At 37.6% G+C, this 105,051-nt stretch overlaps 1 protein-coding gene, 1 long non-coding RNA gene and 1 pseudogene across 4 annotated transcripts; 1 reads left to right on the top strand and 2 right to left on the bottom strand.

The window, feature by feature from the left end:
- Positions 1-10,024: 10,024 nt before the first annotated feature.
- CYP27C1 (cytochrome P450 family 27 subfamily C member 1) lies at positions 10,025-46,959 on the top strand. Of its 3 annotated transcripts, none has more exons than XM_072613440.1 (9): positions 10,025-10,474; positions 19,285-19,475; positions 21,649-21,848; positions 27,194-27,403; positions 31,117-31,280; positions 34,226-34,392; positions 34,896-34,974; positions 43,199-43,402; positions 44,696-46,959. In XM_072613440.1, exons 1-9 carry the CDS (start codon positions 10,127-10,129, stop codon positions 44,720-44,722), a joined length of 1,590 nt encoding a protein of 529 aa, XP_072469541.1. In that variant the 5' UTR covers positions 10,025-10,126; the 3' UTR covers positions 44,723-46,959. The 3 variants fall into 3 exon arrangements, with proteins under 3 accessions (XP_072469541.1, XP_072469540.1, XP_072469542.1); XM_072613439.1 differs by having other exon boundaries at positions 44,650-45,400; XM_072613441.1 differs by lacking the exon at positions 27,194-27,403 and having other exon boundaries at positions 44,650-45,400.
- A 10,735-nt stretch (positions 46,960-57,694) lies between these two features.
- On the bottom strand, positions 57,695-59,314 carry LOC140507909 (heterogeneous nuclear ribonucleoprotein D-like pseudogene; annotated as a pseudogene).
- Positions 59,315-59,669: 355 nt separating this feature from the next.
- Positions 59,670-104,783, bottom strand: LOC140509229 (uncharacterized). The gene is made up of 3 exons (XR_011968600.1): positions 104,608-104,783; positions 87,774-87,865; positions 59,670-59,854 (listed from the first exon to the last, which is right to left on the bottom strand). It is a non-coding gene; the product is annotated as an uncharacterized lncRNA (long non-coding RNA).
- Between the last annotated feature and the right edge of the window lie 268 nt (positions 104,784-105,051).

Raw genomic sequence — 105,051 nt, 5'->3', positions numbered from 1 at the left:
CCTGCATGCTGATAAGCAGGATATATCCAGAGAATAAAATGCAAAAATAATTGGGAAAGTGTGCAGCTGCTGGTCTCCTTCAGCGAGAAGCAGGCTCAAGTATAACTTTACCAAACAGGAAACAATTTTACCAAAGCCAAAATGAATGTTTTACACATAGTAAAATGAGTTTTCATCTTACAAGAGGGTGGTTGGGGCTTCAATTTTCTCTGGAAATGGGGATTGGCTTTCTTCACTCTGCTTTGCTGAAACTGACCTTGCAAAAACAAATCAATATACAGTTCTTCAGTCTGTGTCTGATTACTTCTCATCAATGCCAATGGAAACAGAGGTCTCAACCGCAAAATCTATAAATCCAGCTATAAAGGAAGAGAAATTGGCAGTTTTTACTCAAAATTAGACTATTGAAAATGACATTGAACAGGGACTATATAATATCTTGTTCTTACAGCATCTGGAACTCCATCAGTATGCAACAAATGGTAAATATTAGGACTTGGTCCTACAGAAATAATCCAAGCCCACCTCATCACTGGGTAAGTGATAGGCTACAATAAATATTCTCCATGTAAAATCTTATGAGGCATGGAGATTCAATTAGGTTAAACAATTTCCTTTCATTGTCAATTAGAAAAATTCTAGCAACTCAATAATAATTTTTGAGATCATATCTCCATAGCCTCATTTAGTGATCTTTATCGTCTCAGCTGCCAGGGAGGATTGCAGCTAGGACTGGGTGTGAAGGATAACACATGCACAGCTCTAACTTACCCATTTATAAAGTGCCTACAATATTCCTTGGGAGATGATGAGGGATAGTTGAATGGAACATATAAAGAGCAGTCATTGAAAATGTCTTTTTAAATGTCTAGGAACCTCTCTTTATATAATTTATGAATTCCTAGGAAGTTCTTTCTCAAGTGAATCCTGCAAATTAAACCTTATGCTAGTAGAGCTACTATTTAGTAATCTAAACTAAAACTCTAATGTATATTTTACAAGTTTGGATTTTTATGTTTCAGGTTTTTTTAAAAAGTGAAATCCTATTTACTTAAAAAACAAAAATTAGCTAATTAACTCCCTAATTTTACAGATTAAGAAACTGAGGTTTAGAGATGTGAAGGGACTTCTCTGTGATTGTATTTGTAAATTAAGATGGTAAAAGAATCATAATTTGCAAATAAATAATAACAAGCACTCTAAAATATAACATAGCACTTGGGCCACCACTTTCTCTCACATATAAGCCCCTAGAAAAAGCTACTCAAGATACGCTGTGAGTTAGCACCCATTCAAAACCACAGTTCATGAGTCCCAAATACGTATTTACTTTTACTATTGAACCATACCAATTTAAAATGAGACATTTAAACATAGGCACAACAATAGTATTAGCAGAGCTGTGAATTGGTGTACTCATTTGTGCAGAGTAATTTGGAATTATGCTTTAAAAAATGACTATCCACGGGTACTATACTCTTTAACCTAGAGATCCTATTGCCAGCCATGTACCCCAAGGAGGTTAAACGCAGGAAGAAAGTTCTCCTATAAACCTAAATATTCACAGCGGCATGTTTTTGTAGCAGTAAAAAACTGGAATGAAAGTAGGTGCCCATTGATTGAGGAATAGGTGAACAAACTGTGGTACATTCATGCAATGTAATATACAGATAAGAAATAATGTATCTGAAGAATTCAGAGAAATGGGAGAGGACATATAACCTGATGCAGAATGCAATAAGCAGAACTAGAAAAATAATACAGGTTATAATGCCCCCAAACACCGGCTATGCAAAATCTCACGATAAAAACCACATTGTTTATGAGGAAGATGGGGCTAAGGAGATTAGCAATCAAAAACTTTGTCAGCTGACACAGAAAAGAGGTGAAAGCCCAATTTTTAAAATGGCAGCACAGTTTTATACATGTCAGATGGTTACAAAATACAAAATACTACCATAAATCGTGGCAACGTCTTTTGCTGTTGGCTGCTGCTCAGCAAATTGGGCAGGGGCAGGCCCCAGCTTTGGACCTGCATGGGGAGAGCCTTGGGCCAAGTTGAAAGAGGAAGGGGGTGGGAATGCTTCAGATGGGCCGGGCTCTGCTCACAGCTGTTATAGCAGATATATAATAAATAAGGCGCTTGAAGTTTTTATGTGGAAATGGAAGTGAGAAGGGTTGTAGTTTGGGAGTTATTGTGAAGTGGTATAGTTTTCTGCATTATTGATGTTTCTCCCAGAAAAAATCTCAAAGAAGCCAATTCAAAATTTGAATTATGCTTAAAATGTTCCCTAATGTATCATTCTCATTGGAACAAATTTGCATTTTTGAAACACATTCTAGCAGAATTTAACGTACATACAATGGCTATAAAAATGTAAGTGGAAAAAACAACAACAAAGAGAAAACTGAATGCTGTATAATTGTTGGGAGCAAGCCTGGCCCCATAAAAGAATTGGGAAAATGCACTTTCCTCTCTTCATTGCCAAGGTGGAGAACCACGAATGTGGAATACTATTGGACATAGCCAAAGTGTTGGTTAATTTTATTAGATTACTTTTCTCCCCTATCTTTTTAAAATCTTTGTTACAAAGGGGGACTGTTTGGATAGGGGAGTAGGGAAGGATATATTTAGAAACGAATGAGATGCAAAAAGCATCAACATGATTAAATAATTTTTAAAAAAATTTTTAAAATAATTAAAAAAATTATTTAATCAAACAGTATAGTGAATAAAGTGACAAGAAAAGATCCTTTCCATGCACATAAGAGATACACCCCACACTACTAGAAGGAGAGGGCACAAACATGAGGTATAGTGACCTTTGAGCTTACTCTGCCAATAGAGTCTGGATCCTGGGGTAAAACTTCACCAAGTTTAAAATACTTTGTGTGTAGTTCAGCAGACTCCACTAAGTGTGACTTCAATAATCAGCTTGTTGACACAATTAGCTCAAAAGCAAAGGCACGTTATTGGCACAGCATGAACAATAATAAAACATTTCCTATAAAAGGTACAATGCATTTTTCCACAAATACATATGATATTAGTGGGGAAAGTGGGTGTGTGTATAATGTACACTAATAGAGATACACTCGTAGGGAACATGTATATATGTAGGTCACAGGTGGCCAAGGTAACTCACACCTCTGACACAACAAAGCCCCAATGTGTTCTTTCATGGTGTCCCCATGCTTCTCCCTTGGACGTAGCTTCTCAACTGGGTATGTAAATCTACATGCTCATCTTGTCTCCTGACTCTCAGGAATAGTTCTTGACTGACTCTTCTCAAAGCTATGGCCTACTTTAAGAGCCATCAAGTGATTGAGTGATAATAAATTCAACTAACCAGTAGTTAGCAATCATATAATATAATTCAGTTTGAAGAATTTTTTTCATATCTCATAAAGAAATAAAGAAGTGCATCTGTTCTTTACAAGTTATGAATAACCTTTAATAACTATTAATTTAATAAATAAATAAACTCCAAATTTCATATTCTTCGTAACATGTAAATGAACCACTCAGTAGCCATTCAGTGTCTTGAGTAAGTAAGATCTGAAATGATGTTTGCCCCACACTGGCCGCATAGGTGAAGGTGTACACACGTGGAGGGGACACTCGTAAGACCAAGACACACTTATGCTGGGAAACACACTTCTAGGGCTTCAGGGATGTGCTGACATTGCCTTTGCTCACTACTAGGTATCATGTCTCTGGCGATTGTTTCCAGATAAGCTTTTCTCTGTTCCTGTCTTTTGAGTTTTATCTCTTAAGGAGTATTTGGCTCTCTGTTCCCATCTCCTAGATTGAAAAAAATTCCCTAACAAGTGCAGGATGTGCTCTTTTAGTACATAATCGAAGTTATGAGCCATCAACCTAGTCTGCAGAAACTAGTCACTGTGACCCAAGGCTAAAACCCATCTTATTCTTTTGATTGTCAATGTCTGGTGTTAATTTGCAGTCCTTTGTTCACACAATTATATGGTATAACATTAGAAATTTCTTTATTACTCTCGTTTAACCATGAGGAGCCATCACAAAACTACATTTCAAGGACTTTTCCTAAAAAAAATACCTACAGGAGCTGTGTGTGGACTGAAACTCTCGAGATTCTCTTTGACTAACATATAAATGAATTTTTACAAGAGCAAACCCTAAGCAAAGATAATAAGATCATTATTTTTATTATTATTATGTCTTTATTATTTGTATCTGCCAAGAACAAAGCTCTTGATTTTTTAACTATATTGTGGCTATCACAAAATCCTTCCAGTTCCTTACACTCATAACATGTTCCATTTAATATCATGATAATCAATTTATCTCTCAGCAGGACACAAATTTTTAAAACCAACATTTTATTCATCTGAGATAGGACACAACATTAGTATGGTTCATCTTCCCTTTTACTTATTGATATTCTACCCTCCTCACTTTCTCCAGGTTTACTAATACTGTTTTCCTGTTCTGTTCATCAAAGAAGAAAAAACAAAAGGAACAAAAAGAATAATCATAGATGGCTATCATTTTACTACTTAGGGAATTTTACTTCACTTCTTTCTTTATTTCATATTTTATATTCTTCTTACCCTTTTTTGTTCTTTTATTTAAAGTTGTAATCCCTCTTCATAATGTGGAGGTGACTTAGGTTCTTGAAGGTTTTGCCAAGTCCTACCAAGTTGGAAGCTTTGAATACTACCTTGTAATAACTGAAGTTCAGCCTAAATTTGGAGAAACTAATCAGAAAGTTAACTACCAGTCGACTTTTTTTTTACCTTAAATAACTTGTGAAGATTTTTTGCTAAGTCATGGAAAGGTTTTAAGCTGTTTTAGTGGAGGGAGTATTCATATTAGTGATATCATAGATCTTTAGAAATATTAAAGTACATAGTGCTCTGAATTAAACATGTCAAAAAGTAAATTCCTCTTCTAAACTTCTAAAGTCACTTTCTCTCAATTTTACGTTTTTGGTTGATGGCACCATCATTCTCCTAGTCATCTAAACTGGAAAATTGGGAGCTATTTTTGGGTCTTCCCATTCCCTTGTATCCCTACAGAAATGGATCAGTTGCCAAGACACATTTAGTCAACTTCTGTAATTTTATTCATCTATCCTCTTTTCTCTTTCTGTTATTCATCCTAGTTCAGACCTTGATGATTTCCCTCCTTGACTATTGCAGTAGCCACTTAACTGGTATCCCTTCCTTCAGTCTCTCCTTCCTTCTCATCTGTCCTGCTCAGCTGTCAAATACATTTTTATAAGGCAGAGAGTGCCTGGCACTTTCTAGGTTGATTGACAAAGTACCGTTCTGACATTTTCAGTCTCTTACCTGAAAACCTTTGGTTGCTCCCTATTGCTTGCATAATGCAGTTGAAGCTGGACTGCAGTTGAAAATATTGAACCTAGAGCCCTCTGCCTCTGTCATGTACTACCCGTATGACCTAGCCCTAGTACAAATCATTGACCTCTTTGGGTCTCAGCTTCCTCATTTATAATATTAAGGGAGTGGGATTAGAGGATTAGAGGTCCCTTTCTAGCTCTAAGTCTTTGACTATATAATCCTAAAGCTATCTTGAACAATCAGATCTTTGAAAATGCTTATTGAATTGAATTTACTAAAGTAAGTAAAAGTTTTCCAAAACAAATTTAACTTCATTGTTCATGCATATGATTTCATCAATAATAATATTAATAAATCCATTTAAAAAACTAAGTTACCTACAATGTGCCAAGCACATAAGTAGTTATGAAATAGGAATAAAAGAACAATTGTTCTACTGGTGAATCATAGACTAAGTAGTTTATTTTTAAAAATTAAAATTTTTTCAATAAATAACCATTTAAAAAATTAATCTGTTCCTCTCAATATCCCTTAAACCCCATGAAGTGAATTAAAAAAACAAACAAACCCCTAAAATAAAGCTCTTAATACAGAGCTGCAGAGTCCGGAGAAACAAATTTCTACATTATCCTTATCTAAAAATAAAAGTCTCTTTCTTCATCTTAAGTTCATTATTGTTTTGTCGGGAGGTGAGGGGGATGCTTCATCTTCCTGCTTTTGGATTTGTTGTTTATCATTCTGTTGATCAGTGTTCTAAAGTCTTTCAAAGTTGTTTTTCTTTAAAATGTGATTATTGTACAAGTTCTATTTCTGTTCACTTTGCATCTGTTCATATGGCTCTTCCAAGATTCCTCTGAAATTGCCCGTTCAATCATTTCATATGACACAATAATATTCTATTACATTCATAAAACACAATTTGTTTAGACATTCACCAATAGGAAGACATCCCTTTAGTTTCTAATTTGTGACTGCCATAGAAAGAGCTGCTACAAATATATTTTTATAAATATAGATCATTTTATCCTTTGCTTTCTTTGTGGTATAGGCTTAGGAATAGTATAAGTAGATTAAATGCAGCTAAGTGGGCTCAGTCAGGAAGACCAGAGTACAAATGTGATTTCTGACACTTCATGGTTGTGGACCTTGGGCAAATCACTTAACTTCTGTTTACCTCAGTTTTCTCAACTGTAAAATGGGTATAATAGTAGCATCTACTTCATAAAAGGGGCAGCTATGTAGTTCCACACTAGGCCTGGAGTATTAAGCCTTGGGGATCCAAAGAAAGGCAAAAGATAGTCCCTGCCCTTGAGGAGCTCACAATCAAATGGGGAGATAAGCAAATAAATATGTACAAACAATATATACAGGACAAATAGGAAATAATTAAATGGGAGAAGGCACTAGAATTAAGAGGTATTGGGAAAGGCTTTCCTTGAAGATGGGATTTTAATTGGGACTTTAAGGAAGCCAGGGAAAACAGGAGGTAGAAGGTTGTTGTTGTTCGGTTGAATCTTTGTGATCCCATTTGGGGTTTTCTTGACAAAGATACTGGGATGGTTTGCCATTTCTTTCTCCAGTTCCTTTTATAGATGAGGAAATTGAGGCAAACTGGGCTAAGTGATTTTCCTAGGATCACACAGCTAATAAGTGTCTGGGACCATATTTGAAGTCAGGAAAATGAGTCTTCCTGACTCCAGCCCTGGTACGCTATCTACTGAACCACCTAGCTTTTTCTAGGGATGGAGAGCGAGGGCATTTCAGGAATGAGTAACCACTAGAGAAAATATTTGAAGCTAGGAGTCTTGACTATTTTGAGCCAAGTGTCTTGGCTTGTGTATAGAGGGTCTTGTTTATGGAACAGCAAGGAGGCCTTGGTTCAAAGAGAGAGAGAGAGAGAGAGAGAGAAAGAGAGAGAGAGACAGAGAGAGAGAGAGAAAAGAAGAGAAGGAAGAAAGGAAGGAAGAAAAGAAAAAGGGAGAGGAAAAGGAAAATAAAGGAAATAATGTATTTTTTTAGTTTTTTAATTTTTATTATTTTATTTGTTTTCAGCATTCTACAATCACTTCCATATAACTTAGATTTCTTCCCTCCCCCCTTCTAACGTCCCTCCCCCTCCTTCCCCAAGATGGCATACAATTTTATATAGGTTCTACACATACATTTCTGTTAAATACATTTTCACCTTAGTCATGTGGCATAGAAGAATTAAAAAAGAATGGGAGAAATCATAAAACAAACCAAAATCTAATACAAAAGAAAATGATCAGCTACATTCTGGGATCAAATTCCATATTTCTTTCTCTGGATGTGGAAGGCATTTTGCCTTAAGAGACCACTGGGAATTTTTTAAGTCCTTGTATTGCAGTGAAGTTCTAAGTCTACAAGAAAAAATTCCTTGCACACTGTTGTTGTTGCTGTGTACAAAGTTCTCCTGGTTCTGCTCCTTTCACTCAGCATCAGTTCATATAAGTCCTTCCAGGCCTCTCTGAAGTCTTCCTGTTCATCATTTCTCATAGTACAATAGTATTCCATTACATTCATACACCACAATTTATTCAGCCATTCCCCAACTGATGGGCATCCCCTTGATTTCCAGTTTTTGGCTATAGAGTGCTGCTATAAATATTTTTGTACATATGGGACCCTTTCCCATTTTTATGATCTCTTGGGGATACAGTCCTAGAAATGATATTGCTGGGTCAAAGGGTATGCTCATTTTTGTAGCGCCCTTTGAACAAAGTTCCAAATTGCTCTCCAGAATGGCTGCATCAGCTCACAGCTCCACCAACAATGAATTAGTGTTCCAACTCTCCCACATCTTCTCCAACATTTATCATCATCCTGTTTTGTCATGTTAGCCAATCTGATAGGTGTGATATGGTATCACAGAGTTGTTTTGATTTGCATCTCTCTAATCAATAGTGATTTGGAGCATTTTTTCATATGACTATAGATAGCTTTAATTTCTTCCTCTGAAAACTGACTGTTCATATCCTTTGACCATTTATCAACTGGGGAAAATAATGTATTTTTGACATAAATAATAATAATTTCCACTTGTATAATTATGGCCTTCTAAGTACTTTCACTTTTTTTTTTTTTGATTCTTGGTACATCTTAGCTTTTTCAGGCTATTAGGTTATGCAATAGATAGAGTGCCAGCCCTGGAGTCAGAAAGACTCATTTTCCTAATTCAAATGTGACCTCAGACACTTACTTGCTGTGTGACCCTGGGCAAGTCACTTAATTAACCTTGTTTGCCTCAATTTCCTCATCTTTAAAATGAGCTGGAGAAGGAAATGGCAAACTGCTCCAGTATCTTTGCCAAGAAAACCCCATGAGGGGTCATGAGTCAGCGACTGCACAACAAAAACCTCTTATTTATATAAGCTTCAAATACTATAAAGATTTAAATATGCATGTTACCATATTTAACAACATGCACCACAAAATTAAATTTTTCTTTGGAACAAGGGTTTGCGCTTACACTTTTTTTAGTTACCCAGATGCATGATGTGATATCATAGATCTTTAGAAATATTAAAGTACATAGTGCTCTGAATTAAACATGTCAAAAAGTAAATTTTTTTTGGAGCAGGGAAGACAAGGCAGTTGGGGCTGGATTTGAACTGAGTTCTTCCTGACTTCAGGGCTGCTGCTGTATTCACTGTGCCACCTAGGGGCCTCTCAAGAACATAATTTGCATTGTCAATTACTTTCAGTCTTCAAAAGAACAGATACTTTGTAGGCATCTAGACCTACTCTGAAATTATTAACACTTGCATCCTTGCTGCCAAAATAACTCTCTTTGTGGGAGGTATTTCTCTTTCCAACTACGCACTGGTATCTGGACCCAGAGTGGTCAAAACACACCCTCAATTAGGACTCTGCGTGTCTTTAAGCATTGTGCAACAATGTCTCACCACTTTTAACATGCCTGAGCCTAAAAGCCAGCTGTTCAGGGAATCCAGTCACGACTACATTCGTCTCCCAGCCTCAAATTAGCTTGTAGCTGTACAGGACGTTAGACCCATTCAGGGGCTCCTCAGAGCACCTAGACAAAAGGCAAAAGAAGTCATCAACAAATTGATTTTGCAAAAGGTGTGCGAGTCAGTGCTGGAGAAAGTGGGTGGGTGTTCCTAGAAGAAATAAAAGTTAATTGTTCTTAATGACATTTACAAACCACGAACCAAAGAAAAATTTTAATTATTACAAGAACTTGTAAAATCGTATTGCTGTTATACGAAGAAGTCATCTGTACATGGAGTTGTAAAACTTCGGTTTTATTGCCCTGTTTTTATTTCTCCCAAGGCATCCTTAATTATAATGGCATGAGTTCTTTGTACCAAGAACCTAACCTTTTGTTTTGAAAAAGGTTAAACGCAGAAACGAACCAGCTTATACTATAATCAGCCCCAATTTTAATGAAGGAAATAATTGCTATTTCTAAGTTATGTGGACATATATGTCAAGGAAGGGGGTGCAGATCATGGACAACAGAAGTTTGTGGTTAGGGAAATTGCATAATTGGCCAATTGATCCGTTCTGAATAAAAATAATAATAGATACATTCTATTCTGGTCTCATCACAGACCACCCCCCCTTTTCCAGCCTTAGGGGAGGGAGCCTTTAATAATGGTCCGTGTAAACTGATGCCCAAGCAGTAAGGGTTTGAAGAACTGCTTGTACAAGTGAAAACCGAGGAAAGAGCAACCCAAAGAGAAGAGCCACTGGAACCAAACCAAACAAAAACTTGGTAAAAGTAGAGTCTCTAACCATGGCTCTCCTCACCAAGATCCTGAAAGCCCACTACAAGCCGGCGCTAGCGCCTGAACGGCCCGGGATTGGGGATCGCCTGGTGTTCGCCAGCAGGTTTCACCAGCTGCCCAGACTTTCTGGCAGCCAGGACCTGGAGGTGCGGGGTAAGGCTGCGGGCACGGGCGCGGAGGACAAAGAGGACGGCTCGGAGATGGTGGCGGCAGGGCTAGGGGAGGTGCCGACGGCCACCCCGCGGCAGCAGCATCCGAAGGTGAAGACCCTGGAGGAAATGCCGGGGCCCAACACCCTGGCCAACCTGGTGGAGTTCTTCTGGAAGGACGGCTTCAGCCGCATCCACGAGATCCAGGTAGAGTGTCCTGAGCCGCGCGCTTCTGCGGGCTTTGTGCTGCTCCTAGGACTTCGTGGATGCTTCGGGACGGGAGCCCGGGCCGGGTGTCACCGCTCGGGCTGCTCCAAGTCCATGGGCGCTGGAGGTCGCAGCCAGGCGGCTCGGGGATGCCAAGGGGTGCGGGGGGACCTCGTTTGGGGCACGGAACGGCTCAGCCTCCGGACGAGCCGCACCGTCCCTTCTCGCTGGGTATGGAAGGCGGGAAAGGAGAAAGGGATGCGGGCTGGGCTTTTTTGTTCTGGGCTGGGGGAAGCGGTGGGATTCCGCGCTGGGCATGGCTTTGTGAGCACTCGGACCCATTCATTGACTTTAACCAAAGGAGCGTTTAAAGAGTGGCAAGCGGGGAAGTGTGCGTGTGCGTGCGTGGGCAGCTCGGGCACAACGTTGGCAGCCTCGGTGGCACCCTTTCCAAGGTGGGCGGCTCCTCGAGCGGGGCCACGGCCACGAGGATCGCTCCTGTCACGACAGGGACTGCCGCGATAGCCGGGGCTGAGAACCACGGTTTGACTCGATGATAACGACCTGAGGGGGGGGACCAGAGCCGAGGGGGGCGGGCTGGCGGGGTGAGGGAGCGCCGGGGAGCAGAGGATCGCCCTTATTAGGGAGAATAATAACCCTGGCGGAGGGCCTCCGCTCGGAGCTGAGCGGCTTCTCCGGCTTTCCTTTTTTTTTAATTTGGCGCGCCCACAGAAAGCCGGAGCAGCCGAGGGAAGGCAGAGGCTCGCGAGGCGGCTTTCAGCTCACGCTCCTCCCGGATGGCGTCACCCCCGGGCCCCCTCCCTCGCGCACAGGAGGGCGCGCGGCGCGTCCCGAGCCCCTCCTCCCAGGGCCTCCGGTGAGGGGCGGAGCTCGGGGCCTCGGATCCCGCCACTGCGCGCTCCCAGACGGAGCCGAGGCCCGCTGGGCGCATGCGCAAGGGCAGCCTGGTTCGCCCCGGTCGGGTTCGGAGCTGGCGATGACGGGGGCGGTTCGTGCATGGCGAATCCACCCAGTTGTGGGAAGAGAGGCCTGGGTGGTCAGGAAGAAGGCGAAGCGCCCCAGCCCCTGTTCCAACGACGTTCCTTTTCTTGCCCGTCTCTCCAGTGTCTGATACGCCGCCCACCCCGCGTCGTCTAGAGTAGGCGAGCCCACGCCAGCGGTTGCTTAGGAGACACAGAGGGCTGCGCGGATGTCTGGGGCGATGGGGGAAGGGAGGCGTGCGGGCGGGGCGAGGGCGCCTTTCTGATTGGTGGAAAGGCCGGTGGTGGGCGGGGAAAGGTCCTGCTAGATGTCTGGGAGCGGCCCTTACACAACTGCCCTAGTTCTGGCGGAGGCGGGGCCGGCCACATGCGTGCGGAGTCCGGGGCGTGATTTGTCTGGGCTCTTAAGGTTATTGGGATGACGAACCTCCTTTGATGAGGTTGGGGTCAGTCCCTTATGTAGCTTTCGCATTGCAGCCTCATTTGGCGTTGTCATCGCGTTCCCTCCGTTACACAATTTTAACTTTCCTAGATTTTTTTTTTAAAACATACTGGGTGTCCATCAGCGCCCCTTTAATGAGGTGAAGGGGTTACAGGCCCCCCACAATCACTCAGTGAATAAGTATTTATTTGCTTAACTATGCACATTTTTACAAGAGTTTTTTTTTTCTTTTTTAAATGGGGTGGGAGAAAGAGAAAATAAATTCTTCTTAACTGAAAAATAAGCCTAAATAAAACAACAGACAAATAGGCTTTAGTTAGGCAGGGTGGGAACTGAGAGGATATTTGAGAGCAGACATATAGCAGTGAGGTGTGTTGGAGCTGAGGCAATAAGCAGATCTATTAGCTAGAGGAGAAGGTTATTAAGTTAGAGAAAAAGTATATTATAGTAGAAAAAAAGCCCGGAAAGGGTAGAGGGCTTTGAATTCCGCAAATTTTACATATGTACACACATATATATTAATCCGTAAATTAATTTTACAGCCCAAACATTTAATTGTCCAAGAGCTACAGTTTCTGTGGAATTTTTTTCTAAAGTTTTTTGAAAACCAAGTAAATTAGCTCTTCATCTAAACACTGTGATACTAAGGTAACAACATGTTAATGAGTACTTAAGAGAGATTTATGAGTCCTTTCTCAGGATATATTTAATTCTATTCTGCCTTGTGATTGGTAAAGTATTACTGAGCCCTATGTATGTGAATGATAGATGGGAGATAAAGTCACTGGCCCCTTACAGCTGGGGTTGAATAAAGAGGGTTATAAAATGGAAGTTAAAGACAAAACAGATGATCACCCTCTATTGCAGTCTTGGGGCCTGGAACTAATCATTGTTATAAAACCAAATTAACACACCTTCCTGTTTCATATAAACTTTTAGAGATGAATAAGCCAGTGTTGCACTGGATCCTAATGAATAATTTAAATTCCCTAATTAAAACTCAAAAATTATTTCAAGATGCTCTCAAATAGAAAAACTGATTAGTTTTTCATGTTCTCATAGGAATAGGAAGTCCCTACTCCTATTATAATCTTTGTTTTCCACTCTACTGCCTTCCATCTGACTTTAATTACTTCTGAATTTATACTCCCTCTCCCCATCCATCCTCATCATGCTTCTCCACAAGCTTTTATTCTACCAAATTCTTTTAAATGACTTTAACACCTGGTTCAGTCTTCCTTGCCAACTCATCCCTATTGTTACCCTTGTAAACTTCAACATTCACATTACCAACCCTGTTAACATCTTAACCATACAAGTCCTTACCTTCTTTTTAACTCCAAAGAAATCCCATTTCAGTCTTACACAGGAATTCTCTTACCACAGACTTCATAATGTCACGGAAAACATCATCTCCAAGACCCTGGACGTTAAAATGTCTGCTCACAAAAGCTATCTCATCCTCCTAACACTCTCAAACTCTTACTTAAAGTAAACCTGCTTTTTCCCTCACTGTGGCCTCTGATCCCCTGACTCTTTATTTTTCCAAACCATTGTCCTTACTCTGGTTTCACATCTCCATAGCCAGCTGTTACTCCATGATTCTCCACTCTTATGAGTCACTAACCCCCAACATGGAGTATTTTGAACCTCTCAGACCTTTAACTGTTGCTGATGTGCTAAATCCTCAACCCTGGGCAACCCCTGATTTCCAATTCCTTAGGTTTTTCTCCTAGGCCAAAGGTGAGGAAACAGCAGCCTCAAAATCACATGTGGCCCTCTAGGTCTCAAGTGCAACCCTTTGACTGAATCCAAACTTCACAGGACAAATCCCCTTAATAAAAGGATTTGTTCTGTAAAACTTGAGATTCAGTCAGAAGGCTAAACCCAAGGCCCTAAAAGGCCACATGTGATATCAAGGCCACAGGTTTCTCACCCCTGTCTACCTACTAATTATAGCTGGATAGAGATACAAAATGTGGGTTATTATACCCACTGTAAATGTACAAGCTTTATAAACTCAACTAGGTCTCACTACTACTCAGCATTCCTTCTACTCTTCTTAAAGACTCCCTGTCTACTTCCTCTTAGTGATTGTCTCAAACCTATCTCACTCTCAGCCTCAGTATTTACGAAAGATGACAATTTTCTGCCTCACTGAGATCAAAACCTTTTTTGGGGGATTCTGTCCACTCTCCTTTCTTTGATTCTCAAAAATTCATTCATTCTGACCTCCTCTCTTTTCTTGTCTCAGAGGAAGAGCTAATCCTACCCCCAGTGATATGTGATTGCTTGACAGGTGTCCTTCCCTGCTTATCTCCTCTAGGGCCTTGCTCTAGCTGTTAATCTCTTCTCTTGCATGCATCTCTAATCTCTTCCTTTTCTCTGACTCCTTCTGAACTGCCTAAAAATCTGATCTCAGTCCTAAAGAAAAATTTACCCCTTTTCCCCCCTCAAGCATCTCTCTCACCTTTCTCCTCCATTCATAGCCAGGCCTCTTAAAAAGGGTTTCCATGTTTTATACCTTTGCCTTCTCACCACCCATTTTTTTTCTCTAGCCGTTGCTATCTGACTTCAGTTCTCACTATTCTTCACTCTTCTACTCTGTAAAGTTATTAATGATCTATTTACCAAATCCATTGTCTTCTATTCATCCTCATCCTCCTTGACCTTTCTACAGGATTTGATTATTAACTGTCCCTTCCAGTTGGACACTCTTTTATTTTCTTGGATTCCAAGATGCGATGCCAATCCCACCCACACCCCTCTCAAATCAACCAGGATGCTTTCTGGCAAAGTTCATGTGGTACAGTTCACAAACAATAAAAAAAAATTAGCATTCCTCTATAAGGATTCATGCCTATGATAAACTAGTAGGTCTGGAGAATACACTCACTTCCACATATATGCTACTAAATTTCATGAATATCACATTTTACAAAGTTCTTATAGGTTACTGTTGGTCTTGGTGTATCTAAAGGCCTTCCTGAATCCAAAGAAAATAAAGAAAAAGGAAAAAAAAAATCAAACCTTCATGCTCAGAAGGAAAGTCTAAGTCTCATAGACCTCCCAAGACACTGGGCTCTCCTTATAGGGATTAAGGAACCTGGGTTTGACTGGAAATTATCTCCTCACTTTCGATGTGAGAAACTAAACTATCCTGGATGAAAATTTCCTTAGGTCCCTAAAATGCACAGGTACATGAAATTTCTCTAGGGAGCCTTTAAACACATATGGCAATTCATTTGGAAGTTTGGGCAAAAAATTTCATCTGGGACCTTGCTGATGAGGGCTGGACAGGGGGATGAGATGGATGAAATTCTGAAATCCCCCAAAGACCAGAGTACAGGGGCAGGTTGCCTGGAATGAATTCACGGACTCAAGCATTCTTGAGGTCAAGGTAAAGATTTATTATGCTATTCAGTGGGCGAGAGTTCTTAGGGAACCTGCAACCTTAGAGGGGTACAGGTAAAGTTTATATAGGATATTCTATAGTAAAACATGCCAAATATGTTGCCTAGGTGATTCAGGGCGGAATTAGGGAGTGGCTAAGGAGTGGTTAGTTCTTAAAGGAACATGCATTTTTTGTATCTACTGTGCAGGTTTTACCCAGAGTTCATCGGGTAATAGCCCAAAGAGGAGCTACATGGAGGTATGGTTTTAGGCCTGAAACATCACTAAGTCAACTAACGGTCAGGACCGACTAAGGAATACCAGGCTGCTCTCATCATTGTCTTGTTAGACAAGATAAATGTAAGGGAGTATATGTATGTCTACATCTAGGATACATATGATTAGTCAATGAGTAGTAAATGTCGTTATGACCTAGTATACTGCCAGTTCAGCCAGTCCACCAATAGTTCAAACTAATATAAGTGCAGCTGGCTAATGTATCAGGAAAAGAAATGTTTTGCTAGATCAGGTTGTATCCTTGGGCTGCAGAGAAACTTCCTGGGATAGTGTTTTGAGGCTAGAGAAAAATGTGATTTTTAGAGAGAAATGTGATTTTAGAATTGGGGTCCAAGCACATGCATCCAAGCACCCCATCATTGCCATTTCTAAGGCACCCATAATTTTCACCATGAACACATACATACAGCAGTCTAAATAGAAGTTCAAAATCACTCCTCTCTAATAAGCAGACTAACATTAAAAGAAAGAGGAATCAGACATACTCAGCAAATGCCAAAGAGATGTGTGGTCTCCCCCAAAATGGATTAAGCACTTGAGATTCATAAGACATGAGGAAAACCTTATCCTCCAAACCTGCAGTCCATAAGGATCCCATACAAGATGTCTGGACTCAAGTCACAATGACACAAGCAATCCAGGTATGCTTAAAAGTAAAAAAAAAAAAAAAAAAGATATGAGCTCCCATTGGTGTGTATTAAGCAAATTGTGAACCACTGGTATTTTAGAGACATAAACTCTGCACTGCTTCTATTAGCTTCCGTACTTATAAATGGATACAAGATTGCAACAGAAATCAAAATATAAGTATTTGACCAAGCCAAACTTATCTCAAAAGAAAATGGTCTGATTTGTAAAAAAAAAAACACATAATGGAAAACTGACATCTAAAAAAAGAGGAAGAAAAATGCTAATTTTCTCTAGTGTATCTCATCTGGGGCATCCCAGAAGGAGATTACCAATGGAAAACTTCTCCAGTGGGACACTTCAGATGTGTAGGGCACCAATTATGTACACTGATGTTGAAGCTCTCACAGTGTACCACCTCCCTCAATATACTCCCTTCAATCTTCACTTTTAGCTTTGCTCTTCTGGGGGTAGACTGTAGGGACAACACACCAAGTGGCTTCTACTACTGTAGCTCATACTTCCCCACTATTAGTCACCTAGTATCATTTAACTCAGAGTGAAGAAACTGACTAAGATCATATAATAACTACAAAATGTTAGATACAAAGTATTCCCTTCATACGGCCAGAGTGTACTCACTCACAAATACAGCATCCTTGGGAAGACAGAGATCAAACTGTACAGTCCTTGGGAAGTTCCCTTTTGTTGGGAAGATTTCTTAGCTCAGCTTCCAGAGTCTGCTTCTCATCATTGCCAGCTCTCTTCTCTGCTTCCATGGTCCCTAGTTCTCAAAGCTTCTTTTCTGCCTTCAAGTGCCTGTCTTTTCTGTATTTATAGCTATCTGGAGTGTGTGTTTTTAGTTGTGTTTTCAATTCTCGTGAACCGATGAATTCTCAAACTGCTGGATTGAATGCCTCCTGCTTTGCTATTGAACACCATGGCCAATTGGGAGGAAAAGAAAGAAGAGAGAAATCACTTCTCCTTTGCAAGACTCTTATCCATAGGGAGCTGTCTTACAGTCCTTTCACTAGGCAACCTGTCTAAGACTTAGCTGTTTAAAGTTCACAGAAGTATGGTTAATTTGTTCAGCCAATTGCATTGTTCGCCTCTTGACTCAGAGACCCTTATAAAGGGGATGTTATAAAGTAACAAGATATTACTTTTTTATCATATTAAAACTTAGTGCTGTGTAACTATTTTCTATGACCACACCAACTGAGCCAGGAGGGGTGGGCAGGATTATATTCCCCTCATTCTTTTACTTGTGTGTATGTTTTGTTTACTTGTGTATATGTTTTCAAGAAGCACTTAGGTACCTTGAGAGCAGGGACTATTTCATTTATGTCTGTATTCTCAATGCCTGATGCATAGTAGGTATTTAATAAATGTTAGTTCATTTATTTGATTGCCATGGTTGGATGCTGTTCCTTACGCCTGGTATTTTTCCCTCCCCTTTCTTTTAAAGCTCAAATGTTATCTCCACCATGAAGCCTTCCTTCCCTGCTGCCTCTATTTGGTAACTACCTTTAAGCCCTTAGACCTCAGATCTCACATAGCACTTTGTTGAAATGGCTTTATGTGCTTAATAATTTTATATTAGAGCTCATTTTGGATGGCTTCTCTCTTACTAGATGATAATGCCCAATTAGGGTAGAGACTATCTTATTCCAACTTTAAATCATACTTAATGTTTGTCACAGTGCTCTGAACAATTTTGGGGGTGGTCTATTACTGTGATTTTGTGGATATGGAAAATCCTAATGTGGAAGTTTCCCTCTACCAATCCAGATCAGTAATTCTGTCATTTATAGGTTTAGAGAATAGCCTGTAGCACTGAGAAATTAAGTGATTTGCCCATTCTCACAGAGCAGATATATATCAGAGGCAAGACTTCTGACTCAAAAGCCAGCCCTCTCTATCCATTAGACCATGGGGCCCATGATCATACGTTTTAGAGAGTCTGTGAACTTGAATGAGAAAAAAATACAACTTTACTTTTAATAACTTCTAAAATGTAGCTTTCCCTTAAGTTAATGAATTTTTGAAAGTCATTGTGAGAAGAGATCTGTAAGTTTCACCGGACTGCCAGAGGAGTCCATGCCACGTAAAAGGTTAAGAACTCCTGTATTAGGTTATGTTGCCTCACATTCAATGTAAAGTAGATGCTTAATATTGTTAATTTGCTTAGTTTGTTGAATAAAATTTGTTTATATTTTATCTTCTTTTCTTTCCTTTGGTAATTCTCAGCATTAAGTATTCCTTGTCTGGGATAATTGTTTTCAATTATAATGAAAAGTGTTTTAATTCATCATCTGCTTGCTAAATTCTGTTCAACATACAGTATTAATTTTTTTTAGCATAGCTCCTTTTCTACTTATTAACACCTTCACTTTTAGCCTACCTTTAGTTTATTCAACTTAAGCTCTAGTTTTATCTGCATTGCTGAATTATCTACCCTTAAAAAAGCTATTAGTTTCAGGGAAACACCCTGATTTTTTAAATTCAAATTAATCGTAAGTACTTTCAAGAGACAGGTGACTGCTCTACTACTCTTGTAACAGGTTCACTTTTATTTTACTTGAACAACACAATAATATATTTCTCCTGGTACTTCACTGTACCAAGTAAATCTCTTACTTCTGTCTTAGGAATTGAAAAATATCTTTGTCATATGAAAACATAGGTTTATTTCAGTAATATTAATAACTTATTTGCATGAATTTTACTGTTTACAAAGTGTTTTCCTCAGAACAGTCCTGAAGCAGGTAATGATAGAAGTGCTGTCCTCACAATATTGATAAGGAAATCAAGATTCAAAGAGTTTAAGTAAGTAATTAGGTGGTAGAACCAAGATTTAAATCATGATTTTCCGATTCCAAAATCAGTGTTATTTTCACTATACCATTCTGTAGGATAGAGACTTTGATTTGTGACATATCATATTTTGGCAAAATCAGGAAAAAATTTTTGTGAAGGTGTATCTTTGTAGAATATTTTGTTTAATATGTATTTTTTTATTCTTTTCTGATTTCTCCATGATATTGCAGCAAAAGCACACACTGGAGTATGGGAAAATCTTCAAGTCTCACTTTGGTCCTCAATTTGTAGTATCTATTGCAGACAGAGACATGGTGGCTCAGGTTCTCCGGGCTGAGGGAACCACTCCCCAGAGAGCCAATATGGAGTCCTGGCAGGAATATAGGGACTTACGAGGGAGATCCACTGGGCTTATTTCTGCGTAAGTACGTACATGTGTTTAGACTGTGTCAGTAATTAATGGATCTCATGCAGGTTTGTCTAACTATTCAGGTTTACCCTATTCTAAAAAATCCTTCCCTTGAATCTTTCAGCTTGTCCATTTACTGTTTGACACCCAAATGACAGCCTATTTTCTCATCAATCCATTTCAATCATGCTTTTCCTATCGTGAATGAACTGAAGCTACTCTTTCTAAGGTTATCATTCCAATGACTTTTGTCAGCCTTTCTTTAGCACTGATCCTTATGACCTACTAGGTAGTCTTTCTGGTCTTGGCTTCATAAATGCCACATCCCTCTGCCTCTCTGTCTCATTCCATAACCTCTCCTTTGGCTCCTTCATGGGTTTCTCATTTTCTTTCTAGCCTCTTAATGTGGTTTTTCTGAGGTGTTCACATGTAGCTTCAAACAGTATGGTGCAACTTTCAGTATTCCTATGTAGTCATTGATAATTATTGTAATAAAAAGACTCTGTCCTTGGTCCTTTTCTCCTCATACAGTCTTTCCCTTGGCAGTCTTATTTATTCTCACAGCTTCAGCATCTGCATCTAATTATCACCTGTGGCTACAGCTCCAAGCCCTTCTGTACTCTGAGCTTCAGATCCAAATCTTCACCTGTTCCAAGTGGGACATTTCCACCTGGACATCCTACTGGCATCATTAAACTCTGCTCCAAACTGACATCACTATCATCGCCCCTACAATTATTTTCTTACAGATTTCAGGTTCTATTTTTTGGTGCAACCACTTGTTTATCTGGTTCTACGTGTTCATAAACTTTAACTTCTCCCTCACCCTCCCCTCATCTACATAGTCAGTTACAAGGTCCTGTTGATTTCATCTCCATGAAATCTCTCAAGTCCATGCTTTCTTCTTTATTGATACTGTCACATTAGTGTAGGCCTCTTTACCACCCACCCATAATATTGTAGCAGCCTATAGTGTAGGTCTTTCCACCTATAATCTACTCTTCATATTTCTCTCCCAACCTTCCTTATTCATAGATTCCTCTGCTCAGAAATCTACCGGTGACTTTCTGTTTCCTGTAAAATCACATTCAAACTCCTTTGCCTGGTATTCTTGCTTTCTCTTCATTTGTTGAATTCCTACCCATCCTCCAAAGTTCAATTCAGATGCTGCCAACTTATCTTCCCACTCACTTTCCCATTCAAGCTTCACGCAACACTTTGTTTCATAAATCTGTAATGTGATTTGTTGTGTATATTGTATATCATAACTGTTTCTTGTGTAGAATGTATAAGGTCCTTGAAGGCAGAGACTAAAATATATTGATTCTATTATATTTTATCCTTGTTCTAAGGACTATCACAAAGGGGCATTATTCAAAATAGTCTCAAGTTATTTTTCTTATTTGTATAATGTTTTAACTGTAATAAAGTGAAGCTAAAAATTCTACAGAAAGGAGATATTTCTCAAATAGCATGTTGCAGTTTTAGGTATTCACATATAGCCAATGAATAACATCATAGTTTTTTTTAAACCTTCAGACAATGGAGCTGGAAAAGCCTGCTAATGATCATTTGATCCTATTGGCAGATAAATTTCTAAACCAGTGCTGGCCAACCAGACCATAATTTGAAACTAAAATTCAGCAGTGTCATTAACAAAGTGCTGCAGTAATTTTTTTAAATGTTCATATGACTTAGGTTTGAGTATTTTTTCACTGATGTTGATTGGTCTGCAATACTTTTATGTATCATTATATTATAACTTCAGGGCTTTCAAAGGATGAAATAGTACTTTTAATGACAGTGTCAATACAATTCATAATAGCAACTATTTTTTTCTTCACATTTTTAAAGTTCAGACACACAGCTCTGAATAGCCAAGGCTCAAAAGGTTTACAGTGGTAAGCCAAATGGTATAAATGGTTGTCTGTTCTTTTCTTAATGACTTCCAGGGATAAAGATTCAATAATCTTTGATTCTAGCATGTTATTACTTTCAAAGTCAAAGAGTGTTATATCCAAGTTTCTCCTCTAAATTTCATTTCATTTATTGTTTAGTCTTCCTGTCTGAATGATTGACAAATCTAGCAATTACTTCACTGTCATTGAGAAATTCTTCCAAGTTCCTTGTAATTCCTCACCTGTACACACTTATGTAAAATGACTAGAAATTATTTTTTTTTTAGGGAAGGTGAGCAGTGGCTTAAGATGAGAAGCATATTGAGACAAAGAATTTTGAAACCCAAAGATGTGGCTATTTTTTCTGGAGAAGTCAACCAAGTTATTGCTGATTTGATTAAAAGAATCTACATCCTCAAGAGCCAGGAAGCAGATGGAGAAACTGTGACTAATGTTAATAATCTTTTCTTCAAATACTCAATGGAAGGTGAGGCATTTAACATATAAGATTGGGAAAAGAAATAAAGATGATTGAACTTTCATAGAGATTCATGTGTTTGTTTATAGGTATCTGTTTTGGGGTTTTTTGGGGTTTTTTTTGAGGGGTAAGGAGAAGGTCTTACCATAAGATGGGTCAGATGATACCAAATAATGTGTCATGAAAGTATGTGGTTGCTTTCTCAAATGCTACTTTTCTGTTGCCTATTCTTCTGTGCATTCTACAGAAAATTAGAAAGTTGAAGAAGGGCAAATAGACAAGGATTTGAAAGTTACCGGAAGGCTGTTTTTGTTGTTCAGTTGTTTCCATCCTGTTCAATTCTTCATGACCTCATTTGGGATTTTCTTAGCAAGATACTGGAATGGTTTTCCATTTCCTTCTCCAGCTTATTTTGCAGATGAGAAAACTGAGGCAAACAGGGTTAAGTGCCTTGCCCAAGGTCCTTCAGCTAGTTAAGTGTCTGAGGTCAGATTTGAACTCAGGTCTTCCTGACTCTAGTGCTCCATACACTCTTCCACCTAGCTGCCCTTAAGGCTATTTAGTATAAAGTTAATAAGATCTACGCACTTAAATAGCCACTAATGATGTAGAGGTATAGAAAGTCTTTAAAATGAACCCAGAAGACCAGAGGTTGAGTCACAGTTTGGCCGCTTGTTAGCTGTATGACAACCTCAGGCAAGTTACTTCACTTTTTGGGCCTCAGTTTCCTGATCATCATATGAGGAAGGCAGACTAGAACAGCTCTAATAGTCTCTTATAGCAGCAAAACCTAATTATTAATAAGCATAATGGTGACTGATTATCAAGTTTAAATTAAATTGAACATTCTCTTTAATGAAATAAAGAGGTGTGTACATATATTTTGGAAAGATTTCCATAAGAAAGGTTAACATTTTTTTTAAAAAGTTGTTTTTTTTTAACTTAAAGAGATAGGCTTCAGTTGTGTGGAAAACTCACTTATATCAGAATACCTTAAAGGTAGGAAAAATGAAGTTTTGTTACATCTTATTGAGAAATGTTGTTTGTTAAAGCTACTGAATGAAATTTCCTTGTCAGTGGCAGTAGGAAGAGAGTTGCGGGGATTTCTTCTAATTTGACGATGTTGTTCAATAATATTGTCTGCCAAAGAATTCTGGCAATGAGCAGACAAGAGTACACTTGAGTCTTTCCACACAGCTGTTTTTTTGGGGGGGGGGCAGATTTATAGATATCAGGAAATATAGAAAGATTCATTCTGTCCTGATGAACCTATACCAGCAGCAAAGTCATCAGAATGCTTGTCTAAGAAGGCTGGAAAAGTCACAGCCATTAGTGTGTGCCATCAGTTAATCCAACCATAGTCATATAACTGGAAAAGATTTTAGAGATCATCTTAGTCCAGGAGTTGACATCCTTTTAAGAGAGAAAAACAACTTTTGGTAATTGTCTTAAAACACAGCTCTTCAGATATATATGGATATTATATGTATGTGTGTATACCAGTTGATTCCAGAGAGATATGGTGTCAACTCCATCTACACTGCACATTTTGATTATTTAATTTATACAATTTAACATGAAAGACCAAATAATAATAATTAATTGTCCTGAGAAGGCCTTTGTAATAATGCAGAAGTTTGGCCTGTGAATTAGAGCAAGGACTCTAAGGTTCTCCCCTTTGAACATTAGTGCAATTATATTTGCACAGCCTGCCTTACATATAGTTACAACAATCCTGGAGGGTAAGGTGATGCAAAGAGAATTATATTTGTGTTAAAATGGTAGGAAGAGCCTGGAAAGTATAACTACCAGGCTGGAAGAGAGATGGGGAAAGGAAAGGGAATTGTTGAACCATTAGTGTAACTGAGGAGGAGATGCTGATGTGGGGAATCCCATCTGGAATTGTGTGCTTTGGGTAGTGAGAATGGGGCATAGGAGCAGAAGCATGAAAACCTGACTTGGCTCTAAGACTAAAGATTCTTTATTCCTATGAAAAATAAGGAGATGAATTAAAATATAGGTACGAAGCATGTTCTTTATTTTGGCAAAGTAGCTTCAGGTATCTACCTAAAAGGGCTCTTGGTTGCTAACCTCTGATACAGTCTAATCTCTTCATTTTACATGTAAAGAAACCAAGTCCAAGGGAAGACTTGTCCAGTATCACACAGTTAGTGACAAAACCAGAATTTTCTCTGATCTCCCAGCTCACAGTGTTTTGAATTTCTTAAAGGGCTCTCTCATTATCCAAATGACAGATTTTTTTTTTTTTGAGAGAAATGAGTTAGGAGTCATGAAGACAAAAATCTTGCCTACCAGTCATGACTGCCTATGTACAGCTAAGTAAATCTGGATGAATGACTGACTAAGGTGGACAAGTAAATATTGCTTGAGATTGGAGTGGGCTGCTCTCTAAGGTCTCAGAACTTGGGGGAATAGTGAATGTAAGAGCAAACCAACTATGACCTAATGTCTCAAGAGAGTAGCCTGAAGTTCAGAGAAGTTAAGAGACTTGATCATGGTCGCACAGGTAGTAATGTCAGAGACAGAACCTAAATCCAGGACTTCCTGACTCCATATCCAGCACTTTACTCATTAAGCCACACTGCCTTTCGTCATACTGCTATAATCTCCTAATAATGAAGGCTAACACTTTAAATTTTGCACCTATGTTGTCTTGTTTAATCTTCATAACAGTCTGTGGGATGGGTGCTGTTATTATCCTGTCTTTATAGATGAGAGGGTTGGACTAGATGGCTTTTAAGGTTCCTTGTAGATCAGAATCTGTGATGTTAGTTTTTTTGGCCTATAGACAAGGAATTTCTTGGAAAGTCAGTCCTTGAAGAGACTTTAGATATCACTGAGGCTCAAAGAGGGAAGGTGATTTGTCCATGTTTATACAGCTAGTAAGGTAGCAGAAACGTTGCTCAAAAATAGGTCCTTTGCCTCTGGGCCAATGCTCTAGCATCCTATTCTTTCTGTGCTATTCTCCCAATCTGGGATATTTCTCTGTCTTTGCCCCCTTTACCTCTCATGAGGCACCTTCTATTCTCATAATGTCCAGAGTCCTCTATGTTGGTGCCTTTTCCAGTACATTTCAATTTAGTTCAACTCAGCAAACAGTTATTAAGCATCTATCTATGATGTATAAGGCCCTGTGGCAGGCCTTGGGAATACAGAAACAAAGACAAAACGATTCCTGTCTTCAAGGACTTTATATTCTCAGGCCTGTCTTAGGTGGTGCCTTATTTTCTAAGCCCATTCCATTGTTCTTCTCCTGCCTAGTCAGTTTAGGAGTTAAGCTAGTTCACCCTAAAATGCTAATAAAATAGCTGTTATGGCCTTATATACCATCCCTTCCAGGGTTATTTCCATTTTAATAGTATTCTTTATCTCTTCGTCCAGAGGAATCTCTCTCTATTGGTAGAATTTCTGGCAGTGGCAGTGTGATCAGAAAACATTTTGGGGTGGCAATTAAGGTTCCTGATGTCCTTCAGTTTACACAATATATACAGTCACCACCTTCATTTGCTTGAAAAGTCTATCCTTCCTAGTTGTCCCTGGGATTTGGCCTTTTCACACCAGCTCTACAGATACTCCTTTAAGCACTGAGGTCAGCACCCATCATTATGCCCCTCATTTGAGGAAAGGAGACATGGTGGGTGATGAAAAAAGGGATAAAAATCTAAGAAATTGAAAGCATGTGTACACAAGTAGATGTTTTTATAGATTATTTTTAATTCTAAGGTAGAAGAAATTACAAAACTGAAAAGGGAAGCATATATAATATAGATATGTAATTTTTGAAAAATCTTTTTTCTTTAAATATGGTGAAATGCAGTATATGTCACATGTATATTTCATTTCAGGATCTGATTTGAAGTGATAGCTTGAAGTATATGGAAATGGATATAGATAACGTGGTATTGATACTCATATTTTATAAGAACTTTCTGATTTAATGAGATTCATAGAATGTTAAGTCTAGAAGGAGCCTTAGAGATCATCTACCAGGAGTTCTTAACTTGATGTCTGTGAACTTAGTTTTTAAAAATATTTTAATAACTTTCTCAATATATTTGATTTTCTTTGTAATCCTATGTATTTTGTTTTATGTATTTAGAAACATTATCCTCAAAAGGGTTCCATAGATTTCACCAGACTGTCAAAGAGGTCTATGACACCAAAAAAAAAAAGGTTAAGAATATCTCATCTAGCTTAGCCCCTTTTATATTTGAAGAAACTGATTCATAACTCTTTAACACCTCTCTGGCTTAAGGAACCACTGTTTCAAAATGCTGACCACTTAGAAAAAAAACTGTTGAATGGAGTATGTGATCAATCTTGGTAATAACATTTTGAGGGACTGACAAGGTGTGGCATCTTTTTTCTCTCCCTGAGACTAATGAATATAGCTGTATAATAACCTGTGTACCTGCATTATCTCTTTGTTTCTATCTTCTATTCATTCTTCAACAATCCTGTGAGTCAAAGTCCCCAAAGATAGCCCCCCAAGTTATTAAATGTAGAGGGTTAGAGATAATAAAAAACTCAACTAGTCTCATGGTCTTTTGGGAAGGAGTGGAGCAGAAATAAAAGGACCTATCTGTTCTAAAATATTTATAGGGGCTCTCTTTGTGGTGACAAAGAACTGGAAATGTGGGGATGCCCATCATTTCGGAAATAGCTAAATAAATTGTGGTATATGTTCATGATGGACTGTTACTCTGCTGTAAGAACTGATGAGCTCAGTGATTTTAGAAAGGCATGGAGAGAGCTCCATGAAATAATGAGGAATGGAATAAACAGAATCAAGAGAACACCGGATACAGTAACAACAATGTTGTTTTAAGAACGTCTTTGAGCAACCAAGTCATCCTGACTGTTAGAAATACTCAAACTGACTGCAAAGATCCTATGAAGGAAAGTGCTGTTTGCATCCAGAAAAAAAAAAAACTACAGTGTGTATGTGTGTGTGTGTATGTATGTGTGTGTATGTGTGTGTATGTATGTGTGTGTGTATGTATGTATGTGTATGTAAGTGTGTGTGGTTGGGGGGAAGAAAGTTACATGAAAATTTTGTTGTATATTTGAAAAGAGTAGCAAGTTGTACATAATGAATCTGCAATTTCAGGTGCAATCCTCTTTCTATTCCACTTTGTTATGGAAATGCTTGTTTTATTTTTTAAGTTCAGAAGCAAATAAATTTTTAAAAAATGAAGCTGTGATTTGTCGGTTTCTAGTGACAAATCTCCTAATAAGCTTTTGAAACTCAGCTTTATTATTTTAACTTAAGCCTTGGTAATATCATCATTTCAGAAGAAGGCTTTTTAAACTCTTGCCTTTTTCCTGTCTAGGAGTGGCTACTATTCTTTATGAATGTCGTTTGGGCTGCCTGGAAAACAATGTGCCCCAGCTGACTGTGGAATACATCGAAGCACTGGAGTTGATGTTTAGTATGTTTAAGACCACCATGTATGCAGGAGCTATTCCCAAATGGCTTCGCCCATTTATCCCTAAACCCTGGAAAGAATTCTGCAGATCCTGGGATGGACTCTTCAAATTTAGTAAGAGAAGAATTGAAGGGTCACTTTTTGTAAAACTAGAATTGGCCTGACTGCCTGTTATACATCTAATTATCATCCAAGACAGTGAGTTATTTATGGCAGAGATTGACTTGATGTGAAATATATTTATGGTAAATGTTACCTGTATTAAAAGACCATTAGCTCAGTTTTAAGAATTAGCATGAAACATATGAATTATGTGTCTGAATAATATTCTCATATACACCAGAATTTATATATCCAAATAAGCATTCACTTTTTCCAACAGTACAATCCATGGATTAGATTTTTTTTTTTAATTTCTCATTTTGAGTTGCTTTTCGAGCCCATGGCATATTCTTTTAAATATTCATAGTGGTAGTAAATATTCATGTTTTGGGGATGAAAATGATTTTTCAGAAAGTCATTTGGAACAAAAGCTGTTGAATGGAATATGTGATCAGTCTTGGTAATGACATTTTGAGGTGTGACATCCCTATTCTTGGTAAAGAAATGGAGAACTACAGCTACTTCTTGGTAAAGAAATGGAGAACTACATGTTGCAGAAGACATGGTTAATTTGTTGGTCATCTTGTGTAATTGTTTTTCTTTTCCATAAAGCCTAAAACAAAGTGTTCAGAGGGCCAGGGTATATATTGGGAAATTACTCTTAGTTTAAAAAACAACACAAGGAATCGATTTATAAAAATGAAAAATGATATAGAAATAGATATGGAAGTAGGGGATCTCAGTATCGAATCCTACATTTTATCCCTCAAAAGTTTAACTCATTTAACTGAAATACTATACATTTTCTGTGAAAAAATAGTAAATAGCAATGCAATGTCAGGATTTATAATAAATACAAAAGCAATGAAATTTAATGAGAATTTTTTTTACAAAATTAAATGCAGCTATAAATTATACTAATTTTCTTGTATGATTCATAAACTGTCTCAAGAGGCAATTTGAAAGGAGGTTCCAAAAAATGCTCAAGAAGTGTCAGCCATTTGAAGAGGACTCCTTTGAAGAAGAATGCCGTGTGGATGTATCAATTCTGATATATGTGCTTTATTTATATTCATATTGCTATGAAGTCAACTGATTGTCTTGATTGTCACCTGACAGGCTTTTTCTCCCTACCTTGATCTTCTATCAGGATGCACACAGTGAAAGAAATTAAGTGAACAATGCATGACTCTGTAAATTCTTTCTTCACTTGCATTTTCAGTCCAAGTGATATTGTAAGTTTTCTTTAAATGATTTTAAAATGGAAGAGATTTTTCAAATATTTTATTTCACTTTCTGTTCTGTTGAATTTATTTTGAACATATTCAGTATCTCCTGTGGCCTTGTTTACAGGTATGATTCAAAGAAAAGAGGGTACCAGTGCTAGAATTGGTTTTTTTTAAATCAATTCATCAATAAGCATTCATTAAGTACTAACTATTAACTTACTATGTTGGCTGCTGGGGATAAAAACACAAAAGTGAACCAGTCCTGGCCTGAAGGAGTTTTCATTTTAGTCAGTTTTGGAAGAGAGAGAGAGGAAGGAAAGCAATGTGTGTGCATGTATGATATTTATGTATGTATATATGTATTTATGTATATATGTATATATACATGAAAAATAAATACAGTGTGATTGCAGTGGAGGAGGGGCACTAGCATCTGGGTAGATAAGGAGAGATCTCAAGTAGAAGGTGGTTTTTGAGTTAAGTCTCAAAAGAAACTAAGGATTCTAAGGGACAGGGGAGAGCCAAGAGCATATTCCAGGCTTGGGGAATCTTCCCTGAGAGGTATGAAGATGGCAAATGGACTGTCACTATGTGGTCCAAATTGATTGGACCCTGGAGTCTGTGAAGAGGAGTAGTGTATAGTAAGGTTGGATAGGTAGATTGGGTACAAGTTGTGAATGGCTTGAAGAACCAGAGGAGTATATGATAACTCTTAGAGGTAATAGGGAACCAGTGGAATTTATCAAATAGGAGAGTAAAATGGTTAGATGAGCACTTAGGGAAAATCACTTTGTCAGCCTATGTGGAAGTTGGATTGGAGTGGGAAGAAACTGGAGGCAAATCAGAAGGCTGTTTTGATAGTCCAGGAAAGCAATAATGAAGGCCTGAAGTGGGATAGGGACTATATAGAGTGTATAAGTGGAGAGAGAGGGGACAGATGTGAGAAATATTATAGAAGTAGAAGTTGTAAGATTTGCCAAGAGATTTTATAGATGGGTGAAAGTGAGGAAACCCAGACCACATCAAGGTAATGGAATTCCAGAAGGGTAGTGGTGCTCTTGACAGTAATAGAGAAGTTAGGATGAGGGGAGGGTTTTGAAGTAAAGAAGCATTTTATTTTCAACATGTTGAACTTGAAATACCTATGAGATATCTACTTCAACATGTCTAATAGGTAGCTAAGGTGATAAAGAAATGGAGTCAGGAGAGACTAGGGCTGGATGGGAATGCAGACTGAATTCAGGAAAGGAAGGTGCCTTTTGTTGATATTAGAATTTTTCATAGGACAAAATATGGGTGATGGGTTTTTGAGAAGATTTTGGCCTGTTCCAAGCCCAAGTAGCCAAGCTTTGCTGTTAGTGAGAATCTTCGGGCTGTGGAGAAGCTGCTCCAGAAGTATTGGCTTACTGTGTGCTATGAATAGGGGTAACATGGCAAGGCAAGGAGTAGGGGAACCGTATTTCCTAGTTTGGTTTTTAAAAAATTTTACAAGGGAACAGAATGGAATCCATTAGTGACTTTTTCAAACTCTGAAAAAGCTCTGTGTTCTAGAATGATGATTGCTCCTGAATCAGACAAGTGTAATTACTGTATCCGTGTAGGTGGATATTTTTAAAATATAATACTGGTTTTGTATGCCAGAAGTCGTTATTGCACTTCTGTCACTTTATAAAGGCATATATACATCTTCATTTTGGGTACACTTCTTTTTAATGGGATATGTTGTTTCTTCACCATAGGAAACTTTTATTATAGAACTTTCTCTGCCAATATGATCTAGCACCTGTTATGTAATTTGTAATTTAGAGGATTGCCCCACGCAAGGGATTAAATGATTCTCAAAGAAAAACTAGTCAGTCTGTGTCAGAGCAAGACTTGAACTCAGATCTTTCCAACTGCAAGGCTAGTGCACTGTTCACTCTAGCAAAGGTTCTTAATTTTTTGTGTCATGGATCTCTTTGGCTATATGGTGAAGCCTTTTCAGGATAGTATTTTAAATGCATAAAATAAAGTACACAGGTTTACAAAGGAATCCAGTTATATTGAAATATAGTTATCAATATTATTAAGAAAAGTTCACAGATCCCAGGTTAAGAACCACTCCACAACACCACATTGCCTTTCCACTTATATATCCTACATAGTAAACATTCCTGACAAGCAACAGTGTGTTTTTTCATGTTTTCTATATATGGTGAAACCATTACCTTTTAGATTTTTTTGTGAAACTGCTTTATCCTGAATCTAGCTTGTGCGTATTTAGATAAATAATTAAAATATAAACGGAATGTCTATGCCTACATGTTCATCTTTTACATGTAAAAGTGATCAATTGAATTGGGTTCTGTTCCAAGGTCCAAAATTGTGTTATCCTCAGACTAATAACCGCTGAATGGAGTTGTCTCTGGGGTGGTCAGGACTAAGGTAGAATGACATCTAAACTATAGAATGTATTTAACTAAGCGTTTTTTTAAAAAGAAATTTATTGTTAAACAGGCCAAATTCATGTTGACAATAAGCTGAAGGACATTCAGTCCCAGCTGGATAGAGGAGAAAGCATAAAAGGAGGACTACTTACACACCTCTTAATTAGCAAAGAGCTAACATTAGAAGAGATCTATGCCAACATGACTGAAATGCTCCTGGCTGGGGTTGACACAGTAAGTTTTCCAATTTTGTTTTGTTTTCTTAAGAGACAAAGCTAATTTTAACTTGATAAGCCTCCACAGTCCTATGGAGCCCCAATTTTGAATTTTAATTTTAATTCAATTTGAATTTTAAATTAATTATTCTAATTATTAAACTTTAAGAATTATTAAACTTTAAGAACATTGCATAGTTTAATGCCAACTGAATTTTTGCAAAGATTTCCAAAAGAAAACCACTTTTTTTACAAATTAAAAAGTGAAGGTACACAAAGAGATGGTGAAAACTTTTGTATAGCATTTTGTAAGGTCCCTTTTTATTGGTTTCTAAGCCTTTTGCTTATGTAGTATGATGCTGGGAGTGTAGAAAAGATGAGGGTATAATTTCAACATAAAAAAGCTCTGTTGTATAATCACATTTTCTCCTCCCCTATGGAGAAGACTAAGGAATGAGCTCTGGTAGTGATGAGTAGCTTGAAGCTATTTCAATATTAGGAAAATGAGATGTGCCATTTGCAAAAGTTCCAGATATTTTGCAAATAATTTTCCATGCCTGTGTGGAACAGGTCTTTTTGAAATAATGCTAATTAAGAAAACATCATATAGAATAGGGTAATTTAGAAGCAATTATGATAGTCTTGGTCTTGGGCAGAAAATAGGAGAATAGTTTGGTTAATTGGTTTTCATGAATCTGGCAGGAAAGATATGTTTTGTTTATATAATGAAATAACCCCTTATGTTATTATTATATCTTGGTTTTATATGTATGTATATATTTATATAGATATGTACATATCTATTATCTATATGAAATGGCTGGCATATGTTTGTTTTTGTTTCTTAAGATCTAAAAGGTAAGAGACAAAGCCTGCGAAACTTGGCGTAGAGGGTAGAGAGAGCAGGAAACTCTTGGATTGGGAATAAGTTGAGAAAAGCTTCTGGCAGGAAACTCCAGAAGTTCTTAGATGCAGTAGGATATTGCTCAAGGCTCCTTAATAGAGAGAAACAGGTTTTCTGAAAAATGGAAAACAATGTTTCTGGTGTTATAAAACAAAGATCATTTTACTAAAAACTGTTGTGTTATACTGAAAGTAGACCAAAAGAGCTTAAAGAAGTCCAGACGGACGAAATTTAATTAAACAAGAATTTATTAAGTACCTACTGTGTATAAGTTAACTATGTTAGGCTATGGAAAAACAAGGACAAAAATGGAAAAACTGTCTTTGCCTTGAAAGAGCTTATGAGAGAGTGCCAGTAGAAGAGGATTTCATTTTAATTACATATTTGTTTTTTAGGTCTATATACTATCATTTATTTACAGATTTATTTTAGGTAATATTCAGCTTACAGAACATCTTAAACAGTTATTTTTCTAACACTGCAAAGGATCTTTTATCATGATTGCCAGTATCTAAGATTGCCTACACATGTACTTTCCTCTTGCCACCTAGTGGCAGCTACAAATATTACAAGGAGAAAAATGGAGAAGGGGAAAATTCAGTTACCAAGAGGATTCCCAATTTGGGTTTATCAGTTGATAAACTGTGACAGCCCTCCTATTCACTTTCATATTGCCATTTTTGTATAGAAGTTCCTTATATTCTTTTCACAGACATTTATTTAGCTTTAAAAATTCCCTATGTTTCAGAGATCTGTGGGTTTATTTATTTTTATCAAGATGCACACTTCTGCTGATCCAGGTTGCAGCCTCTCCATGACTTTCTTTGAGATGATAAATTCCTTCCCCTGGAGCCACTCTGATAATGAAACTCAGAATTTAGCTATGCTGGGACTGAGCTCTTTTTATAAAAATCCTTTAAAAACCCTGAAATACCTAATACAAATCTTGTTTCAGGGAAATAATATATTGGCTAACATAACTCAAATTTTAGATACTGGAGAAAGCATTTTTATTGTGGAATACTGTCACTCATAAGAAAATGACACAGAATCACAGAGGTGATAAAAAACCAATATTAGTATAAACTTTGAGGTCTAAAGGGGATGAAACAAATTAAACATAAGTAGCTAGAAATATTATACTGTTTGAGAATCATGCCAGAATCAGAGAATTGACAGTGTGGCTATAAAGGAAGAAAATGGTATCCTTATATATAATAGGCAGTCAATAAACGTTTGTTGACTTTATTTGATGAACATATTGGAGCAAAATGTTGAGCTAACAATACCTTGCATCCCCATCTCCAGAGGACCAGTATGGTTTTAATCCATACGCAGAGGTCCAAGTCTAGACTAGGGGAAGTTGATAATCATTTTGAATAGGAATGTTTCCTTTGAATTGGTCATTCTGATTCTAGGAGGTCTACAAGAAGCCAGATTTGTTCTCAAGAGGACTTAGATGAAGAGAAATTTGAGAATCCTTCAAAAAGCAGGTAGCTAAACTAACATGATGCCAGAGTACCTGGCAAGAGTTTTCATAGATGGCAGACTACTGGTGTTCACTTTCAGTTTCCTTAAAAATACGAGTTACCCCATGCAGTGTCAGACCAATGCCAAATGTGGCCTCTGGAGGAATTCCATCCTGAATCTAGGGACCAGTCTAACCCGTTTTAAACACTCTATATTTACTGAGATAAAAAAAAAATGTATTCAGAAATAAAATCACTTGCTGCTCTTTATTAAAAATAGCACTTATAATACGTAGCTGATTTTGTCTTTAAGAATATTTAGGTTGTGGGGTTTTTTTCTGTGATAGAGTTAGAAAGAGGGATATTTATTTTGGCAAAGTAGGGAGTATTGTGCAGAAATAGAACATGATGTGGTGTAACTCCATTTGACCTAGATGCTTGGCATAATTCAATTACTTTATACCTACATATGTAGAAAATGGAATGCCTTATCTAGAAATCTCCTGGTTTTTGAAGCATTTAATTTTTATTTGTAATCCACTTTAATTGTGCTTACATGTATGTTTTTTGTTTGTTTATTTTTTTTATTAGACTTCTTTCACTTTGTCCTGGGCTGCATACCTATTGGCAAAACATCCTGAAGTTCAGCAATCAGTGTATCACGAGATCATTAAGAACTTGGGAAAAAAACATGTTCCAACTGCAGAGGATGTCCCCAGAGTACCACTGATCAGAGCTTTGCTCAAGGAAACCCTAAGGTAGAAAGCTTTCAAAAGTCATGTCAAGAAATATACCTTTAAAGCTTCAATTCTTTTTCAAATGTGATTATAATGAACAACTTAGAAAGCCAGTTCCTTTAGATCTTGCATCTGCTCTTAAGCACTTAAATCTTTTATCTTTGTACAGTAAGATCACCATTCATTACTTAAGCTTCTGGATTATTCAATAGGGGAAAAAATTCATGGCAAAAAAGTGCAATGATGCACTGCTTAAGATATGTCAAGGGCAATATTTTCATGCCTGACTTGCTATCTTAATTTGCATGGTATTTTCAGGATCTAGCTATTGTACAGTATACCACTTAATTTCTACAAAGTCTATTAGCATTCTACTAGCATTCATTAAACAAATTTTTTTATTCCAGGTATTTTGGGGGCTATTTATTTGAGAGAATTATGGTTCTAAAGCATGCTGTTATTTGGGATACAAATTGTTTACCTTTGCAATAGTTAAAACTATTTTATATTTTATTTCTCTCTAGGTTATTTCCAGTTTTACCAGGAAATGGGAGAGTAACCCAAGAGGATTTAATTATTGGAGGATATCTAATTCCCAAAGGAGTGAGTCTGGCGTGCAGTCAGGGGAGGTGGTTGGGACTGTAATCTGTTTTCTGTATTTACGTAGGGAGAACTTCATAACATCCCCTTTTTTTGGTAGATATTTTGTTGTAAAAAGGGAGCTGAAAGAACTATGAGGTGAAACATATAATGATAATATTTTGTCTAAAAGGGACCCTGTTATTGCTGAAACCAAGAGTATGATTTTCCCCAGTGTTCTGCTGTAGGAAGTTCCCATAGCCTTCAGAACATTGACTTTAAAAAAAAACAAAACCAAAAAACCAAAAGTAAAGAGCTAACAATAGTGCTTGACACATTCCCCACTCCTTTTTTACCTTCCCTTTTTAGATTTTTGTTTTTTTCCATTTTAAATCTTTTTTAAAACAATGGCGAATATTTATTGATATGTGTACAAGATATTGGGAAGGGTGTGGAACTTGGGATACAAAAAAAGATAAGGAGTCAATCCATTTCTAATTAAACAATTCATGAACTTTGAAAGATACATAAACATATGATAAGTTTTTATAAAACATGAGAGCTAGAACCTAGAAACCATCTAGTCCAGAAGGGCATTGAGTTCCAGAGAAGTGAAATGAATTTCCTAGACAGGCGTGGGAAACCTGAGACTTGAGACCACATGTGGCCCTGTAGGTCCTCAAGTGCAGCCCTTTGATTGAATCCAAACTTCAGAAGTTTCAGCTGAAAGTCTGCACTTGAGGACGCAGGAGGCCACATATGGCCTTGAAGTCACAGGTTCCCCACCCCTGTGACCTAGGGTCAAATATAGTCAGTGACCCAGCTAGGATTTAAACCTAGGGCCTTGACTTCCAAATCCCACACAATTTCTATATTACATAGCTTAAAAGAGAGGTCACTTCAGGTTCATGGCTCAGGAGAAAACTTACAGATAGATGAATAAATGTTTTTTGAAATGAATTGATGTGAAGTGAATTATAGTCTCTATTTGAATACTTTCAGTATCAAGTAACTCACTGCTCCGTGAAGAACTAACTATTTAAATAAGGAAATGATAAATAGAACATTTATTAAGCACTTAATTATGCACTAGGCACTGTGCTAAGGACTGAGGATACAAACAAATACAAGGAACAAAGTAGTCCCAGACTACAAGAAGTTTGTATTTTGTTGGAGCAAGATAGCGAAGGGGAAGATCAAGAAGGGTCAGGTGTAGAATGCAGGCCGGAGAGTGATGTAGTGCTTTGGTTGTGGCTACCAGGAGGCAAAAGCTCATCTACCAGAATTTGTCAACCTAAGGGCAAAGTTCAGGGTTCCAGTAGGAAGGGAATGAGGATGATGACTGAGTGTAGGTTGCATGGTGCAGAGCTGGCTAGAAAGGACAGATCTAATTATTATGAAGATAGCCTTATTTTAATCCAAAACTTCGTTTCCCCTTGATTTCTAGTCATTGGTCCCAGTTCTGTCCACTGGAGACCCACACAGGATAAGTCTGATTCTTTTTCCATGTATCAATCCTTTACATAGTCCTTCAAATGTTCCAAATTTAACATGGCTAGGTTCAGACAAAATACATCAGAGGTTGTGAGCAGTTCAGAGTACAGTGGACACTCTTGTTGTGAACACTATACTTTTAATAGAGCCCAAGACATTAGCCTTTTTGTCACCCATGTAACACTTGACCCTAGCAAGTGTACAATCAAGATCTGTGCCTTCATTCCACCTCAGAAATACCATCTTACCCTTGATGATTACTACGCCCATAAATGTTCAACCTCTGTGATTCAGAATTCTGAAATTCTTTCTCTCCTTCTGCCTCACTTTTCCTAATCCTATTTTTCATTCTTATGAAAAATCCTTATGGAGTGACTCCAGGTCACTCCACCCCTCCTGCTTTTCCCAGTCACTTGTGTTTTGGTTTCCCTTTTCTCCCTTCACAATATGGAGTTAATCAGTTCAATTTTAAACTATACACTCAAGTCACTTTGTCCTGTCACCACTCCTCTCTTCCTAAATCTCAACCCTGGGTTATTCCCACCATCTGCCTTTGTAGTTTCTTTTCTTTGTTGCTGAATGCCTCTGTAGAAAGCTGCATAATCATGCTCGCTAAGTATGCTGCACATTGATGTTATCTCATCTGAATCAGGCCATCTTCACTACACAGTAATCCTTTTATTCTTCTATGAATGGTTTTTTTCACACTTCCCACAGTCTCTTCTCTTGGCTCCTCAAGTCACCTACTTCTTCCCTCTCATCAGAGAACTCCTCATACTTTACCAAATGGCCTTCTGCTATGAGCCTTTTCTCCTCCCCAATTCTTTACTTAAATTTCCTCTGTAATATCCCCCATTTTCTCTTCCTTTCCTCCAGTCAGAGGAAAAGGTGGCCCTTTTTCTATTATGAGGTCCACCCCTTTCCTTGTACTCTTGATATATTCCCTCTCAAACCTCTGCAAAGCAGAAATTATGCACCAAAGATAAATTTAAACTGTATCCATGATTTAGGACACCTAGAACCCAAAAGAAGTGCTGTGGAAATCCCAGTTTCCCACTGCATAGCTCTGCTCAGATCAGGACAGATAACCAGAGCACATCTGCAGTTCTCTAGACTATGGCTGGGCAGGAGTAGAGCTCAATAATACCGCATCCCACTCCCTCCTCCTCTCAGGGTCTCAGAAACTCAAACTACAAAAATCATTCCCATAGCACTAACATGGAAGCTTTCTGAACTGCTGGTTTAAGGTCAGAGAACTGAGGAATAAAAGGAATGGGACAGGCCACGTGGGCAAGACCCAGGGTATGTGGGGGTTGTGTAGCACTCCACTAAGCCTGAGGGAACTATTCTGCCAGTTCTGTTCACCCAAAAGTCACTTGGGGCAGAGTCCTAAGCTGCTGTATGGTGAATTGTCCAGAGTGGGAGGAGGCTAGGACACTTTGAGATGTCTCTCAAGGATACCACAATCAGAGGGGAGGGAGTCAGAAAGTAAGTAATGGGGAAAATATGAAGAGGGAAAAATTGAACTTACCAAAAGATCTCAGGAGAAAAATCTCAAAGGCCTTGAACACAAATAAATAAATCAATGGGAAAAACATGAACATCAGAAAGAAATATGGTTTCAAATGTAGTAAATAAGTTCAGGCATCTTTGAAAAAAATGCTGCAAAAGCAAAGGAAAATGATCAAGCACTTGATGTAATATGGAAGACCCTATGGAAGTGAGAATATGGAACCACAACACACTGTTCCTGAGTGATTAAAAGGAGAAATGAAAATTGCAAGAGGAGAATTTATGGTCTGCACAGTAAAAATAATCAGCAGAACAGAAAAACTAGAATCTACAATGTCAAGCCTCACCAAAGAAACAAAATAGAGAACAATAGACTGGAAATGCAAATACATAGAAGTGAAGGATTACCTAGAAGAAAAGAAGCAAAAAACAATAACATTAAAACAAAAATATGTTCACCATGCAAGCAAAACATCCTGATCTTAAAGACAGGATTCATAGAACAACCTAAGGATCATAGATCTCCCAGAATACGATAGGACAAAAAAACCTTAACGCCATACTCATGAAATAACATAGAACTTCTGAACGTAGAGAATGAAATAATGATTGAAAGAATTCATAAGTTACTAGCAGAAAAAAAAACAAACCAAGGATGCAAACTCCAAAACACATAGTGGTTAAGTTTAACAATTCAGTTCTGCAAGCAATCTGGAGAAAGATCTTCAAATACAAAGGAAAGGAAATTTGAATAACATAGAACTGTTCAGCAGCCACTGGAAAACAGAAAACTCAGGAGGGAAAGGAATGTGTTTGGAAAAGTAGTGGAGTCTCAGGATATAGCCCAGGGTAACTGATCTTGCAAATCTGATCTTAACCATAAATGAAGAAATATGGATGTTCAAAAATAAAATGGCATTTGAAACATTTTTAGAGTTTTTAAATGCTCTTTTTTCTCCATTAAAAAAAACTTACTAATATCTTCTTTACATCATTATTATTTCCTTTAGTGTCCTCCCCCTCCAAAAGAGCCATCTCATATAATATTTAGTATTTTTAAGACAGAACAAAAGGAAAAAGAGAAGTAAATCAACATAACTGATCAGTACATAAAAATGTCTGAAAATATGTGTAATGTATATTACATTACACATGTACATTATGTGTAATGTATAACACTTGTGGATCTCCCACCACTATGGAGGGATGGGGTAGGGCTATCTTCTCATATCTCTTCCTTGAGCCATGCTTATTTTTTTATAATGCTGAAATGCTGACTTTTGATTTTGGGTTTTTTTTTTGTTTTTTTTTGTGGTGGTGCTGTTCGTTTACATTGTAGTAATCGTTGTATGTATTGTTTTTTGGCTCTATTTAAGTCACTGCATCACTTCATGTAGCTCTTTCCGTGTACCTCTCTGTTTTTCACAGTCATCATTTCTCACAGTATTCAGTCATATTCATGTGCCACAGTTTGTTTATCTGTTCCCCAGTGGATGGACATCTACTTGTTACCAATTCCATTCTATCACAAGAAATGCTGTCAGAAATATTTTGGTGTATGTTGGGACTTCCTTTTTATCAGTGACTCCTTGGAGTAAACCTTGCAGTGGAATCACTGGGTCAAGAGTTATAAACATTTTTAGTCACTTTATTTGCATGATTCCAAATTGTTTTCCAAAATGGTTGTATTGATTCAAAGTGTCATCTGTTTTAACACAATCCCTTTAACAGTAACTATTCTCCCTTTTTTGTCATCTTTGCCAATTTCCAGGATGCGATGTCAAACATTGGGGTTGTTTAGATTTACATTATTAGTGATTTGGAGTATTTTTTCATATTGTTGTTAATAGTCTGCAAGTCTTCTTTTGAGAATGATTTGTTTATATTCCTTGATCACTTATCTATTGGAGTATGACTTTTAGTCTTACATATATATTTCTACATGTTTTCTTGTTCTTTTTTCACCAGTCGTGCCTCCAATCCTACACTTAGTTGAAACACATAGATTCAGCTCTAAGTTCTCCAGGGTTGTTATGGACCCAGTAAGAAGCCTGGCATCTGTCATGGGAGGACTAGATGAGCTGAGTGGGGAGAGGGTCACTACTAGATTAGACACAAGGTGATGAATACTTTTTAGTCACAGCAATTCATGAAACTGCCTACCAAGGCTGCAGCTGGAATGGCTGAAGAAAAAATCTGCTTTGATAAATTTACAAATAAATATTTCATTGATATCTTCTGTCCTTATATCAGTTATTTGTGGAAAAGGAATGCACAGTTATTTATGGGGAGGAAATTTTCCCCCTTCAGACTGATTCCTCCTTTGTGACAAAGCAAAACAATTAAGTGAAAATATCTGATATAGTGAATCAAATAGTGTACATAATCTGTCTGAGTAGCCTCCCACTTCTCTGCAACGAGGATCAAAGCAGACTTCATGATCAGTTCTCTAGCACCTTCATTGATTTTTCAGTTACTCAAAGTCTATATTCCTCTTTAAAATCCTTTTATTTACATTTTTATAATTATTGCATATTTTGTTTTTGGTTCTGCTTATTTCAGCGTGCATCAGTTCATACAAATGAATGACATCACTTTACTTCAGTTTCCTCAACTATGAAACAGGATTGTTTCACAGTCACCTCCCAGGGCTGTTGTGATGACCAAATGAGGTCATTTTTGTAGCATTTAGCAGTGCCAGGTACATGGCAGGTGCTTTGTGTTTGTTTCCTTCCATTTATCTTTTAACCTTATTTTCTTTTTTATTTCCAACCTGAATAACATCCTTCATGATATAAGAAAATAGAAATGAAAAAGAAGTTAAATAATTTTGCTTTCTCTGTCATCCATTTACATCTACACATCCACCTCTAGCAGTGCTCCTATTCATCATTTCTTCCATTTCTTATGTTCAGCATCACTTTAAAAGCCACAGTTTTTGTTCCTAGTATATTTTTGCAAGCCTTAACCCACTCAGGGATTTTTGTCTTCCTAATATAATTTTTAGAGGCCTTTTATGTTCTTATTTGGCTATAGTTATTTTGAATGAAACTTCTCTTTCTAGCTCTTTTTATTGGGTTTTGTTAGTAACATACAGGATGTTGATGATTTGTGTAGTTTTATTTTTTATCCTGTATCTTTGCTCAATTTATTTCTTTACTTTTTTTAGATAATTCTTTTAAGCTTTACCTCAATAGGTCCCATATGTTTTGGTGATGTTTTTATGCCCCATTATATGCACCAAGTATCCTAGCACCTAAATACTTAAAGAAAAAGTAAGTTGGAGAAATAGATAGTAAAACTATAATAGTAGGGGCCCTCATTGTATCCTTTTGGACCTAGATAAATCTAACCAAAAGATAAACAAGAGAAAAATAAGTATTTGTATAGAAGTATAGAAAAATTAAAGATGATAGGTCTTTGGCAGTTACGAAATGGGAATAGAAAAGGATTTGCCTACCACTAATCTGTGTACAACACCTTATGTGGCTGATAGTTTCAATGTGATAAATTTATTTCCCCTTGATTGTCCCTCTGCTTCATTACCTTGTGCAGCCTGGTACAGAGTTACCAGCTTTTTGTACATAGCACTTTTACAAAAATTGACCACATAATGGGGCATAAAAACATCACCCAAAATATGGGAAAGCAGAAATACTAAACACATTATTTAGTAGTTTCAGTGAAGTAAAAGTAATATTCAATAAAGGGCCTTTGAAGAAAAACTTTAAAAGCAATTGGAGGCAATATAACATCCTAATGAATTGGTCAGTGAAAAGCAAATTATAGAAAAAATTGAAAATTTCATCAAAAAATTTATTTATAGGTGCAGAAAAAGACTTGACAAAATCTAACACCAGTTTTTGTTTAAAAGTCTAGAAAGCATAAAAATAAATATACTTTTCCATAAAATAGTCAATAATATTTATCTAAAAACAAGAGTAAACATTATATGTAAGAGAAAAGTTATAGGCCTTCCCAAAAAAGGTTAAAGGTGAAACAATGATGCCCATTATCACCACTATTATTTAAGGTAGTCCTAGGAAGGCAAGCTATGGCAATAAGATGAAAAAGAAATTGGAAAAATAAGCATAGGCAGACAAATAACATTATTGGGGTTTTTATTGCAAATGTATGATGTTTTATTGAGAAAACCTTAAAGAATTATCCAAAAAAAATTGAAGCAATAAATTCAGCAAAGTTGCAGGATAAGAAACGAATCCATATAAATTGTTGACATTCTGGATATTACCAACAAAACGCAACAAGAAGAGCTAGAAAGAGAAATTCCTTTCTAGCATCTATAAAATATTTGAGTGTATCTCTCTAGATAATGCCAGAAATTATATGAATCCAAGTATAAAGCCCTCTTTGACAAAGTTGACAAAAATGGAAAATGACAAATGTTGGAGAGGCTATCAGAAAATAGGTACATTGATACACTGGTGTGAATTGGTCCAGCCATTCTGGAAAACAGTTTGGAATTCTACCCCAAAAGTTATTAAAAGGTGCATATAGTTTGACCTAGCTATACTACTAGGCTTATACCCAAAAAAGATCAAAGAAAGAGTAAAAGGAGCTTATGTACAAAACTATAACACCTTTTTTTTGTAGTAGCCAAAAACTGAAAACTAAAGGAGTACCCACCTATTGCGGAATAACTAAACAAATTGTAGTATGTGAATATAATGGAATACTACTGTACCATAAATATGATGAAATAGACAATTTTGGAGAAAACTGGGAAAACCTCTATGGACCAGGGCAGAGTGAAATGAACAGAATGAGGAAAATAATTTATACAATGATAACTGTGTTATAAAATAACAACTCTATAAGACCTTAGAACTCTGTTCAATGCAATGACAAACCATGAGGTCAGAGTATTAAAGATGAAACATGCCACCATGCTGTGGCCAAAACAGTGATACATTTAAAGCACAGAATGAGACATACATGTTTGGGTATGGATAGTGTGGGAATTTTTTTTTTGACTGGACTATATATATTTTAGGGCATCTTTCTTTTCTTATTTTTCTGTTATGCAATTGATAGAGGGAGAGATAATAGGTGCTTCTAAAAATTATCCATTTTTTTTAAAGGATCCAGACATGGCTTTGTTTAAGATTATAATGTGATTTCAGTGGTTTCTTCTGGGTAGGACATCTTTGTAGTGACTGTTTTTTCACTTATTCTGCTTTCACATGCCACAATTCTTTTCTACTGTAAATGGTTTCCTCAGACTCAACTGGCTCTATGTCATTATGCTACATCTTATGAAGAGGAAAATTTCCCGATGGCAAAGGAATTCAAACCTGAGCGCTGGCTGAGGAAAGGAAACATGGACAGAGTAGACAACTTTGGCTCCATTCCCTTTGGCTATGGACTCCGCAGCTGTATAGGAAGGAGAATTGCAGAACTAGAAATTCACCTTGTAATGATACAGGTAAGAGATGCACAGTCGAAGACTTTGTAATTTGATTTCTTTCTGCTGAATTGAATTATGGGGAAAAAAATGGGGGGTTTCAAAAGAAAAACATTTTAAAAACTTGCTTAATATTATTTTAAATCAGAAATTCTTAAGCTTTTTATGCGTGTCCTGGACCCTATTGGCATTCTGTTGAAGCCTGCAGACTCCTCAGAATAATATAATATTTTAAGATACATAAAATAGAATATATAGGACTACGAAGGAAACCAATTATTTTGAAATGTAGTCATCAAAATATCTGAAAAATCCATGTTAAGAAGCCCACCCAAATCATCTTGTACTAAAAAAAAATAAACCCCTGTGTTGTCATCGACATAAAAGAAAATTTACGTTTCATCTTTTCATTCTGAAGCTCTCTTTTCTTTGCTGAAATATCTTTTGCTGGCTATAGGTGTTTAAAAACCAGAGGCCTTGAATTTGGATGTCGCACTTGGTCTTCCATTTAAGTGTGTAAGAGTTTTAAATTGACAATAGTATTTTTTGTTCTTTGGGCAAGGAAACATTGGTAATATCTGCAAATTCATTTCTCAAGTGGAGAATACAGTATACATTCTCTAAAATAAGCATATATTAGTAGGAAGCTTTCATTTATTTCCAATTTGAAGTGGGGCTGTTAGATATTAATCTAAATCTCTGAGGGGAAGAAATAAAGCTAGAGTTTTATTATGAATCCTAAAATTTAAAAATCTTTGCTTTTCAGTTGTGACCTGAACTATCCTTGGTCATAAGATCATAGGAAGATAGATTTAGAGATGGAAAAGATCTTAAAGGTATTTAGATACCTCCCTGCCCCTGCATTTGATATGAGGAAACTGAGGCCCAGAGAGGTCAAGTAACTTGTCCAAGGTTACACAAGTAAGGAAGGAGAGCCAAGATTCAAAGTCAGGTCCTCCAGTTCCTTTCTGCTTCATGGCACAGCTTTAGGACCAGTGTTTAGCACAGTGCCTGGCAGAGTAGGTATTTAATAAATGTTTACTGACTTAGTGACTATTCATTCAGGAATGAATGCTCTATTTTCAAATGAGTAGATCCTCACTGATCTCGTATTTCTCCTGGAGATAAACTTAATTTTCTTCAAAATTATCATCGTTACTTTGGCTCCTTAGAATTGACAACAATGGTATTAGTATTAATCTCATAGGAAACTGCATTTTTTTACTTTCGAGAGTTAGAATGCTTATTATCTCTCTTTCTTTTTTTAGTTGCTTCAACATTTTGAGATTAAATCTTCTCCTTTAACTAAAACAGTTCACGCAAAAACCCATGGGCTTCTGACACCTGGAGAGTCCATCAATGTGCGATTTGTTACCCGAAAATGAGACTTGCCTTTTTGAAGATGGCTTTAGCAGATCCAGCATGGAGACAGGCTTATGTCTCCCTGACGTGACCAGGGGCTCTTTTGTGCTGCTGATTACTTGTGGAGAATGAGTGAAAGGATCATTTCCAGAGACTGCTTGATTATAGAAAGACCTACAACTTTCTATTCTTTGCACAAAAGAGAACTACAAATCTTTATATGGCGTGATGTAAAGGAAAATTTATATTTTACCTTTTCTTTTCAGAAACTCTCTTTTTCTTTGTTGAAACATCTGTTGCTGGCAATAGGTGTTTAAGAACCAGTGGCATTGAATTTGGATGTCACCTATGTTGTCTTCCCCATTAGTATGCAAGAGTATTTAATTAATAGTAATATTTGGTCAAAGAAATGTTAGTTGTACTTGTATTTGCACATTCATTTCTCAAATGGAAAATACAGAGTATGTAAACTAACACTGACCAAGGACTATATATTAGCAGGAAATTTCCATTTCTTTTTTCTAATTTGAAGTGGGGGTATTAGATGCTAATTGGTAAGAATATAAGTTGGAGAAGAAAAAGTTAAATATTGTCATTATATCTTCAAGTTCCCGTTTTGATATCTCTAAAATAAATTTGTAAAACTGAAAAAAACCAGAATCTTATTCTTCTCAGTTCACAGTTTTTATTGAACTTAGACATAAATCCTTGTTTAAAAAATTACCTGGATAAACGTAGACATATTTTTTAAGAAATAGGTAAACATCATGAATTTTTTTATTGAGTTTTAACTGCTGACCTGGATAGTCATGAAAACTAATGTGAACTCAACCTATGAAATTGCTTTGTTTAAGTTGAGGAAAATATCGACAAAATGTAAGCATAGTGGAACATTGTATTAGCTCTGGAATCTCTCGAACCTTTTCTACTTACACAATGAACAGATCAGCTAATGAAATAAAAATGTAGAATGTAGAATTTAGAGCTGAAAATGCCCTTAAAGAACAGTTAGTCCAGATCTCTAGTTTTACTGTTAAGGAAACAGTGCCAAGAGCAATACCAAGTCATTTTAAACATAAGGATCAGAAGCTCCTCCTTAGAGCTGAAACAAAGCATCTGTGTGCCCTAGGTAGATGTCCCTTGTGTGTTACTGTTTCCCAGAAACTTTGAGCCTGCCTGCTAGCACATGTGTAAAAACCACAGGCTATTGGAGCTGAAAGAACTTTACAGAGCAGGTAGTCATATCCCTGTATTTTTCAGATGAAGAAGCAGAGATCCAGGAAAGGGAAGTATCTCACCCAGACAAAGCTCAATAGCCTGGACTAGAGCCAAGCCTCCTGACTCAGTCCAGTGCTTTTACTTGCCACAGAGAGTAGAATTTCTTGCTCTCTGCAGTTTGCATTTTAATTCAGCAACAATTCACAACCTGGAGCAGGCAACGTGATAGGCCTTGGGGGAAATACCGTTTAAATAACATGGTGCCAATCCTCAAGAAGCTTATGATTTAGCAGGACAAGACAAAAATCCAGAGAGCAGAAATAATATTATATGGAAAGTATATTAGTAGTAAAGCTAAGTGCTATCTGATTTCCCAAGATAATCTTAGTTATCAGCTCTAGGGGAAATCAGGAAAAATTTCCTAGAGAAAATGATGCTGGAGCTGGGTTTTGTTGTGTTGGTCCTTTGTTTCTGAAGAAGACCATGCCATCAGAGAAATAATGGCATGACTTGCACTTACTTTGTTTTTGGTGAGGGAGGGAGGGCTAGGTCACCAGCCTCACTTTCTCAGTGCAACTGGTAATGTTGAAAATGTCCATCAGCCCATTCTCACCTCCTCAGAGCACACTCAGTAGTTGCCTGCTTTGCCCACTCCTCTCCCTGACTTTGCTGCCAATTGTCATTGTTCATATGTATCATGCCCCTTTAGCAGAAAAGACTTGCATATTTATGAATGGGGAATCTGTGGTTATCTCCCGTTCTGTCAGATTTCCTCTCATGACAACCACAGAGAGACTCCTTGTTCATACTAGGAAGACTGATTTTTACACTGGGTTCTTTGGTCTGTTGTTAATTTCCAACTCCATTCAGTTCAGTGTATCTTTTTATCTTACTGTTACTCAAAAACTTCCTTCCAGCTAACATAGTGTACATCTTTCTTCATCTTCATCAAGTTAGACCTCAAAATGATTCATGAATAAAACCAACATGAACATCTATTTCATATTGTTTTTGCATTTACTGTTCAAACCTAAATCTGAATTAGTTTTAGTGTGACTTCTATAAAAATGTGTAAAAATATGAAACTATGTCAAATTCATTGATCAAGTGTTGGAATAGAGTCAGACAGGTAAGCAGAGGCCAGAATTCAGAAGGTTAGGCAGCAAGAATCAGGAATCCAGACTAACACTGGAAAAAAAGAAGACAGAATCTAAGTAAGAGGCATGGGAATAATCGTGCAAATTCTGGCCAGCTCTCCCCAACAACTGCTCCAACAAAATAATCTAGAACAGGCACCAGACTGAATCCTGATTGGGAAATTCAAGAAAATTTTTCCAGCCATCAACATAGGACATGGACTAGAAAAGACAGATTCAGGTTGGAGGACACTGGGGTCTGGGGCTAGCCAAGCAAGTGTTGTGCAGAACATTCCAGCACAGGAACTGAACTGGAGCCTGGCACTAAGGCAAGAAGAAGCCCCAGATTCATTAGGGAGGGGCTTAGTGCAATACAAGGAGTAGGAACACATATCAACTGACAGCTCTGTTGCTCCTACTCCAGAGAAGGGTCACAACTCCAGTGTAGACTGAAGAAGGCACCTATATCTAAGGTTGTAGATTGGGCAAGGAGAGGTTGCAGGCCTGAGGCAAGCAGTCAGAAAGAAAGAATTCATGTAATGAGGAATCACAATCAGGATCACTCAAGATTTAGCAGCCACCACCATAATGGAGCAGAGATCTTGTAATACTAAGAAAACTTATTCAGGAAAATTGAGAATAATCAGTTGTATGGGGTAGGAGTGGAAGTGGGGGTGTAATAGATGTTTAATTTAATAGAGGACTTCCAAACACTTCTGATGACAAGATCAGAGCTAAATATGCTAGAGCTAAATAGAAACACTGAAATACAAACATAGAAATTAAGAGAAACAGAAAAAGGTAAATACAAAGGAGAAATTAGAAGGGACTAAATAAGGATGAAGAGTTATCTTCTAATAAGGGAAGCTTATATAAGTATCTCTTCAAAACCCTAATATCAGAGGTCATAGAGGGAGTTAGATAAGACAGATTGGTCCAGAATTGGTTTTGTTATGTTTGATCATCTTAAAAAAAAGAAAAGAAGGAGCAAAAGAATATACTAGGAGGAAAATGGCTGTGGAAGAATAGGGGAGATAACCTCACATAATCAGGGAGTACAAGTAGAACATCATACAAAGAAAGACAAGGAGCAGAGGGAATGTGAGACACAAACCTCATTTTCATCTTAACTGGTGAAAGAAGGGAAGAAAACACACATAAACTTGAATGTCAAAATACATTTAACTCAACAGAGAAAAGGGAAAGAGCAGGAGGGTAATAATGAGGGTAAATTCATGAAATGATTAGTAATAAGCAAAACACACTAACAAGGAGGGTATCTCAAAGAGCAATTTAAAGGGAAAGAAAAAAGAACCTATGCTTGGGCTCTGGGTGAGGGAAAGAAAAGAAGGAGAGAGTCAGAATGGATCAAGCACAGAGTGTACTCTTCATTATCCTCTTTATAATGAGAGGATGAGAAAGATGAAAAAGTGTATGAGAATAAGATGGAGGAAAATGCACCATTATTATATTGCACATGTGAGCAGGATGAAATCATTCATAGTATGGAGGAGAATAGTTGGATGGATGAGAAAGTAGAATCCAATAATGTGTTGTTTACAAGAAACATGAAACATAAAGACTCAAACTCAAAACAAGGGTCTGGAGCAAATTCTTTTGTGCTTCAGTTGAGGTAAAATAGGCAGAATTAGCAAACATCTCAGGCACAGTATGAGTAAAAATAGACTTCATTACAAGAGAAACTGAATTGCGCTGAAAGGTATTGTAGAAAATGAATTAATAACAAAGCAACATATACGCACCAAATAGGGTAGCATCTAAATACCTAAAAGAAAGGTTAAATGAGTTATAGCAAAAAATAGGCAATAAATCTATAATAGTGGGAGACAATTTCAGACCTAGACAAATTTAACTAAAAATTAAAGAAGTTGTGGATTTTAGGAAAGTTAGATATGACAGATGTCTGAGGATTATTGAATGGGCATTGAAAGGCATCTACATATTTCTCAACTCTGTGACAACTTTACAAAAATTGACCATGTATTGTGGTGTAAAAACCTCACAAATAAATGTAGAAAAGCAGAAAAAGAAAATGCATCTTTTACTGGTCACTATACAATAAAAATTATATTCAATAAAAGGCCACTGAAAAATAAACTAAAAATTTATTTGAGACTAAATAATTAAATCCTAAAGAATCAATGGATCAACAACTATCACATCAAAGACTAAAAATAATTTCATTAAAAATAACAATGAGATAACATACCAAAATTTTGGGATGCTGCCAAAGTAGTCCTAAGAGGCAAATTTATATTTCTAAACAGTTCATCAAAAAAAAAAAACAATTAAGAACAAAACAAGAGATTGGGCATGTAACTAAAAACAAAAGACTTTAGAAGACAAAATTTAAAAAAAATAACCACCAAGATAGAAATCCTGAAAATCAAAGAAAAGATTAATAAAATTGAAAGAAAATTAAAAGCACATTTAATTAATAAAAATAGGGATCAGTTTTTGAAAATAAACCATTAGCTAATTTAATTTTTCAAAGTAAAAGGAAAACCAAATTACCAGTATCAAAAATGTAAAAGGTGAATTCATAAGAAAAAAAGAATAAAACAACTTATTAGAAATAAATTTGCCCATTTGTATACATATCAATAACAAACTTAAATGGATTAATATATATAAAAATACAAAATGCTCCAGATTAACAGAATAACAAATAGAATAACCCAGTTTCAGAAAATGAAACTTAAAAGCCATAAATGAGCTTCCAAGGGCGAGGTGGGGGAAATAACCAAAGACCTAATGGATTTATAAATGAATCCTACCAAACATTCAAAGTCAGTTAATTCTAATGTAAGATGTTTGAAAAAATAGGAAAAGATTCTGTCACATTCCTGCTATGATACAAATGAAGTTTAAAAGGTTTTAAGTTTTTTTAAAGTTTTTAAAATTTTTTGTTACATTTTCAGTTCCAAACTCTCTCTCTCCTTCCTTTCCCACCCCATGTTAGAAAAGGCCAACATTTAACCCAGATTTATAAATACATGTAGAACCAAACTATGCATATTTCTATTTATCAATTCTTTCTCTGGAGGTAGATAGTGTCTTCCTTCATAGGTCTTTTGTAGTTGATTTGAGTATACCGTTCAGAATAACTTGGTTGTTCACAATTACTCTTCAAACAATGTTCCTGTTATTATATATATTATATTATATATTCTCTTGTTTCTACTCACTTTACTTTTCATTATTGCATGCAAGTCTTACTATATCTTTCTAAAATCAACCAGATCACCATTTCTTCCAGCACAGGAGTTTTCCATCACAATTATATACCACAACTTATTTAGCCATTCCTTAGTTGATGGGCATCCCCTCAATTTCTAGTTCTTTGCCACCACAAAGAGAACTGCCATAAGTATTTTAGAACATATAAATTATTTTCCTTTTTCCCTGATCACGTTGCGAGAATGAGTTATTAGTGGTATCCTTGGGTCAAAGAGTACACACGTTTTAATAACTTTTTGGGTATAATCCCAAATTGCTTTCCAGAATGGTTGGATCAGTTCACAGTTCTACCAACAGTGTCCCAATTTTTCCACATTCTCTCTAACATTTATCATTTTCTCTTACCATTTTAGCCAATCTGATAGGTGTGAGACAAATACAATCTTGATACCTAAACTAGGGAGAGTCAACACAGAGAAAGAAAACTACAGATCAACAAAGATAATGATCATTTATGTAAAAATTTTAAACAAAATATTAGTAAAGGAACTACAGCAACATATTACAAAGATTATTATATACTATGACCAGGTTTACTTTATACTAGGAAGGCAGGATTGGTTTGATATTAGGAAAAACTAACAACATAATAGTTGATATTAATTTCAAGAAGAACTAAAATCATAAGATTATATTAATAGATTCAGAAAATCTTTGACACAATACAGCACTCGTTCCTAAGGCATCATAAGATAAACATATCTTTCCTTAATATAAGTGGTATCTATTTAAAACTAAGATCCAGCATTATATGTTGTGGGGAGAAACTAGAAGTCTTTCCAATTAGATCCAATTAGATTAGGGTAAAACAAGGATGTACATTATCAGTATTTGATTTGAGTGCTAGAAATGCTAGGTATAACTAAAGTAAGAAAAATAAATACATATAGGTGAAGAGGAAGAAAAATTATTACTTTTGCAGATGATATAATAATTTACTTAGAGAACCCTAGAAAGTAAAATAAAAATTAATTTTAAAAAAACTTCAAATTTTAGGATAGAAAATAAGTCCATATAAATCATCAGCATTCCTATATAACAAAACATAAAAGGAAGGAGTAGAAGGAAAAATTCTATTTAAAATAACTACAGAATTTGTAAAATGGTTGAGAGTCTACATACAGGAATTTCAATATACGAATGCAACTACAAAACACTCTTTACACAATAAAGACAGACCTAAATAATTGTAGTAATATGCTTGGTTCATGGGTGGACCAAACAAGAAAATAAAAGTGACAATACTACCTAAATTAATTATTCAGTGCCATATCAAATTTTCAAAGGATTTCTTTATCACTCTATATGGTATAGATCTAGAAAAATACCAAAATCTGCTGGAGGAAGAAAAAGTTGAGTATCTGAAGGGAAATGATGACAAAAGGTGGGGGAGTGGCCTAGTAGCGCCAGATCTCAGGCTATACTACTAAGCAGCAATCTTCAAAATATCTTGGTCCTAGTTAAGAACTGGAGAGGTCAGTTAGGCAACATTTGCTTGATTACGAAGGACTTTTATAATTGTTTTGCTTTAGCCTTCATATTTCATTTTTACATTAATTTTTGGTGCCTATCATGAGCGGTATCCTCCAAAGTAGAGGAGAGGGAGCCCAAGGCGTGGGGCACTGAATGGGGACTCTGCTTGCCCAGGTCTAAGGGTAATACTGGGTATGTTGCAATCCTCCAAAATCAGGAAATACTTAAAATTAGGCAAAATTAAGTTAAAGTAAAACAAAAAACTAACAGAAGAAAAAAAAGCAAAAAGTGAGCTTCCCTTCACAGAAAAGAAAACTAGTCTTAGACGAGAGCTCCCAGAACAAAGGAATTCTACCATTACAGATTAGGGATTTAGAATTACTGGGAAGTCATCTTCTTTCCGCCTGATGAGAAAGCAATGTGCTAGATTAAAATTGCTCCCACATGTCTCCTCAGCACATAGAGGAACCCATATATCTCCCTAACAGATTCCTTGCCGATTCATAGGGCAATTCAGATGGAAGTCTGGACCATACCAATCCTGAAGTTCTTGTAACACATAGGACACCGCAGTTGTCTCTAACAGATCCCTACAAAACCATAGAGTATTCCAAATAAAGGACCAAACTCACAATATGACAAGTAGGCTAGCTCAGAAAGAAAGTAAATGAACTCAACTGTGTCCCAAGCACATGTGTGACTTTCAAAAAGTAATTAGACATCATAGTTGGTTCAAATCACTTCCTTAGGTCTCAGACAAGCTATCCAATATGTTGGTTCCCGGGGGGGCAGCATTATCATGAACTTCCATGTAGGCGCTATTGAAATTCCCCTACTCCAACTTGTAACATTAGTAAGGAGAAACTCCTTTTTTGGCATAATAGGTAGAATAAAGGGTAAATGTAGCAAAGCTGGGGTAAAGCTGAATGAGTAAGTAGCATCTACTGAGTTTTGGATCTGCGTGGACATATGGTATTATTTGATATAATTAATTATGTAACATAAAAACCATTGTATTCCCCATTAAATTTTTGCAAGGTCCTTGTGAGTAGACATTGTTGCATTTATCATATTTGGATCCTTATCGCCTAACACAATGTCTGACAAATAGTAGATGGTCAAAAAGTGACTGTTGATCGATTTTAGTTTCCCTTTTTTGTAAGTCTCAACTTCAAATTCAGAAAATTATTGTGAATTCTATTCAGCCATTTCTAGCATTTGATGTCTCTAAAAATAATGGCAACATTCCTTGGGCAGTAATCAAGGAGCTAATGTGTTACAGGTGGGATGGTAAAGTTGTTCTTTCCCACAGAATTACAACAGAAAATGTCAATAATATCCCATTTCTTACTGACTTAGAAACTGCCCTGCATATCACTGTACATTGACAAATTTAGGTGTGAAAATCTGCTTTAATTTTAGACATCTTCTTGTAGGACTTAGTATCTGTGATTCCTGCTTTTTCCCCACCATTTTCCTTAAAAAGTCTCCAGATTTCTAATATGTCCCAGAAGCCCTCTCTCTTTGGAACATCCCTCTACTCAAGGGTCTGCCAGTAAATGTTTAACAACCAGCTCACTGGAAAAAAATGTGACACACTTATGAGTTTAACATTTTTTTTATTGCTTTCTTAATTTTATACACTTGACAAAAAGCCCTGATTTTCCTCTTTCCAAGGTGTAAATGCCCACCCTGAAAATTTACCCATAAGCTCTCATAAGCTGTTTCAAGCTCTGCCTCCACTTTGGTGGCCCTGTCCTCCAGTTGGTGAATTCCTATTGGAACCTCCGTTTTGAGGAAATGTCCAGACCAGCCATGCTCACTCCTTCACTTCTGGCTTCACTCCTGACCCTTGGGATTTCACTATTCCCCTACATAGGTTCTTTTCTTCCTCCCCTTTTCAGCTCCCTTTTATATATTATTTATACATTGTTTTCCCCATTATAATGTAAGCTCCTTGTGTTCAGAGACTTATATTTTTACTTGTATTTGTATTTCCAGTATGACACATAGTAAGCATTTAATAAATACTTGTCAACTTATTGATTTTAAGGTTTTGAGTAAGAATAGGCTTTGGGTTCCTTTGGTGCCAGCTTTGAGTATTTTTGGTACCACTTTAGAGTATTTGCTTGAAGAGGTTCCAAATATTAATAGAAACTCCTCTCTCTACATTCTCTTTCCTTATCCCTTCCTAGTCTTTTCTCTGAACATTCATATTTTTTCCTGTGGCAAAGGAAAGAACACCTCCAGTTTTTCACAGGGGAGACCCTTTGGATAATGAATGAGTCTTGACTGTGAGGCTTTGAAAAGCAAAAGCTCTAAAAGGTTCTTGTGCCTTAAGCCACTTAGCAATAAATCTCACTTAACATTATTTTAATACCTCATTTGGAAATATCTGAATATGCATTTGGAAATTATATTTCTCCTTCCTGGAGGGCACTTACAATAAAATCTGGGATATTTCAATCATTGCATTGCATTAGAAAATATAATTTTGATTTATTTTATGAAAAGGCTCTAATCTGATTGCTGCATAATATATAAAACTAATCTTGGTTTTCATTTCAAGTTCTCAGCTGAAAAGTTATTTCTGTCTTTGATGTACCACCTTGGTAGGTGTAGAAATGTTTTAGCAACTGTAATGAGTAGAAATCCTCATGGGAAAAATTTATAATTACATGAGTAAATGTTGGAAATAAATGCAAATTCAGAGCTCTAACTAGGAATTTTTGTATCCAGAACAAGGGGCATAAGGCTTGCCCTCATTTTGGTTGGGGTAATAGGACACTGCCTTTTAACTGGGAATCATGAACTGAGACTATGGGGGATGGTTTTGTGTTTGTTCTTTGTTCCCAAAGAGGACCATGACATCAGCAAAGTGATGCCATGACTTTCAAGTGAATTGGATGTAAGTGAGGCAGGGCTGTGCAAAGTCACCAACCTCACTCTCTATTTCAGTCATCTGGGTGCAGGAGCAAAATATAGATCAGGACGACTGGAAATGACTTCCATGGGGAATGGTAGACCAGGGAAGAGTGGTGTACAGCTAGTACTTACCTATTTTCATGAATCAATCTCAATTAAGCTGGGCCATTTTTCCATTACTGACAGTCTATGACAGTCTTCTGACAGACTATGGATGGTGCCCATAGTCAGTGCCCATAGTCAGTGAACTTTAAGTATCCTGAAGCAAATCCTTCTTTGCCTAGCTCTAGTTATGGTTCTGCGAGTGCATTGTGGTGCTAGAGTGAAATTAACATGAAGTAGAATGTTGGTATTCACTAAACTTGGGATGACATTGTTCTGAACACATGTATTCTTTCAAGGGATCTCGAGTTGAAAGGGCATTAGAGATTAATCCCACACTCTCATTTTATAGATAGAGAAACTGAGTCCTGCAGAGGGTTAGTGACTTGCCTAAGGTCACAGACATAGGATGCTTCAGAGCTAGGATTCAAACCTATGTTCTCTCATCACAAATTCATAGTTCTCTCTCTCTCCCTCTCTGACTAGACACACACACACACACACACACACACACACACACACACACACACACATGCACGCACCCGCCCTGTAGTTCCTCATATTAGAGATAGTTTGGCATAGGAAACTCCAAGACAAAGAAGCTCCTTCTCTACCCATGCAGGTCAGCACCTCTTCTGCAACTTAATCTTAGCTGATTAAAGGCAGTGGTCTCCAGTTTTTTTATCTCAAAACCTCTTTGTACTCTTAAAAATTATTAAGGACCTCCTCCCCAAGAATATTTGTTTATGTGGGTTCTGTCTATTGATTTTTTCTTAATTAGAAATTAAAACTGATAAATTTTTAACACATTTGTTATTAAAATATTTGTTTTTGAAATATTGTAAATAAACCCACTATGTTAAATGGATAACTTCTTTATGAAAAATAGTTATATTTTCTAAAACAAATTATTTTTATGTTTTATTTTTCTCAATTGCATATAAAACAGTTTAAACTTTTTTTAAAATTTTGAGTTCTAAATTCTCTTCCTCCCTTTTCTCTCCTCAACCCTCACAGAGTAAAAAAATTTTACATAGGTAAATGTATGTTTTACATATAACATAGGTTATACTTGTACAATCATGCAAAACATATTTCTGTGTTAGTCATGTTGTAAAAAAAAGAGATCAAAAAATGAAAAAAGTGAATAGTTTTATGCTTTAATTTGCATTCAGACTCTATCAGTTCTTTCTCTGGAGGTGGGTACCATTTTTCATCATGAGTCCTTTGGAATTGTCTTAAATCATTGTATTGCTGAGAATAACTAAATCATTCGCAGTTGATCATGTACAATATTCCTGCTACTGTATACAATGTTCTCCCAGTTCTGCTCACTTCACTTTGCATCAATCTTTCCAGGTTTTTCTGAAAAAATCTTGCTTGTCATTTCTTAGAGCACAATGGTATTCTATTACAATTATATCCCACAACTTGTTCAGCCATTCCATAATTGATAGACATTCCCTCAATTTCCCATTCTTTGTCATCCCAGAAAGAGCTGCTATAAATATTTTACATAAAAGGTACTGAGAAGAGTGGCACTTTTTTGCATATTTTTGCAAATCTCTGGGATGCTGGGCTTAATAGAAGACATCTGGAGGTTCATATCTGCATTCAATCTGTCATATTATTTTCATTGAAATACTTGAAGAAAATTCAATCTAATGCAGATCCATAGTCAGAAAAAGGGAGGAGTGTTTTAAAAAACAAATAACTTTTAAATATTATTATGAAAATAGTCTACCTGATGCATTCTCTAAAAGGATCTCGCATACCTCCAGGGGTCTTGAACTACTGTCCTAGAGCACTGAGAGCTTGTGACTTTCCCAGTGTCACCAATCAGGATGTGTCAGAGGCAGTACTTGAACCCAGGTCTTCCCAGTTGCAAGGGTGATTCTCTATCCATTGCCTCTTCTATCCATTCAGTTCCCTAAAGTATAAACAAGCCCACCTTGGGGTGTTCTAACATTTACTCATGTAATTATAATTTTTGCTCAATGACCCTTATCTTTTTTTTTATTTAAATTTTTTGTTCTCCTGAACTTGAGAAATGCAGACATGAACATTTCCATACACCAAGAACAGAAAATGAAGATATGTGAAACTGCATATTTTTTAAGATAAATCTCAAATTCAACAATTTAGTTTCAAAGCTGTCTACTTATCTGTATCTCTCTCTGAACTTTCTTCTTTTCTATTCTGTTCATGACTTTTTTTTTTTAATCGCTATCACTAACCTTCCTACCACACCCCATCCCACCCATACATTACTTTCCTATAACAAATAAGTATTGTCAAATAAAGCAAATGGGCCATGTCTGAAAATATATGTCTTACTTTATAACTCTCTTACTTCTGTCAGGAGGCGAGAACATGCTTCATTAGTCCTCTGGTGTCCTATTGGGTCAGAATTCTCAAGACCTTTAAAATATCTTTTTCATTAAATGGCTATAGTTGTGATATAAATTGTTTACCTGATTTTACTCACTGCACTTTGCATTAGTTCATCAAAGTCTTCCCAGATTTTTCTGAATCCATCCCTTTAGTCATTTCTTTTTCTTTTTAAACAATCACAAGTCATTTATTTTTGAGATTCAATGAATATGATATTATACAAATTAAGTTGTATGAACACAAATCCATATTTGTCATAACACAGATGGCAAAGGATAAAGTAAAAACCAGAAAACTAGTTGGCCACTACATATATTTGGATACCATTGTGCCATGCATGATAAAATTCTTTTTTAAAAATAAACAGATGAATGGAAGACCACTTTCCATTCAATGTCATAGGTGACTGTAGCATCTGCACCTGTTTTCTGTCCATCTTCTTTTAATATGGCTGATAATTACTCTTATGATTACCAGCCATTCATGATGCTTTGTTGACTACTATTGTCTACAGTACCCATAACCATATCCATGGTTCCCATAGTTATATCTATTAATGTCATATCTCTCATAGCCACTATAGTTTTGCTCTATGGTGGTAATTTATATGTGATTGATTGTAATATTATTATTATATTATCATTATTTTATTATATATTTATATAATTTATATAATTATATTATTATTAATAACATTAAAATGTTTCCAGTCTTTCCCTGACTTTGGCCTTGATCCCTAGTACCACCTCATCCATCAGCTGCAGTACCCCTCCCTCTTTCCACTGTTGCTATTGCTGCCTTCTGTTTACCTCTTTGGACTGTGTAACTTTGATTTCACACTTGCTAAAACCAATGTGATGATATCTGTTTTCTAATAATTTCTTTACTGGTTCTTTGTCTGAATATATAAGACAGAATCCTCTTCTTTCATTTGTTTTTGTGTCCACAAGAAGTTCAGTATTCTCACCCTCTACAAACACTCCAAAATATTCTGATTTGTTCTTCAGGTACATCTGCGTTCAGTCCACCTACAATTTTTTTTTTTTGAGAGGGTTCCTTTCCTTTCAACACATTAGCTCTTTTGAGGTCTATTAATTTGCCATCCAGTTTGTATTCTTTAAATTCTAGGACACTATCAACAACAGAAGTTACCTTTGAAAAGCATAGAGTAAAATCCTCTTTATCTTCTAGGGACTGAGTCTGTTTTAATAATGCCATGTACAACCTCTTCAAAATGATAGAGATATTCAGTCATATCTCTCTTGCCTGTGCTTTGGCTTAGACTTCTAATAAACATGTTACCATTGTCCTCCTGGTTCTTGCTTGTTGATTTTGGACCCCTGGCAAACTCCTCCATTTTGCTGTACTTGTTTACATTCCTTATGGCAGTGGATCAGGGCAGCTAGGTGGTACAGTGGATAGAGCACCAGTGCAGGAGTCAGGAGGACCTGGGTTCAAATCTCACCTCAGACACTTGACATTCACTAGCTGTGTGACCTTGGACAAGTCACTTAACCCCAATTGCCTCATCCTGGGTCATCTCCAGTCATTCTGATGAATATCTGGTCACTGGATTCAGATGACTCTGGAGGAGAAGTGAGGCTGGTGACCTGCACAGCCCTCCTTCACTCAAAACAAAGTCAAGTGCAAGTCATGTCATCATTTCTCTGATGGCATGGTCTTCTTCAGCAACAAAGGACAAACACACACACAACATGGCAGTGGAACTGTCAGCTACCCTGATTGGTGGAGTTACTACGGTATTGTATTTTATGGAGCCGGATTTAAATGGAAGCAGCAGAACAGTCCTTTCTGATAGTGCGATAGTATTGTATTCTATTCTTATATTACAATTTATCTATTACCGAATTTACCTGTATCACCTTAGTTTCCAGTTATTTGCCAAGTCCGCTATTAATATTTTGTACATGTGGGACTTTAATCTCTTTCCCTTATTTCTTTGGAGGTATGTGCTCCACAGTGGTATCATTTGGTCAAAGGATATGTGTTTTTTAATGACTTGGCTTTCCAGAATGGCTGGACCAATTCACAGCTCCACCATAGTGCAAAAATGTGCCTGTATGCCCATGCTCTTTCAAACAAGTTTCATTTTCCTCTTTTTTTTAAAATCATCTCTACCAGTCTAATGGGTTTGAGGTCAAACCTGAGAATTGTTTTAATTTGGAGTTCTCTTATAATTAGTGATTTGGAGCATTTTTTGTACTGTTGTCAATAGCTTGGATTACTTAAGGAGCTCTGAAATTGATTTAATTTTGGAAGATAACCAAGGTATACTATATTTCATTTAAAATATAATGTTGTGGGAAATGGTGAACTGTGAAGAAGAACTAGCCCCAGTTAGTGTATAAGCAATTTGCATAAATAGATGACTCAATAGTAACAAAAGTTTACACAACAAATTGTTTCTATTTCTACTCCCTAGAGTAGCTACGTAGGAGGAAGACACCAGAAACATGTTATCCTCATCTTTTGGTGGGCAAGGAACTAGCATATATTTGATACAGCCAGTCTTATGCCCTTCCATTCCATTCTGAACACCATTAGCACAGGATCGTAGGATCATAGGATCATAGATTTGTAGCTGGAAGGAAAGTAGAAATCATTTAGTTCAACACATTTATTTTATAGATTATATAGATAAAATAAATATTTCAAAATTATACATATATATATTTTATAGATAATCTAACACATTTAAATTTGGCATTTATTTTATGTATATTTTATAACTGAGGCCCAGAGAAGTTAAGTGACTTGAATTTCCAGTTCATGTCAACTGAAAATTCACTGAAGAAACTAGAAATATCTGTCCTGAGAAGAAAGGACTTGGGGGGAGTCTGGAAGGGTAAAATGAGTGAGTCATGGGCAAGTCAGACTGAATGAACATGAGTAACTCAAACATGCTTCACTTCTTTATAATCAGCCTGACTCAAGGACTCCATTAACACCTCCTTTGATCATCAAACAGATTCAGGAACTGGACATTTGTCCTACCATTTGATGCATACTTCCCACCACTATCCCCCCTCCCTTCCTTGCACTTCTTTTTCAGGGATTGATAATCGAATCAATATTATTTTTGATACTGTCAAGGGCCTGACAGTCTTCTATGGATACATCTGGAATCCCTGAGATTTTGATTTATAGGCTGCCTAATTCAAAGCTCCCTTCCTAACCACTATTTACACCCTTCCGTTTCAACCCCATCCCTCTTGGGTTCCTATCACATTCTTCTCTATTCTTCCATTGTGCCTCCTGGAATCCCAGTCTATTGTTAATAAATTATTTCTCATCTTAGTCCTATGCCTTGCCCCCAATTACTTTTTGTGTGTATACGTGTGTACATGTATATGCATAAAATGAGAGAAATTATTATTAAACAGCCAAATATTGGGGAGATTCAGGATTTTTTTTTCCCCTTCCTCATTTGGAGATTAGGTCAAAGCTTCATTCTTTGAAGGGTAGGATTGATGATGAGATGAAATCAAATGATGCCTCACCCAACTAGGGAAACTTACAAAGAATTTAAGGTGAATTCTGACCCATTGTGTTCTACTCAGAATGGGGTGGGGATAAATTCTTTGCCTAGATTGCCCAAGGCTGGGGGTGGTCTGGAAGTAAATGACAAAATCAGAGTCACAATCCCTGGACCCTCATTACAATAGGCCCACCTCTCATTATAATTTTCATTCTCATTACTTGTTAACCAATCAGAGTTGATTGCCACCCTCAGCGACACTCACTCTTTTTTTTTCAGAGTTCTCGCCATTTATTTACATAGGATTGGAGGAACAGGGTAGGGATGACGTGTCTGTTCCCTACTATCTTGGTCTCCAATCCCAGCTCAAAAAAAATGCCTTCGTCACCACTTTCTCCTTCAAATAGGGTTTTCTGGCATAGAGGACAAAAGGAAGAACTTGGAAGGAGGAATGAACACAGAGGTAAGAAAGGCGTAGGCTCAGGATGCAGAGATGAAGGCCCCCATCTCTCTTCTATCCTATGATCTTAGAGCACTTACCAGTTTTTGGAGTGATTACGTACATGTGTGTATATAAGTGTGTGTGTGTGTGTGTGTGTGTGTGTGTGTGTGTGTGTGTGGAGGGGGAGGGGACACACTCTTTCAAGTACATATAAGTAGTGAGTCGGTTCCATGAGGGGTCTTTGACATTTGAGAGTGTCACTGACTTCTTTTTATTAATTATTGCTAGCGTGATTAATAATATGATTAATTCCCCAGAAACGATGGCTCTTGAACTTTTTATGCATACATACATATTTGTACTTATACTTACAGTATTTGTATACATACATTTGCAATATACTTATTTGTAATATTTACTCATATGTGTGTAAACTGTTTCCAATAGAATGCAAGCTTCTTGAAGACATGGATTGTTTCATTTTGTCTTGAGTCCACAGCACCTAACATAGTTCTTGCTACATGATAAACACTTAATAAATTCTGTTGAATTGAATTGAACTGAATCTAGGACAGAGACAAGGACGGAATCTGTGATTTAATTGGCATAGAAAACTAACTCCCAGTAAATTAGGCACTTGGCAAATATTTTCAGACTGATTAAACTAATAAAACAAGAACATTGGAAGGGATGATGAAGAAATTGAAGTCTTATATCTTACCATACAGTTTAATTTCCTTTTCTCTACACCATATGATCTCCCAACAATAAAAAAGTGAACTGGAGAAGTCTTATGCATAACATAGTCATCTGACTCATTAATGAGAACCACCACCTAGAAAAATTATGGTACCTTGGAGAAAAATTCACAAGTAACCGGGATGAGATCAAAATTTGGATACAAAGAATGCTACCCAAAAACTTACCACCACTTCCTACCACATTCATTCATTTATTCATTTTTTATTGAACTCCCATGTGCAAACTCTGTGTTAGGTGCTCCATAGTGAAGCAAACAACAGTTATGAAGGCAAAATTTATACCTTCCAGGTGTCATGTGTAAAGGGTTTTCACACTGTGCTTGTGCAATTTTAACTTTATCAAATTTTAATAAATGAGAGTGTGATAGAAATAACTGATAAACGGCAGAAGACAAATTCTTCACATAGCTGATATGAACTTTGGGCCCACTCACAGTAGGACAGAATTTATCATTTTGTTTATAGAAGCCATTTTTCATTTATTATAAGAAATGAAATAAGAATGTATTGCATACAAATATGTGATGTATTTCCCTTGACCTCAGAAAATTCACCTTTAAATACTATTTACAGACTGTTCTTTTCATACCTGTACCTGATATTAAACTTTAAAAGTGTATAAGGATTATTTACTGACTTTGTTTTTTCTGTGAAGATCTCTATCAGCATTATTTTTATCACATCTTTCTCATTTTTAGTGTTATCAGGAAGTGGGTAGATGAGGAGTGAGACTCCTGGCCAGACCCCGATTCTCTTCATATGTTTGACTCCTCTGACCCCTCACTATCCTGTCTCAGAATGATACTCAGTGGTGTCATTCCAGCTCCTTGTGGGAGATCAGCCTCTCCCACGGTCAGCTAACACTTATCCCTTAGCTTTGCCCCTCTGTGGATGGCTCTGATTTTCTTTCTTAGTCTAGGGTTTGATGTGTATTATCCAAAGAGATCATGGATCAGCCTCCATGCCACTTTAGGATAATTTCCTCCCCTCACCTGGTCCCTGCTAGGTTTCTCTTAAAAGTTCATGGACAGGTATATTTTTATATTGATTTTTAATCAGACTATTATAGATGAAAAACAAAAAACAAGCAAATTGACATCAGAGTTCCTATCACCAGCTCCCCAGTGTACATGACCATCGTCAGATCAAGAACCAACCCATGCTAGCAGCAGGCATGCTGCAAATCCAAAAGTTTAATTCTTTCTATCTGCTTACAGTGGGGAGCTAGCAAGGTCATTTGCCCATGGGTTTTGATTTGTTTTATTTAACTCATGGAAAATTTCAGCAGTCGATCAGTATCTGCATTATGCAGAGAATCCCCAAGTGTAATAGGTAGCTGCTTGAGCTATCTCAAATGTGTATCTTCAGCTGTGTCTCTGTCCCCTTAACACTAGTTAAGTGGTGGGGTAGGGATCAGGCCAGTCTGCCACAGGGCATAAATCACCTGGACATCTCTTGAAATATTTCTGGTCTTTTATCTAAATATATCTCAGTCCTACCCAGGCAGCCAGGGGAGATAGATGCCAGATTCCAGTAGCAGGATACCACTTGGTCTACTCTCTTCCCCACATTCAAAAACAAGTCCCCTTTGAATCTCCTAGGCACATTTTCAGCTATGATAATGTCTGGGGATCAGTGAGGGGCTCTGTGAGAAGGGCATGAACATTAAATAAGCATGTGAATCATATAAACGGCAACATGGAGGACTAGAGATTTCCTTTGATTCCCACAGCCTCTCATATGCACCAAAGATAAAGCAAGTTCAGCTGTCCCTGTGGTCTAAGATACCCAGAATTCAAAAGAAGGTTAAAAAAAAAAACCCCAAATATAGTAATCTATGAACTGACATTTGTTGAATCCAAGATCATTCAGCAACCCTCCCTCATCTCCCATTCACTGGCATATGAAGCCAAACTGGTACGCCCAAGGACATGACACAAGTTTACAACAAAAACCACCCCTAGACCCAGTTCCCTCCCCCCTTTCCAGTGTCATGAATACCTTGGCTGTAGGCTTTGTAAGTTTGCTTGGGCCTTGAAGTTTGGCTTCAGGAGCAAAAGCCTGCCAGGGGCTATGAGCTGGAAGTACCAGTACTGCAAAGCTCTAAACTGTTGGTGTCAAGGAAAGCAGGCTCTGCTGCTGCTACACCAGAGAACTGAGAAACAGAAGGAGTAGAACAGATCATCAAGACAGGATGCCAGGAGTGTGGAGAGCTGTGCAACACTCCACCAAACCTAAGGGAAAGAGCTCTGCTGCTGGCTGGGGCCAGTTCTGACCACCTGAAAGTCAATTGGGGCAGACACCTAGGCTGATGAACCATGTATTGCTTCATGTGAGAGAAGGTCAAGATGCTTTGAAATCTAGGTCCCAAGGAAAACACAGAGGGAAAGGAGTCAGGAAGTGAATGATAAGCAAAACGAAACTAGTAAAAATTACAGGAAGAAGAAAACTCAAAGACCTTGAACATAAACAGATAAATCAAGGAGAAAAACAATAACAAAAGAAGGAAATGTGGCCTCTATTTTGCAGCATCTAGGAAAAAATCATGTAAAACAAAGGAAAATGACTCAACATGATAAGACAAAGGATCCTATGGAATTTGAGGAAAACATGGAACCACAATGTACTGTTGCTGAGTGGTTTAAAAGGGAAAGGAGAATAATGAGAGCAGAATTTATCGCTTGTACAGAAAAAGTAATGACAAGAACAGAAAAACTAGAATCTGCAATGGCAAACTTCACCAAAGAAATGAGAGAATGATAGATTAGGAAAGAAAAAAAGAACAGCCTAGAAGAAAAAAAGCAAAAAACCAATAACACTGAAAGAAAATGTACTTACTAAAGCAAGCAAAACATATTGATCTTGAAGAGAAGATGAAGAGACAACCTAAGGATCACAGATCTCCCAGAAGAACAGGACAAGACAAAAACAAAAAAAACCCAAACTAAAAACCTTAATACTGTAATGAAGGAAATGGCAGAAGTGGACTGGCCAGAACTTGTGAACATAGGATATAAATTTCCAGTTGAAACAATTTTTCCTCTAGGAAAAAAAAATTCAAGGCTACAAACTCCAAGGCACATAGTGGTTAAATTTAACAATTCAATTCAGAAACAAGACTTTTATAAACCACCAGGATAAATACCTTCAAACACAAAGGAAAGGACAGGTGAATAATTCAGGAATATTCTGCACCCACTAGAAAAAAGAAAGAAGGAATAAAATAATGTTCCAAAATATAGACATGCAATAATGAGGAAGGTGACCTCTATGGTCTCAGAAAGAGAAGACCTTACAGATAAAGAGCCTATAGATTAAAGGAGTGGAAAAAGTAGGGGAAAGAGACCTTATTTTCAAGGTGGAAAGAGCTTCCACTAGTGAACACTGCTATGGGTGAAGAGAGAGATGGTCAGTGAAGAAAGAGAAGGCCCTTACACTTGATGAGACCCAGGGGATTTGGTACCTAAAAAGTGTACTTGTTTTACATTGGAATGAAGGAAGTTGAAATGCATGGGGGCAACTGGCAACTGGAGAAATGGAACAGCATGGGCATGGGGGGAGATTTCCAGACAAATGTAAAAAGAAACCAAAAGTCAACAAGGGAGGGCATAGATCAGTGGTGGGGTGCATAACCAGAGACATGGTGGGCAAGGGATCCTATTGTGAGGCAGTATTCTGTCTAACATCTGCAATAATTGGTATTGTCCTGGTAATAAGACAAAGTGGAAAAGGGGACTCCATGGGGTATGCCCTACAAGGCAGTTGAAGAAAGCACCTAAAGGTAAGAGCTAGAATGGATACCTTGGAATCTTTGATTACATGAAGAATACAGAGAAAAGGGAGAGATGAGACAATTTTAGGAGTCATAAGTCAGAGAACGAAAGTCTAGAGTAAACAGAATGAAGATGGATAATGAAAAAAGTAAAAGAAATCCTTTTTTGGAAAGGGATTTAAAAATGAATTTTAAAAATTAATAAACAGGACTGGTTGAAGGGGAGGAGAAAAGGGAGGAATGTACTTGACTAACAGAGAGGAAAAAAGAGGGAAAAGAAATATATAACCAGAAAAAAGAAAAAAAGAAAAAAGGAAACTATAAGTAAATTCCTAAAATGGAAAAGGGTAACAAATGAGAAGAGTGGATCATGGGGAGGAGAAGAAAAATAGTAAGAACAGTACCACCTTAAAAAAAGTTAAAGTAATTAAAGGAACATAATATTATGTTTACAGTAGCAAGAGGTAAGAAATAATACCTTAAAAACAATTTTAGAGACACATTAGAAAATATAAACCTAACTCATAATTTTAAACATGAATGGATGAAACAATCCAATAAAGTGAAAAAAGAGTGACAGATTGGATAACAAAATGAAATCCTACAATCTGTTGCTTATAAGAAATACATTTTAAAAAACAAAGATACACAAAATAAAACTGAAGAGATGGGAACCAGTTTTACTATGTGCTTTTATGCTATCAACCAAACAAAAACATTCAAAAAATAAAAAAGGATAAACAAGGAAACTATATTATGCTGAAAGGAACCACAAACAACAAACCAACACCAGTAATAAATTTATACGTTCCAAATGCTTTAGCATCTAAATTCATAAAGGAAACATTATCTGAGCTTCAAGAAGACAGACAAATCTGGTACTACTTAAACAATACTCCCTGAACAATAGAGTGGCATATCAATGGAATAGATTAGTTATATAATACATAGTAGGAAATTATCATAATAATCTAATGTTTGAAAAAACCCCAAATCCTAGTTTTTAGGACAAGAACTCACTATTTGACAAAACTTGTTGAGAAAACTAGAAAGGAGTTTGGCAGAAGTTAGATATAGACCAATATTCACACCATATACCAAGATAAGGTCAAAATTGGTACATGATATAGACATAAACAGTGATATCATAAAGAAAATAGGGTAGCATGGAAAATTTTACCTGTTGGATACATGGATAAGGGAAGAATATGATTATATAAGAGATAGGATCACAGGAAATAAAATGGAAAATTTTGATCATATTAAATTAAAAAACTTTTACACAACCAAAACCAAAGTAGCCAAGACTAAAAGGAAAGCAGGAAACTGGGGGAAAATTTTACAGCCTAGTTTTTCAAATGTATAGGAAACAGAGTCAAATTTGCAAAAAAAAATACAAGTCATTCTTTAAGTGACAAATGACGAAAGGATCTGAATAGGTAGTTTTCAGAAGAAGAAATCAAAGCTATCTATAGTTACATAAAAAAATGTTCTAAATCACTATTAATTGGAGAAATACAAATTGAAACCACTCTGAGGTACCACCTCACAACTTTCAGATTGGCTAACATGACAGAAAAAGAAAATGACAAATATTGGAGGGAATATGAAAAAACTGGGACACTAATGTACCATTGGTGGAGTTGCCTAGCCAGTCTGGAGAGCAATTTAGAACTATTCCCAAAGGGCTATAAAACTATGCATACAACTTTGACCCAGAAATGCCATGACTAGGTCTGTATCCCAAACAGGTCAAAGGAAAAGGAAAGGGACCTATTGTACAAAAATATTTGTAGCAGCTCTTTTTGTGGCAGCAAAAAATTGGAAATCGAGGTGATGTCCATCAATTGGGGAATGGCTGAACAAAGAATGGTATATGATTGGAATGGAATCCTATTGTGCTATAAAGAAATGATGACCAGAATGGTTTCAGAAAAACCTGGAAATTTATATGATATGATACAGAGGGAGATGAGCAGAATCAGGAAAACTTTGTACATGGAAATAATAATTTTGTATGATGATCAGATGTGAATGGTTTGTCTATTCTAATCAATGGAATGACTGAAGACAGTTCTGAAGGTCTTATGATTAAAAATGCAATCCATCTTCAGAGACAAAACTGATGGAGTGTGAGTGTAGACTAAGGTGTACTTTTTTTTGAAACATAGCTAATATGGAAATGTTTTGCATGATTTCACATGTATAATTGATATTACATTTCTTGCCTCCTCAATGAATGAGGGAGAGGCAACAAGAAGAGAGAGAATCTGGAACTCAATTTTTTTAAATGGATGTTAAAAATAAATAATAAATTAATTTTTATAAAAATATATAGACAGTAACACAACAGGGAGAGTCTTTAGTGTTCTCTTATCCATTTTGAATAAGTCTAACAAAAAGATAAACAAAAAGAAAAATGTTAAACTGAACAAATTTCTGAAAAAAATCTAGAGTTAAAAGTCTTATAGCATCTTCTAAATGGGACAACAAAAGAATATACATATTCCTCTGTGCCACATGGAACTTTTACAAAAATTGACCATATGCTAGGGTACAGATATATTGCAAACAAATGTGAAAAGGCAAAAATAGCTAATATATTCTTTCCAGATTATAATGCAATAAAAATAGGACGACACTTTTATGATATTAAGAAAAGGGTCCTCTATACCTATACTTTGTAGGGTTTTTAAGCATCAAATTTTGTTTGTCAAAGGTGTTTTCTGCATCTATTGAGATGACCATATGATTTTGAATGGTCTGGTTTTTAATATGATTAATTATGTTGATTGTTTTCCTATTTGTTGAGCCATCCTAAAACAAAAAAACAAGCATTCTATGCAAAGCAGCCTTTTGCAACCTGAATCTTTTCAAATAAATATGATGATGAAACAAGAATGCCTACTGTTTGGTTGTGTTCTGAAAATACTTTCAATAGCAGTAACACAAGAAAAGAAATTAAAAGAATGAAGATAGGTAGAATGAAGGGATAAAATCATCCCTGTTTGCTGATGATATGGTGGTTTACCCTAAAAAATCAGCAAAGATACTAATTGAGATAACAACAGTTTCAACAAAGTTTTAGACTACAAAATAAACTCTCAAAAAATCAACATTTCTATATAATAATAGCAAAGCATAAGAAGCAATAATTGAGACTATATTACAAAATAGAAGTCATCAAAACCATCTGGTATTAAAGGATAGAGAAATAGATCAATGGAACAGACTACACAAAGGAGATTCAGAAATAATAGAATTCAATGACCCATATTTAATGACATGGAAAACAAGAGTTACCTAGAGAAAAACTTTCTATTTGATTAAAAAAAACCAACCAAACAAAAACAAAAACAAAACTGTTATGAAAACTGAAAAACACTCTGGCAGAAAATAGCTTAAACCAACACCTAACACCATATTCTACAATATATTCTACATGAATATGTAACCTAAATTTTAAAGATCATACCATAAAAAAAAAAAAAAAATAGAAGAGAAACATCATATACCTCTCACAGCTATGAGCAGGAGATGTATTCTTTTTTTTTCATTTATTTATTTAACTTTTAACATTCATTTTCACAAAATTTCGGGTTCCAAATTTTCTCCCCATTAGTCCCCTCCCCCCACCCCAAAACACCGAGCATTCTGATTGCCCCTATCACCAATCTGCCCTCTCTTCTATCATCCCTCCCTTCCCTTGTCCCCATCATCTCTTTTGTCCTGTAGGGCCAGATAACTTTCTATACCCCATTACCTGTATTTCTTATTTCTTAGTAGCAAGAACAGTATTCTACAGTTGTTCCTAAAACTTGGAGTTCCAACTTCTTTTCATCCCTTCCCCCCCGACCCATTCCCTTTGGGAAGGCAAGCAATTCAATATAGGCCATATCTGTATAATTTTGCAGATGACTTCCATGATAGTTGAGTTGTGTAAGACTAACTATATTTCCCTCCATCCTATCCTGCCCCCCATTGCTTCTATTCTCTCTTTTGATCCTGTCCCTCCCCAAGAGTGTTGACTTCAAATTACTCCCTCCTCCCCTTGCCCTCCCTTCCATCATCCCCCCAACCCTGCTTATCCCCTTCTCCCCTACTTTCCTGTATTGTAAGATAGGTTTTCATACCAAAATGAGTGTGCATTTTATTCCTTCCTTTAGTCGAATGTGATGAGAGTAAGCTTCACGTTTTTCTCTCACCTCCCCTCTTTTTCCCTCCACTAAAAATCTTTTGCCTGACTCTTTTATGAGAGATAATTTGCCCCATTCCATTTCTCCCTTTCTCCTCCCAATATATTTCTCTCTCACCACTTAATTTCACTTTTTTAAGATATGATCCCATCCTATTCCATTCATTCTGTGCTCTGTGTGTGTGTGTGTGTGTGTGTGTGTGTGTATGTATGTAATCCCACCAACTACCCAGATACTGAAAAGTTTCAAGAGTTACAAATATTGTCTTTCCATGTAGGAATGTAAACAGTTTAACTTTAGTAAGTCCCTTATGACTTCTCTTTGCTGTTTACCTTTTCATGCTTCTCTTCATTCTTGGGTTTGAAAGTCAAATTTTCTTTTCAGCTCTGGTCTTTTTATTAAGAATGCCTGAAAGTCCTCGATTTCATTGAAAGACCATTTTTTCCCTGGAAGTATTATATTCAGTTTTGCTAGGTAGGTGATTCTTGGTTTTAGTTCTAGTTCCTTTGACTTCTGGAACATCATATTCCACATCCTTCGATCCCCTAATGTAGAAGCTGCTAGATCTTGTGTTATCCTGATTGTATTTCCACAATACTTGAATTGTTTCTTTCTAGCTGCTTGCAATATTTTCTCCTTGACCAGGGAACTCTGGAATTTGGCCACAATGTTCCTAGGAGTTTCTCTTTTTGGATCTCTTTCAGGTGGTGATCTGTGGATTCCTTGAATACTTATTTTGCCCTCTGGTTCTAGAATCTCAGGGCAGCCTTCCTTGATAATTTCATGAAAGATGATGCCTAGGTTGTTTTCTTGATCATGGCTTTCAGGTAGTCCCATAATTTTTAAATTGTCTCTCCTGGATCTATTTGCCAGGTCAGTTGTTTTTCCAGTGAGATATTTCACATTATCTTCCATTTTTTCATTCTTTTGGTTTTGTTTTGTGATTTCTTGGTTTCTCATAAAGTCATTAGCCTCCATCTGTTCCATTCTAATTTTGAAAGAACTATTTTCTTCAGTGAGCTTTTGAATCTCCTTTTCCATTTGGCTAATTCTGCTTTTTAAAGCATTCTTCTCCTCATTGGCTTTTTGAACCTCTTTTGCCAATTGAGTTAGCCTATTTTTCAAGGTGTTATTTTCTTCAGCATTTTTTTGGGTCTCCTTTAGCAAGGTGTTGACCTGCTTTTTCATGCTTTTCTTGCATATCTCTCATTTCTCTTCCCAGTTTTTCCTCCACCTCTCTAACTTGATCTTCAAAATCCTTTTTGAGCTCTTCCATGACCTGAGCCCATTGAATATTTATTTTGGATGTTTGGGATACAGAAGCCTTGATTTCTATATCTTTTCCTGATGGTAAGCATTGTTCTTCCTCATCTGAAAGGATGGGAGGAGGTATCCGTTCACCAAGAAAGTAACCTTCTATGGTCTTATTTTTTTTCCCTTTTCTGGGCATTTCCCCAGCCAGTTAATTGACTTCTGAGTGTCCTCTCCACACCCACCTTGCCTCCAAATCCACCCAGCTAGTGCTTGGGGTCTGAGATTCAAATGCTGCTCCCCAGCCTTAGGCCTTTGGTGGGGGCTGGGCTGCTATTCAGTGTGAGATTAAGTTCAGCTGCTTGGGTTGGGGGCAGGGCCACCCCACGGGGCTCAGTTCCTCAGGGGGTTTATGTGGAGACCTTCAACAATGGATCTGGGCTCCTGTCTGCTCTGGGAGCCCCTGTCAGCTGCTGCCTCCACTGCTGCCTCCCAAGGGGGCCCGAGCTATGGAGACACCCACTCCCCTCTCAGTGAGCCAAAAAGACCCTCTCACTGACCTTTGGTGCCTGTGGGTGGAGGGACCTGTGCAGCCGCTGGAGATTCTGTCCCTGAAGCCTGCTCAGGTCTGCTCTTCTCAGTGCCATGTAGCCAAGGCAGGGCTGGGCTCTGCTCCAGGTCCAGGGCGTGATGGACCCTTCGTGTTGGTTTTTCAGGTCTGTCAGAACAGAAATCTCCTCTACTCCATTCTTCTGTGGCTTCTGCTGCTCCAGAATTTGTTGGGAGTTCTTCTTTACAGGTATTTTATGGGCTGTGGGGTTGGAGCTAGCACATGTGTATCTTTCTACTCCGCCATCTTGGCTCCTCCCCCCAGGAGATGTATTCTTTTTTTTTTTTTTTTCATTTTTTTTTTTTTATTTAGCTTTTAACATTCATTTTCACAAAATTTTGGGTTACAAATTTTCTCCCCTTTTCTCCCCTCCCCCCCCCCAAACGCCAAGCATTCTAATTGCCCCTATGACCAATCTGCTCTCTCTTCTATCATCCCTCTCTGCCCTTGTCTCTGTCTTCTCTTTTGTCCTGTAGGGCCAGATAGCTTTCTATACCCCTTTACCTGTATTTCTTATTTCCTAGTGGTAAGAACATTACAGTTGATCCTAATACTTTGAGTTCCAACTTCTTTAGCTCCCTCCCTCTCCACCCCTTCCCTTTGGAAGACAAGCAATTCAATATAGGCCAAATCTGTGTAGTTTTGCAAATGACTTCCATAATAGTTGTGTTGTATAGGACTAACTATATTTCCCTCCATCCTATCCTGTCCCCCATTACTTCTATTCTCTTTTGATCCTATCCCTCCCCATGAGTGTTGACCTCAAATTGCACTCTCCTCCCCATGCCCTCCCTTCTATCATCCCCCCCCCACTCTGCTTATCCCCTTATCCTCCACTTTCCTGTATTGTAAGATAGGTTTTCATACCAAAATGAGTAGGCATTTTATTCTTTCCTTTAGTGGAATGTGATGAGAGTAGACTTCATGTTTTTCTCTCACCTCCCCTCTTTATCCCTCCACTAATGAGTCTTTTGCTTGCCTCTTTTATGAGAGATAATTTGCCCCATTCAATTCTCCCTTTCTCCTCCCAATATCTTTCTCTCTCACTGCTTGATTTCATTTTTTTTTTAAGATATGACAGGAGATGTATTCTTAAGGCAATAAGAGGTAGATGCAATTACAAAAGATAAAACAGATAACTGATTATTTGAAAGTGAGAAGCTTCTGCACAGATAACATTGATGTAACTAGGATAAGAAGGGAGGTAGTTGAATGGGAAAAAAAATCTTTGTATCAAATTTCTCTGATAAAGGCTCAGCATCCAACATCTATAAGCAATTAATAAAATTATATGAAGTCAGTAGCCATTCTCCAATAGATAAATGGCCAAAGGATATGAATAATAGTAATAAAAAAAAAGAATTGTGAAGTATTCACAACTTCCTGAAAAAATGCTTCAGATCACTAATAACAAAAGAAATGTGAATCAAAACGATCCTGAGATTTCACCTCATACTCTTCAAAAATGGTAAAAATGAAAAAATGACAAAAAATGACAACAGCCAATGGAGGGATTGTTGAAGGAAATATAGGCATTTTGACACATTGTTGATGAAGTTGTGAAGTCATACAAACATTTTGGAAAGCAATTTGGAATTATGCAAATAAAGTGACATGCCCTTTGAACCAGAGACTCCATTACTAGGTTTATATTTTCAAAAAGCCATTAATAAGAAAAAAGTCTTCATATACCCCAAAATATTTATCATAATACTTTTTGTGATAACTAAAAATTGGAAGCAAAGTATAGGCTTATCAATAGGGGAATGACTAAACAAATTATGTTACATGAATGTAATGAAATGTTACTATGCTATAAAAAAATGATGCATGTGAGGAATACAGAGAATCATGGAAAGATCTACATGAACTGATGCAGAGTAAAGCAAATAGACCCAAGAAAACAATATACATAGTAACAACTATGTAAATGGAAAGAAGATAGTACGAAAAATCAAAAGTAAATGTGACAAAATTATAAAGATCAAACAGGATTTGAACGATGAGATATGAGAATACTTCCAAATTTCCCCTTCATGGAAGTAGGAAGTCTATAGGTATTGTACACTATATGTATTTTCATATATTTTCAATGTTTTGGACAGTTGTGCTGAGTTTTTTTCCTCTCTCTCTCAAAAAAAATTTTTTTGTAATATGGGATGGCTTTCTGGATCTTGCTAGGAGGGATACTGGGATGCTATGGTGATGTCAGAAACAATAAATGTCAATAAAAGTTTATAAAAAAGGAAAAAGGAGAGAGATAGCAAAAACAAAACAAAACAAAAAACAAACCAAAATCCCCCAAAACAAAAAAGAGCATATCTATCAATATAGCCAAACACAAAAAGAGGATTCTTTATGAAGCTGTGAATCATCATTCCACATTGCTTGCTTATAAAAAGGTATGTAATCAAGTCCACACATTATTTTCAAAACTGTCTTGCTTGACTTCATTTCCTTCTGAACTTCCTTCTGTTCACTTATGAACATGTTTTAAAAAATATTTCAATGACTCTTCTTTGACATAACTATCGCTAACTTTCCACCCAGCCTCTCCCTTAACCAAGAGAAAGAAAAAGACACCTTTGTAACAAATTAGCATAGTCAAACCAAACAAATCTATATGTTGGCCACATCCACAAATGTACATCTTTCTTTATACTTTGTGTCCATCACCCTCCCCTCTGAGGCAGTGTATAATGTATTTTATCTTAGACCCTCTGGAGACATAGTTGGTCATCAATTGATTAGATTCTTTCAAAGTGCTGTTGTTTTTTTTTCTTTTTTACAATACTGTTGTCCTTGTATAAATTGCTCTCAAGGTTCTCACTTCACTCTGTATCAGTTTATAGTACCCAGAGGTCTCTGAAATTGTATCATTTGTCATTTCTTACCTGGCAATATTCCATTATATTCCTATAGCACAATTTGTTCAACCAATTCCAGTTGTCTAAGAGGCAGTTTAAGAGACCCCCCCCCCTTAGATTCTAGCTCTTTTTTCCCTTTTAAACTTCTTGTGAACTCTCCCCCCGCTCCCACATCCCCCCACCCCAATTTGAGGATCAGGAGATTTGTTCTAGTTGTAGCTATTCACTCCTTGGTATTTTCCCCCTCCCTCTCAGTATAGAGCTGAGACAAAATTGAATGCCTAATCAAGAGTTCCACTAAATACTGCAAATTCTAATATTTAAAGTATTAACCTCCTAGGAGAGCATTTTTTTGTTGTTGTTCAGCCATTACAGTCATTTCTGACTCTTCATGACTCCATTTGGGGTTTTCTTGGCAAAGCGACTTAGAGTAGTTGGCCATTTCCTTCTCCAGCCTATTTTACAGATGAGGAAACAGAGGCAAACAGGATTAAATGATTTGCCTAGGGTCATACAGTGTCTGGGGCGAGAATTGAACTCATGAAGATGAGTTTTCCAAACTCCAAGCCCTGAACTCTATCCACTGCTCCATTTGGCTGCCCCTATAGGGGAGTATAGTAGGAGATATAGGTTCTATTTCATGTTTTCAGTCTTTATTAACTAATGCTTCTGCAAATCACTTTGTACATCTTATGATGTAGAAATTTCAGTTATTATTATTTTTATTATTGTTCCTGATCTTTCTTCAGATGTCCACTGGCACCCTGCTATCTCCAGCTTCCCATTACTTTCCCAAATAATTTGTTCTTAGTTGCACTATCTATGCCATACTATGAGGCAGTGTTCTATGCATTTTAAACATTATTCCTAAATGTGCAATGAAAATTCTGGGGAATTTAAGTTCAGAGAATCAATAGAGACTTCTTGGCAGGGAGGTGGGAGGGTTATATGTAGAGGATGAGGGAGGAGAAAGAATAGGGAAACCTAAACTCCCTGAAATCATACTATACAACAGGGTAAGGGTCTTGCCCATTTCAATTCAATTCAAGAGGTACTTAGGAAATGTCTACTATGTGCCAGACACTGTTAGATGCTGAGAGAAGTGGGTCTTGCCTTCAAGGAACTTCCATTCCACTGGAGAGAATGATGTGTTCACATAAGTACACACAAAATAAACACTAATGACTGGGTCAATCCATTTAATTCTATTTTTCTTCATCACCATTCATACAACTTCCTGCCACAATGGCAGTTCTCATTAGTATCTGACCTGCACCCAGTCTGAATCTGTGGTCTTTTGGCCCATACCTGTGGCATGCTAGCATCAGAGCTAGAATACTCTGAGTTCAATCCAACAGCCACTGTTGACAACCAAGAATAAGAATGAAGGATGATTATAGGTTCAGCAATGATCAGCTAAGAATTACCTAGCAGATATTTGCTAAATACCTATTATGGTCTTATTTCCAGGAGGGAAAAGACAAAGTTCCTGATCTCAATGAGTTTGTGATAATAAGGTTTAAGGTTTCCATTATGAAAATCTCACAGATATTCATAATTTTGATGTAGTCCTAGGGTTTTGAATGTGTGGTTAGTAAGAAAAGTAGTTTAATATGAGGAAAATTTGAGCCAAGACATGGTGTTGTGCTTTCTTTTTCCTGGATATTTCTCTAATTTAATTTTCCTCTGCATGCCTTTGATTTGTACAGTGATTACAGTGATTTAGAAAAATAGGCTACAGGTAACTAAGCCTAACTAAAAATGAAAAGAGAGCTTATGAGTGTAAGCTTTTATGATGAATTTCATCAGGTTGCAGAGGACTATTAGGACAGAATTTTGTGTGTATTGGCTCACAGTCTTTATATCAAGTGTTTCAATAAAATTGTTACTCAAAAAATGGGTTAGTGTGCTAACTCCATGCTTATCAATTCTACCTCTGGGGATGCTTGTATTGCCTGATGAGAGTACCTAAGCACCTGAAAAATGTCCAGAAACTTTTGGGTTTTGGGCATGTCTATAGACTTATTAAGAGAGACTTGCACCTGAAAGAAGCTTACAGGGATACAGAACATGTAGTTGTTTTATTAAATCTAATTTATTCCTTTTACTTCTATGGTAATACATACTATCTATATCCAAGCCATACTTGTTTGGTGTACCACATTAGGTTATGCTCATGAGTTTGAGATCTACTGAAATGTAAGGGAGAGGAACAGGAAAGAGTTCCTTTTCTGGTAGATGGGGGTTGAGCCAAAAGACTATATATTAGATAAATCCACACAGAAAAGTCCACATTTCTGGACTGATGTTATGAGCCTACTATTTACAAAGGAGCAGAATTGGAGGTGAAGGGAGGCAGGTTAAAGGTAGGAGCTCTCAGAGAATAATAGACATTGACATTTCCCCCTAGAGCCCTCTGGTGTTGGATACTGTGTATAACCTCCAAGGGGATCATGGAACAGCTAGTGCCTGGGCCCTGATAACTAGGCAACAGTTTCCCTGGTGGGTTAAATGAATATGACATGACTTCCAGACACCTCACCTTCTTGTCACACACTTCACCAGTACCCTATAGTTTGTAAAGGTCCATCTTAAAGTGTGGCACTTACAACCTGAAACAAAACTACACAGAATTTTACAATTGGTCTGATCAGCTCAGAATACAGTGGACTATTGCTTCCTTCTCACTCATTGATATGGGCATAGTACTTCTATTGCCATGGCCCACAATTATATCATGGATATCTTCCTTTAATAAGTCAACATGGCAGAAAGATGATGCTGGCTTCTCAAAGACTTTTATCAATAGTGTACAAGCTCTGGCAGATGCTGTCAAGTTGGAATGGCAATGAGAATGGCCCAGTGATAGACTATAATATGTCTGTCATCTAAGGACATTGAACTTTATAGCCTCTAGGCCTTCCTATCTACCAAGCAGGTACCCTAAAGACCACTAAGTCTTAGAATCAGACCTGTAGTTACATTTTCCTAATGTGTTATCTTTCCATATTAGAATGTAATTAGAAGCTTCTTGAAGGGAAAGATGATCTCACTTTTGTATTTGTGTCTTCACAACTTAGCACAAAACTTGTTAGTCAGTCGACAAGCCTCTATTAAGTCATTAACTATTCTTCCTGCTACTGGTCCATGTTGACCCTGAGTCAAGTAACTATTTGCATATAAGATAACATAATGTAAATTAGAGTTAAACATCTTCCTCCCCTCCCCCATTATTGGCCTCATGGGGAGCTCTGAAAAGTATATACATATACATATATATATATCTATATATATATATTCTGGGGTGAGGTTTTGCTTCAGGAGCTTGGAATAAGGTTCATGTGCCAGGTGAGACTCTGAGTAGCCATGCCCCCCCACCCCACCCACTTTGGAAACCCAGCTGTTGGTGTTTTTCTCTCTGGTAACTATGTATGTATGTAATGGTCAGACAGTTAGATCTGTCTGTAGATATGTGATGTATGTATTGTTTATGGTCAAACAGAAGCCCTATATGTTGGTCTTTATTTCTCTGCTTGTATTTTTTCTGTTGCTATATGTGATTCAACAAGATTGTTAACCCCTCAAAAGTTGCTTTCCTTTTAGAAAAGCACATAAAAGAACAAGTTCTGCAGGTACTCCTGTATACGCTGGGGTGCTTGCTGCTACAGATATATGCAGAGAAAATGGAAAGTAATTTCAGAAGGAAGCCACGAGAAATGGAAAGGACCCGGAAAGGCTTCTTATAGAAGGTGGAATTTGCTCTGAGTCTTGAAATCGGCCTGGGAAGCCAGGGGTGAGGAGGGAGCACTCTAGAATGTTACATTTTCTACCACAGCAAATCTAGTAGGTTGGAGAGGAGTTGCCATCCGCGATGGGGGTGGGAAGCTCCATCCCAATGAGAGAACAGGTCCTCGCAATATTGAAAGGAAGATTTCACTTACTTTGCAACAGCTATTATCACCCCATTGGCTTGTGATCAAAGGAAGTTTCTAGTTCTTGTTGTTTTTCCCACTAGAACTAGTCACAAATTTGATGTGAATGCCAACTACATCTTTACCCAAATTTTGTTTAAAATGTAGAACAAAACAGGGGCACGGGCTTGCATGATTTCTCAAGGACAAAGGAGAATCCTGTAGTATATGGTGCTATATGTGGAAATGGCAACTGTTGCGCCATGATGAGACTGTACTTCCAGAATGACTGTGTTTCGCCACTAGATGGTGCTATATTGTAGGCTTCCCAAGGTATTTCAGAGACGGGGACAGTCACTGCCAGGTGTTATTAAAATTCTTTAGCTAAGCAACTTAGCTATTTATTTCTCTTTCTGTAGCTACTTCTGCCTCTATCTCCTCTCTCCATGTCCACAGTTATTCCTGTAAGCGTAATTGGCACAGTGGATAGAGAAGCACCTTAAAATAGTCTTGAAACTATGAAGCACCATAGATCCTCATAAATAACATGTGTAGACAAGGCACAAGGCTTTGCAGTCACTGAAGGAATATACCAAATTAACTTCTTGAGGCCTCTTAGGAAAATAAGAAGGGCTAGTGAGGGATAGTTATTGCCTAAACTGTGTCAAGACTTTAGGGAGCCTCACTCAAATAGGAATTGTGATCTTTGGGAATGGCAGATGCCACACTTAAAAAGATCAGAGTAACCTAGCTCAAATTTTAAAAACCGTTTACAGGTAGGGTCACAGGGATTGTACACTGTGACTTTAAACAAAGAAACTAAATAAACCTCTGCTCAGAACTAAGTGAGAACTTAGTTCAATTTTTCTCAAGACAACATCCCTTTATTAAACTTCCAAAACTGGTCAGGCACTGAGCTAGTCCCCAGGAATACAAACAGAAAAATGCAATAGGTTCTCCCATCGAGAAGCTGATATTCTGATGAGGAGAGGAGGACCATGACACGTGTAGAGGCAAATAGATATAAAATAATTTCAAAAGAAAGAACATTAAAACTTGGGGGTGGGAATGGGAATCAGGAAGGTCCTGATAATAGGAGATGACACTCACTATGTCTCTAAGGAATGGGGATTCTCAGAGGCAGATGTAAGCACAATCCCAGATAATTCTTGAAAAGGCAGGGAAATAACAGATAGAATGTCATGGACAGGGCTAATAGCCCAATTTGACTGAAATGAAGGGTAGATAAAAGGGAAATAAATGAAATGAGACAGGAAAGATCAATGGGAGTCGGACTATGGGTAGCCTTCAATGCCCAGATTGTGAAGCATATTTAGCCTTTCAAGGCCATCAAGCAAAAGCCTCAGTGTTTCTCAAGTGTCTTTTTTCTTTTAAGAATTAAATTTATTTATTTATCTTTAGTTTTCAACATTCATTCCCACAAGATTTTGAGTTCCAAATTTTCTCCCCATCTTTCTCCTCCTCCCCAACCCTGAGATGGCATGCATTCTGATTACCCCTTCTCCTATTCTGCCATCTCTTTTATCATCCCCTCTTCTTATCCCCTTCCTCTTTACTTTCTTGAAGGGCAAGATGGATTTCTACACCCCACAATCTGTATATCTTATTTCTCAGTTGCATGTAAAAACAATTTTTTAACATTTGTTTTTAAAATTTTGAGTTCCAAATTCTCTCCCTTCTTCCCTCCCCACCCACCCCTATTGACAAGGCTAGCAACTCAATGTAGGTTATTTATGTGTAGTTATGCAAAGCACCTCCATAATAATCATGTTGTGAAAGACTAACTATATTTCCCTCCATCCTATCCTGCCCTCCAATTATTCTATTTTCTCCTTTGACCCTGTCCTTTTTCTAAAGTGTTTGTTTCTGACTACCCCCTCCCCCAGTCTTCCCTCCCTTCTGTTATTCCCCCCTCTTATCCCCTTCCCCCCTACTTTTCTGTAGGGTAAGATATCTAATTGAGTGTGTATGTTCTTTCCTCCTTAAGCCAAATCCTATTAAAGTTCACTTCTTCCTTCTCACCTCTCCCTTCTTCCCCTCCATTGTACAACCTTTTTCTTGCCTCTTTTACGTGAGATAATTTACTGCATTCTATCTTTCCTTTTCTCCTCCCAATATATTCCTCTCACCCCTTAATTTTATTTTTTAGATATCATCCCTTCATATTTAACTCACCCTGTGCCCTCTATCTATCTGTCTGTCTGTCTGTCTATCTATCTATCTATTTACTATCTATGTATCTGTTTCCTTCAACTACCCTAATACTGAGAAAGGTCTCATGAGTTACAAATAACATCTTTCCATGTAGGAATGTAAACAGTTCAGTTTTAATAAGTCTCTTATAATTTCTCTTTCCTGTTTACCTTTTCATATGTCTCTTGATTCTTGCATTTGAAAATCTAATTTTCTATTCAGCTCTGGTCTTTTCATCAAGAATGCTTGAAAGTCCTCTATTTCATGGAATATCCATTTTTCCTCCCTGAAAGATGATTCTTGGTTTTAATCCTAGCTCCTCTGATCTCCAGAATATTGTATCCCAAGCCCTCCAATCCCTTAGTACAGAAGCTGCTAAATCTTTTTTATCCTGATTGTATATCCATCATACTTGAATTGTTTCTTTCTGGCTACTTGCAATATTTTCTCCTTGTGCTGTGAACTTTGGAATTTGACTACAATATTCCTAGGAGTTATCCTTTTAGGATCTCTTTCCAGAAGTGATTGATGGATTCTTTCAATTTCTATTTTACCCTCTGGTTCTAGAATATCTTTCCTTGATAATTTTTTGAAAGATGATGTCTAGGCTCTTTTTTTGATCATGACTTTCAGGTAGTCCAATAATTTTTAAATTATCTCTCCTAGATCAATTTTCCAGGTCAGTGCTTTCTCCAATGAGATATTTCACATTGTCTTCTATTTTTTCAATCTTTTGGCTCTGTTTTATAATTTCTTGATTTCTCATAAAGTCATTAGCTTCCATTTGCTCCATTCTAATTTTGAAGGAGTTATTTTCTTCAGTGACCTTTTGAACCTCCTTTTTCATTTGGCCAATCCTGCTTTTTAAGGCATTTTTCTCCTCATTGGTTTTTTGGACTTCTTTTGCCATTTGGGTTAGTCTTTTCTTCAGTATTTTTTGGGGGCTTCTTTAGCAAGATGTTGACTAGTTTTTCATGATTTTCTTGCATCACTCTTATATCTCTTCCCAATTTTTCCTCTACTTCTCTTACCCCATTTTCAAACTCCTTTTTGAGCTCCTCTGTGGATTTGTTTCACTCTGCCATTTTGTGAGTTTTATAGCTCTAGAATTTGTTTAGAGTCATTTTTACAGGTATTTAGAGGATTTGAGAGGAGAGCTCAGGGAATCCCTGCTTTTACTTCACCATCTTTTTTTTTTTTAAGATTTTTTAAATTATTTATTTTTAGTTTCCAACATTCACTTTCATAAGTTTTGAATTTTCTCCACCTCCTTCTCCTCCTCCCCCCCAGACATCATGCTATCCAATATATACTCCCAGGTGTCTTTTAATGGTCCCGTTGCTTTGATTTTTTTTTTTATAATAGAAGCCATTTGCAAGATAATAATTTTACATTTTTTATTTCCTTTTTAAAATTTTTATTATGTCATCATCCTGGAATTTTAGGCTAATTAAAGCCTGTTTTCTGTTAATATTAACCTCACCTAGCTAAAACCTGACTCATAAAGTGATAATATCTAGAGAAGACTTTTCGATATTCCTTAGACAAGAAGCCAAAGGGGAATTTGAGCTTCCCAAAGTGATTTAGCCATGTATGGAAGGATTGACCTCTGTAAGCATATAAATCTCCTCTCTCAATTGCCCATTGTATGTTGTATAATCTATAACCTGACTTAGTTTACATAGAGAGTCTGTTTAACTAAGTTTGTTTCCTTAGGAGATGTATGAGATTATGATTCTGTTTAAGTAAGTTTGTTCAACTTTTATGACATTGAGGGAAGCATGGGATTTTAAATGTCATTTTAACTTTTATAGCTTAAAAGAATGTATGAGGTTTTTAACCTCTTTAAGTTCTGAGTTGTGGTAGGTTTGTTCCAGTAGCAGTAAACTACCATACAAACACAAAGAGAAGATACCTTCCCCTATCAGTTGATACAGAAATGTTTTGCTACTTTAGTTGGTTTTAAATGGCCAGAAATGAGTTGTCTAATCATTAGAAGAAAGGAATCCTTCATAGACACACAATCCCATTATAAAGAACTTGAAGGGAGAGTGATACAAATTTATTTTTTCTTTACTAGAATTTCATTATATAGAATACCACACAAATTTAGAGGCCATTGGTGGAACTCTCATGGTAATATCGTTTGATACAAAAGTATTTCATTTGAGTATAACAAGGCAATTGAGAACTAGCCTCAGAACCGAGGAAACCTGACTGGTTATGCCTCTGAAATATAGCAACTATATGACTGGCTAAGTCACTTAACCTTATGGTCCCCAAGCTAACTCTAAAACTAGAAGATACAGAGCAGGTACAGACTTGTTTTGGTAAGAGTTTTCTCCCAACTGATGCAAAATGAAATGAGCAGAACCAGGAGAACACTGTATACAGTAACAGTAGCATGATACAGTGATCTACTATGCGTAGCTTAGCTATTCTCAGGAATACAGTGATCCAAGACAATTCTGAAGGATCTATGATGAAAGGTGCTGTCTAACTCCAGAGAAAGAACTAGTGGAGCCTTAATGCAGATCAAAGATACTCTTTTTCTTTATTTCTTCATTTTCCTTGTTTTATCTATATTTTCTTTCATGGCATGACTTAAGTGGAAATGTGTTTTGCACAACTACATACGTATAACCTCTGCCAAACTGCTTGCCTTCTCAATGGAGGGGCAGAGAAGGGAGGGAGAGAATTTAAAATTCAAAATTTGACAAAAGAATATTAAGATTGTTTTTACATGTAGTCGGAGAAAAAATATTTTTGAAAAGTTTTCTCCTGAGAAGTTCCTATTCTGATGAAATCACAGGTCTGGGCCTGCTCTGACACTCTCCCCCCCCACCCCCCAAATGACAAGGGACATTAAATCAGTATTCTCAGAGTCAAAATATTAACTACTGTGTAGTTCCTTAAAGAGACTCTCTAAAATCACGATGGCTTAGTGATTTGGGGAAGTAGGAACAGAACTAGTCCTTTATCTGATATATTTGCATTAGTGATTCCCTGAAGGGGGGCCTTGAATAGCTGAAAAAGTATAAGTTATCCAAAATATACATATTTCACCTCTCATGATAATTGGCATTGGCAGATTGGGAAACAGAGCTTAGAGTTAGGAAGACATAGATTCAAGCCCTTCATCTGAAACACATTAACTGTGAGTCCCAATAGGGAAATCACTTAACCTCCATAAGTTATTGATTTACATCACTGGAAGTGGTTTCTATACCAGGGGTTCCATATACTGATGAAATCACAAATTGGATTCCAAATAAATACATATGTATATATTTTAATTGTGCATATTTGTATATGTGTATGTATTTTATTTGTGTGTATATAGATACATGTAGATATATAAAACCTTTGACTGAAATAATAAATGCTTTATACATTGTTGGGTTCATCCTTTGTTGCTGAAGAAGACCATGCCATCAGAGAAATGATAACCTAACTTGCACTTGACTTTGTTTTGAGTGAGGGAGGGCTATGCAAGGTCACTAGCCTCACTTTCTCCTCCTGACCCATCCAGATCCAGTGACCAGATATTCATCAGGATGACTGTAGATGACCCAGGATGCAATGGAAGACCTTGGCCCCTTTAGGCCAAAGCCTATTTGGTATTGGCTAGATCTTTCCTTTCCCTTCCTATCCCTTCCTTTCCCTTCCCTTTCCTTCCCTTCCTTTCCCTTTCCTTCCTTTCCTTCCCTTTCCCTTCCTTTCCTTTCCCAAAACCTTAAGCCTACCGTACTCTGAAGCTCATAGATCGTACCACACTAGACCCCTGCCCAAGCTCCACTTAAGGGCTGTTTTCTGGACCCTCCTGGTTTAAGAGTGATTATCAATAATAACTGTTGCTGTTTCCCTCCCAATCTGGTTTAGTTATTTTTCTTTGCCTTATTTCTATGCCATCCCCTGACTACTTCTTAAACAGGCTGATTCACTGAATGGGCTTTATACATAATTCATGCCTACATATACATACATGTACATCTATAGGCTTCACCTGCTAGTAACCCTCAGCTTGAATTCAGGAACTCCCAGGGAGTGGGAGTAATCAAAGCTCACAGGAGGAAGCAGTGCTGATGATCATATCATCTCATCTTTCCTCAGAGAACTGCTTTGTAAGCAGGGTGTGTGTAATTTCAGTGATCTCTGAGAGCTCTGGCTTAACCATGGTATGTAGCTATGAATAGAAGAAATATAGTATGTATGCATCGAAGATGAGTCATGAGTATTTGCATCTTTATCTAGAACACAAAGACCAACCAAATCAGCTTTCTGATGTTCCTTATGATCAATTTGATTTCTTTTTCTTTCAGATTTAATCCCAAACTCACCTTCCCTCAGGAAATTTTTGCCTCTGAACTCTCTTTCATTCCGTCTTTTAAACACCTGTATGACCATGCTAAGCTCTACTATTTACACTACAGAATATTAATTTAATTTGTACCCACCCATTTGGAAATACAAGATCAGAAACTGTAATATTTCTTTTGCATGTACCTAGTGCAGGCAGAGCCCTAAATGGCAATTCTAATGGCTGGGGCAAGCACTGCGCAAAAGTAGCCGGGGTAAGCAGCACAAGAGGGCTCTCAAATCAGCTGTGAAAGACAAATTCAGTTTATTTGCAGGAGAGGTTGGGGAAGAGATCTTGGACCTCAGGACACAGGTTCTATGTAGTAAGGCTCTGGATCATCCCAAGGCTGCTCCTTCCACTAGAGGAGGGAATAGCGTGAGAAGGAGCTGGGCTGGGCTAGAGAGGAGCCCACCTGGAATTAAGCTGATCAGGGATGAGGGTTTGGGGGAAGAGAAAGCAGTTATCTGGTAGCTTCCTATTTTAACTATTCTTGCTAAGTGCTAAGCTCAGTTGCTTCTAGCTGCTTGAAGGAGTACAAATGCTAACATGCTTTAAGTTTTGGCATTCTTGGACAAAGCCCCAACTGTCCTGCCCTGGTTATAAGTCTGGCTGTAAGGCTCTGCCTATAATGAATTTTCAAGATATGTGTCCAACTGATTAGTCTGTGGGGTTTTTATGGCTATTTCAAAACCTTCCGTATCTTTAAAGTGAAGCCTTAGGAGGACCGAGAATAGAAGAGCAGGATGTGGGCTTTTATGTTACAACATGGGGGTTTAGATTAGATAAAATGACTTCTTATAATGAGGTTTGTTAGCTCAGGGTTACCAAGGGAGATTCAATTCAATTCAGCAAGGGGAAATTTGAGTGCTTTCTCTGGGCCCTGAAGCTATTTAAGGGCAGGAAAGGAGGCTGTGGAATAGTCTAAAAGAGACTATGAGACCCTTTTAGACTGGTTTTTTGGTAGTAGTTGAACTAGCTGTGGAGAGAAGGAAGTGGTTTAACTGGAGAGGAAACGTGTGCATAAGGAATAGGTATGAGCCAAAGTATAGAAGGGCTGGTTTAAGGTGAAAGAAAAAGTAGGCAGGCTCTGATTCCCAACAGAGTTGGCATTCATTTGGTATGCCAGGAAAGCATTCCTCTTGCTCAGATGGATTATTAGAAGGTTGATGGTCTCACTATTATTCAGGGCACAAAAAGTTCCTGTCTTTAATTTGGAGTGCTCTTAAATACCATTTTCTTGGAGCCTTGACTTGAACCTGGACATCAGAAGGTTATCCATCACTTTCCTCTCAGATAGATAGAGAAATGCGGCAAACAGAAGTGTTAATTTAAGCTGTACTTTTTTTTTTTTTTAAAAAAAAGCAATATGAAATAGAGATCCAAGTTTTAAAATATGAAATCCTCTTTATCTGTTCTACTTTGTCTATATTTATACAACTAATAATAAAAATATTGTTTTCCAAAAAATCCTCTCTGAGGACATATTCCAAGCCTGTCATTAGTTCAGGGTTTTGCAATTCCCAGGAATTTAATTGAATAGAACAAGCATTTATGAAGCTCTGTGCAGAGCGCTGGGCTAGCTGGGGAGATATTTAGGTGACGTGGTCACTGCTTTCACAGAGCTGATAGTCCAGTAGGGACGCACGTTGTCATCATCATCATTCAGCCATTTTGAGTGTGTCCGACTCTTTGTGACCCCATTTGGGATTTTCTAGGCAAAGATACTAGAGTGCTTTGCCATTCCCTTCTCCAGCTTATTTTATAGATGAGGAAACCGAGGCAAACACAGCTAGTAAGTGTCTGAGGCCAAATTTGAACTCAGGAAGATGAGTCTTTGACTCCAGTCACAGCACTCTGTCCTCCGTGGAGAAAGTGGAGGTGGAGCTGAAGAGACATGGCCAAGTGGGACTATCATGAGATAGATGTTGGTTGAGTTGGGTTTAAAGGATGGGTAAGAATTCAACAGGCACAGGGGAATGTTGGGACAGGGAGATTCCTGACAGAGAGAACAGTGATAGTTATATGGAGGCAATAACATGTTAGATCACAACTGGTTCAATTTAGCCAGAGAGCACAGTATAAGGAGAACATTATTGGATGAAGCTGGAGAAGTAAGTATGGCTTGAATGCCAAGCCACTGAAGGATACTGAGCAAGAAATTATTCTTTTATGTCCAATGAAACTCTCTGCTACAATGTAAGGTCATTTCCTATGGTTCTATCCTCAATGGACATAGAGAATAGCTAGTCAGCATCTCTTATATAAGGGCTCCTGTAATTCTTGTAGATAATCTTCTTTCCTTTTGTTAATTGATTAGTTGGTGACTCCTAATGCTATTCTTATGTAGCTTTGCCAAACTATCCTGACACAGAATTCGATGGGCCCTGAAATAAATGGCTCATCAATCATCTCTAACTTAGGCATCTGTATCTCTATTTATCTATCTGTCTGTCTGTCTATCTATCTATCTATCTATCTATCTATCTATCTATCTATCTGTGTCTGTCTGTCTGTCTATCTGTCCATCTATCCATCCATCCATCCATCTATCTATCTATCTATCTATCTATCTACCTATCTATCTATCTATCTATCTATCTATCTATCTATCTATCTATCCATCCATCTATCTTCTTACCTATCTCTGTAGTGTTCATTTCAGCTCTGCTTCTGGTTACCTTCATAGCTTTAGGTAAGTCACTTTCCTGCTCTCTGCCTCAGTTTCCTCATCTGTAAAATGAGGGTATGGGGTTAGATGATCTCTAAGGTATCTTCCAGCTCAGAATCTATAATCCTACAATTTCTGAATAACAGTATATGCACATCCTCAGCAGGGGGTGTGCTGGGCAGTGACAGAGGGTATTGGATTTTGAACAAGATATTAGAGACTCTTTTGGTTGTTCTTTTATGACCATGCCAACTTTGATTGGCAACTGAAGCTGTTTTGGTTCTCAAAGAAGCCTTCTTTGGTGGAGGAGTGACCTCCCATATTACCCGGACCCTGGCCAAGTACCAGTGGATCACGCGATTCCTGAAAGATCAGCCAACTTGAAATGGATCTGATGATTTTCAGAGGATCTCAGAAAGAGCCAGTTAGAATTTCTGTTCTAAAATTAATCTAAGCTCTCAGCAGCCACCTCTAAAAACAAACCCCAGAGAAAAAAAATGTAAGATCCACTTCACAGAGGGCAAATGGGTTTTGTGTAGCTGTGGTCTGGAGTTTCTTCAGTTCTCAAAAGCCATTCTGATCAGACATTTGTCTGAAAGAGGAGCTGGCGACATACAGTTTTCCTTCTGCTTTCCTTCTTTTCTTTTTCTCTCTTTTAACTGTAAGAGAGCTATTTTTATGACCCGGAGTTTCATTTCTCAAAAGGAGAACGGCAGGAGGTGGGTATATATGAGCTATGTCTTCAGCTCACATTAGGAGAGTCTGGGTGCAAATTAAATCTGGAATACAGGCAGCATTTTTTTTTCTTAAAGAGGATTTGAATTTTCAGCCCGATTCAATAGCAAAACTAAAGGCAAATATCAGATTCCCTTTCTTTCGCACTGGGTTTTCCAAATGTTTTCTTGCATTTTAACAGATTAGACACTGTTCTTTCCCCTGAATGTTAATGTGCCCAAGGAGACCAGGGGACTGAAGAACAACCTGTGCCTCCAGGATTGTCCCTGTGGTCTCTTGCATCTAGGCTACCATCTGCTTCATGAGAGTCAGTGTGGCATTAGATGATAGCATCTAGAGCTGGAAGAGACCTTAGTGGCCCTCTAGCCCAACCCCCTCATTTTCAAATTAGGACACTGAAGCCCAGAGAGGCTGTGACTTACCCAAAGTCACACAGCCAGTAAGTGAGGATGTGACTGAATTTCCTACAGGATTCCTATCGTGTGTGCTTAATGTAATTTTTCTTGACTTATGGACTCCAGGTGTCTGTCACTAAAGGAGTGGAAAAGTATGAAAATCTTATAACTTTAGAATTGAAAGAAACATTCAAGGGTATTTCCTTCCCCCTCAGTTCAGTTTAGTTAAGCAGCTGGTCACATTGTTAGAATGAGAGGTTCATATGATCCATGAGTTTCCTTGGAATGTCTAAAGAATTTGAGGAAAGACCCTGGCATATTAGGTAGACCCTTCCCTTCCTCAATTTATGGAGGAACATGGACAAGCTCTACATAGCAGGTTGGTATGGATGGGTGGCAGCCTGAACCAGTGAAAGGAATAACCTCATTGATGAGGTTCCAGAACCATTGGCTTATTGAAAGACTGTATAAGAGATTGTGCTTGGTGCTGGAGATACAAAGGTGAGATGGCACAGACTTTATAATCAAGGAGATTATAATCCAGGCATCTAATTGGAATAAGGGAAAATGTGTGGATAAATAACTATGATACAAGACAAAGTATAAAGAAGAGGTTCAGGCAAGGGACTCTGAGAAAGTTGAGGAAGGAATTTTGGGGTGTAGAGGATTTTGAGGATGTCAGTAAAGGCTTTGGTAAGATCACCAGACTTGTAAATTAGGGAAAAAATGCCATTAATCATAAATTCTATTTTTTATTGGTCTCTACTGTCAATTTCTAATATTATGTTATAGAACTCTGTCTTTGGGCTTGTCCCGTTCCACTTTTTTTTTTTTAATGAATAACCTGAGTGAAGAAATAGATGGCATAATGCTTGTCAAATTGGAAGATGACACAAAGTGGGGAGGGACAGTTAGTTGTAAAGTTGAATATAAAAAAGATAAAAATTTAATACTGGGTGTCCCAAAAGCCTTAATGCAGTTGTCAACTTTAGTGGCTCAAGACTACACTAAGATTTTGGGGACTCCTGGTATTGAATTTCTTTTAATAAAAACTGAGAGAGTTATTATTAAAATTGAAAAATAAAATTATTATTAAAAGAAATGAAAGTTTAATTTTTAAATAAATGGTGTTAGTTTCTTTTAATAAAGCTCCTAAAATTTAAAACTCCACTAAGACTTCTGGACCACCCTTTATTAAAAGCCTCAGTAACATAAAAAACTCCACTAAGACTTTTGAAAGACCCTGTAGGGATGATATTTATTTATATAACACTGTAAGGGTTGCACAAATACTTATCTATTTAGTATCTAAATATTTATCTAAAAATAATTTTCTAAAAATATTATCTATCTCCTTTGAGACTCCTAATAATCCTATGAGGCAGGTGCTATAATTATCCCCATTTTACAGATAAGGAAACTGAAGTACTTGCCTAGTATCACATAGCTAGTAAGGGCAGAGGCAGGATTCAATCCCAAGTCTTCTTGACTTCAGTTCTGGGGCTAGATAGATCTAGCAGGTCACACTGCCTTCTAAATAAATGAATTGTCCCACATGTGGGTTGAATGGAGAAACCCTCATTAACAGGAGTTTATGTTAAAAAAAAAAAAAAGGTTGGTTTTAGTTGAGTGCAAACTCATTATGACTCAACAGCGTAATGTGGTTATCTGAAACGCTAAGGCAATCTTGGGTTATATTAATAGAAACAGTGTCTAGAACAACGGAGACAAGTGACATTCCTTCTGCATTCTTCCCCAATCAGAAGTTATATGAGATATTGTCTTCAGGTCAGTATGTTTTGTTTTAAGATAATACTAGAACTCTGACTAACTGTGGACACCATACAGAAGAAGGAACTCACATAGTGAGTGAGGCGAACAGTTTGGAAACTATGTCATATGAGGAGACATTGAAGGAACCATGGATGCCTATTCTGAGGGGGAAAGGGAAACTTAAGGTTCGACTGATAGCTTATTTCAAATATTTGAAGGGATGTCATGTGGAAGATACATTTTGTGTCGTTCCAGGGAGAGTTAAGACAAACGTGTGGAACAGGGGTGGGGAACCACTTGTTTTACAGAACAAATCCTTTTATTAAGGGATGTTCTGTGAAGTTTGGATTCAGTCAAAGGGCTGCACTTAAGGACCTAGGGGGTCACATGTGGCCTTGAGGCTGCAGGTTCCCTACCCCTCGTGTGGAAGCTAAAGGGGTGCAGATGTCAGCTCAATGAAGCTTTCCAACGATTATGGTCATCCAGAATGGAATGGGTTGCGTTTTGAATGGAAGTGTTAAAACACGGTCTAGATGACCACCTATCAGGGATGTCCTAGAAAGGATTCTCCCTCTATATGATTTCACTTATTAATCTCATCAGTTCCCATGGATTTAATTATCATCTCTATGCTGCAGATGCCCAAATCTACCTTTCCTTCTCCAATCATTCCACAGACCACCAACCTCAGAAGATGGAAAGTTAAATTCCCTTCCCATTTTAAGAAAAACTAATCTAACCTACTCCAGCCAATGCCAAAGGATAGGATAAAGGGATGGCCATGAAGTTCTGTACTCTAGTTTATATGCTTGTATCTGGGTAATTCTAAAAATAGTTTTGGTTTGGTAAGTATAGTCTCAGAAATGTGCCAGAGCCTGCTCAAACCAGTTAGGTTGTGACAGTTAAATTTTCAGAGTGAACATCTGCACCTCAGAAAGCTTGATTGATGTTTTGTTGATTGTTCAGACTTAAGAATGCAGATTAAACTTTAAATTATGTCATGTCTTTTGGGAAAACCAGTTGTTAAACATTTACCAGCCCACTCCTATATGATCTCCAAGTAATCTTGGAGAACTTAGACTGACAAGTATGTTGTCAATCCATCAATAAGCATTTTTGAACACCTCCTATGTGCTAGCTAAGTGATGAGAAAGACTTCAAGGAACTCACGGTCTAATGTGGGGAGACAACATGGCTTTTTCTCAATCCTCATTCTCCTTGACCTTTTGGCAGCCTTTGACACTGTCAATTACTCTCTTCTCTCCTTATGTTTTTAGGACACCATTCTCTCCTGGTTCTCCTCTCCCTTATCTGACTATTCCTTCTGTGTCTTCTTTGCTGGATCCTCCTCCAGATCACACCCTCTGCCCATAGCTATCCCATAGGGTTCTGTCCTGGGTCCTCTTCTCTTCGCCCTCTATACTATTTCCCTTGGTGACCTCCTCAGCTCCCATGAATTTCATTAGCATCTGCATGTTGCAGATTCTCAAATTCACCTTTTTTGCCCCAGTCTCTCTGCTGACCTTCAATCTCACATCTCCAACTGCCTTTCAGATGTCTCAAACTGGATATCCAGACGTCTTAAACACAGTATTCTCCAAGCAGAATTCATTTTCTTTCCCCCTAAATCCTCCCCATCCCTTACCTTCCCTATTATTGGACATTCTTCCAGTCTCTTGGGCTCACAAGCTAGGAATCATCCTGGATTCTATCTCTCATCCCCATCTCCAAGCTGTTGCCAAGGTCTATTTCACCTTTGCAATATCTCTTGGGAATACTCTGAAAGAAGTGCAGGCCCTCATCACCTCACATTTTGGGTCTGCCTGCCCCAAATCTCTCTCCACTCCATTCAGCCACTAAAATGATTTTCCTAAAGCACAGGTTCAGAAAGTGGAAAGTGTAGTGGACTTGGAGTTGAAAGGCCTGGGTTTGAATTCCATCTCCTAATACTAATTAGCTATGTCACCCTAGACAAGTCTTTCAATTCACAATATCTTTTATCCACAAATGGAGATAATTTCCAAGGTTGTTGTGAGGATAGCATTCAATAATGTATGTAAAGTGTTTTGTAGATTCTAAAAGTGCTATCCTAAAATCAGCCAGTGTTATTATATTACTGCCCCACTTAAAAACAGAAAAGACCTTCAGTTGGTTCCCTTTTGCCTTTAGATGAAATACACACTCCTTTTTACCCTGGCATTCAAGGCACACTGTAGTATGATTCCTATCTCCTTTTCTTTCTTCTTTCATGTTGTTGTTCAGTCATTTCGGTCATACTGGGTCCAACTCTTCATGAAACCATTTGGGTTTTCTTAGCGAACATAATGCAGTGGTTTGCCATTTCCTTCTCTAGTTCCTTTGACAGATGAGGAAACTGAGGCAAACAGGGTTAAGTGGCCTGACCAGAATCACATAGCTAGTAAGTATGTCTGAGTTCAGATCTGAATTCAGGTCTTCCTGATTCCAGGCCTAGCACTCTATGCACTGGCCTTAATATGACATATTCGACAACCAAATGTGAATAAGTTTTAGGCCATACTGAAAGTATCACGTAAACCATTCCTTGATGATGGAACTCACTGTTCCTTAGACATATCACCCACCATGAGACTTAATTTCCTAATCTGGCACCATTTTGTCACTTGTTCTTTTGAAATAGTCTGTGTGGTTCATAGACTTTGAGTCTGAGGAGACTTTGGAGATTGCCAGATCCAACTCCCTCATTTAATAGACAAGGAACTGAGGCTCTCTTTAAGTGATTTGCTCAGGTTCCTTGAGAGAGTCTGAAGTGGAATTTGAAAAAATAATAAATAGCACATAAACAGTGTTGTTATATCATTTGATTATCACAACAAGACCGCAAGGTAGGTACTACTGCGCTTTACAGATGAAGAAATCAAGAATGAGAGAAGTTAGGTAACTGCCCAGGTGATTAATTCCTGAGTTCAAAACAGGAATTCCTGACTCCACTGTTCTATTCCATATACTATGCCATCTCTACTATCTTCCACTACTACCACTAGTGCCTCAGTCCGCGCTCTTACTGCTTAACGCTTAGATTAATCACGTCAGTTCTTCTAGTCTTTCCCACAGTGCATACACTGCTACCAGACATATCCTCCTAAACTCCCACTTTCATCAGGGCACATCTCAAGTTCAATATCTCCCTACTGCTTAAAATCTCAAACCCAATCCCTTCTGTCTTTCAAGGAACCTCCTTAATCTAACCTCAATCTATCAAGCCAAATTTATTGCTCATTACCTCAACTCCTCTCCTCCTTCTACTTCCTTAGTTAGACTTTGCCTCATTCTCTCTCTCTCTCTCTCTCTCTCTCTCTCACACACACACACACACACACACACACACACACACACGCTGTTTTTTTATTTTCATACATGTACACTCCCACCTGTGTATTAGCTCTCATTTTCTCTCTCTCTCTCTTTCACACACACACACACACACACACACACACACACACACACAGTTTTTTCATTTTCACACATGTACACTCCCACCTGTGTATTAGCTCTCATTTTCTCTCTCTCTCTCTTTCACACACACACACACACACACACACACAGTTTTTTCATTTTCACACATGTACACTCCCACCTGTGTATTAGCTCTCATTTTCTTAATGAATGAAAGTCTACTTCTCTTCTCTTTTGAAGTCAGTGGTTAATCAAGACTCCTTGGTTAACTGATTGAGTTTGTCCTTTAAACTAGGTTATCTTTGGACCAGCATGAAAAAGGAAGGGAGTTGTCTGTCCTTCAGTTTGCAAAGGATGCTTCTTACATGGCTGTATCTTCTGTGTTTTAGCATTTCTTTCTGATATTATGGAAGGACTACATTCTCTATCAGAACAAGGTGGCCCCTGGGGAACTTTTGGTGCCAAGAGAAGGGCAGGGTCCAAGTTTTCACCAGTTGGATCTATTGTTTGCCTTGTTGACTTACCCTGAATAAGGAAAAAACAGAAAAAAAACTTCTCTCCCTCTTGTCCTGCTCAAGATTCCAAAGCAGAGTCAGTTTCTGCAAACCACAGAGTGGAGATGCATTGGCCCTCATGAATTTCACCAGAGGCAAATATTCTGGCTTTTGTCCTGTCATCTGGCCCCTCACCCGGCAGAGGGTCAAAGGAAGAAGGATGCAGTAAATAAGAAATGGAAAGCATTTGTGGTGTTTTCTGAACTGGTAATTACTGATCCACAAAATCCAGAGCAAGGAAAAGCTCCCATGAGACGAGGGAATGAGGCACCTGTGAATCTTCAGACCAGCAGACTTTACAGGGAAGGTTCATCCTTGTCCATCAATCATCCTGGGCCTTCCTCCCAATCAGTCAGTAAACAATTATTAGACACCTACTACTACAAGCCAGTCACTGTGCTAAGTAGCACAGATATAAGAGAAGTAAAAGATAAATCCCTCTCTTTGAGGAGCTCTCCCTTCTGAACCTCCTGAAGGAACTTCCTCCAAACTCAATAAAACATACATGATGCTTCTTAGTTACAAAGCACATATAACAAGTAACCCAGTGAAGTAGGTAATGCAGGCATTATTTTCACCCTTTTACAGCTGATGAAGCAGGCTGAATGAGGAATGCTGGTCTGTGTTAGAACCTGGATTAAAATGAACTGCTTTCTCTACTGAGGGAAAGGGGAGCTCTGAATTCTAATCTTGCTTCCAAAATGGAGAGTTGGTCAAAACATCAGACCCAAGGGAAAAGAAGTTGAAAAATATTTTTTTCAACTGGCTCAAGAGGTTGGGGGAACCAATGTCCTTGAACATGAAAACCTGCTTCTAATCCAGCCTTGGAAATAGCCAATCTTCTATACTCCTAAACTGAATGTGAGGAAACTGCTGTTTATTTTTTTATGCACTGGTCTGCTGAAATGTGCTTTGAAATAGTTAGAAAAAGGTCATAGTCCTTTAAGAAATGGTTTTCAAATATTTCTTCTGTCTGTCTCTGTCTCTCTCCCCCTCTGCCTTTCTTTCTCCTTCTCTTTGTCTCTCCCTCTCTCTTCCTCTGTCTGAATGACTCTCCTGTCTGTTGGTCTGTCTCTCTCCCTCTGACTCTCTGTCTGTCTCTTTGTCTCTCTGTCTGTCTGTCTTCCTCTGTCTGTTTCTCCCTCTGTATGTCTCTTTCCCCCTCTGTCTGTCTGTCTCTCTCACTTCTGCCAGCTGAATCTAGCTGTGTCCCCTACCTACAAAATCAGCATAATATAGGGAAGAACAACTGATCTGGCATCAGCAGAGGTAGGAACTTCTGACCTTTACTAACTGTGCAACCTTAGACAGTTAGTTCCTGAGGTTCAGTTTCCTCTGTAAAATGGGGAGAACAATATCTGTGTTACTTAATTTACTAGGTTATTCATAGGCTCAAATGAAAAAGCACTCTACAAATTTCAGCTATCATTATCCTCTCCAATAAAAGTTGGCCTTAGTGTCAGGGTTCAAGGCTTTCCTCTGACACATACTAGCTGTGTGACCATGAGAAAATTATTTAACTCTCAAGGATTATTAAGACTCTAAATTTCCCATCTTCTCAGGGGAATTTTCTATACTGTAAGTTTCCTATGTTGATAAAACCATAGGTCAAGAACAAAAAAGTTTCGGCAGGTCCACTTACACCCTAAGGATAGTTCTAGACAAAGAAGTTCATAAGCTCCTTCCAGGGGTTCAGATATGGTTGGCTCAGGAACAATAGCTCCTTCTGCAGCTGGGATCTTGTGCTTTATAGTCTCTGTCTAGCTTGTGGCTGCTGTTGTACAGATCCTTACCTGGGATCCTTCCTGATTTCCCTTACCTCACCACTGGTTGCCTCGTTCCTTCATTCCTAACTCCTGGTCTCCTGCTAAATCCCTATATTCAGGATTTTTGTCTCTTCCATTGCTGATGAGGAGTTGACTTCTGACTCTCCACTCTGTGCTTGCCCTGTTTGTTGTCTCGCTCTTGACATAACATTGGATTCATTCTTCTCGTCCTGGTGATTGACCTGCCCCCCTGACTCAAGAAGGACAGAATTTCTTTGTACGAGCAAGCAAACTCTAAGATGTTTCATAGCTCAGTGAAGAAATAGATTTAATGCTCTTATCACTGTGCTATTATCTGTTAGGAAGAAGAATAAGGGTCAAGAAAGTGAGCTTTGACTGGTTAAAGTCTGTCACTGGGGAGTCAGGTAGCAGATATAAATAAGCAGGATGCATGCCTTTGTCCTCTTCTCTCCTCCAGTGGTGGCTCTGACCTTGAGGGGAATAGGGTGAAGTTCCCTGGCCTTTAGCTAAGAACTTGGAAGGTCAACTATGCTCTTTCCTAGGAGGACTTGGAATCAAGGTGCACCATTGGTACATAAGAAATTAAAAGGCACAATGGAAGCTATTGGAGTTGAAAGGGGGCAGTTAGAAGTGACATGAAAACATTTAACACACTCTCCTCAATGGCACAGAAGCAGCTAGGTGAATCAGTGTGTAGAACATTGGGCCTGGAGTCAAGAAGATTCATCTTCCTGAGTTCAAATCTGACTTCAGACTCATACTACCTGTGTGACGCTGAGCAAATCACTTAACCCTGTTTGCTTCAGTTTCTTCATCTGTAAAATGAATTGGAGAAGGAAATGGCAAACCCCCTCCAGTATTTTTGCAAAGAAAATCCCAAATGAAGTCACTAAGAGTTGGATCCTACTGAAATGACTGAACAACAATGATCTCAATGAGCTTCTAAGGACAATTAGAGAAGGCAGGTAGTCTCTCCAAGGACATGAAAGACAAAGAAAAGGATCATAAACATACACACATACACACTAACATCCTTTAAGATTAACCTTCTATTTATTCTCTCTCTCTGTCTCTTGCTCCTTTCTACCCTCCTTTTCTCTTTATCTCTCTCATTCTCTCTCTTTCTGTGTACGTGTGTATGTGGTATACTTATATATGTATATAGCAAAAAGTATTTAGAGTAGTACTTTCTGTAGCAGCAAACACTGGAAAGAAAATGGGTGCCCATTGATTGGTAAATAATGGAACAAATTATGGAATATGAATATAATTGTATGGGGAAAAATGATGAATTAGAGAATTTAGAGATATTTGAGAATCCTGGCATGAGCTAAAGTGGAGTGAAGTAAGGAGAACCAGGGAAAGAACTTAGACCATGACTACAACAATGTAAAGGAACACAACATCAAAGGACTTCAGAACTCTGATGAATGAAGTGACTAATCCTGGCCTAAAAGGACTGACAGTGAAACATTCCTCCCATTTCTTGGCAGAGAGGTGACCAACTACAGGTAAATAATGAGGCATATATTTTCACATGTATCCAAAGTAGTTTTTGGGACACATTTGTTCCACTTAATTGTACTTATCTGTTTAAAGGGAGGATTCTATTTGGTAGAGGGGAGTCATTGGGAAGTAACAATGAGGTTAAAAAAAAGAACATACATAATTTTTTTAAACCTAGTTTAAAGGCTTTTGACCACCTTTTAACCACCTGGAGGTAGGCAGGGAGGAAGAGAGCTTGACTGAAAAGGCAAGCTCTGAAGCCAAGAAGCTCTAAAGGCCAAATTGTGACAAGCTGAGCCAACAGCTAGACTTTTGACTTTAAGAAAAAGTTCAGGTCAAAAGCTGTCTACAGTCACATGAAAAAAATGTTCTAAGAGGCAGAGCCAAGATAGCAGAGTAGAAAGACACATATACACTAGCTCTTCCCCCACAGTTCATAAAATACCTGTAAAGAAAGACTCTCAACAAATTCTAGAGCAGCAGAAGCCACAGAACAACAGAGTGGAGGAGATTTTCAGCCCAGGGTGTCCTGAAAGGCTGACGGGAAAGGTCTGTCACACGGGACCAAAGTGGAGCCCAGCCCAGCCTTGGCCATGCAGCATGGGCCCCAGGAGGAGGACCCCAGCAGGCCTCAGGGGCAGAATCCCCAGCAGCAGTAGCTGGGGTTGGCAGATCCCTCAACCCACAGGTGCCAAAGGTCAGTGAGAGGATTTTTTTCAGCTGGCAGAGAAGGGAGCAAGGTCTTCCCATAGGTACAGCTTCAGACCGTGATGGCAGAGGCTGCATCAGGGTAGCAGCAGCTCCCACAGCAGCCTGCATCCACTGTTGGATTGTAAAGCCCCTGGGGGATCGGAGCAGCTGATCCTTACCTCAACGCTATGTGGCAGCCCTGCCCCCACCTAATGCTCCTGGGGGAACTGAGAAACTTATCTGAATCTCAGTCCCCAGTGCTGGCTTGGTGGAACTAGAGGCTAGGTGGAACTAGAGGCTAGGTGGTTGTGCAGAGGAAACTACTACACACAGATTCTAGGCACAAAAGTTTCTTGTTGCTCCCAGACCAGTGTACATGCTTGATTGTGCCACCTTGGAGGAACTGAGATCTTACAGATCCCAAGAGTATACTCTACTTTTGACAAAGGACCCAAAAGTCAAGTAACTGGTTGGGAAAGTGTCCAAAAAAGGGGAAAAAAATAAGACTGTAGAAGGTTACTTTCTCGATGAACAGATATCTTCTCCCAACCTTTCAGATGAGGAAGAACAATGCTTACCATCAGGAAAGACATAAAAGTCAAGGCTTCTGTATCCCAAACATCCAAAATAAATATTCAATGGTCTCAGGTCATGGAAGAGCTCCAAAAGGATTTTGAAAATCAAGTAAGAGAGGTGGAGGAAAAATTGGGAAGAGAAATGAGAGCGATGCAAGAAGATCATGAAAAGTGAGTCAACAACTTACTAAAGGAGACCCAAAAAAATGCTGAAGAAAATGACACCTTCAAAAATAGGCTAACTCAATTGGCAAAAGAGGTTCAAAAAGCCAATGAGGAGAAGAATGTTTTAAAAAGCAGAATTAGCCAAATGGAAAAGGAGGTTCAAAAGCTCACTGAAGAAAATAGTTCTTTCAAAATTAGAATGGAACAGATGGAGGCTAATGACTTTATGAGAAACCAAGAAATCACAAAACAAAACCAAAAGAATGAAAAAATGGAAGATAATGTGAAATATCTCATTGGAAAAACAACTGACCTGGAAAACAGATCCAGGAGAGACAATTTAAAAATTATGGGACTACTTGAAAGCCATGACCAAAAAAAGAGCCTAGACATCATCCTTCATGAAATTATCAAGGAAAATGACCCTGACATTTTAGAACCAGAGGGCAAAATAAATATTGAAAGAATCCACAGATCACCTCCTGAAAGAGATCCAAAAAGAGAAACTCCTAGGAATATTGTAGTCAAATTCCAGAGTTACTAGGTCAAGGAGAAAATATTGCAAGCAGTTAGAAAGAAACAGTTTGAGTATTGTGGAAATACAATCAAGATAACACAAGATCTAGTAGCTTCTACATTAAGGGATCGAAGGGTGTGGAATATGATATTCCAGAAGTCAAAGGAACTAGGACTAAAACCAAAAATCACCTGCCCAGCAAAACTGAGTATCCCCCTTCAGGGGAAAAAATAATTTTTCAATGAAGTAGAGGACTTTCAAGCATTCTTGATGAAAAGACGAGAGCTGAAAAGAAAATTTGACTTTCAAACATAAGAATCAAGAGAGGTATGAAAAGGTAAACAGTAAAGAGAAGTCATAAGGGACTTGCTAAAGTTGAACTGTTTACATTCCTACGTGGAAAGGCAACATTTGTAACTCTTGAAACTTTTTTCAGTGTCTGGGTAGTTGGTGGGATTATATACACATATATAGACAGAGAGAGAGCACAGGGTGAGTTGAATAGGAAGGGATCATATCTTAAAAAAATAAAATTAAGGAGTGAAAGAGGAATATATTGGGAGGAGAAAGGGAGAAATGGAATGGGGCAAATTATCTCTCATAAAAGAGGCAGAAAAAAACTTTTTAATGGAGGGGAAAAGGGGGGAGGTGAGAGGGCAAATGTGAAGCTTACTCTCATCACATTTGACTCAAGGAAGGTATAAAATGCACACTCATTTTGGTATGAAAACTTATCTTACAATACAGGAAAGTGGGGAGAAGGGGATAAGCAGGGTGGGAGGATGATGGAAGGGAGGGCAATGGGAGGAGGGAGTAATTAGAAGTCAACACTCTTGGGGAGGGACAAGGTCACAAGAGAGAATAGAAGAAATGGGGGCAGAATAGGATGGAGGGAAATATAGTTAGTCTTATACAACATGACTATTACGGAAGTCATTTGCAAAACTACACATATATAGCCTATATTGAATTGCTTCCCTTCCCAATGGGGATAGGTGGGGAGGGAGGAAGGAAGAGAAGTTGGAACTCAAAGTTTTAGGAATAACTATTGAGTATTGTTCTTGAATACAAATGGGAAATAAGAAATACAGGTAATGGGGTATAGAAATTTATTTTGCCTTATAGGACAAAAGAGAAGATGGGGATAAGGAAGGGAGGGATGTTAGAAGGGAGGGCAAATTAGAGGGGTAATTAGAATGTTTGGTGTTTGGGGGCTGGGGGAGAGGAGAGTTGGGGAGGAAATTTGGAACTCAAAACATTGTGGAACTCAAAACATAAATTAAGTTGAAAACTTAAAATAAATAAATTTTAAAAAAGAAAAGAAAAGAAAAGAATTTTTGCAAAAAAATGCTCTAAATCCCTATTGATTAGAGAAATACAAATCAAAATGATTCTGAGGTACCACATCACACCTCTCAGATTGGCTAACATGACAAAATAGAAAAATGATAAATGTTAGAGAAATGTGGGAAAACTGAAACACTATTGCAATGTTGGTGGAGTTGTGAACTGATCCAATCATTCGGGAGAACAATTTGGAACTATGCCCAAACGGTATAAAATTGTGCATACCCTTGCCCTAGAAAGAACACTTCTAGGCCTGTATCTCAAAGAGATCATAAAAACAGGAAAAGGACCCACATGTACAAAAATATTTATAGCAGCTCTTTTTGTGGTGGCCACGAGCTAGAAATTGAGGAGATGTCTATCAATTGGGAAACTGATGAACAAGTTGTGGTATATGAATGCAATGGAATACTATTGTGCTGTAAGAAATGATGAACAGGTGAAATTCAGAAAAACTTGGAAAGACACATATGAATTGTTGAGTAAAATGAGCAGAACCAAAACATTGTACACAGTAACATCTATATTGTATGATGACTGACCATGATGGACTTGATGCTTTTCTGATCAAGGTAAGATTGTAAGACAACTCCAAAAGACTCACAATGGAAGATGCTATCTATATTCAGTTTCTCATGATTCCTCCCATTAGTTCTAATTCTTCTTTATATCCTGACTAATGTGAAAATTTTAATATGAATGCTTAAATAGATCCTATATCAGATTGCATACCATCTTGGGGAGAGGGGTAACAGAGGGTGGAGGGAAATTTAAAACTCAAAATCTTATGGAAGTGAATGTTGAAAACTAAAAATAAAAAAATTATAAATTTTTTTTAAACTTTATAGATATTTGTTTATTTATTACCCTTTAAGCAGCAGTGATCTCAACTTTTTATAATACGAGGATCCCTTTTTAGGATAAAATCACACATCTCCAACTATCTTGTGGACATCTCAAACTGGATGTCCCCTAGTTATCTTAAACTCAGCACATCCAAAGGGGAACTCATTATCTTTTCCCCACTTCTGAACTTTCAGTACTGTAGAAGTCACCACCATCCTGCCAGTCACCCAGGCTGGAAATCCCAGTGTCAATTTTGATACATGTGAGTCACTCTCATTCACCCCACATGTCTGACCTCTCACCAAATCTTGTCATTTCTACCTTCATAACATCTGTCTAATAAAGTCCTTCTCACCATTCACAAAACTAACATGCTAGTGGTAGTTTAGGACCTCATCATCTTCTGCTTGGATTTCTTCAGTAGCCTTCGATTGGGTCTCTCTGTATCAAGTCTTGTCTCAATGCATCCTCTACTCACCTGAAAAGGTGTTGTTCTTTTTTTCCCCTAAAGCTTAGGACTGACCATGTTGCCTCCCTGCTCAATGAGCTCCAGTGGTTTCCTATTATCTTTAGGATCACATATAAAATCCTGACCCTTTCCTACTTTTCCAGTCTTCTTCCTTATTAGTCCTTTTCACAAACCCTTTCTAGCTACACCAACATACTTTCTGTTCCTTGCATAAGACACCCCATGTCCCCTCTCTAGCCTTTGCACTAGCTGTCCCAATACCTAAAAATTTGATTTGGTGGCTAGGGTATAGCTCTGGAATCAGGAAGACCTGAGTTTGAGTCTTGCCACTGACATACTACCTGTGAGACAATGAGTAAGTCACTTTAACCTACTGATGGAGTCATAATAGAGCTGCCCCTAGCCCCAATAGTCTAGCTCATTACAGGTCCATTATACCTACTAACATCCCTGCCAATGTCCTAGCTTCTTCAATATGCCTCACTGCTCACTAGAACAACAGGTGCGTCCTTGAAACTCAGAGTTCTCACAGAAGCAGTAGGTGTGGGAAACCAGCCACTGCATCTACCCAGCCATGATCTCCAGACCCATTCCCACAGAAACAGGTGTGTTCTTGTAGTCAATCACAATCACACCATCCATCTAGCCCAAGACAGGACCACAATACCTAGCTATCTATCTTGACCAGACAGGACCGCAATAGCTAGTCAATTGGAAAGTAGCGTGACCAGAATGTTTAACCACCAAATCATAGATGGGATCCCTCCTCCATTACCTAATCCTTTAACAAACTCCTTCTGCCTCTTTAATATTAATAATATTCCTATATTCTATGTAAATTTCTGTTGCATAATTGTATCTTTACCCTATAAAAATCCGTCTTTCTCTCTCTGAGTTTGCTGGTTCCTCTTGGAACTTAGCCCAATTCATGAGAGGTATCAATCTCAATAAATACTTGTATTTAGATTAGAGGTGGTCTGACTCTGAATTCTTTGAGATGATTCTACCACAACACATTGTGAAACCTCAACAATTTTTGGCATCCCTGGGTTTAAACCTCAACACTACGAAGTCCAGGTATCTCTCTAAAAGTATAAGTTACAGATGAGTTACTAACCTGCTTCAGTAGAGGGAGTTTTCATGATGGGAATTTCCCAAACCAGAAGAAATCACGAGTTCAGATCAAACATATTTGTTATTTAACTATCTATGAGTATTTGTTTCTTCCCTTGAGGAATAAAACTGTTTCCATTGTTTTTCTTTGTGTCTCCAGCCCACACATGCACAGTGCCTGGTATATAGCAGATGCTTGTTAAATGTTTGTTGAATTGAATACAGAGCAGGTAAGACTTAAGAGGGGCTCAGAAGGTTGGATAGGATTTACATAGATGAGAAGACAGGGGAGGACATTCCAGGCAGGAAGAAAAAACATCAACAAGGACTCAGAGGCAAGAATGAATATGATATCTTAGGAGAATAATAAACACCAGTCTGGTGGATGTGGAATTACTGCATGGGGGAAGAATGAAGAATAAGTTTGGAGAAGTATAGTTTGAAGCCCATTCAAGGAATCAAGGCTGAGGATTTGTAATTTGCTCCAATGGAAAGCCATTGTTGGATAGGACCTTCAACAATAGTTCAACACTTTCGTTTTAAAGAAAACCTCAAATTGCTTAGGGTGACAATTAGCATTAATTAAGGGCATAAGCACCATGCTAATCTCGGCGAATACAAACACAAGTAGAACGTCAGAAAGTCCTCATTTTCAAAGAATTTACATCCTAATAGGAGAAGACAACATATAAAAGGGAACTGACAATCAAAGAGTAGAGGAAGTCTAGAGGGGAGCCTGGAGAAGGGTAAGACTTGGCTGACCTGGATGCTTTCCTTAAATTGAGATTTTGGGAGGAGTCATCCAATCAGAGGGACAGGGAGGGAAAGAGTACTTTCCAAAGTGTAGATTCTGGTCACCTAGTTTCAAACCTGGGAGTTGTCCCTGGCTCTACTTACTTTTCTTACTCCACATATTCAATCAGATGTCAAGTCTTGTCCACTCTATCTTAACCTCTGTCATCTCTCTCTGCCTCTCCCCTCACACGGCCACCACTCTAGTTTAGGTCATAATTACCCTTATTACCTCCTTTCACCTGGACTTTTGCAAATGTCTCCTAACTGGTCTCCCAGATCCCAGTCTCTCCCCTCTCCGATCTATCCTCCAGACAGCTAACAAAGTGGAATTCATAAAGCACAAGCCTGATGATGTCACTTCCCTGTCCGGTTATCTCCATGTCTCCCTATTGCTCCTAGGATCATACACAATCTCTTCTGTTTAGCATTTAAAGTTCTTCCCAAATAAACAGCACCAAGGAAACAACACACACACGATGGCTTCTGCAATGTAAATGGGAAGGACAGATACATACACACAAATCAAAACTGAATGTTGCAAAATTC

This window comes from Notamacropus eugenii, chromosome 5 (assembly GCF_028372415.1).
Source record: "Notamacropus eugenii isolate mMacEug1 chromosome 5, mMacEug1.pri_v2, whole genome shotgun sequence".
Taxonomy (NCBI): domain Eukaryota; kingdom Metazoa; phylum Chordata; class Mammalia; order Diprotodontia; family Macropodidae; genus Notamacropus; species Notamacropus eugenii.
Note: the sequence above shows the minus strand (reverse complement) of the source record. Positions and strands in the feature narration are given on the sequence as shown.

What these genes read in the sequence shown, in the direction of transcription:
- CYP27C1 (XM_072613439.1), top strand. Translation starts at nt 10,127, where the DNA reads ATGGCTCTCCTCACCAAGATCCTGAAAGCCCACTACAAGCCGGCGCTA. An exon ending in TCCTGGCTGGGGTTGACACA is followed by an intron (nt 31,281 to 34,225) that starts GTAAGTTTTCCA and finishes TTTTTTTATTAG; the next exon opens with ACTTCTTTCACTTTGTCCTG. An exon ending in TTCACCTTGTAATGATACAG is followed by an intron (nt 43,403 to 44,649) that starts GTAAGAGATGCA and finishes TTCTTTTTTTAG; the next exon opens with TTGCTTCAACATTTTGAGAT.